Source organism: Staurois parvus, unplaced genomic scaffold (assembly GCF_062004578.1).
Source record: "Staurois parvus isolate SC_StPar_1 unplaced genomic scaffold, SC_StPar_1.0 ptg000205l, whole genome shotgun sequence".
Lineage (NCBI taxonomy): Eukaryota > Metazoa > Chordata > Amphibia > Anura > Ranidae > Staurois > Staurois parvus.
In genome coordinates this window covers 8,596,544-8,740,722 of record NW_028318001.1, presented here as the reverse complement: position 1 = coordinate 8,740,722, position 144,179 = coordinate 8,596,544, and the positions used below count along the sequence as shown (strand labels likewise).

Sequence of the window (144,179 nt, the reverse complement as noted above, 5' to 3'; positions counted from 1 at the left end):
ACGCTGCACACCCCTAACCAGGAACAGGCTGGATGACGTATGAGTATGTAATCCAGCCTGCTCGTTCCACCCGTCAGCCCACAATGCATTTACTGAGGTAAAAACTAGAAAGTAGTTAATTTAAAGTGGTTGTATACCTCAGTCATGAAATGTAAACAAAGCACATCCCTCTATAGTGTGTACTTGTCTCTATTAGGAGCACTAGGTGTCATGTCTGTCTGCTGCTTTATTCCTCTGCTATCAGCATGAATAAGTTCTGATACATTTTCTTGACACCAAAAGAAAAATGGTGACAGGGTAGGGATTTCCAGCAGATTGACAGCCTCAGCTCTGTTCCTGTGAGTTGTGTGGAGGGAGGGGGGTGTTTCTTCCATCCAATCAGCTCTCAGAGCTCTTGTCACTGAGCTCTGCAGTGTGTATTTTCAGCTCTTCACACCCTGCTTTCTGAACTCTCAGACAAGCTGTAGAAATTCTTCACTTTGGATGGATGTAAAGGAGAGAAGAATGCAGATAGACAGGTACAACATACGAAGGATGATTTGTTTCATCTCTGTGTATCACCTGAGGCCAGTCACTGCTCTGGGTATATGTAAGGGTTTACAACCACTTTACGCATGTACACTGTGTTTCAAATTATTATGCAAATTATATTTTTCCCCATTTACCTAAATAATTGATGCAAATAACAGTCAGTATAATTTTCATATAAATATAATGTGAAAATGATATAAGTATAATGTGAAACCAAAAACACCCTTGCACCTCCCCCAATTCCAAATTGGAAAAAACTTTCAACCCCCTGAAAGCTTAAACTCAAATCAATAAATCCAAACAGGAATCTACCCTCTTTCAATAAATCAACTATTGATGTAACAACAAAAATATTTCCCATATACTTTCTACAAAATCATAAATCCAGTGTCTCTGTGATTTAAATCCGATAATATAAAGTCCAGTGTCTCAATAAAGAAAAAATATAAAATTAAAAAATAAAAATAAAATTAAAAAAATATATGAAAAAGTATATTTCTTGCAGTGTTGATTGTTGTGAAGAACCTCAAAGAAAAAGAAACTCACAATAGTGCATTACCATAATGTCACAAAAAAAAAATAAAAAATAAAAAAAAAAAAAAAAAATTTATGAATATATATATATATATGTATATATATAAAACACATGCACACACAAATGTGTATCAAACAATTGTGCAACCTTTAAGTGAAAAATTATATATTTAACACTTGTGAGAACCTTCCAAAAGGGAAAGGTAATAAGACACTTGTGCTCATAAATAATAAAATCATGAAGTGATCTACTTAGTGAGATTCCTCCCCACACGTGACACTTCTAGTGAGTAAGGCCAATATACCCTTACCAACAGTAGATGAAACTCACGCCTTTTATATATATATGTAACTGGAAATCCTCCAAAGAAGCTTTATCCTCCTCTCCTCCTCCGCTTCCTGTTAGGATGATCTTACTATGCCTTCCACATACATAGGTTTATAAAATATGACGTACCTCCATGTATGTTTCAAGTTTTAATGAATCCTTAAATTCAGATAGATCCAACCTCCGCCATCTGACTGTAAACACTGGAACTGCGCTGGTGTGTGTGTGTAGGAGAGACTCTGCTGACACCACTGCCCATGGACCCCAGACAAGGCAGTTAGCCTCCCCAAGGACCAGCAGTTTTTTTTTGTGACATTATGGTAATGCACTATTGTGAGTTTCTTTTTCTTTGAGGTTCTTCACAACAATCAACACTGCAAGAAATATACTTTTTCATATATTTTTTTAATTTTATTTTTATTTTTTAATTTTATATTTTTTCTTTATTGAGACACTGGACTTTATATTATCGGATTTAAATCACAGAGACACTGGATTTATGATTTTGTAGAAAGTATATGGGAAATATTTTTGTTGTTACATCAATAGTTGATTTATTGAAAGAGGGTAGATTCCTGTTTGGATTTATTGATTTGAGTATAATTTTCATGTTATCAACTATTAAGAGTACAATTCAAATTTTATTGAGCAAACCTCCTAATGATAACAGTATTTTGTTTAAACATAAAACACTTACAATGCACGGTTCCAAATTATTACGCACAGTAAGTTTCAAAACATTTTATAGGTTGTAAAGAACTGAAAATTGTCATTTGTTGTGTTTGCAGCGTATTTACTGAAATCAAAAGCTATTTCAATCAAACTTTTAACAACATTTTAACTTTTTAAACATTTTAACAGGTCACGTTACATTGTAACATACGACCCCTTATTTGAAAGCAGCTTCACAAGTCTTGCATCCATTGAACTTGTGAGTTTTTGTACAGTTTTTGCTTGAATTTGTTTGCAAGATGTCAGAATAGCCTCCCAGAACTGCTGTTTGGATGTAAACTGCCTACCACCCTCATAGATCTTTTGCTTGAGGATGCTCCAAAGATTCTCAATAGGATTGAGGTCAGGGGAGGATGGAGGCCACACCATGACTTTCTCTCCTTTTATCCCCATAACAGCCATTGATGCAGAGGTATTCTTTGCAGCATGAGATGGTGCATTGTCATGCATGAAGATGATTTTATTACAGAAACCATAGTTCTTCCTTCTGTACCAGGGAAGAAAGTGGTCAGTCATAAACTCCACATACTTTGCAGAGGTCATCTTTACACCTGCGGGGCCCCTAAAGGGGCCGACCAGCTCTGTTCCTATGATTCCAGCCAAAAACATGACTCCACCACCACCTTGCTGACATCGCAGCCTTGTTGGAACAGGGTGGCCGTCCACCAACCATCCACTACTCTATCCATCTGGACCATCCAAGGTTGCACGGCACTCATCAGTGAACAGGACTGTTTGAAAATTAGTCTTCATGTATTTTTCTGCCCAATGCAGCCGTTTCTGCTTGTGAGCATTGGTTAGTGGTGGCCAAATAGAAGGTTTATGCACAGTTGCAAGACTCTGGAGGACTCTACACCTTGATGTCCGTGGGACTCCAGAGGCACCAGCAGCTTCAAATATCTGTTTGCTGCTATGTAATGGTATTTTAGCAGCTGCTCTCTTGATCTGATGCATGGATCTGGCAGAAATCTTCCCCAATGTGCCTTTATCTGCATGAACCTGTCTGTGCTCTGAATCAGCCACAAATCTCTTAATAGTGCGATGATCACGCTTAAGTTTTCGTGAAATATCTAATGTTTTCATACCTCGTCCAAGGCATTGAACTATTTCACTCTTTTCGGCAGCAGAGAGATCCTTTTTCCTTGGTGAGATTGCTTTCAGTGATCAAAAGAGCCCTGACGCACAATGCCATCTATGAGTTACACTGAAAAACAAAATATTTAATCTTTGTGACACTTAAATAGAATTTGCATAATAATTTGGAACAAATCCTTAATCACTTACAGTGTGCTTTTATGTGTCTTCCAAAGCCATTCACTTCCTCTCTCTCCTGTTGGGAAATGCTTACAGCGGATGTCACAGAAAGGTCACATAGCCAATCTTCTTGCATCCACAAAACAGCCTAAAACAATTAATTTTCAAATATGGATAGTCAGTTTTACCATTTAGTACGTGGTCATATTTAATATATGTGATTTCTATTACCATTGGCCACTTGTGTTTCAGAACCTGCTGCCTGTCTGCTGCAAGGGTAGGGCCGATGGGATGATGGTCCCAAATAACTTGCTGAGCACCAAGTCTTGGAAACATGAGAGGCCTACCCCGGGGTGGGTTCTTCTGGACTACTCTAGGCACCTGAGACAGGATCACTCTACTTCACACATGAGGTACCTTGGTGCCGTTTTCAGCAATGCCCTGTGAAAAGGCTGAGCTTGCCAGCAGGGAATACTTGACCTTAAAGCAGGCTTCTGACTTTAGAGATAACCAATACACCGTGTACACTTGCACAACATCTGCTCTTCAGTTACTCTTGGGTCCCCGTGTAAATGTACATCTTCTCATTGTAGCCTGCAATTTGGCGGGCCGTGCAGAACACTGACCGCAGTCACCTGTCCAGCTTTTCCCACTACTGGTCTTGGTAGCAGCGTAGAACTCAGCCGTGCACATACCGCATGCTCCAATGTGCACTTGACTTTAACTCTTGAACTTCCATACCTCTGTACAGGATGGGGACCTCTGCAATGCAGTTCCGTTCTGGTTGCTATGGGAGACGGAATGCGGCGTAGGGAGTGTCAACAAGACCTTGCGGCAAGAGGCAATTCCGCCTATGACAGGTACACTTTTATGACAGGCTGCTTGCTGGCTGTACCTTCGTTGCATGTGGCAACCATGTGTATAACTTGCACCAGAATGACTCTTACCATACTGACTCTTCATACTCCATGTGCTAGTGACCCAAGCTGTAGACAACATGCAAAGTTGTGCCGGTTACTTGCTTTACAATCCTTTGAGTAACTTCAGACCAAGCAAAAGGCAAAGCTTCAATGTTTTACTGGATAAAGTGTAGACAGTACAAAGTGCACATTCTTTCACTAAGTCCCTAATCCCCTTCTAGCTATGTGCTGTTCCGACATACCTTCAAAGGTGGAGTCCATGTAATTATAGAGTCCATCAGAGGCATTCCCCAGCAGCTGGTGTCTTCAGGGTGATCCCCAAGTTCTGATGAGTTTATATCCAAGTAGTAGAGAGCAACATTCTCCCAGGTGCGGCTCTCTGGTTCTCTCCCTGACGGGGTTCTTTCTTATGGGTTCTGGGCTCTTAGCTCTCCTTGAGGAATCTGGAAAAAGGCAAGACACAGACCCTAAACTTGGCCCACTGCCCCCTTTTATATCTACAGGTGCATTGGGTTGAACAAAAAGATCCCACCAAAAGCCAAAGAACTGGGAAAGGCATTAACCCCTAACACTCCTGTCCGAGGCAGCACCTAGCTAATTTCAACTTGCTTACATGTCGATCAACTTGGAGAAGCTGGGGAATTACTTACATTTCAGACTTCTGAGCTGCATGTGTGTGTGAGAGTGAGTATGTACGCGTAGAGCATCAGTATGCTCCAGCGGATCCAAGATGGCAGAGGATCTGCCCTAACAATGGAAACCAAGAGTGATATTTTCAGACTATTAACCACTTTCCATCCAGCTATTCACAACAGCTTTGTACCATGTAACATTTTGAAAAAAAGTGTTTTTCTTATAAAAGTTTGCAAATAAATAATCTTTCTTCATAAATCTGGGCCAAAATGTATTCTGCTTTTTAGTAAAAAAAAATAACCCAAATTAGTTTATAACCAAAAATTATAATTTTTCAAAATAGTTTTTTACATTTTAATTTTATTTTTTTATATTATTATTATTATTATTTTTTACATACTGTCGCCCTAGCAGTACAGTGTCACTATAGTGACACTGTAATACTTGGGGGTGATGAAGATTTTTTTTTTTTTACCCATAAAGGCTGTAAAAGCAATCATTTCTCCTTCTCTCTGGCTGCATTCTTGCAGCCAATGAGAAATACTGTGAGAGCTGTGATTGGTCACAGCTTGTCACATGGTACAAGGCTGTTGTGAATAGCCTTGTACCATGTGACCTCTGTGATCATTCACAGATTTCACACGTAGTAAGCAAGGATGTCAGAAGTGACATCTTGCTTACTACTATTCATGTGATCACTGATTAGCCCGTACAGCGATTGGTGCCGCGCGCTCCCAGGGAGAGTGCACAGGCTAAAATGGCGGGCGTCGTTTATGAACGGCAACCCGCACCTGCACTGCTCCCATCCAGCCGTTTATATACATGGGCCGGCCGGGAAGTGGCTAAACAACAAAAGCAAACATTTATTATATTGCAATTTACCAATTCTTAGATGTGATCAATGCATTAGTTTTCTTTTTAGGCTTTCTTTCCTTTATTTTCACCTGACGATCCTGCCAGTAAGTCTGTTGTTTTACAAAAGAACAGGCTGTCCTGCAAATGTAGCAGTTTTGAGATTTGAAACAAACCATTTACCACTGACAGGGGTGCTTACAATGATCAGCATTTATTTATTCATGCAAAAGCTTTATCCCAAAAGAAGAAGAATATTACTTCAACTGCTTGTGTAACTGCAATGTGAGCTGAATGTTGGCTTCAATTTGTTAGCGTATCTAAATCTGCTTATACAGCTAACATTCCCCTCACCCAAGACTGACAATGCTGCTGTCCCCTGTGCTCATTTATTCAGTGTGGGGGCACGCTAAGGCTGCATTCATACTTTAATGTTGCAAAACTGAATGTTTTTCATGTGTTTTTCCACGTGATTTTGCGTGTTTTTATACAGAGTTTTTTGGGCGTTTTTAAGCTTTGGTGGGTTTTTTTATTAGCCAATAGAGAAAACTATCATCTGTTGCATCATTTGTTGCTAGGTTTTTCAGCTTTTTTATTTTTCCATAAGCTTGTATTTCTTTTGTAATTATTAATAATATTTTTTTTTTGTCAGGGTAAGGGTTAGAGTTAAAGCTAGATTCGGTTTATGATTAGGAGTTGGGGTTGGGGTTAGGTTTAGTGGTTAGATATTGGGGTTAGGGTTTGGGTTAAGGGTTAATATTTTATTTTAATCCTAAATAAAAATGTATGCGCTAATAACAAACTTATACAAAGGTGTATATCATCATCCAAAAAACATTAGTGTTTTATATAAATAATTAGTGTCCAAACATAAATTAGTGTCCAAAAAATATATATATATCTTCAGTGACTTGAATCAATTGTGAAAAATCCACCACCAAAGGAGATTAAATGAACTCACCAGAGCTAATGGCTGGTCAGATTATAAACCAGCAACAGCGCTTTTGCTCTGGGAGCAATGAACCCGATGTCCAAATAGATATGGTGATGTTTCAGATACTTCCAGATAATAATAATCACAGACAAACAACTTTGCAGCCCAAGCTCTTATGATGAACTTCTCCACTCTTTCTCATACCTCCATGAGAGCATGCAGTACACTCAGGGACAAAAAAGAGAACATAATGGTGCAAAACGTTTTTTTCATTTATCTCTTTAATAAAAAAGGTATAAGGAAACTCACAAACAAGGTGTCCAACAGACACCAGCTTCAATCGCAAAAAAGGGTTGAGATACAGTTAACGCTCACCGCGGATCTCTCCCATACAGCACAGAATAGCAAGGCTCTCTAACGTCCACATCGAGTAGGCTACGCCCAACCGGTTTCGTCACACCGACGTCATCAAGGGGCGGTACCATATATATTATATATTTAATATTTTATTTATTATATTGTTATTAGTTATTATTTTATTGTTAGGGTGTTAATATAAATAAATGTAAAATAAATACACAAATAAATAAAAAAATAATCATAATTAATAGATAAAATAAATTAATACTATGTAATAAAAAATACATAATAATTTACCTCTAGCCTTAACTCCCCAATCCCTAAAATGTTTTTTAATAAATAAAAAATTATTATTAATAATATATATATATATATTTTTTTTTTATTATTATTATTATTATTTTTTTAGGCGTTAATACTTGTGATTATTTTTATTTATTTGTCTATTTATTTTACATTTATTTATCCATATATTACTTTTTTTTTTTTTCATTTGAGCACAAAAATGCTCCATAAAGTGCAGCAAAACATTTAAAAACATGCATTCCCATTAATTTCTATGGATTTAAATATGCTCAAAAACTCACAAATCTGCCCAATTTGAGCAACAAAAAGCTCCAGAACTTATTTGAGCTTCAGGCATTTGGCTTCAGGTCACTTGGAGTGGCCTATGTGAACCATCTCCATTAAGAATAATTGAATTTTTTTCTCCTCAAGCGTTTTGGAGCTTTGAGCTACAAATTGCTCAGGTGTAAATGGGACCTAAGGCCCCACTGAATATATAAATGTAAAATAAATAAAATAAATACACAAGAAAATAAAAATCAACATAAACAATAAATACATAATGAAATAAAATGAATAATATGTAACAATAAATAAAGGTTAACCCCTTAACCCTTAAAAAATATAATTAATTATTATTATTAGTATTACTAATAATATATATATATCTTAATTATTATTTATATATTTATCAATACATATTATTAATGTATTAATCTATTAATTGTTTAGGATTATTTTTATTTATTTATTAATGTATTAATATTAGTTTTTTATTATTATTATTATTATTATTATTATTATTCTAACCCTAACAAAAAAATAAATCACTAGAGGAATCACTAGATAAATCCTGGCTTGCTATTAGGTAAGAGGAAATACTAACTACATGGGGATTTTTCTTATTGGTTTTATTAAGTAAAGATAATAAAAAATGTACTAATGCTAGTAGCATAAGGCTTAACTATAGTTAATGTCAATTGAGAAAGTTTAGTTCCGCTTTATCATTAAACATTTCGAGTTTGAGCATATGAGTCCTTGCAGACAAAGAAAACCCCAGTTGAGATTCATTGAATGCTTATCAATTTATTAGGATAATGTAGTAAACCTGTCCAGTGGCGTCCCGAAGCAGGTGCGGGCCGCACTGGGTGACACCTACCGCATCGGGTAACACCGGACCTGCTCCACGAAAAGGTACATTGTAAAGCAAGCTGACGATCGTCAGCTTTCTTTACCACTTACCTTTTCATGGAGCGGGTCCGGTGTTACCCCATATAGGTTGCATGCCGATGATCCCTGCAGAATGGATCGGATCTGTGGATTGGGGAGCATAATGGATCGGACTCTGATCCATTATGCTCAATGCGCAGATCCGATCCATTCTGTGGGGATCATCGGAGGGGGTGTCACCAAGTGTTATCGCACCAAGTGACACCAACCCTAGGGACGCCCCTGAACCTGTCATAAAACAAAATACATTTGTTGCTATTGCTGACCTCTCGAAAATGTTAGTTGAATGGCTTTCTTGCTGCTCCTCTGGCTTTAATATGATCTGATTCATTCTGAGACCAGGAACAAATATGCAGCAAGTAGCCAAAGTACAATCAGCACTCCCTGCTTGATCTAGGCCAGTAACTCAGAAAAAAAAGCTGAAACCAACTTTTTTTGGAGTTGGTGAGCAATGGCATACTACATACTTCTTCTGTGATACATTTCCTTTAAGAGACCTAAGTCAAATAGTGATTCTCCATCCCTTTTCATTTCTAATAGATAAACTCCTATTTAAAGGACAAGAATTAGTTCTTGGAGTTGTGGTTGGAAAGTACACTGTTCAAAAAAAAGGAACACTTTGAAAACACATCAGATCTCAATGGGGAAAAATCTCATGCTGGATATCTATACTGCTATGGACTGGGTAATGTGTTAAGCAGGCCATACATGGGTTGAATTTCGAATGATTTTTCAATCGAAAACGTTGTTTGTTCTGTAATCCAATGGTGCCACCAATGATTTCAAAAATCGGTAGTTTTTCACGAATCTTCCAACATGCCCTATAAAGAAAATGGGGAGGAACCCCAAAAATCGGCCAGTGCCATTGCCCCATTAACAGAGCGAAAATCAGTCGTTTATTCTTAGGTCTGATTTTCAAACTAAATATCGTTCGGAAATCGACCCATGTATAGCCGGCCTTAGGAACGTAAGGATGCCCCATCGTTTGATGGAAATGAAAATTATCACCCAACAGAGGACTGAATTCAAAGATACCCTGAAAATCAAAGTGAAAAAATAAAGCAGCAGGCTAGTCCATTTCACTGAAATTTCATTGCAGCAACTCAGAATGGTGTCCAGTAGTTTGTATAGCCCCCACATGCTTGTATGCATGCCTGACAATGTCGGGGCATGCTCCTAATGAGACGACGGATGATGTCCTGGGGTATTTCCTCCCAGAAATGGACCAGGGCATCACTGAGCTCCTGGACAGTCTGAGGTGCAACCTGGCGGCGTCGGATAGACCAAAACATGATATCCCAGAGGTGTTCTATTGGATTTACGTCAGGCGAGCGTGCAGGCCATTCATTGGTATCAATTCCTTCATCTTCCAGGAACTGCCTGCATACTCTCGCCACATGAGGCTGGGTATTGTTGTGCACCAGGAGGAACCCAGGACCCACTGCAGCAGCGTAGGGTCTGACAATGGGCCCAAAGATTTCATCCAGATACCTAATGGCAGTCAGGGTGTCATTGCCTAGCCTGTAGAGGTCTGTGCATCCCTCCATGGATATGCCTCCCCAGACTATCACTGATCCACCACCAAAACGGTCATTCTGAATGATGTTACAGGCAGCATAATGTCCTCCATGGCTTCTCCAGACCCTTTTACATCTGTCACATGTGCTCAGGGTGAATCCGCTCTCATCTGTGAAAAGCACAGGGCGCCAATTCTGGTGTTCAATGGCAAATGCCAATTGAGCTCTATGGTGCTGGGCAGTGAGCACAGGGCCACTAGAGGATGTCAGGCCCTCAGGCCACCCTCATGAAGTCTGTCTCTGATTGTTTGGTCAGAGACATTCACAGCAGTGGCCTGCTGGAGGTCATTTTGTAGGGCTCTGGCAGTGCTCATCCAGTCCCTCCTTGCACAAAGGAGCAGATACTGATCCTGATGATGGGTTAAGGACCTTGTACAGCCCTGTCCAGCTCTCCTAGAGTAACTGCCTGTCTCCTGGAATCTCCTCCATGCTCTTGAGATGGTGCTGGGAGACACAGCAAACCTTCTGGCAATAACACGTATTGATGTGCCATCCTGGAGGAGTTGGACTGCCTGTGCAACCTCTGTAGGGTCCAGGTATCAACTCATGCTACCATTAGTGAAACTAACCCTAGCAAAAAGTAAAACTAGTGAAAAACAGTCAGACAAGATGAGTAGGGAAAAAATGTCAGAGGCCTCCACCTGTAAAACCATTCCTGTTTTGGGGTCATCTCATTGTTGCATCTCATTGGTCCATCTAGTGCACCTGTTGTTTTTCATTAACACCAAAACAGCTGAAACTGATTAACAACCCCCTCTGCTACTTAACTGACTAGATCAATATCCCAGGAGTTTAACTGATCTGATGCTATTGTAGCCCTGTTTTGGGGGGAGGGTTATGTGAAATGGCCCACACCAAACAAGCTATGGCACTAACCTGTAGTCCCTATCCCTAAACTGGGCTGTCACTGCAACCGGGCCTCTATCTGTCTAAGTGGCCGTCGGATGCCTAACCTACCTCTAGCCTAATCTTATCCAACACTCCCTATGCTAATCATAGCTAAAGAGAGATCCAGACCAATAAGGCTCTTTAAGCAAAGAGGCTGCAAAGATACACTGCAATTAACAGAAAGTTCACCTGACAGTCTTATGCAGGTGAAAACACTGATCTATATATATATATATAGACAACTATAAGGATTCTGCAGTGTGTAAATAGAATAATGATAATGAACCACAAATCTCTCTCTTACAGAGATATTAGGGTTCCTATACAGAAGTTGAAATATAACAGAGGCAGACCTAATCTGCTTCAGTAACAACTACATATATAACAGCCTTGTTAATCTGGATCATTACTCACAGAATTACCACACAGTTCTCCCCAGATACATAGCACATGGCAGGCTGGAACCCTCTGCCTGATACTTCCTGCAAAACAACTATATAACATCCTGGGGTTTCCTGACCTCCTTGTAGGGGCAGGAAGCACACCCAGGGACTTGTCTGTAATGGGACCTCTATGGTTGTGGCTGTATATGGATGTAAACAAACCACAACTAGTGTATAAAATAACAGTTCCCTACACTCTCCCCCTGGTGAAACCTTTACGTCCCATCAAAGGAAGCTCACATTATATACAATAATGAAATTCAATTTCAAATACACAACGTTGTCCTCTCTCCATTACAATGGTTTGCTAAAGAAAACAACAGATTAGTATAAATACATGCCAGGTGATGCAAATACAGGTAGCATATTGACCAGATTAGATACTGCCCCTACCCAGGCATGGTATAGATGGGGCTGAGGAATGATGCTGGGATCTCCCAAAGTATAATAAGTCAAAACAGGTGGTGGATGTCTAACCCTTCCTCCTCTACGCACTTCCCTATGAGGTAATCCCTGATTTTCAGGTACTGAATGAGGGCTTTGTGTCATGGGAAGAGATGGCACTGATTGTGGAGTAGAACTAGATCCTTGGTTAGGCGTACTCACTGACTCAGGCACAAACTCTGGAGATCTAGGGTTCAGTGACTCTCTTGGAAGAGGAGAAGCTGTTGGGCTCTGAATCTCAGGAACTACAGTCCAGTCACTCTCATTAGAGTCAGGAGGGTCAGTTGTAATGTTAGCCTGAGGTTGTGGGGAGTCCCTTCCCACAGTATCTTCTGAGTCATCATCATCAGTGACTTGAGGAATAGGGAGCAAATGGTTTCGATGCCAAGCTTTTACTCTACCTTCTGGTCCCTTTATTTTGTACACAGGAATTCCAGGTAATTTGCTCACCACTGTAAAAATCTCATTCCTCCATCGGTCAGCTAATTTATGCTTCCCAGAAGGGCCCAAGTTTCTAAGCAATACCTGGTCACCAGGTTTCAATTCTCTGTATCTCACACGACGATCAAACCTCCTTTTGTTCCCTTCATTTATCTTGGCAGCATTTTCTTCAGCCAAACGATAAGCTGACTTAAGGGTATCTTTCAGACGAGCTACATACTGATAGTGACTTTGATGATCGACACCATCAGTTGAGACCCCTAACAAGAGGTCTATTGGCAGTCTAGGCTCCCTTCCAAACATTAAGAAATAAGGGGAGAATCCAGTAGTCTCATGTCTTGTGCTATTGTAAGCATGAACCATGGCTTCAACTTTACGACTCCAAGTGCGTTTATCATCAACCTGTAGAGTACCTAACATATCAAGCAAAGTTCTGTTAAATCTCTCAGGGAGAGCATCACCTTCAGGGTGATAAGGGGTAGTCCGGCTTTTATAGATGTTGAGCAGTTGAAGTAATTCCTGAACTAGTCTGCTCTCAAAGTCTCTTCCCTGATCCGAATGCAATCTGTGGGGTAAGCCATAGTGGATGAAATACTTCTCCCAAAGCACTCTGGCGACTGTCACTGCCTTTTGATCCTTGGTAGGAAAAGCTTGTGCATACCGGGTGTAGTGATCAGTCACTACCAACACGTTCCCAATTCCTCTTGAATCATTGTCAATGCATAGAAAATCGATACAGACCAAATCCATGGGGCCTGAACTCTGTAAATGTCCCATTGGGGCAGCTCGAACTGGGAGGGTTTTTCGTCTCAGACAACGGAGGCACCTTCTACAAAGGCTAGTCACAGTTTCTCTCATTCTGAGCCAATAAAAGCGGTCCTGAATCAAGCCATAGGTCTTCTCAGGCCCCAAATGACCATGATGATCATGTAGACTTCTGAAAACCATCTTTCGAAAACAATAAGGGAGAACCAGTTGACGTCTCCCTGGGTGGTCATGATACAGAGTCACACGGTAGAGTAGGCCCTTTTCAATCCTGAATTTATCCCAGTCTCTCAGAAATGAGCTACATTCAGCAGGCAAGGTTTTCTTCAATATCTCTGGATCATTAATACTAACTGCTCTATATAAAGGTCCAATCAAAGGGTCAGCCTTTTGACTCTTAATCATCCACTGAGGAGATATAGAACAGTTCTCAAATGAGCCTAGGGCTGCTGGGTAAGCAAACATGTCTGGTACAGCATCAGGTCCACTTCCTATGGAGTCTATGAGCCGCATCTCTGAGAAAGCCACGTTATCGTCCACTACTGCAGCCATAGAACATAGTGCTCCAACACCAGGACCAGGGACTTCCTCCCTTTCATTGTCTTCAGAGACGGGCGGTAACCCAGGGCGTCTGGATAACGCATCTGCACCAATGTTCTTTGGACCAGGTTTGTATTTCAAGGTGAATTGATAATTTGATAGAGCAGTCAACCAGCGATGTCCAGTGGCATCTAGTTTTGCTGTGGTTAAGACATATGTCAAAGGATTGTTATCCGTTCTTACTTCGAAAGCTGCTCCTTAAAGATAATCATGCAACTTATCGACAATAGCCCATTTGAGAGCTAAGAATTCCAACTTGTGAACTGGGTAATTGCGCTCGCTAACTGTGAGGCTTCGGCTGATGAAGGCGACGGGTCGCAACCCAGCTGGATACTCCTGGTGTAACACTCCACCCAGTCCTTCAAAGCTAGCATCTACATGGAGAACATAGGGCTTTCGAGCATTAGCATAGGCCAGAACGGGTGCCTCTGTTAACTTCTTCTTTACTGAATGAAGGCATCCTCACAGGCTGAAGTCCACTTATCGCCAAAAGGATTTTTGGTGGATTTCTTCTGTTTTTCTTGACCGCTCGACTCAGTCTTTAACAAGTCATGTAGGGACTTGGCCACTTTCGAATATCCTTCTACAAATCTGCGGTAATAACCACAGAATCCAAGGAATGAACGTAACTCTGTGATATTCTGAGGTCGTGGCCAATTCACAACTGCTTCAACTTTGGCAGGATCTGTGGCCACTCCTTCAGCAGAAACAATGTGGCCTACATAGGTAACAGATGAACGTCAGAACTTACACTTGTCTGAAGACAACTTCAGCCCTTCCTCCTTTAGACGATGCAACACTCGCATGAGACGTTCTTCATATTCCTCCAATGAAGCTCCAAATACAATAATGTCATCGAGGTACACAAGACACTCTCGTGGCACTAAATCACCCAAAACGCGTTCCATTAATCTTTGAAATGTTGCTGGTGCACCCCTTATGCCTTGTGGCATGCGGGTAAACTGATAGAAGCCCAAAGGACATATGAAGGCTGTTTTCTCTTGGTCTTCAGGAGCCATTGGAACCTGATAGTACCCTGACCGCAAATCAAGAACTGTGAACCACTGATTTCCATTCAGAGCTTTCAAAGCCTCTTCTATCCTGGGTAGTGTATACTGATCAGGTATTGTCCTTCGATTCAGGGTTCGATAGTCCACACATAGGCGAATAGATCCACACTTCTTTCTTACCACAACAATAGGTGAAGCATAGGGACTTTTACTATCCGCAATGATCCCCTGATCTTTCATCTGACGTAAGGTCTGTCTGAGCTCATCAACATCCTTTGGAGCTATCCTTCTGGGCCTTTCCCGGAAGGGAGTGGCATCTGTTAGCCTGAAAGTGTGTTGAGCACTTTTGGCACAGCGTACATCCATTTCATCCATAGAAAATACTTCTGGTAATCCTAATAACTGCTGTGTCAATCTGTGAACCCAAAGCTCTGATAAGTTTGGATCAGTCAGATCAAATTCAACAGTAGGAGCGGTACCTTCAACTTGCACTTTGCACACTTCAGCATAGGGGTTAACACCAAACACAGGATAGCAATGGGCTACCTTTTGGTAAGGATCAATTACAATGGGGTAAGGGGAACAGTTTCTCACAGTCACAACCGTAGATAGGTCCACTCTGGCCCTCCAGTCTTTCCTTTCAGGAATCACCTGCCACCCCTCTTTGTTGATCATCTCTTCAGGTGTTTCCATAAGGACGTAACTGCCATCTCCAAGTAGCTCAGGAGCAATGCTGGAAGCAACCCTTAGTATTCTCTCTCCCCCTGGAGGAATTTCCACTGCATGCCTACCGATGTGATACACCACTCCGTGTTGATAGCCAACAGAGAGGACATTACAAAGCTCTTTAAGATCAGCAGACAGTTCAGTTTGATCAAAAGAAGCAGTTCGACCTCCTTCAAGAAACTTCTGAAAAGCACAGTGTACTGCTTTACAATTAGTACCTAATATCACAGGAGCGGCATTGGAGTCCCCAGTGTCAGGACACACAAGTGCAGTGATCTCCATGGGAGGAACACCTTTGTCCTCTAAACCAGGTACAGTAACAATTATGCGCAGGCTTCCATCAACAGGGTATGACTTAGAGTTCAACCCCCCACAACTTCATCTGTCCAGTAGATTGAAGTGGTGTGTTGCTCAAATGCTTCTGATAGAAGGAACGATAGATAAGGGTAACTTGAGACCCAGTGTCAAACAAAGCTGAAGTTTTAAGTCCGTTGACAGTAACGTTAACAATGGACTTGGAGCCTATGATAGGCTGTTTTGATCCCGACTTTGAATATTTCAGTCGTCCTTTGTGCTTTTGTACAGGGAATGACACACTTTGCACCATTCCCTCATAATCGTCATTACATTGTCTAGCTGAATGGCCCATCTGACCACACCTGAAGCACTTTCTAGAGTCTCTCCCTCTGTGTAATGCAACGGGCTTGTTAATGGAAGACTTGGACCAAGTGAATTCAGGTTGATCAGTTTGAACAGGACGAGAAGGGAGGTCCTCTTTAAAAGGTTGTTTCACTTTCTTAGGGGTGCTAAACTGAATGTCAGCTTCCAATTTCTTCACTAACTTCATTAGTCCATGAAGAGGAAGATCATCATCAGATAACTTCACTTTGAGGAGCTGTGCGAGAGGATGATGAAGTAACAACCCCCGTACTAATTGACTAGTTCTCATTGAATTCACTGCATCAGGATGTATAGCAGTGTGATACACCAGACGTGACAACAGTAACTGCAATCGATTAATAAAAGTGGAAACACTCTCTCCTTTCTGACGGGTCATACGATAGTCAGCAACCATCTGTTCAAAGTCATAGTATGGTTCAAAATGGTCAGACAGTACTTGTATATAGTCTGTTGCACTTACCCCCTCATGGGTATCTCCATACAAGCGGATTAGTTCTGCTGCTGGAGATCGCAGACTTTCCATAACACGCTGATGCTTGCCTTCCTCTGAGCAGGACCATTCTTTCAAGCATTGAAGGGTGTGCTCTTTCCAAACTTCGAAAGCTTCTTCTCCTTGTGGTACAGGAACATTACCAGAGAACACTTTTAGCTTTCTATAATGTGCCGCCTGTAACCCTTGTGCTAGCATCTCAGTCAGTTGATTTAAAGTGCCAACAGCATTCTCACTAGATTGTGGAATATGGACATCTTCCTGATAAGAATAGTTAACTGGCATTTGTTCTTCTTTTACACTGACGTTTTGTGGGACAGAGGGAAGGTACCTCCTTCTAGGAGTAGGTTGAGGGCGCCACTTTTCTTCGTGTTGCTCCTCCATGACTGACTATTAAACCCACTTCGATCTCAGCAGTGCCTCCAAATGTAGCCCTGTTTTGGGGGGGGGGTATGTGAAATGGCCCACACCAAACAAGCTATGGCGCTAACCAGTATATGAGTAGGCAATCCTGAGCCTTCGCTATATGGAAGAGGGGGTTGTGATAATACAAATGGCAGTGCCTCCACCTAGAATAGGGATCCTGCAATTGAGGAGACTCACCCCTTTCTAGGAATGTAACAGGTAGACAACTTAAAGTAACTATACATAGCAGTATTAATGCACCCAGCTTATATTTCTAACATGGAAACATGTCACCACACCTGTATGAGATTAATGCAAAGTTTATATAAAGCAGCCACATAAAACAGGATGCATAAGAATAACATTCAGGAATTACAATTTAGCATAAATTGGGAGGTTGCAATTATACCCGGGTATATGTGCATGTAGTAAACAGAATACCTCCAACCATGGGTTATAGCGCTGTCCGGTTGCAGGGGCCCCTGGAGAGGTGAGAGTCAATAAGATGCACGCTTCCACTTTAGATGCTGTGATGGCGTCCAAGTAACATGCGGATGATTGCACGGCTTGTCTGAAGATCAGCGATGCATCACCTAAAAGGATAAAATGCTCTATCTATCCTCACTCTTAGTCCCTATCCCTAAACTGGGCTGTCACTGCAACCGGGCCTCTATCTGTCTAAGTGGCCGTCGGATGCCTAAACTACCTCTAGCCTAATCTTATCCAACACTCCCTATGCTAATCCTAGCTAAAAGGAGATCCAGACCAATAAGGCTCTTCAAGCAAAGAGGCTGCAAAGATACACTGCAATTAACAGAAAGTTCACCTGACAGTCTTATGCAGGTGAAAACACTGATCTATATATATATATATAGACAACTATAAGGATTCTGCAGTGTGTAAATAGAATAATGATAATGAACCACAACTCTCTCTCTTACAGAGATATTAGGGTTCCTATACAGAAGTTGAAACATAACAGAGGCAGACCTAATCTGCTTCAGTAACAACTACATAGATAACAGCCTTGTTAATCTGGATCATTACTCACAGAATCCCCATGCAGTTCTCCCCAGATACACAGCACATGGCAGGCTGGAACCCTCTGCCTGATACTTCCTGGAAAACAACTATATAACATCCTGGGGTTTCCTGACCTCCTTGTAGGGGCAGGAAGCACACCCAGGGACTTGTCTGTAATGGGACCTCTATGGTTGTGGCTGTATATGGATGTAAACAAACCACAACTAGTGTATAAAATAACAGTTCCCTACACTATACTATGATTAAAATGTGTTCCTCTAATTTTTTTGAGCAGTGTATAATTTTTAATTATCATGTTGTTACAAATCCGGTGCATATTTGTTTGCTCTTTTATGTCCCTCCATTAATAATCTCATCAAATGACAACAGAAATGAAGGTGCAATAAATTTCTCTAAGTATTTTAAAGAGCTCAATTGTTAGAGAATGACAGTGCATTACACATTATACTCATCTAGAAACAAGATATATGTTAAAAGTACCTTTTTTTGCTACATTGATTATGCAAGATAAAATAAATTTGAATATTGCATCCTTTCCTCTTTTCCCATAACTTATTAATGGGTTATGTATTTGTTGTCTGAGAAGTTTAAACTGCAAAAGTATTTTGCAAGTCTAGTGTTTACCACAGCCAAGAAAGGAAATGACACAGATATAGAGAAATAATTTCTGTAAGGGACTAAAAATAACTTGCCACGGTCTATGACAGTGGTGGTCAACTTTCGTGATAATAGGGGTCTCAAATGCGGCCCACAATGTCACCAAAGGGCCACATATAAAATTTAGTATCAGAGACAGCAGATACACAACATGCTATAGTCAAAGAATGTGTGCAGGATAGAGATGGTCAGAGACTGTGGACATAATACAGGAGATGGCCAGAGACTGCAGACAGGAAAAAAAGAGATGGTCAGAGACTGCAGACATGGTACAGAAAATCGTCAGAAACTGTGGACATAATACAAGAGATGGTCAAACAATGCAGACAGGATACAAGAGATGGTCAGAGAATGTGGACAGGATACAAGAGATGGTCAATGACTGCAGACATGGTGCAGGAGATGGTCAGAAACTATGGACATAATACAAGAGATGGCGAGAGACTGTAGATACAATACAAGAGATGGTCAGAGAATGCGGACAGGGTACAAGAGATGGTCAAAGACTGCAGACATGAAAAAAGAGATGATCAGAGCCTGCCAACATGGTAAAGGAGATGGTCAAAGACTGCAAACACGATACAAGAGATGGTCAGAGGCTGCAGACACAATAAAAGAGATGGTCAGAGAATGCAAACATACAGGAGATGGTCAGGGACTGCAGACATGTTGTATGACAACATGTGTTATCTCTGAGTTATTCTAGTCCCAATGTGACTCCAAGCACCACATATATTAGAGAAAGGGGATAAAATCAAATGTTTCTCTGTACCTGGAAGTACCAGGCATTTTCTTTGCTTGCAATAGGAGACTGAAGAAAAGGTAAGTATGTGCCACTTAGAAAGGGAAGAAGGGAGGAGGAATTATAACAATATTTTCCCATGTAATTAAAAAACCCCTATTGCATTGCTTAGTATACATAATTACAATAGCTATTAACTTATTACAGAAAAGTGACATTTGAATTAAAAACTCAACTGTAAAAGATTACTTAAGGTTGACTGTACCAGTCTGTGCACAGGCTCCCCCAAAGTATGGAGTCTAAGCATCAACTGGTGTTCATCAGAGCTGCTGGTGGTGAAGAAGTGCCGAGAGCCCTAGATGTCCCAGAACTACTTTGTTGCAAGCTGACAAGAAATTGCAGCCCTCGGATTCACCCTACTAGGGGGACGGGGGGAGCAAGGTGGCCACAATGTTGAAACAAAATACCAGAGTGTTGTCAGGATTAAGCAAAGGGGCTTAGCAGGTGGCGAGAAGAAAGTAAGCAGACAGTTCAGTCGGCAATGACTGGGCAGTAAACTAAATCTGGAGACAAGTTCAGGCTAGAGTCTTGGCAGGCACTGAACAGAGTTCAGTATTATTCTTTCTGACAGGTACTTGGTTTGAACACACAGCACCAGCTACTTCAAAAGCTGGAAATTCAATAACCTTTTGGTCAGAAAGCATGATCAGTGTCATTTCAGGAAACTCTGGAAGTTATCCTGCAAGTAGCACTGGAAATCCTAGAAGGGATTCTGCAAATACTATTGGAAGTACTGGCAGGGACTTCTGGAAGTCCTGTAACGATATGCACGTCTTAAAAGAGATGTGTCTAGCAGAATTTGACAAAATGAGGCAACAATGAGAGTTCAAAAATGTATATATATTTGGTGCCAAAACTGCAAGTGACCTGGAGGAAAAAATATAAATTGCATCGATGAAAGTCTTAAAAATATTGTTATTCTCCAAATGCACTCCTGTTGCGATGACAGCTTCCCAGATGGATGCTTAATGTCAGCAAACTAGTTGAGTATGATGGGTGTTTTCACTGACAATAATATAGTCATGACCATATTCCATCAATGGGGTCATCCTGGATCTCGCAAGCACTTTGTCTACAAACAGAAGCTGGCCAGGGAGCTGTCATTCATGATGGAAGAAATTTTAAGGCACCCCTCCCCCCCCCAAGCATACTAGTTAGACCAATTGTTTATTTTAATGTTACCCTATAAGCCATATTAATGACCAGCTCCTAGCTAAACAGTTTTTTTTTTTAATTTTTGCATGTCCCCAGTGGTAATACCAACCTATCCAGGGGTGGACTGACCATTTGGAAACTCGGACACTGCCCGAGGGCCCAGGGTCAGTAGGGGGCCCCATGAGATGCCCCTGGTACCTTTTTCATAGGCTTTTTTGAGTTTGGGCAAGGACACAGGGGCCCCATGATCCCCTATTGCCAGGGGGCCCCATGAGTTGTCAGTCCACCCCTCAACCTATCTATACCCTTGTAACGGAACTGGACTCAGACCGCACTTGGGTATTTTCCGTTATACTGCAGATTCCCTGTCCGAACACAAATCCCCGGACACCACCCGCTGATCATGCAGGAAATAAGACAGCACCAGACTCTTCTTAAGACAGGAAGTCAACTCCTTTATTTTTACACAAACACAAGATATATACACAGGGTGGGGAAACACAACCAGGAACAGGAAACACATCATCAGCCCACCCCATCAGTGGGAAGGGCTACAGGAAACACCCCCCACCCAACCAAGACACAGAACAATGGGATGCTGCACATTGCAGAGAACAATGGACAACCACTTGGCACTGAACAATGGGAAATCCCCACACCAATACACAATACTATGACATTCACATTCACACCCTGTACCCCTTAACAGGCACAGGGTGGGTTAAACATAATGCAGGGAACATGAGCTGACACAGTGGTCCCCCCACCCCCAAAAGTTACTCCCGTCACAACCCTTTTTACCAGATTCATGCAATTTGGTCTTGAAAAAATAAGAGTCTGCTCCTATAAACTTCAATGGGGCTTAGATATTGTGTTCAGGGTTTGCAGATTCCAGGCTATGTTCACAGGTCATCCTAACCCAGATCAATTCAGTATCTAATAGTGATGGAAAAACATCTATTTTTTTAAGTCTCATGCCAGAATACCACTCCAATACTTTTTCCAGCTCTTCTAAAGTAAAGGGAAAATTTAAGAAATCTAAATCTCTAAACTTGTAATGTTAGCAGTTCTAAAAAAAAATAACTAGTTGTTCATCTGAATATTCCCTTTTGAAAGCCTGTATATTACAGTAAAACTGGAAGAATGTATCTATTATATCAGAGATAAAACAAACTACTGTACCGATTTCATTTTCTTTTGCCGTTATGTATACATATGGCTGCTGAGGTGTTGAGCCTTTGTAAAAGTTGCTAAAAAATGCCCTCCTAAAAATAATGCTGCCAAAAAAAAAATCACAAGAAAAAAGAAAAGAAACACAACGCCTCTAATAGTACCTGTGTAATCACATTAAATTCCAGGTAATTTCCAGTGTACGCTCATCTTCTTTTGTGGCTATAATCACACTAGAAACGTATTATGGTATTCAAGCTGTTTGCAAAACAGTAATCCCTGGATTCAGTCCTACAGAAGATCTATTCTTTCGAAGCTATACTAAAAAAAAAGATTAAAAAAAGTGTACAAAGCTGAGAAGCTCTTGAACCTCCTAATAGAGAGTTTAAAAAATAAGGTGTAAAAAATAAACAAATTCATACATTCATAAAGTGCTAAAACTCCATGCCTTCCTTATCAATCATTAAGTGCAATTATCAAGTGCAATCTCATAAAGTGCAATAAAGTCCAAATGACATGTGCAAACTACAAAAAAACTATGTTTCATACAGTGCTAAATAGTTCATCCAACTGCAAAGTGCTCTGTGCGTCTCTGTGGAAATGGTCACCCTATGCACCTCGACTCTCCCCCCCACCAAGGTTCTCACTCACCCACCACTTATAACAAGTAGATCACAAGCACAATATTTTTCTTTTTCCTCTCAATCTTGATCACTGAACATCCTGGGACTCATAGGGTTAAAGTGCTCAATTTCCATATGTTATAAAAAAGCAGACCAGGGAATTATAGCGTGATATGTTTATTGATATTGTTCCCTGAAAACAATAAAATATAGTACACTCATGTAACAAGGTGCCTCCTCTGGCACACAGAATGTCCTGCCGATACTCTGCTTCATACCAATCCGGAGACAGCGTGTTTTCTAAATGGCGGAAGTGAGGTTGCCACTGGAAGTCCCATCTCTACGTGTTACGTCACATCCAGGACATCATTAGGAAGCTAGAAAAATGTATCTAAGCATAGTCACTTATCAAATACAGCATGGAGCTGACAGGGAAAGGCTCCCCTCAGAGTATGGCCAGGTTATGCATCCACGACAATTAGTGCTTGAAAACACAAAGGAAATAAATTGTTTGTAAAAGGGTACAATGATCTAATATTTCAAATAATCATCTTTAACAACTCAACGCCACAAACAAAACACGCCACTCCTCCTCCTGCCAACACTATTTAAAACAAATCAGTAAAAATGTATACATTTGCATATGCCATTCTGTCTGATTTCCCCCTGCTCCCCACTTCTGTAATGCTATTTAAAAAACATCACTGACAGCTGGCTTTTTTCCACGTTCCCATTCCCAGCCCACAGATGACACATGCAGAAAATCTTGGATATGTGCAGTAATCAGTTTTGTGAGTATTGTTCCTCTGTGATCTACAAGAGATTTACCAAGATTTTGCACATGCATCATTGATGGCCAGCAACGGGAACCTGGAAAATGAAGACGACCGGTGATGACATAGTTGCAAAATCTCAAAAATGCACAGTTATACAGAAGTCATTAAATGTGCAGTATAGCTTTATCAGCTGTATGCCAGATCTCTCACTCGCCACTGGTATCCGAACATCTCAATGGGATAGAACTTCACAAATGGCCACCAGTACGGTTGCACTGTTATCGATAGGTATCGGTAGGGCTTTTTTTCTTCAGAGAATAGATGCAGGAACTCTCCTATATGAGTCACCCCTTATCACTTCCCCCTACCCACCTCGGAGCACCGTCCCTTGGTTCTACTCCCTGCCCATCTCCCAGTAAGGCCTCTTTTAAAGATTACAGAACCAAGTATCATTTTTTGGTGCGAAAGAATTTGCAAGGAAAAATTGATTCCCTGCAGCCAGCAACAATACACACCACTTTCAACAAAAGATCCCCCCAGCATCAATAAACCCAATTCACCAATAGACTCTCTGCAAAAAAATACCCCCACTAGAAACAACAGATCCACTACCTCATCAATAGACCCTCCCAGCAACAATAGATCTCCCAGCTGCCAGCATCAATGGACCCTCCAGCAGCCAGCAACAATAGACCTCTCCCTTAACAGTAGATCCCTCCCAGTACTGATTGACCTCCCAGCAACAATAGATCCTACAGCAGCCAGTATCAATAGTCAATAGACCCTCAAGCACACCTCAGCACCCCTTGCCATTATATACATTTAGTGCTGGATGTGTCGGAATGGCATTCTCCTGCGTTCCTGCTGAAAAAAAAGCCCTGGGTATTGGTAATCAGTAACGGTGAGTACAGATAAAAAAATGGTATCTGTGCAACCCTAGCCACCAGTCCTCGCTCAATGTGTGCAGGTATATCAAGATAAAAGGGAAGCAAGTGCTCCAGATAGTGTAAAATCCCAAATAATATTTATTTTAAGAAAGTGAATATACTCATCAATAGTTAAAACTGAACAGCGCAGCCACACTGCTGGGGATGACTCTGGTGCATGATGACGTCACGGCGTGTAGCTCCTCCCAACACAAGTGAGCACACCCCTCTCATTTTTGTGAATATTTTATTATATCTTTTCATGTGACAACACTGAAGAAATGACACTTTGCTACAATGTAAAGTAGTAGTGTACAGCTTGTATAACAGTGTAGATTTGTTGTAACCTCAAAATAACCCAACACACAGCCATTAATTTCTAAACCACTGGCAACAAAAGTGAGTACACCCCTAAGTGAAAATGTCCAAATTGGGCCCAATTAGCCATTTTCCCTCCCCAGTGTCATGTGACTCATTAGTGTTCCAAGGTCTCAGGTGTGAATGGGGAGCAGGTGTGTTAAATTTGGTGTTATCGCTTTCACTCTCTCATACTGGTCACTGGAAGTTCAACATGGCACCTCCTGGCAAAGAACTCTCTGAGGATCTGAAAAAAAGAATTGTTGCTCTACATAAAGATGGCTTAGGCTATAAGAAGATTGCCAAGACCCTGAAACTGAGCTGCAGTACGGTGGCCAAGACCATATAGCAGTTTAACAAGTTCCACTCAGAACAGGCCTCGCCATGGTCGACCAAAGAAGTTGAGTGCACATGCTCAGCGTCATAGCCAGAGGTTGTCTTTGGGAAATAGACATATGAGTCCTGGGATATAGGTAAAGCGAGCGCTCAAAAATCAGCTGCTGAAACACTCCAAGGAATCACTAGACCTCATAACATGAATAATGAATAATAATATAGTGCAGCGCTGTATTGCTAATAGGGATATAAGTAAAAAATAAGTAAAATAAATGAAATAAAAATTAAAAGTTCATAGAGTCCTTTATACAGTAAGAGGTGATTGCAAACGAAAGTTTTGTGAAGACCTCCTCAGACTTTCCCTGCAGGAAGGGCCTCATACAAGGGTTCCAGATTTACAGCAGCCAATTCCTAGGGTACCTTGCAACCAGGAGAGGGAGCTTAACCTACCTTAACACTTTGGGCAAGAAGGCTCTCTGGACCTAGAGACATATTACTGCACCCAAGGCTGATGTTTTTACCTGAGAGGGATGACCTATACGTTTGGCTGATCCACATGCCTGGCCGATTACCTGGATAAAATTGCATACATGCGCATTTTAAATGCGCGGTCGGTGAGTGCGCATTTTATCTATTTGGTTCCAGTCATGTATCTAATGCTGAGGAGGTCTTCACAAAACTTTTGTTTGCAATCACCTTTTACTGTATAAAGGACTCTATGAACTTTTAATTTTTATTTAATTTATTTTACTTATATCCCTATTAGCAATACAGCGCTGCACTATATTATTATTCATTAGACATATGAGTCCTGCCAGCATTGCTGCAGAGGTTGAAGGGGTGGGGGGTCAGCCTGTCAGTGCTCAGACCATACGCCGCACACTGCAACAAATTGCATCATACACACACATACATAATTACCAAATTTAAACTTAAAGTGACCGTAAACTTTTTTTTAAATTAAAATCAAAAAACATGTTATACTTAACTGCTCCATGCAATGTTTTTACACAGAGCAGCCCTGATCCTTCTCTTCTGAGGTCCCCTGCTGGCGCTCTTGGCCCCTCCTCTTCGGTGAGTGGCCCCATGGAAAGCTGCTTTCAATGGGGGCACCCGTGCGGGCTTGCTCCTGGGCCGCCCTGTCTGCGTCTATTGATACAGACTGGGCAGCTCGGCCCTGTCCCCTGACTCCTCGTCACAACATTTGTTGACAGCAGCGGGAGTCAATGAGGAGTGAGACAGCGCTGAGAGCCGCTGCTCTCATGCACATCGCTGGACTGCATCGGGCCCAGGTAAGAAAAGGGGGGGGCTGGGGGGATCCTGCAGAACAGAAGGGTTTTTACCTTAAAGCGATAGTAAAGTCCACTTTTCAAGTTTTACTTACATTTAAGCTTATAATAAAGCTTACCTGTAGGTAAAATGAATATCTCCTAAATGTGCACTGTTCAGAAGATATTCCAGCGAGCAACAGCTGATGATGTCACTGGCGCATGCCAATGGGTATGCTGTTCCTTCAGAGCTCTGTGTCGTGCCAGGGGCTCCTGTGTGTATGCGCAGGAGTGACATCATTGCAGTTTGGTCAATCAAATAGCCTGTGCCTGGAAGAAAACAAGAATAAGACAGGGCACCGCTGGAGGGATCTGTTCTAAACGTAAGTCTGACATAATGTGCTAGTTATGCAGTGCATACTAGTACATTAAGGCCTAAACCTGCAGGGGGGACCCTTTTTATTTTTTTAAATTAACTTTACTACCACTTTAATGCATAGAATGTATTAAGGTAAACAACCTTAAGGCATTAAAATAAATTTAATGCAACACAATAAACCACATATAAATACGTACATATCTACCTTTATGATCCACTTCTTTTTTAATACAAGCAAACTATACCAGCCTATGCATTAGTATACTAACACTACATTACTAAGAACAATAACAAGAATGTATACCTTGTTTGTAATTAGACCTTTAGAAATACTTCACTGTATCTGGCATAACATGTGTCCCTTGGAAACAAAAAATTGCAGGCTGGGATTTTTTCAAGTGAAAAATTGAATTCAGCTTAGTGGCATCCCCGCATCCTTCATACATTCCAACAAACCACATACATCAACCTATTCATATTCTACACAACCATTCTAAAACAAAATAAAATTGATTATAGTTTAATAACATATCTTCCATGCTTCCAAAAGTCAAAATATATCAAATAGATGCTCATATAAATGGACTAGAAGCTGAGAAAAGGAATCCATCAACACTCTATCCTTCTACCAGCAACCTTAGTTCCCCTAGGAGACAATCTGGGGTTTATTTACTAAAGCTGGAGAGTCCAAAATCAGACTCCCTTCTGCATAGAAACCAATCAGCTTCCAGGTTTCATTGCCAAAGCTTCATTGAACAAGCTGAGGTTAGAAGCTGATTGGTTTCTATGCAGAAGGGAGTCTGATTTTGGACTCTCCAGCTTTAGTAAATAAACCCCTCTGTCTCTATTAAACCCCTCTGTCTCTAAATTAAGTCTGAGGTTGTGAGCGTATAGTGGGCACATGATTGTAGAATCATTAGCTGTATGATGTGAACTAATAGTCACGGGGTCCATGGTTCCAAAAATCTATGTACCAACACATTTCTTGTGTAATTTTTCATGAGGATTAGTGTGTTATCAGATCTTGCAACTTTCTTATGCTAATTCAGAAGCAGCATGCTATGAAGAGCCCCAGTGCTTGTGGGTTTTCTTTCATTGTATTGTATTAGAGCATTTCATTGGGGTCTGAAATCAACTGGGGGTTAATCAGCAATGACTTAAAATGCCTGGCCTTCTTAATTATACGTTGTATTTACTAATAAACAGAATTAGAAATATCAGTGGTAGTCCTTAAGAAGAGTCATGGTATATACAAGAGTTAGCACCCACACTTGAGTGTGTAAAATCTAACCACTTATCCATTACTGACATAAGACCTTCAGTAAAACAGTAAGGCCCCTTTCACACAAGGCAGATTCCATTCCGATCAGCAGGAAATATGTGAACTGATCCCGGAGCAGAGCGAGCAGATGACATGTCCGTGTCTGTTCAGGTTTTGCAGAAGGGACATGAGCAAAGCCCTCTCTGCTCTATACTCTACTGTCCATTTACACCTAGCTACCTCTGATCAGACCCAGAGGTAAGTAGGTGTAAACAAACACTAGTCCGTTTACACCTGCCTATCGATAGGAATGAATGGACCTTCTGATCAAGTCTACCTGAAAAACTGGTTGTAAGGCTCGTGTGAAAAGGGCCTAAACTTGGTTCACATATCTGAAGTATACAGGTTCCCCTTTTCATCACTGTACTGTAGGGGACAAAGAAATATGAAAACAGCTACATACTAAAAATTGATAAAGCCAGTTTAGAATATTTCCAATGATATATACAAGAGTCTGTGGCCACATATGAATATCAAAATCATCTAACCATTTAACCATTACTGACATAAGACATTCAACATAACAGGGAACCTGACCTAAATACTAATATTTCAGAAAATATTTCACATATCTGAAGTGTACAGATTCCTCCTTTGATCAGTGTACTGTAGGAGACAGAAGAAAATTGTAATGATCATTAGCAAATACATGACAGATACAAAACAAACCCAAGGAATGTACACGCAGGTTTTACACGTGTGCAGGATCATACACAGATACTTGAATCCACGATATATGCAGTGGGGAAAATAATTATTTGATCCCCTGCAGATTTTGTAAGTTTGCCCACTTACAAAGAAGTGAAGGGTCTATCAATTTTATCATAGGTGTATTTTAAATGATAGAGTCAGAATATCAACCAAAAATTCAGAAAAACACGATACAAATATTATAAATTGAGTTGCAATTCAGTTACTGAGGCTTGGTTCACATATGTGCTGGTGGTGCCGTTGTGGATCCGCACAAAAATCCGTGCAGCCATGTCACGGTCGCCCGATCGCCACCACCAACATGCGACAATCACACGACCACAACCAACAATAATACATCACGCCCGCGGCGTCAGACCCCAGACCTTCTCACCAAACTCATGACCAAAGGACCGGCCGATCTAAAACCGTGATGTGACGTGCGTAACAATGCCACACTCAGCTGCGCCCTGCACAATGATTGTCCAGCTAATGGAACGCAATTGACGCACCGGCAGCCTGAATGCGCTTGTTACTGGGTCGGGTTAATTACGCAACTAACCCTTCACTGCCACCACCCCTTTTTGTACAGAGAAAGGGGAAACTCTCTTTATCAAATATACACTGTAATGGTTGAAAAGTCGCCTGTCCAATATGGTCACTGCAGGCCGATTGGGCAGAGGATTAAACAAACACAGTAGCGTCTCTTCAAAAGGCAGGAATTCGTGAATTGCAAGTAAGCGCTTAGAAACAGTTTAACACTTTCAGAAAGAAAGATTTATTACTAAAAGAGTCAAACAGGTGCAATAAAATATTTACAAAGAAAATGTAACTAGATATATATATTTATAAATAAAAAATAGGAAACAGCCAAGCACAGCAAAGCAAAGAGATAACAGGAAGAAGTTAAAAGGTTAAGTTACTTGCCATGTTCAGCCTTAAGGTAAGCAGATCCAAGTTGCAGAGCGGAAAGGGTCTTTGATCTCCTGCTGTTACGATGTTAAAATTAGGAGATCTCTTTAGATAACTTTTAGGCTTGCCAGCCTGTCTTTTAAAGTCCCCCTGTGGGGGGGGGGGGGGGGCTCTGAATACTGGCCAATACGCTGTTTTGGGAGGGGTCAGTCGGGCGAACTCTGAATTAGAACCAACATCTGTCATAATCCATGACATGAAACATAGGGGAAAAACCTGACTTGAGGAATGTTCATTTCATTCTGTCACCTTTAACTGTTAGGTTTTATGAGGTTACAATCTCTTTCAATTCCTGGGAGAAGCTGCCTTATCTGTTTAATGATGTGTGAGCCTACACAGGTTCTTGGGTCAGTGCTTCCCAATTCCCTGAGGAACACTGGCCTTATCATGACTTAGATGAGGAATGCTACACTTTCGCAGACTGCTCGGCACCGAACTAAGGATGCCTTAACCTGCTGTTGACCCATAACCAGCCCACCATCTGTCACTGTGCCTCTCAGGAAGGGAGGGGGAAGGAGAATAAAGGATTGAGGCATAATCCTAATAAAAAAGGGGAACTCTGTGTCCAACTCTGATGAGCAAGTTTGCTACAAGCCACACCACCTGCACAGAGGAATGCGGACCCGTAGGCGGGTGCCATTAATTCCAATGGCACACCGCCCGCATTGGAAAATGCAACCATACTGGGAATCGAAGTTCCCATTTGGGCTGCATTTTCAGAAGTGCAGGGACTTCTTCCTTGCATGTCACGGAGCACGGGAGTCCATTCCAATGAATGTGCTCTCGTGCCCGCGCAAACCGTGGCTCGCACGGCCGAATATATGTGAACCAAGGGTAAAATAAGTATTTGATCCCCTACCAACCAACAATAATTCTGGCTCCCATTGACTGGCTATATGATCATGTGGATTAGTCTTATTAATTTATGAAGGTGCACCTAATGACAACTCGTTATGTGTATAAAAGACACCTGTTGACAGAATCTCTTTCTTGGGCATCACCATGGGCAAGACCAAAGAGCTGTCAAAGGACATCAGGGACAAGATTGTAGACCTGCACAAGGCTGGAATGGGCTACAAGTCCATCAGCAAGAAGCTTGGTGAGAAGGAGACAACTGTTGGAGTGATTATTCGCAAATGAAAGAAATTCAAAATAACCATCAATCGCTCTAGCGCCATGTAAGATTTTGCCTCATGGGGTAAGGATGATTATGAGAAAAATGAGGGATCAGCCAAGAACTACATGGGAGGAGCTTGTGAATGATCTCAAGGTAGTTGGGACCACAGTCATCAAACAAACCATTAGTAACACAATGCACTGCCATGGACTGAAATTCTGCAGTGCCTGCAAGGTCCCCCTCCTCAAGAAGGCACATATACAGGCCCGTCTGCAGTTTGCCAATGAACATCTAAATGATTCAGAGAAAGATTTGGAGAAATTGCTGTGGTAAAATGAGACCAAAATTGAGCTCTTTGGCATTAACTCGACTAGCCGTGTTTGGAGGAAAACAAATGCTGACTATGACCATTAAGAACACCATCCCTACAGCCAAGCACGGAGGTGGAAACATTATGCTTTGGGTCTGTTTCTCTACTAAAGGTACAGGCCGATTTTGCAGCATTGAGGGGCCAATGCATGGGGCCATGTATTGTAAAATCTTGGATGAGAACCTTTTTCCCTCAGCCAAAAGACTGAAGATGGGTTGTGGATGGATCTTCCAGCATGACAATGACCTAAAACAACAGGCCAAGGCAACAAAGGAGTGGCTCAAGAAAAAGCACATTAAGGTCATGGAGTGGCCTAGCCAGTCTACAGACCTTGATCCTATAGGAAATTTATGGAGGGAGCTAAAACTTCGACTTGCCAAGCAACAGCCAAAAAATCTTAAGAATTTAGAGATCTTTAAAGAAGAGTGGACCAAAATCCTTCCTGAGATGTGTGCAAACCTGGTAACCAACTGCAAGAAACATCTTACTTCTGTGCTTGCCAACAAGGGTTTATCCACCAAGTACTAAGTCATGTTTTGATCGAATACTTATTTTACTCACTGAACTGCAACTCAGTTTATAACATATGTATCGTGTTTTTTCTAGATTTTTGGTTGATATCCTGTCTCTATCATTTAAAATACACCTATAATAAAATTTTTGTCCCTTTATTTCTTTGTAAGTGGGCAAACTTACAAAATCTGTAGGGGATCAAATCATTATTTTCCTCACTGTATGTATCCAGGTTGCTCTGTATTTAGAAAAAAACATGCTCATAAAAAAAAAAACAGCCCTTGATCTATTCTTCTATACCTGTATATTCCTATACAAAACTGTTTATTGATATGCCATGCAGCGACTGTGGCAAATTCCTCAATATTAAAGCTGTGTACTGTAAACAATTGCTTTACAGAACTGCATTTTTATCCATGCTGCATAATGGGTTTCCACATAAGTAGGCTGTAAAACGTGTAAGCAGTAACCCAATGTTCTGCTATTCTGTCCTGTCACAAAGACTCATCATGCTTAAAGAATGAAACCGCAGGGATAATTTAGTAATCAATGGAGTTTTATTCATTCCAAGCACCCTATTATGTGCAAAGAAATTTTCTTTTAATTTGCACGATTGAGCATTTTTGTGTAAAACGTAGGTTTACTTGACTAACTGAAAATTGTTTTCCTTTAGTATGTCATCCCTAGTGAATTGTAACTTTTTACCAAAACTGCTAGTGTTTGAAAGATTTAACTCAATGGACATCTGTTGGTTAAATATCTATAGCTTTACCTTTGAGAGCCAGCTAAAGGCACAGGGAATATTATATTGAATGGACAACATGTTACAAATTGATAAAGCCAGTTTAGAATATTTCATACATACAAAAATATTTCATAAATAAAGTGTCAACCGAGGTGCACAGAACTGCAGGCATTTAAGGATGCCCCAACTTTGCTAATACCCCTAATAGCCTTCCAGGTTTGGAAATAAAATGCTTTGCAGCTTTAGGGATTTGTCTATGTATGTATAATGCAAAGCATGTATGCTTATCTTTCAATCTAAACTCAGCGGCTGGTTTAAATAGCGAGCACTGCTTGATTCTTATAAGAGTAAGAAATGTATTTCTGTAGCCATAAGTTTTATTTTTTGGACCTAACCTCTGTGTTTTTTTTTTTGCTAGAGTGGGAAAGAGATAACATTTGTGCCAGGGTTCTGTTTGTAATCATTTTTGGTCCACAAGAAATAAAAGAAATGGAGAGAATAGGAAAGTTCAGTAAGCAATGCAATCCCTGTGAATTTCTAATCTTTTCCCAGGCTCCTCATTGGAGAGATTTCCTATCCCTTCCTGTCCCCACTATGTTCAAAGCAAAATAAATCATTTGGCTGAATTTGGGCTTTAACTTCTTGCCTATGTAGCGCATTTATATGGTGGCAAAGAGGAAGAGCTGCTTTAACCACCTCAATACCAGACACTTTCACGCCCTACTACCAGGCCAATTTTCAGCTTTCAGCGCTGTCACATTTTAAATGACAATTACTCAGTCAAGCTACACTGTACCCAAATTACATAAATAAATAGTGTAGCGCTCATAATAAATACTAAAAAATATTTGACCAATTCATATGACACAACCCTAAAACAATCAAAATTCATACAATAAAACTCTTCATAGCAATAGTGTAAAAATATATAAATAGTGCCAAACTTATAATAAATATCTGTGCTCCATAATGGACACACGTGTTCACACTCTAAAAAAATATAACAAGTGTCTAAAAATTAAATACCGTGCTCACATACCTACTGCATAAAATAATGCCTGGGTATTTATAAAACCTTTATAGAGCAAAAAGCTAAAGATAAAGTGCTATAGTGCCAAAACAGTGCAAAAAAGTGTCCCAAGGAAGTCACGAGCAGACGGTGACGTAACGCGTAGGTTCGCGAGTCCGCAGTTTCCGGTGTGGTAACGCACTTCCGGCGTGCGACGCCATCTTGCTACACCTAGGAAGTCGCACACACATGCAGTGTACCCACACATCAGTGAGGAGGGAGGACTGCTAGGAATGTGAGTGTTATTCCTCAATCTTTTAATAAAGGAGTCGTTTTTGAAGTACTACACTTAGAGGGTCTTTTTTTCTTGGCTCACTGGATTGGTGAGCCATGGTCCTTCAGAGATACCTTGGCTGATCAGTGGAAATAGGAGCCCCATAAGATCTACTGAAGGAAGGAAGCTGCTGGCCCATATGAGTTAAGGATCCAGGGTGATCCTGAAAGCCTGTTGGCCCCTAGGGGTCACTGGGAGGAGGTGAGGAGGCAATCTAGCCGCCAATAGGAGAAGATTTTGGCACAATCACGAATCTGTCAATTACCACTACACATTGCATGATTATATCTATCACCAAAAGGACATTGTTGTGATTAATTTTTTGAAAGAGTGGACACTTTTTTGCACTGTTTTGGCACTATAGCACTTTATCTTTAGCTTTTTGCTCTATAAAGGTTTTATAAATACCCAGGCATTATTTTATGCAGTAGGTGTGTGAGCACGGTATTTAATTTTTAGACACTTGTTATATTTTTTTAGAGTGTGAACACGTGTGTCCATTATGGAGCACAGATATTTATTATAAGTTTGGCACTATTTATATATTTTTACACTATTGCTATGAAGAGTTTTATTGTATGAATTTTGATTGTTTTAGGGTTGTATCATATGAATTGGTCACATATTTTTTAGTATTTATTATGAGCGCTACACTATTTATGTAATTTACACTGTTTTAGGTATCGGTTGGTGAGTGTTGGCAGCCTAAGGCTAGGTTTACTTCCGTTTATAGCGCAGGAGGACCTTTGATTATTTATTACTGTACCCAAATTACATTTTTATAATTTTTTTTCACACAAATAGTGTTTTCTTTTGGTGGTATTTAATCACCACTGGGTTTTTTATTTTTTGCTAAATGTTAAAGTCATCTTATTATGTCCTTTTCCATCTGTATAAAGTTCCATTACCTTGTTACGCAGAACTTTTGAGAGTTAATTTCTGATCCCCATGGCTCAGTATCTAGCCTAGTCAGTGCTTCCATGTAAGAGCTAACAAACTCATTGACTATTTATACACTGACACTAGATGCAATTTAAAAAGCCACAGATGTGGGACATTAACCTCTAATTGGCATTTTAACTCGTGTTTGTCACCTTGTGTGTCTGTGCCAAGTCCAAACATTCCAGGGTATGTAAACTTTTGATCAGGACCATTTGGGTGATTCTGTTATCATTATGATTTAAAAAGGAGCCAAACAACTATTTGATAATAAATGGCTTCATGTGATCATTATCCTTAAATAAAAGAGCATTTTTTGGCATGATCAGTCATATTTTCAATATCAATGCCAAAATGTCACAATTTCTGCCAGGGTATGCAAACTTTTGAGCACAACTGTAACAGTGTGGTGGTGATCAGGAACACTGACTGATGATGGTATGTAAAAAAAATAATTTTAATATTTTTTAAACTTTTTTTTTTACATACTGTGACCAGAGCTGTACAGTGCTACCATACGGACACTGTACTACTCTAAAAAATATGAGCAGGGTTTTTTTTTTTTACACATTGTGATTCCTTATAACAGTGATAATCACTGTTATAAGCAACCATTTTTTTTACTAATGGCATCCACTCATCCAGTGTGTACTATTGTGAATAGTGATGGGCCAAGCATCCCCTTTGCAGTCAAACATTCAAACCTAACAAAAGATCCATCGCAAACTTCGAACAGGGGGGACATTTCACTAACTGGTATCTTGCCTCATCTACGTAAGTATGCCACTGCTCTGTCCATTCACATACAAAGCTTTGGCTTGGCCAAACCCCCTCTCTCTCCTCATTGCCTTACTGGCTGTGATTGACAGCAGTGGGAACCATTGAAGCTTGCCTGAAAGATTTACAATTGTTTTTCAAGAGCTGTCTGTATACAGTGTTACTATATAAGCTGAATGCTGTGTGCACAGATTGGCAAAGCCCCCCACTGACATGAGAAGCATGCCTTGTTCTCTATTGTTCCTTCTGCACTTGCACTGCTTTTATCAGTCTTACTTACCTCTCTTCAGTGATTAAAACAAGCATTTGGCCAGGCCATGTTAATGGACCCTTCCGTGGATCTGAGGTCCTGAAGCAGTTGGTCATGCCTACATGTCTGACCACACTCGTTCCATCGGCACCTTAATGACTAGAGTGCATGGTCATGTCTGAAATGTTTAATTTGACTTGCTTGGAGAGATAAAAGCAAAAATATCTCAACACCTGTGAAAGATGGCGTAATACCCACACCTATTTCAGTCATCCCCAGTACTGAACCTATTAAAGGTTTTTTTTTTAAATTTAGAATACTCTTTGGAATGGAACTGTAGCAAATGGAAAATTGGAGTAATTCATTTTGTGGGTTTAATTTACAAAATTTCAACACATCAACTTACTAGAACTGTTACGCAGTCTTTTAATGTTACATATGTACCTCCCGGGTGGTGTCACTAGTTCTTAGGAAATGCAGTGTGTCTGCTGGTTCCTTTATAAAAAGAAAAAAGGAAATAACCCCTATGCACTATGAAAGTTGTTTTTAATATAATTTTTTATTACATCTCTGGTCATGTAAAAGCTGAAAAAATATTAATATAGGACTCTTGTAAGATGGAACATGTAACTGAGAACACAATGACCATTCTATTTTAACATACAATGTAGTGGTACAGGATATTGCAAAACACTTCAGCTACTGAAAGGGAACTTGCTTTATTTAAAAAAAGACTAATCCGTGGAACATTTCAAAATAGAGCCTTTCACAGCAGAACAATACATCAGTACAAAATGTTAAAGATTTTTATCATTTACATCAGCTCATGAACTTAGTAATCAATGACGGAATCCAGAAATTCTATAATGTACTATTCCACATTGACAACCATCCTGACAGTTGTACAGCTTTGCAATTAGTTCCAAATGAATTTACTTTATTTCTAAGGCCGTGTACTGTGCTGGGTGTTGATTTACTTATTTTTCCATTAAAAGACTTCATCTGAAAGAAACAAAATGTTGTCTTCTCCACTCTACATACTGTGTTGTGCATTATATAGTCCACATTATATACTTCATGCTTTTCCACTCCATACACTTTGGTGTATGTTATACAGTGAACTCTGCTCTATACGTGCTGTACATAATATACTTTTCCACTTTATACACTGTGGTGTATGGTACAATGTGTCCAGGGAACACTGCTTCATGCTATACACTGTGCTGTACATTATTTAGTCCACATTATCCAATTCATACTTTTCCACTCTATACACTGTATGGTATGCAGTGAACATTGCTCCGCTCTATACGTGCTGTATATTATATACTTTATCACACTATATACTGTGGTCTATGGTACAAAGTATAGAGAGAACACTGCTCCGCTCTCTACACTATGCTGTACATTATATACTTCTTACTTTTCCACTCTATATAATGTGGTTTATGGTATGTAGCGAACATTGCTCCAGTCTATGCACGGTGATGTACACTATATACTCCACATTATATACTTCATACTTTTCCACTCTGTACACTGTGATGTAAGGTATATATTTAACATTGCTCCACTCTATGTACTGTGCTGTACACAATATACTCCACGTTATATACTTCATACTTTTCCTCTCTATACACTGTGATGTAAGGTATATATTAAACATTGCTCAACTCTATGCACTGTGCTGTACACTATATACTCCACATTACTGTATATACTTTTTCACTCTATACACTGTGGTGTAAGGTACTGTATATAGTGAACTGTGCTGAATATTATGTACTCCACAGTGCTTCGATTGTGTTGTATCTTATCATCTTCATACTGCTTCAATACACTGTATATTAGATACAGTTTCACTGTACAGAGGTGTCTATTACAAAATCCAAAATGACCCACTGTACTCCTTCTGCCATTCATGTACCCCTCACTGTCTTGTGTGCCACTCTGAGCTGTCAAACACAAGACTACATTCATGATCACAATCCTTCTTCTGTGCACTTCTAAGAATTATCAGAACTTTCTCTGAGTTATATGTTTAGTTTTATAGCTTATTAGGAGTTCAAGGTCAAACTATATGTTTATCAGGGTAAAATAATTATCTTTATTGTAGTTGCGGCGTGTCCTTTATGTTTTGTAATAGTATTTCCAATAGAAAGCGCGCCTTAAAAAAAGCAGAATAGGAAAATCAATAAGTTAACCAATAAATGCCTATCTAAGGAAGTCCATTTAAAAAGTAAACCAACATAAAGTGTTAAAGTGGACTTGGCAGACTATTATCAGTTTACAGTGACCTGATATCACAGCTCGAGGCGAGTCTCCCTACCCTTTGCACCTGTTGTAGGTAGCTTTACCTCTGCAGCTAAAAGATAGACCTTTTGTGAGTGAACATACCAGCTCATGCTTAAGGTATTCAGTATGTCACTTGAGAATTTAATAATGATGCAGAGATTCAATACTGAACACTGATCCCTGCCAACTCAAGTCCTTTGACTATATTTTCATCATAGATTGGGATTTCCTAAAAATTCCAAGCCAAATAACTAGCGTTCTGACCCTACCTTGCAGATTTGAACATGGAACTGTAGGTCAGCTCATCAATACATTTAAGGATGCTAACCTTTGTGGCCATATATTTTTTTTATCAGGAAAAAAAGTTGATTAAACTTATTGAAAAGGTTCCAGAGTAGACAATTAGCCATGGACAGTCATATATACCATGACATATAACATCCCAAAAATGATCATAAACAGAAATAAGTTCAATTTCAGAGTGCGAATACAGATATTGGAGTTTGTGCTACAGCAATGCAGTCGCTAATGTTGACTTATAGTACATTACTGTGATTAAAGAAATAGTGACAGAAGAAGTTAGCCTATATTGCCTATAACAGCCTATGGAAAGTCAGGTCTATGGGAGCAAGACCAGAGGTGTTCAACCAACCACCCCACACTTTCTCAAAGTTGTATGGACATCCATGATGTTGATAGATAGGGAAGGGTAGTCCCCACATGTCTAACCTAATCCTGAAAAGTTAGAGTTGTTTTGGATTTCCAGCTCAGAAAGATTACCTTATGAGCCTGGAACAGCACTCTAGATATCACTTCTCTAGTATGGCTTTTCATCTCAGTATCATTGATTATATACCTAATAAGACATTGTTTTGGGTCCATTTCAACTGCAGTCTGAAAAACTCAGTTAATGGTATCTAGAACCATGATCCAGACATGGTCCAAGTAGCCATAACCGTGTCACAGTCAACTCCCCACACTAAAGATTCTAGCGCCAGGAACCCAAAGACTGTCAAAGAACCGGTTCAGGTAAGAACATTGCTGGATTGTTGGACAGGTAGGTGTCCTTTCATTAAAAGTCAGCAGATTCAGAACCTCCTTTTCTGGGGTCCCCCACTGATGCTCTTAGCTCCTCTTCACTTCCGAGTGCCTCCATAGCAAGTCAAACACAGCCTAGATCGTTTGGTTTGGTCTCTGCCTCCACCCCCAGCTACATACAGGCAGCCTATGGAGGTGGATTTGGACACAGCTACATGTCAAGATTTGACAGCCACGCAGGAACCCAGAACGCAAAGGGGGTTATTTACTAAACTGAAGGGTGCAAAATCTGGTGAGCCTCTGCAAAGAAACCAATCAGCTTCCAGGTTTTATTGTCAAAACTTAATTGAATAAGCTAAAGTTATAAACTGATTGGTTACTCAGCAGAACTGCACCAGATTTTGCACTCTCAAGTTTTAGTAAATCTACTCCATACTGTCTGCACATGGGCCTGCTCAAATACACCCACACAACTGTCAAACTGGCACAAGCGACCGTGTCCATGCACGTGTGGCATCCCCATGGGCTTGAATAGGTTGTCTGCACGCAGCACCTGGAGGCTCAAGCCACATAAAAACATGGCCCATTCACAGGCTATTCATCTCAGTGCCCCTGTGAATGAGGCCTAAAAGGGTATACTTCAGAAAAAATCATGACCATTTGCCATTTGCGAAGACTTGAAACACAGCCTACATCCTAAATGGTTTTTAGTGTATATTCTCCCTGAAAATCTTTTTAAACCTGCTTTATACACAGTGCAAGGTGCTGTCTGATTTGCTAGAAATCAAAAGCATTGTTTAGGAAGACCTTCCAGTTATAGGTTTGTTAAATCTGAAGGAGATTGTAGAGTCAGATTGTGACACACATGTGCAGCTGTAAAATACACAGCTGAATGAAGGACAGCTTTCTGTTTATGTTATGAGGCTTGTGCATCACATAACTGGATGTCTCCTTTACTCCCCACTGAAGCTAATGGAGTGCAGATTGTGCTCCATCAGCTTCTTCCTCTGCCACAGCAATCTGAGAAAGTGAAAGCAGAATCTGGAAGTGATATAATACAAGCCACTTTTGTATTCATTCTCTGGAGGGGAGATCAGCGAATGATTATCAACTGGTCTCTCTCCGTTCTACCTGCCAGCACCTGCCATGTCTGTCCTGGGTCCACTGGTGGGACAGTGGAATATGGACTACATGGCAGGGGTGAAAGTGCTGGTACCTTTGGTGGGCTGAAGAAGGGATCAGGCAGCTGTAAAATAAATCACTTCCACATTAAAGCCCATTGCCTATTCTATAATTGTAAATACACCAGACAAGTGCTTAATATTTGCATGCACACATTCAGGCACACTTACAGTATATCTAGCAAATTATTTCACTTCTATCTTCATAAGCACTGGATAGCAGATTCAAACTCTAAACTGACTTCTGTCTGTGCTGCTTTTTTTCTGCAGTAACAGAAATCTCTGAATAAGGAAGTATTTCATCTGGGAAATTCCAGTAAAGGTAATCAGGTGACTGTTCTCAGATGTTCAGTCTTATGCATTCTTGGAATGCTTTTTGATCTCTGACCTTTAATGTTTTCTTTTACATATCACATTTTTAGTGACCATTTAAAGGAGATATAAACCTAATCAATAAAATCTCGTATAACCTTTAAGCTGTACGCTCATGGGCATAATAAAATAATCTCAGTGTTAAAGACTTAATAGCCCCTTGAAGAGGACTAGACTCCAAAGTGAATTATGGAAAATGAAAACACATTGTTTTCCTTCAGGAGACACACTTTAAAAAGAATAAAAGACTGCCGTTGGTTGACTATAGATTCCATACAGTGTATCATAGTACATCTAACAATTCTAAATAAAGAGGGGTCTCACGAGTTATCACGGATGAAGAGGGACGACGTCTTCTTATAGTTTGAGGGTTCCTTTATGAGCGAAGAGGTACTTTGGCTGGTCTGTATCTGCCAAATGAGGAACAAGTTACTAGTCTACAACTGTTATTATCTATAGTTGATCAACACAGGGAGGGCCTCCTCTTTGTGGGAGAAGACTGTAACTTAACTTTGGACCCCCTGCTAGACTCTTCAAGGGGAGTTTCTCGTGTCAATAGCTGAAAATTCATAAATTTCAATTGCTCGTTTATTCTCAACAGCTGGTAGACAGTTGGGGAACTCCATACATATGAAAGAGACTACATTTTCTCCTATAATCACCATAAAACATATACAAGAATAGATTACATTTTTATATCGCAGAGTGCTCTTTCTTATCTCTCCTCTGCTGCTATCAGATCATTTACTTTATTGGATCATAACCCAATATCTTGCGCACTTCAATTAGATGAAAATCCACAATGGGACTGGTACTGGAGACTGAACGAGACTCTTTTGCAAGACCCAATGTATAAAAATCAAATAGCACAAGAAATTGATCTGCTCTTTGCAAATAAAGGTACAATTGATGTTAGCCCTACTTGTTTATGGGAGGCACATAAATGTGTCATTCGGGGCACTTTCATCAAGTTAGGATCCCATTGTAAGAAATTATTAAACTCTCAAATAGACTCCTTACTGACATAAATTAGAAGACTGGAAAAGACTCACAAGAAATCTTAGGAACAAAAGATAGGGGATCGAGTATTACAATTAAGAGATAAATTAAACTCTCTCCTTAATGATAAAGCCAAAGCGAAACTTACTTGCTGTCGAAGAGCATTTCATGAATTTGGGAATTATTCTAGTAAATTGTTAGCTAACGCTAAGAGCAGATAGGGAGAGAAATTACATTCCGCATATTAAAACAACTGGTGACACCTTGGTGAAATCGGCAAAGGAAATAACATATGCTTTTAAGGAATATTATCTATTTTATCTATTATTAACTCTTTATAATCTTGAAGCGCAGAATTCCTCTCCCACACAGGAAGATAAATATTCAGAAGGGTGGCAATATATCCGGGACTTGGGAATACCAACATTATCTAAATCAGTCATTGAGGATTTAAATGCTCCAATTTCTGTGGAAGAATTTAGAAGAGCATTGGCCTAGATGAAGACAGGCCCTAGGTGCAGATGGTTACACCTTGCTCTATTATAAGATATTTGCAGATAAATCGGTCCCTTGGTATGTGCAAGCCTTTAATACTCTTAAGAGATTGCCAAGCACCATTAAGGGACATTCTTCAGGCCTACAGTTGCAAGAAAAAGTATGTGAACCCCTTGGGATTACGTGGAGTTTTGCATGAATTGGGCATAAAATGTGCTCTGAACGTCCTCTAAGTCACAACAATAGAAGAACACAGTTTGCTGAACATAATACTACACAAACATTAGATGTTGCCATCTTTTAATTGCACATAACATGTAAACATTCACAGTGCAAGGAGGAAAAAGTATGTGAACCTTTGGACTTAATAACTGGTTGACCCTCCTTTGGCAGCAATAACCTCAACCAAACGTTTCCTGTAGTTGCAGATCAGACCCGCACAACGATCTGAAGTAATTTTGGACCACTCCTCCTCACAAAACTGTTTCAGTGTAGCAATATTCTTGGGATGTCTGGTGTGAATCGCTCTCTTAAGGTCATGCCACAGCATTTCAATCGGGTTGAGGTCAGGACTCTGACTGGGCCACTCCAGAAGGCGTATTCTGTGCTGTTGCAGCCATTGTTTTGTTGAATTACTTGTATGCTTTGGGTCATTGTCCTGTTGCATCACCCATCCTCTGCGAAGCTTCAGTTGGCGGACAGATGGTCGTACTTTTTCCTGCAAAATATCTTGATAAACTCTGGAATTCATTTTCCCATCAATGACAACAATCCGTCCAGGCCCTGAGGCAGCAAAGCAGCCCCAAACCATGATGCTCCCTCCGCCATGTTTTACAGTGGGGATGAGGTTTTGATGTTGGTGTGCTGTGCCTTTTTTTCTCCACACATAGTGTTGTGTGTTCTTCCCAAACAACTCAATCTTGGTTTCATCTGTCCACAGTATATTTTGCCAGTAGTGCTGTGGAACATCCAGGTGCTCTTTTTCAAACTTCAAACGTGCTGCAATATTCTTTTTGGACAGCAATGGCTTCCTCCTTGGTGTCCTCCCATGTACTCCATTCTTGTTTAATGTTTTCCTTATTGTAGATGTGTCAACAAAAATGTTAGCATGTGCCAGAGATTTCTGTAGGTCTTTAGCTGACACTCTAGGATTCTTCTTTACCTCATGCAGCATTCTGCACTGTGCTCTTACAGTCATTTTTACAGGACGACCATGCCTAGGGAGAGTAGCAACAGTGCTAAACTTTCTCCATTTGTAGACAGTCTGTCTTACCGTGGACACATGAACATCAAGGCTTTTGGAGATACTTTTGTAACCCTTTCCAGCTTCATGCAAGTCAACAATTCTTGATCATAGGTCTTCTGAGACCTCTTTTCTGCGAGGCATGGTTCACATCAGACAGTGCTTCTTGAAACCAGTAAACCCAAAACAGGTGTGTGTTTTTTAAGGGCAGGACAGCTGTCAGCAACACATCCAATATCATCACACTGATTGGAGTCAAGGTTGGCTCACTCCTGGCTCCAATTAGCTCTGGGAGAAGTCATTAAGCTAGGGCCTCACATACTTTTTCCTCCCTGCACTGTGAATGTTTACATGTTATGTGCAATTAAACCATGGCAACATCTAATGTTTGTGTAGTATTATGTTTAATAAAAGGTATAACAATTCTTTGTTGAAACATCTAACGGCTGCAAAAGTATGTATATCAGCACTTTTCAAGAGTCCAGTCTCTCCTACTAAATCTCATTGGCTGGCTAGAATTTCAGAAATTCAGGAAATGGAGGATCTAATTATGGCAATGAAGGACCAGAGTTAGATATATTGGAAGACATGGACCCCTTATCTTCATTATAAAGATCAATCTCCTGTGGTTCAATAGGGTTAATTTTTCAGGGATTCATGTTTTTTTTTTTTTTGTGGAGATCATAGGTACAGTTGTGTTTAAAATAATAGCAGTCAGACATCACTAACCTGATCAATCAGTCTTTGGTAGAAATAATATTTCTACATGGCAAATAATTTACTAGCAGGTGTAGTAGAGTAATAGAACTCCAACAGACCCAACAGTCATGACATGCATGCTGCTGATTCTGTGTAATTGAATCACTAATTGAAAGGGGCATGTTCAAAATAATAGCAGTGTGGAGTTCTATTAGTGAGGTCATTCATTCTTTGAAAAACAGGTGGCAATTATTGCCCTTATTTAAGGAAGGAAGGCAGCAAATGTTGTACGTGATGGTTACAGTGCATTTCTCTCTGAAATTCTGAGGAAAATGGGTCATCCAGACATTGTTCAGAAGAACAGCGTACCTTTATTGAAAAGTTGATTGGAGAGGGGAAAACATATAAAGAAGTGCAGAAAATGATAGGCTACTCAGCTAAAATGATCGCAAATGCTTTAAAATGGCAACCAAAACCTGAAAGACATGGAAGAAAGCGAAAAACTATTATTCTAATGGATAGAAGAAAAGCCAAAATGGCAAGGACTCAGCCAACAATCAGCTCCAGGAAGATCAAAGAAGGTCTAAAGTTACCTGTGAGTACTGTTACAATGAGAAGACGCCTATGTGAAGCCAAGCTATCTGCAAGAAGCCCCCGCAAAGTCCCACTGTTGAAAAAAAGACATGCTGAAGAGGTTACAATTTGCCAAAGAGCACATTGACTGGCCTAAAGAGAAATGGCGCAACATTTTGTGGACTGACGAAAGTAAGATTGTTCTTTTTGGGTCTAGTGGCCGGAGACAGTTTGTCAGACGACCCCCAAACACTGAATTCAAGCCACAGTACACTGTGAAGACAATGAAGCATGGATGCGCAAGCATCATGATATGGGGATGTTTCTCATACTACGGTGTTGGGCCTATTTATCGCATACCAGGGATTATGGATCAGTTTGAATACATCAGAATACTTGAAGAGGTCATGCTGCCTTATGCTGAAGAGGAAATGCCCCTGAAATGGGTGTTCCAACAAGACAACAACCCCAAACACACCAGTAAACGTGCAACATCTTGGTTCCAGACCAACAAGATTGACGTTATGGAGTGGCCAGCCCAATCCCCGGATCTTAATCCAATAGAAAACTTGTGGGGTGACATCAAAAATGCAGTTTCTGAGGCAAAACCAAGAAATAGAGAAGAACTGTGGAATGTAGTCCAATCATCCTGGGCTGGAATACCTGTTCACAGGTGCCAGAAGTTGGTTGACTCCATGCAACACAGATGTACAGCAGTTCTCAGAAACAGTGCTTATACAACTAAATATTAATTAAGTGATTCAAAGGAAAGCAAAATCTTCAAACATTTTTCAGTTTATATAGTGAATGTTTGAGTTTGTAAAGAAGAATACAAACACTGCTATTTTTTTGAACAGTCTAATATTCACTCTTCTTCAATTTTTTAGAGGAACAACACAAATTTGATATATCTTTCTTCATGTTTTGATTTGGAATAGAATGTGCAGTGTTCCCAATGCATTTGTGTGTATGGAAATAAAAGCTATTAGAAGGATTTTGAGCTTTATTCACTTTTTTCAACACATTGCTATTATTTTGAACACAACTGTAGGTGCCGAGCTTGCATGGTAAAGGCAGAGATACTTTTTTTTTTTTTTTTGCTTTTTTTTACATTTTATTTTGTTAAGTATTTCAAAACTTGAGGATACAACAGTTTTGCTGAGATTAGGATGTAGATTGGATGCTGAATAGAAGAGTGACATATGTCTTAAATCCTAATATTTATCTACATATGTAATATGTTTAGACACTCTTTTGTGCTTTGGATTACTATGTTATGTAATGTAGTTTAGATATACTCCTGGTTCTGTATTCTTGGGAGATATGCAAGGATGTATTTGTGTCTTTTTTGCTTAAAAAGTGATTGTAAACCGTCACCTTGTAAAACAACCCATTCTGATTAAAACAGAAATAGAATGCAGGAATTTCACACAAGGGAAGCAATACAGAGAACAGGATGCTTTTTCATACAGATACCTGGTACGATAGTCACATGTCAGAAATGTTAGGTTTACATATTCTTTCATTATAACGGTATGCTGCTCTCTGAACACAGGTTTGGGGCCTTTTTTATACCCTAAATGCTGCCCTAAAATACAAATCTAAATGCAACAATGTACACATTGGCTAATATAGCTGTGTTCAAAGGCATAAAATGAAAAAAAAAAGAAAGTTGTACCTAAAAGTGGCATTTATAATGCTTTATAATGGTAATTTCATTTTAGAAGTTGTTTTCAATTTATTTTTAAACTGCAGTGTTTATTAAAATAATTCCCGAGGATCCTGTGATGGTTTTTGTTTGGGCCTTTCCTGTAATGGGGTGACAACTGTCTTCCAGATCTGTTCCTGTGTAGTCACTCTGTCAAATGCATCTTTGGTGCAGAATACAAGTGGCTATTACTGACCCACATAGTGCATCGTGCATATTATTTATTTAGGTTTTAAAATGTTATTAATTTAATGAAATACTAAATGTACAAGGCAGTGAATATGTAAATCAAGCCTTGAGAGGCAAATTATTTTCCTGACAAAGAAGTATGGTACAGCCCCAGGGGGAGGTCAATGACAACTTGTGCTAAGAGAAAGTGGCTTGAATGATGCTAGCCCCCATTCAAGCAGAAGACTGGTGACATCTAGTGGTGCAGAGGAAGTACTGAGGAGGGCAACTACAAATTGAAGATATGTTATTTTTTTTAATTTTGAGCAAATTGTATTTTGTAGCTGCAGTTTTGCTTTAAATTTCTTCCAAAACATGAGTTACTTTGGACACACATAACCCCCACCCAACTTCCAATAAAAAAAAGTGTTTTTTTTTGCTATAGCTAATTTTTTTTATTTGTAAGCTTTTTATGAACATTACAGGCTGCTTCTCCTTACCAGCTAAAGCAAAGGTAAAACACTATTACCAGCTAATCCAGCCTGGCTCATTTCCCTGTGTGAAGCAAGACTAATGTAAACACTCTGGGAATTTCTTAGGTCAAAGTCCTTTAGTTATTCATCAGCTTGTTTATCTTTGCACTCCTCATTTGCCTTCTATCACGATTTTCCGGACATTAGCCGTTGATGAAATAACCGTCAGGATCCAAAATATATTCACCTGTTGTGTACACATTTATTTCACCAGAGTGTAAAGTACTGGTAGGGAGACTATCTACGGTATGCTCACTGGGAAAAGTATAGGAACAACCTGCTATAAAAGGACCTGAAAGGAAGCATGCAAATTGTCATTGTTGACCTGAAAATGCTAGTTGACTCAATACTTCACCAACCTGGTGCATTCTTTGCAAATAAAATAAAAAGGCAGAATAGTGCCCATGTGATAATGGTCACAAGAAAGTCTAAACTCATGGTCAAAGTCCAGAAGAGATGCAGGAAAGGGTTTCTGAGAAAAACCTGATCAGAATCTGAAAATGCTTTTGCTGGTTACATTTTGTGTGAATACCCTGGATGTATACAAGTACTGTCAAAACGCCTGAGCAGCATACTTGTTCCTTGTAAATGTATCAAAATACTGAAGCCGGGGAACCATCAACTATTTTAGAATATAGGGTCAGCAATGTCAGCCCACATATTTCACCCTGGGCTTTCTTTGAAGCACCTCTTCAATGGTCTCTGCCTCCTAACTCACATCTGTTCTAGTGCTGCAGCCTCTAGGAGAATCTTCTTTTAGATGCCTTTGTCAACCATCTCGCAGAATCTTATAGCTATGTAGGGACCAGAGTCATCTGACACTTGTTCAATGGTGAGGATTCAGCAGTGCTGGAATGGGAAACGCAGGCCCCCGGATGGTGGGTATACAGCTACCTCAACTACTACAACTATCTTAACTGACTATAAGGTTGTTTTAAAGTTGAACACAAAAAAAAACTAATTTAAATATATTTCTTAATAGCCATGATGAATACAAATCCACTGTCTGAAACAAATGACTTTGCAAACCCAGATGAAGGGGCATATTCAAGACCAGTCACCCTGCACAAGCAGAGAGAGCAGCAGTGAATGGTCTTATTGACAGGGAGCTCCACCACAAAGAAAACATTTCATGCTTGATAACTGCACAGATCTTGATAAAAAAGCACACCAAGATTCATGAATATACATGCTTTTTATATGAAGACAATATGTCCTCATCCTGGAGTTCAGCTTTTCTCTCTGGCATCTGCCAAACACTGAGTGGCCCTCCAACCAAATATAAAAAATAGACTGCTGTCTTTATTCTCTTGGGGAGGAGTAAGTATGCAGAAACTGAGGACACAATCTGGGTCACAAACTGAAACAAACCATTGACTATGGCCCTAACCCTTCCCTGCTTTATTAAAAAGAAAAAATCTGACAGACACAAAAGGGTCACCAGTGGCGCTCAAGCCGATGAAAAACTCTTTTTGTTCCTTTTCCCCCTCACCTCCTGTAAGGGACCACCAGGCGGTACCACTAGCACTCCACTGGCCAGGCGTCCCCAGCACACGGTATCTAAGCCCCAGGGTACGTGTTCACCAGAGCCCCTGATGGTGGGGATGGACTTGAAGTACCCCGAGACCAGGTCGTGGCTACTGAGCACGCCTGTCAGTGGTAGCGGTATTCGCCAGGGGCTCCCGCAGGGAAGAGCCTGATGTGAGGAGGTCGGGTGATCCCGTCGGGATGGATGGATGGATGGCTGAGCAAGTGCGGGGTCAAACGGGCCGGGTCGGTAACAGTGGGGACGGAGCAGTACAAGGCAGAGAGTAGTCGGGTCACACGCCAGGTCAGCAACGGAAGGTCAGATCCAAACGGGGGCATTCAGGAGAGAGGTCAGGCAAAGCAAGGGTCTGGGCAGGAGAAGGCAACAAGGTCAGGTACAATCCGGGTCAATAACTTACTTAGAACAGGTTCGCAGATACAGGATACAAGGAAAGACTAGAAGGTACTGAATGACAGCTCAGGGCCGTTTAAATATCCCGCCCTGCGCTGCCATTGGTGCCACGCGCGCGCCCGCGGTCCCTACTGCGCATGCGTGAACTCCCTCACCGCGGACGGCCAGGTCTCAGTGCCCGCATTCTGACACGGGGCAGTGCAGCGGGGATTCCTGACATTGCCCCCCCCCTACGGGCAACCTCCGGGTGCCCACCCGATCTCTCCACCACGGGTGATCACGAAGGAACCTCCGGACAAGTCGGGGTGCATGGACATTATGGGCTGGTTCCCATGAATTATCCTCAGGGCCATAGCCCTTCCATTTAATAAAAAATTGGGTCTGACCCCCCCTCCTTCGGCACTTCAGGATTGTTTCCACCTCAAATTCTTCTTCTCCTTCGACTGTTATGGCCTCCGGAGGTCGAGATTCTCATTCTGGGAAGGCATCGGGGATTACTGGTTTCAGCAAGGACACATGGAAGACCGGGTGTATCTTGAGTGTGTCGGGGAGGACAAGTTCGTATGCCACCTCATTGACCGCCCGCTTTATGCAAAAGGGGCCTATGAACTTTGGTCCTAATTTTTTTGATGGACATAGCATTTTCAAGTTCGTTGTTGCCAACCACACTTTATCCCCGGGCTGCAGCACCAGGTCCCCTCTTCGTCTTTTGTTAAACGCCTTCTTGTAGTCCTCCTGGGCCCGAGCAATAGCCTCCTGTAGTATCTTATTGTTGGAGGAGAAGAAAGCTAGCGTGTCCTGTGTCGCCGGAACTGGGCATTCAGGGACCAAGTCAGGGAGAAAGACAGGGTGAAATCCGTAGTTTGAAAAAAACGGTGATTGCCCTGTTGCGGAATGGTTGGCGTTGTTGTACGCGAACTCCGCCAGGGGTAGGAGTGGTAGCCAATTATCCTGTAGGAAGGATGTGTAGCAACGCAGGTACTGTTCTAGGGTCTGGTTGGTCCTCTCGGTCTGTCCCTTGGTCTGGGGGTGGAACGCAGAGGAGAGGGATAATTTGATATCCAAGGCCTTACACAGTGCCCTCCAAAATTTAGACGTGAATTGGACACCTCGATCCGAGACGATGTCCTCTGGGATTCCATGTAGTCTTACAACTTCCTGGATAAAAATTCGCGCAGTCTCGGCTGCTGACGGAGTCTTCTTTAACGGTAAAAAGTGAGCCATTTTCGATAACCGATCAATGACTACGAGGATCGCGGTGTGGTCTTGAGACGGGGGGAGCTCGACTATAAAGTCCATTGCGATCCTTTGCCAAGGTCGCTCGGGGATCGGCAAGGGCCGCAGCAGCCCCCAGGCCTTGTTCCTCGATGGCTTGTTCTTCTGACAGATGGTGCAAGATTTTACGTAGAGCCTGCAATCCTTGGCCATGTTTGGTCACCAAAAGGAACGTTGGAGAAGTTCCAGGGTCTTCGCTGGGCCAAAGTGTCCCGCCATTGGATGGTCATGACACTGCCCCAAGACAAGGGTTCGGACCTCTTCGGGTACCATGATCAATCCTTCCTTCCAGAGGAGTCCCCCCTTGTTTTGGAGGGGTACCCCAGCTGGGGTCACTGTGGTCGTGGATGCATCCGTTAGTTTGGACCGAAGGTCAGTTTGGAGAGCCAAGAAATTCCCTGAGGACAGAATAGTATCAGGTACCGGTTCTTCTTTGGAGTCTTCGAACATGCGTGATAGCGCATCGGGTTTTGTATTTTTGGACCCAGGCCTGTAAGTGATATGGAATATGAATCTGGAGAAAAACAGTGCCCATCTTGCCTGCCGCGGACGTAACCGTTTGGCAGTCCTCAGGTACTCGAGATTTTTATGATCAGTGAAGATCAAGATGGGGTGTGAGGCCCCTTCCAGCAAGTACCTCCATTCTTCCAGTGCAGTTTTGATGGCTAACAACTCCCGATCACCAATATCGTAGTTCTTCTCGGCTGGGGTGAGCTTCCTTGAGAAAAACGCTATGGGGTGGAGTAATTCTTTGGTGCCTTTTCTCTGGGACAGGATGGAACCCACCGCATTCTCAGATGCGTCTACCTCCAGTATGTAGGGCAGGGAAGCGTCTGGATGGCCCAAAATGGGTGCCGTGGTAAATAGTTTTTTCAAGGCCTCAAAGGCTTCCTGAGCCTCCGGCGTCCATCTGAAGCGGGTTCCAAGTTTGGTTAGCTGAGTTATGGGGGAGACCAGACCCGAGAAGTTCCTAATGAATTTCCGATAGAAATTCGCAAAGCCTATAAAGCGCTGGATGCCCTTTTTGTCTGTGGGCACAGGCCAATCCAAAATTTCAGAGACCTTCTGAGGGTCCATTGCGATTCCCGTGGTGGAGATAATCAACCCCAGAAACGCAATGCTGGACTGCTCGAAACTGCACTTATCTGCTTTGGCGTATAACCCATGCTGGCGCAATCGACCCAATACCTTTGTCACGTGTATTCTGTGATCCTCCAGAGAGGATGAGAAGATCAGTATATCGTCTAGGTAAACTATTACAAAAACGTCAAGGTAATCCCGGAAAATGTAGTTTACAAAATGTTGGAATGTGGCTAGGGCATTGCACAGTCCAAATGGCATTACCAGATATTCGAAATGCCCAAACCGGGTACGAAATGCTGTCTTCCACTCATCCCCTTCCCTTATGCGAACCAAGTTGTAGGCCCCCCTGAGATCTAGTTTAGTAAATATTGCCGCAGCCTTCAGGCTCTGAAATAATTCGGGTACCAATGGCAGTGGGTAACGATTTTTAATCGTGACTCTGTTCAGTTCACGATAGTCAATGCAGGGTCGCAGAGATTTGTCTTTTTCTCTACAAAGAAGATCCCCGCTCCGGCTGGTGAAGTAGAGGCACGGATGAACCCCTTCTGGAGACTGTCCTCTATGTATTCCTTCAGGGCCCCCAATTCTAGCTCAGACAGGGGAAAAATCCATCCAAAAGGGATCTCGGAGCCGGGCAACAGATCAATTGGACAGTCATACGGGCGGTGGGGGGGCAAGGTGTCTGCCCCCCGCTTACTGAATACATCTAAGAATTCGTGGTATGCTGCGGGAATAACCTGTTTCAGGTCGGAGTCTCCCTCGGAGCACAGGAGGACCTGGGGGGCTGCAGAGCCCGCAGTGTGACAGTGTTCCTGACAATACGGGGACGGAAACAAGATAGACCCGGTTTCCCAGTCAATTTGGGGGTTATGGGCCCGCAACCAAGGGAGTCCCAAAATGACTGGAAAAAGAGGTGACGCAATGGCATCTAGGCGGAGGAATTCCTGATGCTGGTTAGCAATGGTAGTGGCGATAGGGGGAGTTTCCTGGTTAACTACTCCTGACTTTATCTGGGAGCCATCTGCCAGAAATATGTTAAAGCCCCGTTTTCTGGGCTGGAGGGGAATCCCCTGCTGATGAGCAAAATCTAAATCCAGGAAACAACTGCATGCCCCTGAATCAACTATGGCCGTCACCTCCACGGTCCTTTCTGGAAGCTGAAAGGAGAGGGGCACCACTAAGTATTGGGACGGACTGACCTTGCCAATAGCCAGAGAAGAAAAAGAGGTGCACTTACTCATTTTCTGAGGGCAGGATCGTACCATATGATCGGCTTCACCGCAGTAGAAGCAGAGGTTCAGAGAGCGTCTCCGCTGGCGTTCTTCTGGCGATAATTTAGGCCGAGCCAGGCCTAGTTGCAATGGTTCCTGCGCATCTCCTGGAAGTGGGTTCTGGATCTTTGTTCTGGTTTGTTGGCTGGGGCCTGGAATTGGACCCCATGCATTTCCGTGACCCTGACTGGACCTCTCCAACCTGCGTTCCCGCAGTCTACGGTCTATTTGAATCGTCAGGGCTATTAGGTCTTCTAGTGACTCGGGAACCCCCACTCGGGCCAGCTCATCCTTCAAGGGCTCTGACAGACCCATACGGAACTGGTGTCGCAACGCGAACTCGTTCCAGCGTGTGTCCCCCATCCAACACCTAAATTCAGAGGCGTATTCTTCTGCCGCCCGGCGGCCCTGTCGAAGCTTGGATAACGTTGCTTCAGCAGAGGCTGCCCGCTGTGGATCATCATAAAGGATGGCCATAGCTTCAAAAAAAACCGCTGACCGTTCCCAGGTGAGGGTCATGGTTTGCCCTTAACCGATGGGCCCAATCTTGGGGTTCACCCTGCAATAGTGAAATTAAAAATCCCACTTTCACTGATTCCGTTAGGAAGGTGCGGGGTTGCAATTCAAAAAACAGGAGGCAGGAATCCCGAAAAGACCTGAAGCGTGTTCGGTCCCCGTGAAAACGCTCAGGTAGTGGTACTCGGGGTTCAACCCTCGGTAGAGGAGCAGAGGCCCCTGAAGCTGGCCCCAGAGCTTCTTCTACCGGGGGAGCGGAAACAGGGGCCTGTGGAGCAGGGCCAGATGCAGAGCGGGTCTGGAAACAGTTTTCCAGGTGCGTGCATTTGTCCTGCAAGGTTGCCACAGCCTGTGTCAGGGCTGATAGGTGCCTGCAAATATCTCCCAGCGGGGCTGACCCTCCTCCAGGCTCAGTCATGGCCTTCTGGTACTGTAAGGGACCACCAGGCGGTACCACTAGCACTCCACTGGCCAGGCGTCCCCAGCGCACGGTATCTAAGCCCCAGGGTATGTGCTCACCAGAGCCCCTGATGGTGGGGATGGACTTGAAGTACCCCGAGACCAGGTCGTGGCTACTGAGCACGCCTGTCAGTGGTAGCGGTATTCGCCAGGGGCTCCCCCGCAGGGAAGAGCCTGATGTGAGGAGGTCGGGTGATCCCGTCGGGATGGATGGATGGCTGAGCAAGTGCGGGGTCAAACGGGCCGGGTCGGTAACAGTGGGGACGGAGCAGTACAAGGCAGCGGGCAGAGAGTAGTCGGGTCACACGCCAGGTCAGATCCAAACGGGGGCATTCAGGAGAGAGGTCAGGCAAAGCAAGGGTCTGGGCAGGAGAAGGCAACAAGGTCAGGTACAATCCGGGTCAATAACTTACTTAGAACAGGTTCGCAGATACAGGATACAAGGAAAGACCAGAAGGCACTGAATGACAGCTCAGGGCCGCTTAAATATCCCGCCCTGCGCTGCCATTGGTGCCACGCGCGCGCCCGCGGTCCCTACTGCGCATGCGCGAACTCCCTCGCCGCGGACGGCCAGGTCTCAGTGCCCGCATTCTGACACGGGGCAGTGCACTGCGCCTGCGCCGAGCCCGTCGCAGCGGGGATTCCTGACACCTCCCTTCCTAATATTCAGATGTTGAGAGAATTCGGCACAGTTTCTGGACTCAACAGTAAAACGAGAAAAATATCAATGGCCCTTAATGTAAATATCCATGATTACCTGTTTGAGTATCTATGAGACTACTTTCCATGGTAAGATAGAGCTGTACCGTATTTAGGCGTTTGCTTTTCCGCGTCATATTCGACGTTATACACAAGTAATTACCCTGCATGTTTTTGACGGTTGAAAGACCTCCTATCCCGTTGGGCCCTGTATCATCTCTCATGGGTCGGTAAAACACACGTGGTTAAAATGACTTTACTGCCTAAGCTTCTTAATGTTTTTTTTGTATTATATCGGTTCTGCTTCGTAGGACAGATTTCTCACACTTTTAATCTAAGGTTCTTAAATTAATTTGGGGCCCAAAAGGCTATAGGCTAGCGAGGGGTAATCTGTTAACGCCCCAGATCTGGGGCAGGCTTGGGGCCCTGGATTTGTAGACCCACTATAGGGCATCACAATTGATGGAGCGATCCGTAGTATATTCGAGGAGGGAAAAAATGGACTGGGTTTACACTGCTTGCACAAATATTAGGCAAGTTGTATTTTTGAGGACAACTACAGTGCTCTCGGTAAATCCAAAATTTTAAAGAACTTCAAATCTGAATATTTAAGAAAGTAAAACGTGAGATGTTGGCTTTCTTAGAAGAATATCTATATGTGCACAATTATTGGGCAACTATTAGTGTGTAGAATTATTATGCAACTAAATGAAAAAAAAATAAAAATTTTCCCATCTCACTTGTTTATTTTCATCTGTTAACCACTTGCCCTACCCATGCCGCCATTCCCGGTCGCGGCGGTCAATCACCGGGTCCCTGCCGACGATTACACAGCACAACCATGCAAAGCAGTGTGCCTACAATGAAGGACACAGACACAAGTAAAACAGCACACAGTTAACCCTTTGATCGCCCCTCATGTTAACCCCTTCCTGCCCAGTTCCATTAGTAGTGTGTCAGTACTTTTTTTTTTTTTTTAGCACCGATCAATGTATTGGTGTCACTGGGGATGTCAGTGACACCAAGTCAGTTCCCCCCAGTGTCAGAATGCACGCTGCAGTCCTGCTATAAGTCGCTGATCGCCTCCATTACTAGTAAAAACATTTTTTTAAATCCCAGTATATATATGCCATTTGTAAATGCTATAACTTTCACAGAAACCAATTAATTTACACGTATTGGGATTTTTTTTTTTAGCAAACACATGTAGCAGAATACATTTTGGCCTAAATGTATGACGAAATTTGATTTTTTACATTTGTTTTTACTGGACGTTTTTTGTCAAAATTGGTCATTTTTTTTTTATAGTGCAAAAAATAAAAAATACACAGGCAATCAAATGCCACCGAAAGAAAGCTCAATTGTGGGGAAAAAAAAGGACATACATTTCATTTGGGTGCAGCGTTGCATGACCGCACAACTGTCAGTTAAAGTAATGCAGCACCATAATGCAAAAAATGGCCTGGTCAGGAAGGGGGGTAAATACTCTGGAGGGCAAGTGGTTAAAGATTTCCAATAAAAATTTTTTAAAAATCTTTGCTAAAAAAAATTCCCAATACGTGTAAATTAAATTGGTTTACGTGAAACTTATAGCATCTAAAAATGGCGGCGTATATATACTAGAATTTTAATTTTTATTATACTAGTAATGACGGCAATCAGCGACTTATAGCGGGACAGCGGTGGGCATTCTGACACTGGGTGGGAACTGACTGCCACTGACATCCCAATGACACCAATACAGTGATCAGTGCTAAGAAAACGCACTGACGCTGTACTAATAACACTGGGCAGGAAGGGGTTAACATCTGGGGCGATCAAAGGATTAACTGTGTGCTGTTTTACATAATACGCTGTGTGTGTTTTACTAGGGAAACATGCTGCTGTGTATTTATCTGCTGTGCAGAGAAATACACAGCAGCATGTTCTTGCTGGCAAGAGAGAGACCTGTGTTGTTTACACACAGGTTTCTCCCCAGTCAGTGTTACTCGGCAATCGCCGGGTGCTGGCAGGGAATCTCCGGTCGGGACCCAGTGATTAACCTCCGTATTTGCCAATAGCAGCACGAGTAGGGCGGCACGCACGTCCTACCCGGAAATGCAAATCATATATATATATATAAACGATGTTGCGCAGCCCTGCTACCCTGTAGCAGTATTTCTGATATAAGGCGGCGGGCAACTGGTTAAAACGAGAATAAAACAACTCATAATTTACAAATGTTTCTGACATTTAAAAAGAAAATTATTGCTCAAAATAGCCACCCTTCTTTTCACTAACAGTCATAAGCCTTCCATTCATTGAGTTTGTCATTTCCTTGATCTGTTGACTATCAACGTTTTGTGCAGCAGCAACCACAGCCTCCCAGACACTGTTCAGAGAGGTGTAGTGTTTTCCTTCACTGTAAATCTCCCATTTAATAAGGGCCCACTTCTTAAATGGGAGACATTTAAGAAGTTCTCAATAGGGTTTAGGTCAGGTCAGGAAGGGGGTCATGTCATTATTCTTTCATATTTAAGGCCTTTACTGGCTAGCCACACAGTGGAGTACTTCAATGCATGCGATGGAGCATTGTCCTGCATAAATATCATGGTTTCCTTGAAAAATGCAGACTTTTTCCTGTACCAAGTGTCTTCTAAAAACTGGCAGTAGGTTTGGGAGTTCATTTTGAGTCCATCTTCAACCCGAAAAAGGTCCAACTAGCTCATCTCTAATACCAGTCCATACCAGTACCCCACCTCCACCTTGCTGATGTCTGAGTTGAAGTGGAGCTCTGTGCCAGTTACTTATCCAGCCATGGGCCCACCCATCTGGTTCATCAAGAGCCACTCATCTCATTAGTCCATAAAACCTTTGAAAAATCTGTATTCAGATATTTCTTGGCCCAGTCTTGACGTTTCAACCTATGTGTCTTGTTCAGTGGTGGTCGGGTTTCAGCCTTGCTTACCTTGGCTCTGAGCACTGAACAGCTTGTACTTCTGGGCACTCCAGGTAGGCTGGAATTTGACAGCAGTGGAGGATAATGGGGTTCCCGGTAGCTTCACGTTTGATTCTTCTCAAATCTTTGGCAGTCAATTTGCGTCTTTCTTTCTCAACATGTTTCTTGTGACCCCGTTGACCATTTACAACAAAATGTTTGATGGTTCTGTGATCACACCCCAATATCTTAGCAATTTCAAGAGTGTTGCATCCCTCTGAAAGACTTTTTACAATTTTTGACTTTTTAGAGTCAGTTAAATCTTAGGCCACACCCTCTATCTTTACACAAATACACAACACCTGATATGCTTAAAACCAATAATCATTCATTCAACAAATGATTTGGTCAATATACTAGAAAATTAAATTTTTTATAAAATAAAATAAAAACACACAAAGTGTGTATACAACCCTTTACCACTGACTACCTACTCTGGCATTCGTCTAAGGATATGTTTATATTTGTCAATTATGGCACCAACGCTATCCCATTCTTTTGCGCTATGGGATTGTTTGAAAACAAATGCTTCGTTGGTGTCTGATTTCACTTCTCTAGTTAATTTGTTTCATAACCCTTATTCCCCTCCAGGTATGGATATTCAAGCATTTAAATGGGTGACTGACAAAGGCCTTGACAGTATCAGGCATTTTTTCACCCATTGAGCCCTTTTCACTCTCTCCCATTGTGTATCTAATCTGGAGATGCCCGTCCCGATAGTTCTGTTTTCATGAAATAACTCATTTTTTGTGCACTTTTAGGTCCCACTCAGTTGAACCCCCCTCCTTAATGGCTTGGTGCACTAATGATCAGGGTTCGAGAGGTGGTATCTTAGGATATATGCATCGTTGCTTGCCCCCCCGTAATCGAGAGGTACCTTGATTATGTTATATACCCGGCTTATTTGTATTCCCAACTTCAGGTCCTAAATGTGTCTCTGATGGAAGTCAGTTTTAAGGTTTGGACTACATGGTAATTAGTCCCACTCTTGCCTTGACAGGATGTATCTAAATGTTTTGGTTCATAAAAAAGTCTCTAGCCTTATTAATGATAAGCAAAGCCAGTTTGAACAACCATGGGAACCATAAGCAGCCTATGTGAATGTGCCTCTTGCTTCATCTCAGATGACTGTTGAGGCAACTTTTTTTTCTCTTCTTGCGAATCCTAGTTTTCTTCTTTTTACACCTCCTTCTTTCTTTCCCTTTGGTTCCTACCCTTACACCTGGCCAAGTTTGTTTGTACCTTTAACAAAGAATGTCAGCAGCCTTCTGAGCTGGTCTTTTTTGTTTCCAAGTGCAACTGTTTAGTTTTGCACTCTTTATGGCAGGGGTGTCTAACTGGCAGCCCTCCAGCTGTTGTGAAACTACAAGTCCCATCATGCCTCTGCCTTTGGGAGCCATGCTTGTAACTGTCAATCTTGCAATGGCTCATGGTTCTTGTAGTTTGGCAACAGCTGGAGGGCTGCCAGTTTGACACCCATGCTTTATGGCATGTAGAGATTTGTCTTAAGGTGACTTTGTGATGTCCTATATCGAATTTTTCTCATCTCTTGTACTTTATACTATGTCTGGCACTGGATTTTGTAAGGAAGACTTTCAGGTCTCACTTCACGCCTATGCTCAGCCTGTTTGTTGGAATACTAGGTTTGTTTTATATTTAGGCTGCTTGTATGCAATATCTTCTTAAAACTATAAATTAAGTTTGGGTGCACCAATCATTAAAAAACAAAACAAAACACATTTCTGATTACCAGCAATCAATGCAAATTTTTTTTTATTCTCAAATATAACATTTTCACTTATTAACAAAGAGTTTTAAATATAAAATTTTTACATTACAATCAAGATTAGCTTAAATAAGGGACCCATTTATAAAAAGCTAACCTTGGTCTTACCACTGCTTTTCTAATACAACCTCCTGCAGAACATTTATAAAGCATTATTGTGTGCCTCATAAATGTCATTTTTTGCATCAGGATTGTGAAGCAAATGATGCCCTAGTCATTCCAACGAATGGGAAAAACAAGTGTGCCAGAAACAGGATGACACCCGTCACATGACCTTGAAGCAGAACTATGCAATGTTTCTTCCTCAGAGTTGGGACCTATGGATATTTCTCTGTACAATATATACCTACTCTACCTCCTTTAAGCAACATACTGAACAATATTTCTGCCTATTGTGATATTTGGATTATATATGAATAAGAGATTTGTAGCAGAGAATAGAGCACAAAATTGACTAACTTTTTATCATAAACAAAAGTTGTGTGTCCATTCCTTTAGGTAATTTGGTTTATTTGGCACTTTGAAAGTCCCTTCCTTTTTGCTCAATTTTGTTGCGTATCAGGTCATGTGACCGTGCGCTACTATTTGTAGGTATTCTCTGCATACATGAATTTTGAACATTATGAATGGCCACCTTCGCACCTTTTCCGTTACACTGCAGGTGCTGACAGCCAGAGTCAGCTATCCATCAGGTAGCAGGCTGGACCCCGACTACATTGTTGGGATCCTTTCAGAGCCTGGAACGGTTCACCATGTCAGCTGACACTGGCAACAGCCTATTATAAGCGGATTCTGGGTCACAGGAGAGCAAAAGTAAATTCACTGCTGTGATCCACAAGAGAAGTATGGCCAAAAAAACCTTTGGCCATGCTTTACTTTTTAAAGAATCTCATTCACTTTGAATGGGCTGTCAATAGACCACAACACAGAAAAAGCTAGAACTGAGTAAATATTTAATGCAACACATTGCAGCAAAGGACCTCCAGCATTCTATTTCTTGTAAAACGACAGAAAACTTCCCTTCTCAACTTACCAACCAAACTGTCCTGTCTAACAGTTCACGTTAAAAATGGCTATGAAGAGAACACTTATAAGTAGGCCCTTGCTATACTTCCAAGTTAAGTTCACTTATACTACCCACTCTTGGCATAGGTATTCGTACTAAATACCATAGAAAATAGACATACCCTGCAGTTATCGTTCACAGAGGTAAACGTTGTATTGGGTAGGTAGACTGCAGATAACAGCTCGAGGTGAGTCTGCACCTTCAGTGAGCAGTAGGTACTATGATGGTGCTTAAGAGAGAGAGCACGGGTAATAGAATGGACTGTACCTGAAAGTGCCCTATCATACCTGTCTGTGCAAAATGCATATTCACCATCATCATAAATATGGTAAACGCCTTTACAAGCAAGATAGCAAGGCAATACCAGTCTTCTTAGTAGCAAGAAGGGTATTGTTTACTGCACAAAATATGAATCTCAATATTAGAACCAAATAAGCCAGTGACCTTTGTAATGGCTAACATGCCTTGTTTTACTAAATTTATCACTGTGTTGTCTTTCTCAGGATGGTGGTACTGGCTTAAAGCGATACTAAAAGGTTCTTATTTTTTTCTTGTAAAATAACAAACATGTCTATACTTACCTACTGTGCGCAGTGGTTTTGCACAGAGCAGTCTAGATCCTCCTCTTCTTGAGTCTCCCGCTGGCTCCTCCTTTCTGTCAAGTGCCCCCATAGCAAGCAGCTTACTATGGGAGCACCTGCTGCTCCGTGTGTCCATTCACACATGGAGCCACGGCTGGGCCCTGCCCTCTCTCTCTTCTCTTTGGCTGACTGGCTGTGATTGACCAATGGCTCTCACTTTCTGTCTCAGCCAATGAGGAGGCAGAGACCCCAGACTGCCAAGGCTGTCATGCACATCGCTGGATCGTGATGGAGCTAGGGGACACTGCTGCACACAGAAGATTTTTGGCCTTTACAACTATTTTAAACTAGAGACATCGCAGACCTTCAAAATGATGTATAGCAGACATACCAGCAGTAATATTTGCTCCTAAAGCTGCATGGCTGACCCACATAAAATGTTACAGACTAAGGGCATTAACATTGGTTTTCCCTCAGCAATCAACATTTTCCACAAGTAACTGCACTTGTTAGGATAATCTGCTCTAGATAGCACAGTTTCATTAACTTTTGCATATAGGTGAAACAAAAAGGACATTGATGTTTGAAGTACAACATCAACGGCTATGAATTTCATTTTCAAAAAGGATTGTTCAAAAAATCCTAACTTTTTCTTAACCAGTAGTACATAATACAAGACTGTCAATTTTAATACAGAACAATTAAAAATAGCAAGAATACAGAATTCCCTTTTTGCTGATACTGACAACACCTTCACAAATCCTTAAAAAATGCATCTATGGTTTCCGAATTAGATCTCCAAAATAAACAGTCAATGTCTTCAATTTTTTGTTGAGAAAATTCTGTTCTATTTCAACTTGTCCACCAGGGCCAGCCAGAGATGCCACCTAGAACAAATGTATAAAAAAAAATAAGAAAAACAAGTATATACAAAGAAAAAGATCCATAAATGGAATTATTTTAAAATATTCAATATTAACAAAGCTGCATTAAACCCCAAACAAAATGATGCTGCAGTTTTCGAATTCTTGAATGTGGTGATTGAATTTTATTTTTTTTTTTTTATTAGGTTTACCGATTTTCACCTGGTGACCTGACCAGTAACACACTTCCTGTCTTTGGGTGTCTCCACTCTAGAGGAGCAACAGAGAAACCTGCAGTCTAAAAGCTGCTGCATGGATTCCCCATCTTTTTTCTGACTAAAACAAGACCACACTATGTTTTTTTTCCTTCCACTATGGGTAAGAGATTGTAAGGAAGGTACTTTTTCCTCCTATGTAACAGTCAGATTACAAGTGACCTCTGAAACTCTCAGTACTAATGAATGGCCACCTTTGGGCCCCCTTCACACCTTTTCTGTTACACTGCAGGTATGTCAACATACTCTATGTTAAAGGAGAAGTATGAGTATATATATAAAAAAAAAAAAAAAACAAAAACACCCATACTCACTTTACAGCTTCAGCATCAGTGTGATAATGCAGTTGTCCCATATCAGTTCTAAGACCAAGAACTGTCAATCACATGACTTCTGATCGCATAGTTCTTGGTCTATTTGGTGCAAAGTGCAGTAACTAGGCTAGAGAAAGGGTGGGCAGAGCTGTCTTTGAGTCTAAGCCGAGTGCTGACAGCCAGAGCCAGCTATCCATCAGCTAACAGGGTGGACCCCAACAACATTGTTGGGATCCTTTCAGAGCGTGGAACGGTTCTGTCATGTCAGCTGACAGCGGGCAACAGCCCTTTATAAACTGACTCTAGGTCACAGGAGAGCAAAAATAAATGCAATCATATGATCCTCAAGACAAGTAGGGCCAAAAGACCACAACACAAAAAAACAGGACGGAGTAAACTTTTAACGGAACACACTGCAGCAAAGGTCCTCTAGCAAAACAACAGAGAAAAATTCCAAGCTCAACTTACCAACCAGCCTGCAACCAACCGAATTGTCTCCTAACAGTTCATATTAAAACAGGGGTTTAGTTTGCACACACTTGCAAATGCATGCATAAGCTGCAGAGCCTCTTCGTGGCTGGGCTGCCCCCCCCCCCCCCCCCGGTATTCTGCAGTTCCTAACTCTATAAATTTTGAGAGCCTCCACAGTAGAAGTGCATGTATAATAACAGATAGACTGAGGGCAGAAAAGACTGGAGGAAGCCCACCCCTCCTTAACCATTTAAAGACGGCCCCATAGCTGATGTACTTCTACAAGGTGGTCAAGTTGTGCAAAATCATACACACACACACACACACATATATACACACATGGCTCCGCATTTCTGGTTAGGGTACGTGCACATTGTCCTACCCGCACAGTCATTTTCTCCCGAAGATGTCAATCATAGGGTCCCGGCCAGCGATTCATGGCCAGGACTTGGATATTAGCGGACAAGCTGACAGGGGAGAGATCTGTGTGTAAACAACACAGATCTGTTTCCTGTCAACGGGGATGTGCTGCTTTCTATAGAAAGTAGCACATCCCCTAGTAAGACACAACACCCTTTGATCGCTCCAGATGTTAAGCCCTTTCTGTCCAGTGTCATTAGTACAGTGTCAGTGCTTTTTATTAGCACTGCTCACTGTATTAGTGTCACTGGAGAGGTCAGTGGAAGTTAGTTCCCACCCAGCGTCAGTGTCAGAATGTCCATCGCAGTCCCACTAAAAAGTCGCTCATTGCCATTACTAGTAAAAAAAAAATTTAAATAAAAAAAAAAAAAAATTTTTATGGGTATGTTATATAGTAAAAAATATTGTTTCTTTTTCAAAATGTTGTTTATTAGCGCAAAACATGAAAAATGCAGAGGTGATCAAATACCAACAAAAGAAATTTCTATTTGCGGGAAAAAATTATATAAATGTAATTTATGTACAGCGATGCATGACTGTTGTCAGTTAAAGTAACGCAGTTCCATATCGCAAAAAATAGCCTGGTCATGAAGAGGGGTAAATCTTCCAGGGAAAAAGTGGTTCAAGGTACAGGGGCGCATTGGACACCCAGCATATACCACAATGGCAGCCAAGGTGTCCAATGTGTCCCCTCACCAGTATATCTACAGTACAAAGAGGCAAATGTGCCAATCTGGAATTGGTCTTTACAGCAAGGAGCACATGGAAGGGTGACGCTGTATCTTGTACTTGTGCCTTGGGATGCCATTCGGATTGAAGAGCAGTTTTATCACGCACCAGTCAGTGTGAATCCATGTAAAAAAAGGCCATCTTTCAGATCAATTTCATACTGTAGAAATTGAGAAATTAAATTAACTTTTAAATGAATTTTCCCCAATTTGTTTGCCATATAAAGGCAGGCCCTAGAGGTATTGATAGTGTCCTTGGAGAAAATGTCATTGCATTTACAGTCTATAGCATCTGCTATGTCTATATGAACATTCCCTTGTCAGCTGTAGATAAAACATATGGCTAATGTACTGTAGGTAATATTTACAAGCTAGGTGGCAATATTTCTAACTAATCAGCATATGAAGCCTGAAAGGATGTATTAGAAATGCAGAGTTGTGCTTTAAAGATGAACTCCAGGATCAGTAAAATATTGCTTACATACAAGAGGCAAGTATAGTCTTACTTGGTGTGTTCCTTCCAGATCTGTGCAGTGTGAAACTTTGCCTCTGTACAGAAGCTTCTTGTAATAAAGACTGGACACCGCTGATTGTTCTCCTTGTGCTGGGTGACTGGTTTTACATCTGCCCCCTGCTGTAGATTTCTGTAGGCAGCACATAAAGTGAGGAGCTGCTGGACCCATCCCACATCTCTTCTTTTTGCACAGGCTATGTACAGCACAGTGAAGTTGCTGCTACTTTTACAAGGTAATACCTGGGTTTGCGTAGGTATTTTGGCACACAAACTTGTGGATTTTTAGGTTTCCCGACTATTGAGCAATATATTTGAAAAAGCTTATAAGCCTGGACTTCAGCTTTATGTGTGAACGCATGCAGTACTTACAGGTGCATAATTTTTTTTCCCCAAGCAAGGCAATAAGATGGCTTAGGCACTCATTGCAAGGCTGTCTTTCTTCCCTTTAATAACAATGAATCTCAGTCCTAGTATTGACAAAGCAATCTACCACTAGACACAAGCAGGGCAATATTTTCTCCCACAGAAAGGCAGGTATAGTAAATTCCCTATGTTGTATAACTTGGCAAGATTGAGAAGGGCTACATGAACAGTCCGTTAATTTATACCTCCATACTGCAGCCTGCTGCAGGAAAAAAAAACAAAGCACCAAATGTCTGCTGGTGGGAATCTTTGTAATGTACAGATCTATTTAAAAATACACCAAAAAGTTCCTCTTTTTATTTCGTATAGGGCGGAAATAACAGATAACTGCAATTTTAAGTGGAACAGCTGATAAAAGTGTCCAAAACTACACAAGCATCTCAAGCAAACTACATAAACATTTATATACAGTACATCTGAAGTACACGTATTTAACTTTTTTTGTGCCAAAGGATTTATACTTTAATTTATTATGGGCACTTATATTGAACCATCAATTTACGCAGCTTGTATTCAGTCTTATCTTGTTAGGGCCCCTGTTGTCAGGTTTCTGCATGCGGCAGAATGGTTTTGCAATCCCAAAGTGTAGGGCATGCAAAATCCGCTTGAAGCAGGTGAAATACATGTCAGATCAACTGCAGGTCAAATGCACCAGTCAATGAATTCTGAATGATCCCAGAAGGCTCTCATACGGATGTTATTGATACATGCTGTTCATCACATGATGATGCCCTAAGGACTGCACTATCTCCTGCTTCAGTTTTCAAGCTTCCTGCATTATCTATGTGTTCATTGGAAATATTAGCATTGCTAGATTCATTGTCCAGTGAGCAGTCAGGGGACACAGGAATCATAAAATGGTGAAATAGCAAACCCTCCCAGTTATGTATTGTGGTAGGGATGTGTAAAATCATGAGACTGGCTGCACTCAAACATCAGTCCATGAGCATGAAAGGAAAATCAGGTAAACAAAAATACAAAAGAAATTGTGTGGGCAGAACAAACATATTTGACGATAAAGGCTGTCTGTTTACTAGACATTTTAATTACCACTTGGAATGAACAATGTATGGATAACAAGTTTCAAGAGGATGGTTACTCAGAATCTGCAATAACAGAATCAAGAAACATTCCAGGCTGAAGACTAAACTGTACTTACACGTATCTGCAAATACGTCACACCATCATAAACATAATATAAAGATCTCAGTGCCAACTCATTTTAAACTGAACCTCATACTGGGTTGAGAGGTAAGCATCACTTGTTAAAACACAGCGGTAAATAATGCATGCGTGTTTGCATTAGAATAACTTGTGCTGTTTTTAATGCAGGAATGTGCAATTCACCAAAAAAAAAAAAAAAACACATTAAATACCGCCTGAGTTAAACTTAGTTATTTTGAGGTATTTAACATGTGTTTTTGCACCTTATTTTAAAACGCAGAATGGACCTCCAACTGCATCGCGTAAAGAAACATTTAGCAGTGGTATTCCTCCCACTGCTAATTGTAACAGTTCAGCTCAGGGAACTGCTGGTTGTTGTTGTGGAGTCAGCACCTGTTGGAGTCCTAGCAACCATGACTTACCTCGGCTGTCAGTGGGGATTCCCTGTTGACAGCAGAATATAAACAAACGAGTCAACAGTAAAAAAAAAACCCAAAACAAACAAAAACAAGCATGTTGTTCTCCCCTCCTCAGTCCATACAGTCCCTTAGGATCTGGTATGCAGCCTGATAGGCCAGGAAAGGGGGGAAGAGATGGAACAATCATGTGCCCTCCCTCTTCCCCCAAACATACCATGCCACCTAGTGCTAGGTGTAGCCACTGGTCCTGTTTATAGGTCTATCATGGCAGATTGCCAGCAGACTCAGGTATTCATAGCCCTTGCTCATATTACTTATCATGCCCTGTTCCACAGAAAGGAGCACCAGGCCAAAAACAGATGAAAGAGGAGAGCAGCAAGTGCAGACACTATAAGCCTAACAAGAGCAAATGTTTCATAGCCAAAGCTGCAGATATGAATTAAGCTACATATGCAGCTGCAGGTAACCACCAATCTAGGAGTTCAACTCCTAAGGTCCATTCTTGCTGTTTTTTTTTTTATTGATTTTTGCAAAGGTTTTAGAAAACAGCGCCTGAAAGACTTGTACACCCTTAGATGCGGGCCATCCAGGTCCATGTATCATACTTACAATTTCCCCAGAACCATGAGGGGAAAAAAAAAAAAAAAAAAAAGAGCATACACCAAAATAAAAATAATAAAAAACAACATACACAGATATGTGTATAAGTGTGTTGACTTGTGTTGAAGCATGGAAATTGTAATTCAAAAATCCAACATCAAGCCCCCCCACAAGGAACAGGATACCAACATGAAATGAATAAGTAACCATTTCCCCATCACCTGGACCAGTCCTAGAAAGTTGTGTAGGTTAAGCCGTTGTAGCATCCTCTAGCCACCAAGTCCAAATCTTGTCAAACTTCCGGAGGCAACCCCCGTTTGCATAAGTGGTCTTGTATAGTGGTAGTTGGGTGTTCACTAGTTTCCAAAACCCAATTGTGGGAGCCAAGGGTTTTTTTCCAGTGAAGCGTGTCTTCCTGGCATAAAAGAGTAGCAATCCAACCAGTGTCTTATCAACATTAGTGTTCAAAAAGTCTTCAATAAGGCCCAACAGACAAATTCGTGGGGATGGGGAGAAGGGGATTTGTGCAATTTTCCTAATGAAGCCTACTATGGATTCCCAATATACTTGAATGACTGGGCATGTCCAGAAAATGTGGGAGAAGTCGCTTTCGACCCCACCACAGGGACAGCATGTTGGAGGAATAGAGGGATTAAGTAGGTGCACCTTGTGGGGTGTAAAGTAGGCACCATGAAGGATCTTAAACTGTATAAGCCGATTCCTGAGCAAAATCAGCTGTTTAAAAAGGAAAATTCCACATGTATGTCAAGTTATCATCCATGACTGGAATATCCAGAAGGCACTTTTGTCTAAGAGTAGTCAAATCCGGAAGCGCTGCCATAACAAGGTGAGAATAAAGCATTGAATTTGATTTGGCAAGAGAATCAGGAGTGGAGTACAGCCTCCAAATCGGAACACTTTAGTTGTACTAGAGAAGGAGAGAATTGGCTGTCGAAGGCGTGAGCCAGCTGCATATGTCTAAATAAGTAGGATGATGGAATATTATACATGGATCGTAATGACACCAGAAAAATGAAAAATCTGCGCTCAAAGGACCAGATATGGCATGTGGAAAAATCTTCAGAGACCTTCGCATTCTAACCAATACAGCAATACTGTGCAGCCCCTGGGGCTGGGGTAGCCTAATATGACACTAGAAAAGAAGATAAGAAAAGGGCGCACAAGAACTGAGCATTACGTCAATAAAAACTTTAATCATAAAAAATAGTAGATGTATACAGACAAACGACAAATGTAAATGTCCATCTACATTTGTCGTTTGTGAGTAAATATCTACTATTTTTTATGATTAAAACGTTTTTTATTAAGGTAATGCGCAAGGCTTGTGCACCCTTTTCTTATTTTCCAATGGATCATAATAAAAAAAAAAAAAAAAAGAAGGATATTATCTCCCCATTGTCCATAATATGGATGACAGACCTGATATTATATTTGGTCCAAATCTGTGTGTCTGGAATAACCTATACCTGCATAATTTTTATGGTTTGCCAAAGAGGTGTATGGGGGGACAGTCCTAGGGTATCCTGGGGTTCTACTTAAAGCCCCTAGTTCCAGGCCTTAACTGTTATCATGGAAGGGGTAAGGAGGTGCAGGCCTTAAGGCCACAAAAAATTAAAAATTGTAAGGCCTCTAGAGAACCCAGAATGGTCACCTCCAGCATCATGCCATAATTGTTTACCTCTGGCTGAAGCCACCAATGAGCGGTCACTAACTGCAGTGCTAGAAAGTATTTATGGCAGTACAGCAGAGCCAGCCCCCCATGGAGAAAAGGCTGCATTAAAGTAACTAATTTGTAACATGGAGTCTGGGTGCCCCAAAGAAAAGAAGAAAACAATCTATTTAAAAATGGATGAAAAAAGATTTAGGGATCCAGTGCGGGGAGTGCAGAAAGAGGTATGTAAATTTAGGGAGTAGTTTCATTTTAATTAAATTGATGGGCCCTAAGAGAGACAATGGCAGTTTGTTCAATGCCTTCAGCCTTGCCCTAGCCTCATGCATAACAGGTGATAAATTTAGAGACATATAATCGGAGGCTTTTACGAGGAACAATCATCTCAAGATACCAAAATTTATCAACCCACTGTAGTGGTAGATCTCTAGGGGCATGTACCAAGGAGCCATCATCAGTAGGAAACAGTACTGATTTATGCCAGTTGACCCGAAGGCCAGTGACAGTTGAGTAGGTATACCATTCTTGTTAAGCTTATGTCTGCAGCTGCTGTTCTCCTCTAGATGTTAATTTAAACGGAGCTGCCAATTAGACTTATTTCATCAGATTGGTGTCCTAATGTTTTTTAGCACTTTAGCACAAGAGTAGCTAATTTGTCTTAGATCAGTAACTTAATTTCTTAGTGTTTTTTTTATATGCATGTCAGTAGCTAACTCGTTTTATTCAAACATTTGGTTTCTTAGTGCTTTGCAATAACTTATTTTAGTAGGCAATTGCTCTAATTTCAGCAATTTTGCTTCTAAGTGTTCTTTAACATTTTTTCAGTAGTCAGTCTTCTTTCAGCAGTTTGGCTCTTAATGGTTTTTTTCATTTATTTCAGTAGCCATTTAGTTATATTTCAACAGTTTGGTCTCTTGGTCTGTGCTTTATGTGATTTTCTAGGATTTGTGGTATATATGCATATCCTTTTTTTACGTTATTAATCTATTTATGTTTATCCCTATAGTCCTGATGAAGGGGGAAAGGTGTTGCCCCTGAAATGTGTTGGCTGTTGTTATATGATTTTTGACCAACATTTAAACTCATCTTGGACTCTCATCTGGTTTTGGTCTAGGGCCCCTTTCTGTTTTTCAATGCTTTGAGCTACTGCTGGGTGCTTATCAAGGGAAGTCTTACTGCATGAGCACCTTGGTGGAACTATTGAGCTTGTTCAAAGTTGCATCAATGTGAATGGGGGCTTGAGGTGGATTTTTTTTTTTTTGGATTAAAAAAAAAAAAAGTTTTTGAACTTGCACTCAAATATTGATATAAACATTGTTGACAGTTCTTCTGGGATGATAAATAGAGATGAGAGAGGAAAATAAAGGCTGATATACTGTATGTGCCATTCCTGTAGAAAATACTGCTCCAGACTCCCTCCATTACTGACCACATGCACAAAAGCCTAGGCACATGGTCCCATTATTTCTCTTAAAACAACAAAGATTTGAGAGTGCAAAACACCTTTAAGTAGGTATTAGTGTAGTTAGATTCACTCTATCGTTTGTTTGACTTACCTTGTAATGATATTCCCACAAGCTGCAGTGGCAGCTTTGAGTACAATGGCTGATTGGCCATGCATTAATCCACCTAGCTTGTCCCTGTTTACTAAATGGACAAGCAATTTTTTTCCTGGGTCACAATCTATTCTTTACCATTTCCTCTATGCTAATATACAAACGTGGGAGTGCGAATGTGAAGAAATACTGCATAGTGACCCTGTTAATTGCTCTGCTTGCTTGTTTTTGGGTGGGATCTAAGTAATTAGTGCTCACCTTAAAAGTACTAGGCGGAGAAACCCAGGGATTAGATGTGGCGTTTCTTCACAGGAAATGTCAGTTCTTATACTACAGACAGAAGTCATGCATTAAAGGATAATTTCACTTTTGTAACATGTAGAAATAAGAAGAGATAGCCCAACCACTGCACACCTTGCCTGGTCCAAGTAGTTAGCAGGTAAAAGCAGCCTCAGCTCGATTCATCTAAGACATGCCCCCAACATGTCCTCCATGGTTAAGCCCTAGGGCAGGGCAAAACATGGCTTGGATAAATTGAGCTGAAGCTGCTTTTACCTGCTAACCACTTGGGCCAGGCGAGGTGTGTGGCAGTCGGGCTCTCTCTTCTACTATTTCTACGGCGTGCTTTGAGTCTGGACAAACACTTCCCCAGCCTGCACCCTCGCTATTCTTCAGACCTTGTTCGCCTAAGGAGGGGGCCACTAAACATTTAACGTGGGTCACTTTTGGAACATGTTACACCTGTATTTAGGGTGGAACATAAAACATGTTCTAGCTCCTGCAGCCTCTCCTCCTAATGCCGCTCACATTGTGACAGCGGGTAAAGAATCAAAAACAGTGGGCAGAGGATTCAAAAAGAGCACGGACATGCGAGGCTCTGCCCAAACGGCCGCATCATTCATTCACAGAATTCTGTGAATGAACATGCTACAACTGCTGTCAGCCTTTGCAGCTGACGGCTTGAAGTACTGAATGGACCGTGAGGGTGCTGGTGAGCACTCTCGTAGTTCATTCACAAGCCCTGCAGCTTGGAAACAGTTAGCTTATATGAAAGCATGGGCTGAAAGCGGCAGGGGTTATCTGCAAAAGCCTGAGATTGCACCCCTGATCACCAATGCAATGCTTTCCAGGCTCTTGTGGGAGCAAATAAATGCACTTTTTTCCCTTCAAAAATATGTGCATTTATTATTTTTCTTAAAAGGTGAACTTATCCATTAACCCCTTCACGCCTAAAAGTAAAACAAATCTTAATGCCTATGCACAATTTTGCAACGTTGAGGTATTAGTAAAACCGTACATATCATCACAACTACTTTGTACATCCAGGTGAATTATTTATTATATAAATTGGGCTTTCATTTGGTGGTAAATGGTAATGTATATCTCCTGATTTTTTTTTTTATTATCGAAGGAAAACTGGCTCAAAATAGTAAAAATCAAAATATATATTTTTTATTTAGCGGTAGGTTTGTTACTACCATAACCTACTACCAAAGAACAACCCAAAATAAATTTTACTGCTCTTGACGATCGTAGCACTACCATATATGTGTATGTTAATTGTGGTTTGTACCCGTAGTACAACCCAGAAACAATAGTGCACATTTTGTTTTTTTACCTAAAACACACTAACACCGATATCAATTTTAGAAAAAAAAAAAATCCTGACCTTTGACGCTGACCCAAACATTTACCCTGGCACTGAAGTAGATCAAACCTTGATATTGATATTTTATTCATTTTTTAATATTTATTTTTTTAACAAAAACTTTTTTTTTTCCCTCTATGCCAGGAGTTAGAGATACAATGTATCTCTCTCCTCCATTCATAGAGAAAAAAAAAAAAAAACAAGGGGGGCGGGCTAAACAGTCACTGATCACTGTGATAGCCAATCAGTGGCTATCACAGCAATCATGTGACCGTAAATCAGGAGTCCCGAGTCCCCATCGTTAGAATGGGACCCGGGGCTCTCAGCGACACCCCAGTCTTTGTGCTGGGAATGCGCTGTGCAAATTATGCAAATATGTGGCCCCACGGAAAAAAGCCCAGTTCTGTGAGGCTGCATATTTGTGTGATGTCAGCGTCAAGGGGTTAAACCGTGCAGTACCACGTCTCATGTTTGAACATAAACTTTTGGCACCGGAATGTGAACATTTGCTTTATTATGGGATATGCATACAGGGCAACAAATGACACCATTAAACTACATGATATAGGCACATCTTATGCAGGTGAAAAACACAAGGTGCAGCTAGGAAGGTTTATAATGGCATTAAAAAGTGAGGATAAAAATTTAGATTGACTGACCCTTTCTTACAGCAGAATCATTTGAGCAGCACTGGAGGGAGAATAAAGCAGCATTTTTCCAGGAATGTACATATTTCAGAACTTCTTACTCTTCATTTAACCTCAAATACTACAGTGCTCAAAAAAATTAAAGGAGCACTTTTTAAGCAGAGTATAGCATCAAGTTAATTAAACTCCTGGGATATTGATCTAAGTAGCAGAGGGGGTTGTTAATCAGTTTCAGCTGCTTTGCTGTTAATGAAATTAACAACAGGTGCACTAGATGGGCAACAATAAGACAACCCCCAAAACAGCAATGGCTTTACAGGCCACTGACATTTTTTTCCCTACTCATCTTTTCTGACCGTTTTTCACTAGTTTAGCATTTGGCTAGGGTCAGTGTCACTACTGGTAGCATGAGGCAATACCTGGACCCTACAGAGATTGCACAGGCAGTACAACTTCTCCTGGATGGCACATCAATACGTGCCATTGCCAGAAGGTTTGCAGTCTCTCCCAGCACAGTTAAGAGCATGGAGGAGATTCCAGGAGACAGGCGGTTACTCTAGAAGAGCTGGACAGGGACATAGAAGGTCCTTAAACCATCAGCAGGACCGATATCCTGTTCCTCCTTGCTCAAAGGAGCAGATGAGCATTGCCAGAGCCCTACACAATGACCTCCAGTCAGCCACTGGTGTGAATGTCTGACCAAACAATCAGAAACAGACTTCATGAGGCTGGCCTGAGGGCTCGACATCCTCTAGTGGGCCCTGTGCTCACTGCCCGGCACCATAGAGCTTAATTGGCATTTGCCATTGAACACCAGAATTGGCAGGTCCACCACTGACGCCCCGTACTTTTCACAGATGAGAGCAGGTTCACCCTGAGCACATGTGACAGACGTAACAGGTCTGGAGAAGTCGTGGAGAACATTATGCTTCCTGCAACATCATTCAGCATGACCGTGTTGGTGGTGGGTCAGGGATGGTCTGGGGAGACATATCCATGGAGAGACACACAGACCTCTACAGGCTAGACAATGGCACCCTGACTGCCATTCGGTATCTAGATGAAATCCTTAGACCCATTGTCAGACCCTACCCTGGTGCAATGGGTCCTGGGTGCCTCCTGGTGTAGAGTGCCTCATGTGGCGAGAGTATGCAGGCAGTTCCTGGAGGATGAAAGAATTGATACCACTGAATGGCCCCCATGCTTGCCTGACCTAACTGCAATAGAACACCTCTGGGATATCATGTTTCCATCCAACACCACAAGGTTGCACTTAAGACTGTCCAGGAGCTCAGTGATGCCCTGGTCCAGATCTGTGAGGAAATACCACAGGACACCATCCGTCGTCTCATTAGGAGCATGCACCAGATGTCGTCAGGCATGCATACAAGCACATGGGGGCCATACAAACTAAAGTACCATTTTGAGTTGCTGCAATGAAATTTCAGCAAAATGGACTAGCCTGCTGCATCATTTTTCACTTCGATTTTCAGGGGGGGGGGGTCTTTGAATTCAGTCCTTTGATTGAAATGAAAATTGACCTACAAACGATGGGGCATCCTTACATTCCAAACACATTACTCAGTCCATATCAGTATAGATATCCAGCATATTTTTCCCCATTCAGAGCTGATGTGTTTTCAAAGTGTTCCTTTACTTTTTTCTGAGCAGTGTATATAGTTCTGTAACAAGGGGATTTTTTGGTGCATAACAAGCGAAACCACCAGCAATATGCATGTACTCCTCTGTGCGCCATGACCTCTTATCAGGTCTGGAGCACAGCAGGCTGCACATGCTCAGTGACAGACTCTGGAAAGCTTTCATGCTGGTACCACCAGTCCAGACCTAAGGCTAGTAAATGAACTGATCAGCTCCTACCTCTGCTACCAAGAATGCCACTGGATTACAGGTAGAACAGCGTGGAACACTGGTTTTAGAATGTGTTTACATTTAAAGTGAAATTTCTTCTCAGCACTTACGATTAGATTGAAGGATTGGGCAGAGCTAAAGCAGCTCTGTCCAGCCTTTCTCTGCAGCAGTAGATCAATGTTCTAGTGATCTAAAGCTGATTGATTGCAGCCAGCAGTAGATCACTTTCAGAAGTGATCTGTTGCTGCAGAGTTGCAATGACCAGATCTAGCACCTCCATGAAGGGGAAAAGTACTAATAGATTCAATAAATAATGGAAAAAAACAACTCTCCACATTTATCCTAGATTCACACTGAATACATCAGCTGTTCTAGGTGACATGTGTTTAATGCAAAGTTTTCAGGAAGCCATGTACAGCACCCTGTTGGCCCCTCCCACTAGACATAATCTGCCTGCATTGCACAGAGACCCAGTGATGATGTTGCAGTGTCTAAAATAAGGCATAATTAAAAATAGACAGGTTTCAATCAATTTTTAATTAAAATGTTGATGGGGGAAGGTAGAACCAGGGAAAATAAAATATAAGCTGGATAAACATCAGCTTCAATACTATATTCAATGATTCCCAACATTTTATGTAAGCATATTAAGTAGTGTAAAAAAGCATTAAATAGCTGTGATAAGAGGAAACTTCAGTTTTACATATTACAGACCACATTGTGAACTTTTTTTCCACGTACCTCAGCTTTCACAATACAAGTCACTGACGACATGTTCTGTCAGCTTTACAGGTCACCAGAAAACAGGAAATACAAAACTGGGACAACCCTTTACTCTTTGACCTTCTGCATTTTGATTATGAAAAAGTGTACATAATGCCTCTACAAAGTAACTGCACAGCCTAGTATGTACAGTGAATACAAAATGAGATATCAAAGCTACTGAACTATATATTTTGTAGATTTAGATTTCTTGTCACTCTCGGTTCTCGCTGAAACAACCATTAAACAGTGAGAAAATCTCCCCAACAGGAACACAGCATTAAAACCCTGGAGACATTATAAATCCTTCTTTAGTGGATCCAAAACTAGGAAATCATTTAGCGGAGTTCTATTTAAAAAAAAAAGCATACTTGCAAGCACACGATTGTTAGTACAATTACCTGACAGGTTCACATTAACACCATATACAGTACATTGCAAAGTGGTTGTCTTGCATTTTGTTTTGTCTGAAAACATATAAAAAGGTGGAATCTCATACTTGATGAGGAAAAAAAAACCAAGTAAGACTCCAGTCAAAACATTTTTTTGTTTTGTTTTGTTTTGGACAGAGAACAGAAGAGCCAGAATTGGCTGTTCGTATCATTTTTGGAGGACCTAGTATCACTCTTTTGTGGGGGGCCACAGAGGAAATCCAAAATATTATGGGAACATTTGTTTCTACAACCTCTGTCTGAGGTGGAATTTTCAGGTACTTCCTTATTTAGGAAGAGCAAAGAAATCTCCCTAATGGGGACAGCAAGCAAAACCTGACAGAAGCAATAACCTTTCCTAAGCAAACAATTTTTTTCACAGTTATCAATTATTGATAGAAGTACTTTCTACCAATAGGAACTCAACAACAATATAATACATTCTATTAAAGTGATTGTAAAGGATTTTTTTTTTTTTTTAAATAAACAGGTCTTTTCAATTCAAGGGCCTTTTGAAGGGACAAATATCTGTGATATACAGTGGGGAAATATATATATATTTTTTTAACTTTATTAAATTTTTCCAGTACAAGAATATAACAACCCAAAATAGATCGCATTCACAGGTTCATAAAATCTTTTACAATATCTTATCCCCCACCCTCCTTTCCTCCCACTGTCCCCCTTACCAAAATTCCCTTGTTAACTCAATTCTTATGCCTTATAGACTTGTCCATCGATTTCTATATCTCCTTCCCTCTAACGCTTTCAAGCTCTCCATCAGGCTCTCTTTGGACTCTTCCCCCCTGAGCTCTATACCAATTCTAAGAATATTTTAGAGGTTTTAAAATCTAACCAACTACTCCACATTTTCCTGAATTCTTCCATTTTATCCTCCTCCATATGACACAGTTGCTCCATCCTAAAAATATTTTCCACTCTACTTAACCAATCATTTATTCTTGGTGGCTCCAAAGCTTGCCAAAACTTGGGGATCAAGCCCTTTGCCGCACTGATTAAATGATATACCGTAATACTCTGTTTTTATACTGTTTGCCAATGACATATCCATGGGTCCATTTGTATAGTGATCCCGCTGATTTTCTGGATACAGTTAATTATTTCCTTCCAAATAATCCTGTATTTTTGGGCAATCCCACCACGTGCGCCACTGTACCCTTTTTCCCACAACCTCTCCAACATAAAGATGAAACATCAACTTGCTGTTTATGTGCCACACTCAGTGTAATATACCATCTCGTCAAGCATTTGTAATTCATTTCTACTGTGCATGAGCCACCCCATGTGTTAATTTAAATATTTTATTCCTTTGTTGTTCATTCAGTTCTATTCCAAGCTCCTTTTCCCATTTCTCTAAGAACCCAGGGGGATCAGCTCCCTCCAGATCAATCAAGATCTTATATATCCTGGAGGTTGCTTGTTTTGGAGCTGTATTAACATTCAACAGTTTTTCAAATGGGTACATATCTTCCGAGGTCCTCCGTGGTTGAAGGAGTGATGAAACAAAATATCCTAATTGTCCATACCACCACTCATCTAATGTGAAAAATAAAACAGGAAAATTTTTTGATCTCCTGTAGATTTTGCAAGTTTGCACACTTACAAAGAAATAAAGAGTCTACAATTTTTATCATAGGTGTATTGTAAATGATAAAGACAGAATATCAACCAAAAATCCAGAAAAACACGATACGTTATAAATTGGGTTGCAGTTCAGTGAGAAAAATAAGTATTTGATCCCCTACCAACCAACAATAATTCTGGCCCCACAGACTGGCTCATGCGGTACAGAGATTAGTCTTATCAATTAAATAAGGTGCTCCTAACAACAACTCATTGTGTGTATAAAAGACACCTGTCCACATAATCTCCTTCTCCCATTCAAACCACACCATCATTCTGGGCAAGACCAAAGAGCTGTCAAAGGACGCAAGGAACAAGATTGTAAACCTGCACAAGGCTGGAATGGGCTACAAGACCATCAGCAAGAAGCTTGGTTAGAAAGAAACAACTGTTGGAGCGATTATTTGCAAATGGAAATACAAAATAACCAATCACCCTCGGTCTGGAGCTCCATGCAAGACTTTGCCTCATGGGGTAAGGATAATCATGGAAAAAGTGAGGGATCAGCCTGGGACTACATGGGAGGAGCTTGTGAACGATCACAAGGTAGTTGGGACCACAGTCACCAAACAAACCATTAGTAACACAATACGCTGCCATGGATTGAAATCCTGCAGCGCCCGCAATGTCCCCCTCCTCAAGAAGGCACATATACAGGCCCATCTGAAGTTTGCCAATGAACATCTAAAATGGTTCACAGAAAGATTGAGAGAAAGTGCTGTGGTCAGATGAGACCAAAATTGAGCTCTTTAGCATTTACTCAACTCTCCGTGTTTGGAGGAAGAAAAATGCTGACTATGACCCTAAGAACACCATCCCTACAATCAAGCACGGAGGTGGGGCCCTTTCTCTGCTAAGGTAAATGCCGACTTGGCCCCGTCCATTGGCTCCTTAATGCGGCAATGTCAAATCTTGGATGAGAACCTTCTTCCCTCAGCCAAAACACTGAAGATGGGTCGTAGATGGGTCTTCCAGCATGACAATGACCCAAAACATACCGCCAAGGCAAGAAAGGATTTGCTCAAGAAAAAGCACATTAAAAAGGTCATGGAGTGGCCTTGCCAGTTTTTAGACCTTAATCCTATAGGAAATTTATGGAGGGAGCTGAAACTTTGTGTTGCCAAGCGACAGCCAAGAAACCTTAGGGATTTAGATCTATAAAGAAGAGTGGACCAAAATCCCTCCTGAGATGTGTGCAAACCTGGTAACCAACTATAAGAAATGTCTTACCTCTGTGCTTGCCAACAAAGATTTCTCCACAAAGTACTAAGTCATGTTTTGCTTGGGGATCAAATACTTATTTTACTCACTGAACTGCAACTCAATTTATAACATTTGTACCATGTGTATTTTCTGGATTTTTGGTTGATATTCTGTCTCTATCATTTAAAATACACCTATGATAAAAAATTATTGACCCTTCATTTCTTTGTAAGTGGGCAAACTTACAAAATCTGCAGGGGATCAAATACTTACTTTCCCCACTGTATGCTTCCCTCAGTGATCCGACCTCCAATCTTCCCTATATGACTCAATAGAACAAGACCTGAAACTTACTTTTGACTTTTCTGAGTGGAAAGATATAGCTTTTGCTTTATCCAAACTATTAATATAACCCTAATAGAAGCAAATTCTAAAACTCTATTACGATGGTACTTAATCCCTACATGGGTTGCAGGAATGCACCGGTTGGTATCGCCTACCATTATGGCCAGGTGGGAACCACGTGCAATATCTGGTGGCAATGACTTGTAGCGACCAGGTTTTGGATTCGGATGTTTAATCTGATCTACTCAGTGACGGGAGTGAATATCTGCAGATCCCCTGAAACCACCCTTTTCCAAAAATTCCCTGTTGTAGTTCCCAAGAGGTCAACAAAATTAATCACATATATGTTTTTGGCGACAAGAATTACTATTGCCAAGTATGGGAAGCAGTCAATGGTCCCACTTGACTATGTCAAGAGTAAACTTAACTGGATTGTGGTCAATTACAGACTCACCTGTATCCTTAACACTACCCAAACATTTGATAAAACATAGGATCCACGGATCCGATACATATCAGTCCCTTAATGACCCTCTTTTTGTCTTTCTTCTCTTTCCCTTCTTCTGCTGGATATTGACTGTTTTAGAATGACTTTAGGGCTCTTGTGGCTCTGACCCTGATCATATTCTCAGGCACAAGAAAAATGTTTGTTTTTTTTTTTTTATTTGCGCTCTCACACCTCCAACCCATCACCCTTTCCTATCCTCCCTTCCTCCATACGCCCCCATTGTGTCATTGATACTACAAGTTTATTGTGCTATTCATGTTATTTCTACCGATTGGGTTTGTGCTATTTCTGGTCCTTTGTGGACTGGGTTCATGTAATCTGTTTCTAACAAGGACTGCCCTCTTTGATTTGTATACACCCATCTGTCTGGGAATATTCCTATGTTCTGCTTGGTTCATCAGGCAATGGTTTACATTGTCTTTGTCACTCTTCTAATAATATCATGTTTTTTCTTGATAACAACTACTTGTAATATGACCTATGTTCAAATGTTCTACTAGTTACCTTATGCCTTTTAATAAACATATTGTAATATAAACAAAACATGTCATACTTACCTGCTCTGTGCAATAGAATTTCACAGAGCAGCCCCAATCCACCTCTTCTAGGGTCCCCCAACAGCGATCCCGGCTCCTCCTCTCTTGTTGCTGCCCCAATAGGAAGCCAATTCCAATGGAGGCACTCGTGTAGGCTCGCGCTCCCGAGTACCACTGCTGCATCCATTGACACAGACAATGGGACTCAGCCCTGCCCCCAGCTCCCTCATCAATGGAGTTGACTGACAGGAGCGAGAGCTAAGAGCCCCACTGCTATCGATCTGCCAAGTGAGGAGGGACAAAGCCATAATTATTATCCGTTTGTCCAAAGAAATGAACTGCTGTTTTGACAGACAGAATGCCCGTGTGAAAGGGGCCCTATGGTTGTGCACTAGTGGATTGAAATTGTATATCACTCAGCTTCTTGTATCTCTTAAAGTTTCTATTTAAGACAATTTCTCAGCAAAAGCAGCTTCTCCTCATATCAAGAAGGTAACAAAAAGGTGTCCCTATACTGTAGATGGAGTATCCAAAATGTTTTCTATATTTGTAACACTATAAAGAATCCATGAGCTAACAGACATGCTAATAGAAGATAAAATGTGATTAAGCAAGCGCAAACAAATAGGAAATACTGGTTATGGTTAGAGCTGTGCTTTAGAGTAGTAACACTTTAGCAGTGTACGAATTGATGGCCTCTGCCTTGCAATTAGCAAATTTCACTGTGCGGATGTCTTAACCATTCACACTGGCACTATGAATGTTTGCCTTATTTTTTATAGTATAATTATCTCATATAATCTTCAACTCCAACTACTGGCCATAATGTGGTGTTTTTTTGATTGAGGTATTTCAGGAAAGTACTGAATTATGGCCAGTAGATGGCACCGACTATGATAGCCAATATTTACCATACAAACATTCACAGTTCCTGTGCAAACAGTTAAAATAAGTTTACCTTTTTAAAAAAAATAATAAATGCACATATTTTTTTCAGGAAAAATTTTTTTTTTTTCTCAGGAGCCTGGAGAGCAGTGGCAGAGGATGCCGAACTACTGCCAATTACAAAATGATTGGACACTGACAAACAAAAGAACTGCAGGTCAGCCCAAGATAAAAAAAATCCTTCTACTACCAGCATACCTCTGTTTTGCAGCAAATCAGTTCAGAGAGAATGATCAAACACAGAGGGATGAAACCAATGTCCCTCCATGAACCCCAAGAAAAGGATTCTACAGAGCACAAATAACATTGTTTCTGATCCACTGAGGGACACAGTCTTAAACCTTCAAACATCCCAAAACAGTCCAACTGAGGGGCTGACATTGCTAACAGGTCCAACAGCAACTGGGAACTGCCTGCAGCTCAAAGAGCCACCTGAAGGAACTTGCGTGCAAAGATGGAAGAAAACCTCTTCTACGTCCTCACCACAAAAATCATCGTTTGAACTTTGCAAATGAACATATAGACAAGCCTGATGCATTTTGGAAACAAGTTCTGTGGACCGATGAGGTTAAAATGGAACTTTTTGGCCGGAATGAGCAAAGGTACGTTTGGAGAAGAAGGGGCACAGAATTTAATGAAAAGAACCTCTGTCCAACTGTTAAGCATGGGGTTGGATCAATCATGCTTTGGGGTTGTGTTGCAGCCAGTGGCACAGGGAACATCTCACGAGTAGAAGGAAAAATGGATTCAATAAAATTTCAGCAAATTTTGGATGGTAACTTGATGCCATCTGTGAAAAAGCTGAAGTTAAAGAGAGGATGGCTTCTACAAATAGATAATGATCCTAAACACACCTCAAAATCCACGGGGGATTACATCAAGAGGCGTAAACTGAAGGTTTTGCCATGGCCTTCACAATCTCCTGACCTCAACATAATTGAAAATCTATGGATAGACCTTAAAAGAGCAGTGCATGACAGACAGCCCAGAAATCTCAAAGAACTGGAAGACCTTTGTAAGGAAGAATGGGCAAAGATACCTCAAACAAGAATTGAAAGACTCTTGGCTGGCTACAAAAAGCATTTACAAGCTGTGATACTTGCCAAAGGGGGCAGTACAAGATATTAACTCTGCAGGGTGCCCAAACTTTTGCAGACGCCATTTTTTTGTTTTCTGTTATTTTGAAAGTGTAAATGATGGAAATAAAATCTAACTTTTGTTGACATATTATAAGAATGTCTAATCTGTAATTTGATGCCTTTTGGAGATTTTTCCATCTTTCCTTGGCTTCCTTATGCACATTAATACAAATTTTTAGCTGGGGTGCCCAAACTTTCGATCCCCACTGTATATACACTGCTCAAAAAAATTAAAGAAACTTTTAAATCAGAGTATAGCATCAAGTCAATTAAACTCCTGGGATATTGATCTGATCAGTTAAGTAGCAGAGGGGGTTGTTAAACAGTTTCAGCTGCTTTGGTGTTAATGAAATTAACAGGTACACTAGATGGGCAACAATGAGACGATCCCCAAAACAGGAATGGTTTTACAGGTGGAGGCCACTGACATTTTTTTCCCTACTCATCTTTTCTGCCTGTTTTACACTAGTTTTGCATTTGGCTAGGGTTAGTGTCACTACTGGTAGCATGAGGCGATACCCGAACCCTATAGAAGTTGCACAGGCAGTCCAACTCCTCCAGTATGGCACATCAATACGTGCCATTGCCAGAAGGTTTGCTGTGTCTCCCAGCACAGTCCCAAGAGCATGGAGGAGATTCCAGGAGACAGGCAGTTACTCTAGGAGAGCAAGACAGGGCTGTAGAAGGTCCTTAACCCATCAGCAAGACCGGTATCTTCTCCTTTGTGCAAGGAGGAACAGGATGAGCACTGCCAGAGCCCTACGAAATTACCTCCACTGGTGCGAATGTCTCTGACCAAACAATCAGAAACAGAATTCATGAGGCTGGCCTGAGTGTCTGACGTCCTTTAGTGGGCCCTGTGCTCAATGATCAGCACCAAAGCTCCAATGGCATTTGCCACTGAACACCAGAATTGGCAGGTCTGCCACTGGCGCCCTTGTGCTTTTCACAGATGAGAGCAGGTTCACCCTGTGAAAGACATGAAAGGGTCTAGAGAAGCTGTGGAGAACATTGTGCTGCCTGTAACGTCATTCAGCATGACCGTTTTGGTAGTGGGTCAGTGATGGCCTGGGGAGGCATATCCATGGAGGGACGCACAGACCTCTACAGGTTAGACAATGGCACCCTGATTGCCATATGGTATCGGAATGAAATCCTTGGACCCATTGTCAGACCCTACGCTGGTGCAGTGGGTCCTCCTGGTGCACGACAATGCCTGGCCTCATGGGGCAGTTCCTGGAGGATGAAGGCATTGATACTATTGAATGGCCCCCCATGCTCGCCTGACCTAAATACAAAAGAAAACCTCTTGGATATCATGTTTCGGTCTGACACTCCCAGGTTGCATCTCGGACTGTCCAGGAGCTCAGTGATGCCCTGTTCCAGATTTGGAAGGAAATACTCCAGGACACCATCCGTCGTCTCATTAGGAGCATGCTCTGACATTGTTAGGCATGCATACAAGCACGTGGGGGCCATACAAATTACTTCGTACCATTCTGAGTTGCTGCAATGAAATTTCAGCAAAATGGACTACCCTGCTGCATCATTTTCACTTTGATTTTTGGGGTGTCTTTGAATTCAGTCCTCTGTAGGTTGATAATTTTAATTTCCACCAAACAATGGGTATTCTTACGTTCCTAACACATTACCCAGTCCATATCAGTAAAGATGTCCAGCATATTTTTTCCCATTGAGATCTGATGCGTTTTCAAAGTATTCCTTTAATTCTTTTGAGCAGTGTATAAATGCATAAAATGTTTATTTCATTAGTTACATAAAAAAGTTAAACATCAATACACATGAATAATCTTTCCTGAATGTTTTAAACATCCTATGATGTAGGTCAACGCCTTTCGCAGATACCCCTGCTTCTTCAGGACCCAAAGATCCCTAATCGGGATTAGGAGTGTGGCTACAGTGTGCGGGCAGCCATCGGAGCTTTACATACTCAAGTCCCAAGTTCTTTATACTTTTTTTCCCCATTTGTGCTGTGCATGTGGTCAGGAGGAGATGTTTTTATGTTGACTTAAGGTGAGGCGAGATAACCCCTCATGTATATACTTTTGAATTTTGGCAGGCTTGCTTATGTATATTGGTGGGGATAGTAACTTGTATTCTACCATCAATTTATAGTTTTCACTCTTGAGTTTTCCTAGATATTTCTGTGTGGAATTTATACATGCTGGTTGGAAATCATTTTCCATAGCAGATGTCTCAGCCAACACTACTCTATTATAAGCACTGATACACTTACTGGCGCATGATTGTCATTTCTCTTTTTGCTTGACTTTCCTCACAACATTATATATGGTTGTAACTCACTGTGATCACCAGTTGGTATCATTAACTGTGTGCCCATATTTTAAAGGGTTTTCCTACTGTGTTGACAGCTTATATGCATTATATCATAATTATTTTATTGACTTATATTTATGGGTTATATTTTAGGAGGTTTCTTTTTTCTGGGATTTATGTATACTTGGAGTGATCGCCCTTGGGCCAGCAAGCACAAGGAGTTAATGTAATTTGTGTTTGGGACACTGTCTGCTTGATAGGGGTAAGAGAATTTTTTAGAATTCATTTTTCCTTGATTAAATTAAAATTATAAAAAAATTTTCTTTTCTTCTCTGACTGTTTTTTCTTATATTATACATATTAGGTACTTGTGCATATATTTGTATTTGATATGTTTCATTTATAGTTCTTTTTGTCTTACAAAATATTGTTTTATATAATATGTACAACTGTGTGTCCTCTTTGGGTCCTGAAGAAGCAGGAGTACCCATGAAAGGCTTATACCTACATCATAGGACGCATAACACATTCAGGAAAGATTATTCATGTGTATTGAATTATAACCTTTGTATGTATAATGAAATAACATTTTGTAATTTTATACATATATATAGGTGCTACATATCTATTTGTGAACCCCAGAGGTATTTTTAAAGTCCCTTTATTATATACCCAAACATTTTTAACTAATGCAATAGTTTGGCAGCAAAAGGTTTAAAAGTAGATGTATCCTGCAAAACATGGCTGGATCCACACAAAAACAGACAGACAAAACCACTAGGCACTTAAGGGAAGGAAAAAACTTATTGGGGTGCTTCCAATCTCCAGAGTTGGAAAAGCAGGTTGCATAGCGATAGTCTTTCTGCCTTTAGGAGTCTTACACAGCCCAAGACTTGAAACAGCACTGGTAAAAGCAACAGGTTAATCTTCTAGTTTCAGAGGTGTGCACTACATTAGGGAGAAATAGCAGTAGACTTTGACGTCTCAAAGGAAAGCTCATCAGTCAAGGATCTCAGCAGCTCAGAATCAGTCTATATAGATCAAAAGCTGCTAAAGTCTACATGTACATCAGACACAGCATCTGCTGGAGGGGTCGCGGGACACATCTGTAGCCTCTTATCACAGTCAGCAAAAAAAAAAAAAAAAAGGTAATTTGTGTCAAAGTTTTGCAGGATGAACCTCAGCCAAAAAGGCAAAGGACTTAGCCAAATCCAACAAAGCCAAAAGAGGTAAGAGTCTAAAGTAGTAGAGAACAACATGACTCTGGGCTTAACATATGCACAACACATCAGTAGGCATACTGTAAGCAGCCCCCAACCCATTAGTAGTAAGTGAGCTGTGGGAAATTAGAACAGCTGGACAGTCCCCTTCACATCTAGAATCAGACACGTTGTGGCCACAGTGCGTTCAGACTGTACTCACAAAACCCAAACAGCTGGTAGCAGATGAGAGTTGGTGGCTGGAGGGTTGGATAGCCAAGAGGTGATCAAAGTCACTGTAGGCAGGCATTAGGAACAGATTGAAGATATAAGTTCTAGTTCTCTCTCTCTGCAAGCATGAAGATGCTTCCTTGGCACTATACAGTCATGGTCAAAAATACTGGCACCTCTGCATTCTTGTCAGATAAAGCACCACTTTGCCCAGAAAATTGTTGCAATTACAAATGTTTAGGCATTCGTATGTTTAATTTATTTTGTTTGTATTGATATGACACTTGGTATCTTCTCAAAATAGTAAGAAATAATTGCATTCCAACTGTAAGATGTTCCTTTAATTTGTAATTAAACTCACCTGTATCAATTAACAAATGACACAGACAACCAGTTAAAATGGTGAAAAATTGACTCAACATTTCTGTCTTGTCAAGATGTTTACAGCCCAAGAACCTCAATCAACTTCCAAATTCAAGCTGACCTTCAGGCACAGGGTACAACTGTCAGCTCGCACTATACGTTGCCATCTGAATGAAAAGGGCCACTATAGCAAGAGACCCTGGGAGGACCCCACTTCTGGCACAGAAACATAAAAAAGCCAGACTGGAGTTTGCCTAAATGAAGAAGCCAAAATCCTTTTGGGAGAATGTGCTGTGAGCAGACAAAACTAAAAATTACAGCTTTTTGGTAAAGCCCATTTTTTCTACTGTTTTCAGAAAAAGAAATGAGGCCTTTAAAAGAAAAGAATACAGTTCCCACAGTCAAACATGGTGGAGTTTCACTGATGTTTTGTGGTTGCTTTGCTGCTTTAGGCACTGGATGTCTTGACCATGTGCATGGCATTATGAAATCTGAAGACTACCAAAGAATTCTGGGGTGGAATGTAGGGCCCAGTGTCAGAATGTTGGGTCTCCGTCAGAGGTCAGCCTTATAGCAGGTCCTTACAGCAGGCCAATGACCCAAAGCACATGTCAAAAAGCACCCAGAAATGGTTTTAGCCAAAGTGCTGGAGAGTGCTGAACTGGCCAGCAATGAGTCCAGATCTCAATCCCATACAGCACCTGTGGAGAGATCTCAAAACAGCAGTTGGGAAAAGGAACCTTTCCAATCTGAGAGACCTGGAGCAGTTGGCGAAAGAAGAGAGGTTCAAATTCCAGTAGAGAGGTGTACTAAACTCATTGATGGTTACAGGAAGCAATTCATTTCAGTTATTTTTTCCAAGGGGTGTGCTACCAAATATTAATTGTGGGTGCCAATAATTTTGTCCAGTCCATTTTTGGGAGTTTGCATGAAATGTGTCAGATTTGGCTTTTTGTTTCTCCTTTTTTTTGTGTCATACCAATAGAAACAAAAGAAATGAACATGACCATGCCTGAACATTTGTAATTGCAACAATTTTCGGGGCGAAGTGGTGCATTATCTGACAGGGGTGCCAATATTTTTGGCCATGACTGTATGAATACTAGCAAAAAAGAACAAAACAGGGTGCACTATCCTCGTGCATTACTGTGATAATATGAAAATGTATTAGAAAAATACAAATGCATACTCACAAGCCAAAAGTCATAAAAACAGAGACAAGGAGTCAAAGGATGCCAGTCGTGGACAACATAGGTCCTCGGGTAAAGTGCTAACGCGTTTTGGGAGTCGAACTCCCTTCCTCAGAACAATAGATGAAAACACAATGCATAAGAAAGATTCATATAAATAAAAGACAAAATGGCAGTGAGTCCCCAGTCACTCCCCCTCTGTGCAAAAAAAGGGGGGTGGGATCCTGCAAGTAACTCCCAAAAAGGGGGAGAGATTCCCAAAACATTTAGTAACTAGCTTCTCCAAGTGAGAGACTTTGACTATAGTGTGGCAATCAATAAGCATGAAAATAGCAATAGCAATGAAAATGGCAACAAATGGCAATTATCAGATGGACGGATCTAAAAACGCATGAGAAATGTATTATGAATGAGCAAAAATGTGACCAAGTCTGTGCATATAAATTGCACAAAGAACGATCTGCTCCTTTAAATGGCAACTACTGTATGCACAATGTACAATGACTATGTATGATCGTGTACAATATTTCACCCAGCAGACAACTCTAGGACCCTCTGTCCCACAGCATTAACTCCTTCTGCAGCGAAGTCAGTGGTAAACAGGGAATGAAGACACCCAGAGACCCGGTGCTTGTTTCGACCAGTTTATTTCCTAGGTATGTCTTTAGAGACAAGACAAGCACATCTGCAATGTTGATGGCTCAGGACCTCAAAAATGCTCTACAATTACTTAAACCATAATGCAGTCTGGATAGCATCTTACATAGAACGCTGTGTGGAAAAGTAACTTCCAGTTTCACCCTGCAACATCCAATCCAGGAGTGTCTGGATGCCGGACAGTCCAAAAGTTAGGTGGATTACTGAAAATCAGAGGGGAAACCTACAGAAGTGTAGTCTTGATTGAAGAAACAAATGCTAGTAAAAGACAGGTTAGTCTTGCCAGTAGTAAGAGGATATATACCTTGATTTGACCTACAGTTTTTTGCCAGTGTCCAATGCACCTATACTGTAGGTGTAAGTATAACCCAAAGGTGTAAGACTTACTGTGTCCTTCAAAGAAGTAGAATGAAAAACAATTTGTTTATGAAAAAACTGTATACAGTTGATAATGTCAAATGTAATGAAAAAAAAAATTTGGGGTTTACATACACTTTAAACTTCTCATTTGTTAGGTGGCTTAGCAACATTTTAGAATACTTCTGTGTACACTTTTTTGTTTTTCATCTTTTTAAGTAAAGCGTGGGAGACCTTAGGAATGACAGTATAAAACTATAGCTTCACCATTATCACACAGCTGTATTCTATGGTGCCAAATAAACCTCATTCTTCATGGAGAATGCTTGCACATAGCCAAATATACTGTACATTCGTACAAAAACAAAACAAATATATACATGCAATAAACATACAATACCCCCAGTTGTATTCTGAGGAGGCATTAATGGATACACAATTTTTTGTGAGATATTTCAGAATTGTAAACAGAGCTTACCTGCTCAACATCAGTGTTACGTGGCACAAAATAGATAATGTTTTTTGTTATCTGCTGGGAAAGCTGGAAGACTTCAAAGGTAGCAGAGTGTTAAGGAACGTAAGAACAGTTTACAGGGTCTAAAATACAAGTTCTTGCTAGTCTATCATATGGAATTGCAAAAACACATTACAGCGGGCACAAATAATAAGCACCAAAAATTGTTACTGGATTGTACTGTAGTGAAGATGAAACTATCACATGTAAAACAAGCTCATAAAGCTGAAGTTCAGACTAAGGCTACGTTCACACTAGCGTTGTGTGCAGGAGGCAGAGAGGCGTTTGGGAAGCGTTTTTACCTCTGACAATTCTGCACATTGCAGCACATGGTGCTGTTCTAAGGGGGGATGTTAGCGTCGCGTCAAAACGGATGCCTCTGGTCGAGTCAAAACGGATGCCTCTGGTCGAGTCAGGAGGCGTTGAAGCCTCCAATTCTAGTCTATGGTGCCACTTCGCAAACGCCCGGCCGGCATTTGTGGCGCGGTTGCAGGGTGTTTGCGGAGCGGTAACACCAATTAAAATTGGCTATAGGGGCGTTTGGCAAGCGTTGGTAAAAACAGTCAAGTGTGAACTTAAATGTTGCTGGAGAGAAGTTTGGCAGTTGTACTGAATAATCTGCTACAACTATAAAATTCATCTTACTTCAAAAATAATCCATATATCCAAATTTTATATGTCTTCCAGTATTTTTTTTTAGGTTTGTACATTTTTAAATTTTTATATTTTTGTCTTTACAATGCGGCCTTGGACAGAGCGACCTAATGTATGTGTTTTGTAGCACCCCAAAATTTTAACTACCTTGCTGAATCCATGGAGAGAAAAACACTGGTTGCTCTGAAAGAAAAAAAAAAAAAAAAGGAGGCCTTATCTAGGTACTAGATAGAGGTATCTAATATAGTGGTCATGGAGTACGAAAGTATATGTATTTATATATAGAATACACCAGAGATATTTTACATTACATAAAGACATTCTGTAAAGGATATCCATCAAGATTCATCATGGTCTTGATGTCAAAAATATCAGCGCTGACATAGTCAGGACCTCCCCATGGTGGGCTGAGGAAAACAGCATCTGCCTTCAAGTCAGGAGCAACACACATGTAATCTGCACGGATGAACTCTATCTGATTTTCCACTCCATACACCTTGGCGTTGTTGTAAGCTAGATCCAATTTTACAGGGTCAATATCTATAGCAATGACTAGAAAAAAAAAGCAAAAGAATGTTATAGTGATAATATAAACAGCATGATAACTGCACATGCACCTGTTAGTATTACAGAAGATGTTTAGAAGTGCAATGTGCCATTTACAGGCACAGGCTGAAATAGTATGGAGGTTTGAAAATAATCGTGCATTTGTGCTACCAGTGTTATAATCTGGCTATTCTTAACAATCTCTATAAAAAGCCTCCTATGCACACAGGTGCTGCATGATGTAAAATTTGAGTGCATTTGCCACAGGCCATACGTGCAGCCTACCATAGAAACCAATTTCTGTATGTGAGTATATGCTGAATTTTATGTCATATGGCCCAGACACTCATGTGCAGGAGGCTGTCATACCACTGAAAGAACAGAAAGATACCCATTGATCTGGCCAGATATCCAATGTCCTAACTTCCTGTACACTCTGCTTGTGCAGCACTTAAATACCAACCACTGTAATTGGTTCTGCTTAGTTCACTTCTGTGGGCTACAGTACACTTCATATTAGGATGAGAAGAGGGGGGAGGTGTTATCTAGTCCTAACACACTTCCTGTCCTAGGGAGACAATACTGTAATTGGCTCTCCTCAGTTCACTTCTGTGGACTACAGTACACTTCCTATAATGATGGGAAGGGGGGGGGGGTTTATCTAGTCCTAACACACTTCCTGTTCTATGGAGACAATACTTCTCCATATATACAGTGCAAAGAGTGAGGGTGGTTATTGTAGGGCAGGAAGTGTGTTAGAACTAGACAACATCTTCCCCACGTCTTATTTTCATAACATGGGATTGGGAAAGTGTCTTATTTGCAGGATCAAAGAAAACATACCCAAAACATAGGACTGGAAAGCTACAATGTATTACTTTTTATTTAGATACACTGTAATTTTTTCAAGACTTACACGCAGAACCACAAGTGGGTTGAGTTGTAAAATGTCTGTTTTAATTAATTTTTATTAGACATTTGCATAGCAACAGGGTGCATATAAGTGCATAGTAAAATGTCCAGAAGCAGCTAACCAATTGCTTTACTATTGATGGTGAAGACATAAAACACGTCACACTACTGCTGGTAACATCATTGTGTCCAATCTCCTAAACCACTTCTTCCCATTATCCATTTTGACCTTGACAGGGAACTTCTTCCCTTTTTCGGCAGACCTCGATAAACACCAGGTCCAGCTCTGAGTCGAACAGAAGAAAAAAAAAAAAAAAAAAAAAAAAAAAAAAAAAAAAAGGGCAAAAATCGCAGAGACAAGCTATTGATGTCTGATCACCCTCCTAGGTTTTAACCCACATTTGAGTTGAGAAGTGCAGCAGTCTTAGCCGATGTTCTGACCATCTCCATTGCAGCATCCGCTAGGTAGGCTACTGCCTTACCAACTACCTCCAGGGAATCCACCACCTTCTCACTGGACTTCCCCTTTTTTCTCTTGGTATGCTGTGAGACATGGTCAAATACTCTATGCATCCAAGCATTAGTATTCCTAGCGATGAAGGCGGATGCTAGGGCCATAGTAGAGGCATTGGCATCCCAGGCTCTGCGCAACAGCGTCTCGGACCTACGGTTCATTTGATCTCTGAGGTTACCTGAATCCTTAAAAGGACAGGTCAGACTTTTTACATACCAAGTCTAGCTTGGGAGTTTTGAGGAATTTCTCTTCCTCTTCTTCCCCCAAATGAGTATCGCCTCTTCCAGGTTTTCAATTTTAAGACCTCTCTCTCGGGATCCTTCTACTCTCTTAAGACAATATCTTTGAGAGTTTGGTGCATGGGCCTGCAGTCTCATCAACCCCCTATACATCTTGTCCTGGGCGGAGACCTGCGTTGGTGGTTCTGGGATGTCCTCAGGCATAAATAGTCCTTCGGAGCCCTTCCATATCTTCCACGGCAAAAAGGTGTCTGCCAGGCCTAGATTCCTTGCTAGTCTGACTAGCACCTTCCAAATCTTACCCCGTTCTAAGGAACACCTGGTCCAAAAAAATAACTAAAGAGGGGTTCAGATATTGACAGTGCCTGGATCTCACTTATCCTTAGGGCTGAAGTGATTGCAACCAAGAAAATGGGTGGACATAAGCTTGCCTGACAGCTCCTTTCTTCTTAGATCTTCTTGAAGAACCATGCTGTTAATTTGAACCACTCCACCTCCGGGTGCAATACCGGTCCCCTGAACTAGCAAATCCTTCCTGTCCAGCAGTCTCCAGGGGGGTCTAGAGGATAGATTCCATAGCGTCGAGAACTACAACCGTTTTTGGCTAGTATGGCGTGATTAGGATTAGATTTGTCGCTTCTTGCTTGAACTTTCGAAGCACCAGAGGAATGAGCTGAAAAGGGAGGGAACGCGTAGGAAAAGAGGTAATTCCATGGATGAGCCAACACGTCCAAGCCCACCGCCTGATCTTCCCTGTGCAGGGAAAAGAACACTGGTGACTTTGCAATTAGGTGACTTGCAAACAGGTCAACCTGAGGAACTCCCCAAGTTTCCGTGAGTAAATAACGTCCTGATTCAGGCGCTACTCGGACTCCGTTACCTTTCTCCTGCTTGGAAAGTCCGCCAGCTGATTCTGCGAGTCCTTTAAGTGAACGACCGAGAGGGAGGCCAAATTCTGTTCCGCCCAAGACAGGATCTCTAGTGCCAACTCCAGCAGCCCCCTGCTCTCTGTGCCCCCCCCATCTTGAAATATAAGTCACCGCTGTTCTGTTGTCTGAGAGGACCTTTATGTGCTGCACCCTTAATGACTGCTGATAAAAAAGAAGATACCCAGTTAAGATGGCCTTTAACTCCATACAGTTTGAGAACTTTCTGGCCTCTGCTTTGGAATAAGAACCCTGTGTCATCTGACCTTTGATGTGGGCTCCCCACCCCCACGCACATGCATCCGTCGTCAAGTGTTTGGACAGGGGAAAGGACCATGGCAGACCCCTCAACAGGTTGGTCGGATCCCGCCATCACCAAAGTGCTCTTTTCACATTTGAAGCAATCTTTATAGGTCTGTCCAAAGGATCCTGGTATGCGCAATTTTTGAAGAATGTCCCATTGGACAAGACGGGAATGAAACCTGGCTCACTGGACTGCCGGAATGGAGGCGGTAAGCAGCCCCAGAGCTGACATAGCCACCCAGACTGACAGGGTCAGATTGGACTGAATCAGACTCAGAGCTGACTGAATTCTCTCTTTCCTCCAGGAGAAAGATCATCTGTTGAACAGAGTCTATTGTAAATCCCACAAATCTTATGCTCTGGGTTGGGATAAAGTTGGATTTCTCCAGGTTCAAAAGCCATCCCACATTTTTCAGAGGAGTCTGAGTTACCGGACGATTTGACAGCACCTGAGCTCATGTTTCTGCGAACGGGAGCAGGTGGTCTAAACATGGCACAACCAAAATCCCCCTTAGCCTCAGCAGCTCTAGAGATTCTGCCATCACCTTGCTGAACAACCCTGGGGAAGATGACAGGCCAAATGGTAGTGCCTTGAATTGTAGGTGCCAGATGGACATTTGTAGATTGACAGCCAGGCGGAGGAATTTTTCAGAAGATTGAGAATCAGAATGTGTAGATAAGCATCTCAAAGACTGATGTTCGCCAAGAAGCACCCCGGGGAGATAGATATAGATATATAAAGTTGTGTTCAAAATAATAGCAGTGTGTTGAAAAAAGCTCAAAATCCTTCTAATAGCTTTTATTTCCATACACACAAATGCATTGGGAACACTATATATTCTATTCCAAATCAAAACATGAAGAAAAATATATCAAATTTGTGTTGTTCCTCTAAAGAAATTGAAGAAAAGTGAATATTAGACTGTAAAGAAGAATACAAAACACTGCTATATTTTTTAACAAACTCAAACATTCACTATATAAACTGAAAAATGTTTGAAGATTTTGCTTTCCTTTGAATCACTTAATATTTAATTGTATAACCACAGTTTCTGAGAACTGCTCTACATCTGCGGTGCATGGAGTCAACCAACTTCTGGTATTCCAGCCCAGGAAGATTGGACTACATTCTACAGTTCTTCTCTATTTCTTGGTTTTGCCTCAGAAACTGCATTTTTGATGTCACCCCACAAGTTTTCTATTGGATTAAGATCCGGGGATTGGGCTGGCCACTCCATAACGTCAATCTTGTTGGTCTGGTACCAAGATGTTGCACGTTTACTGGTGTGTTTGGGGTCGTTGTCTTGTTGGAACACCCATTTCAAGGGCATTTTCTCTTCAGCATAAGGCAGCATGACCTCTTCAAGTATTCTGATGTATTCAAACTGATCCATGATCCCTGGTATGCGATAAATAGGCCCAACACCGTAGTATGAGAAACATCCCCATATCAGGATGATTGCGCAACCATGCTTCACTGTCTTCACAGTGTACTGTGGCTTGAATTCAGTGTTTGGGGGTCGTCTGACAAACTGTCTCCGGCCACTAGACCCAAAAAACACAATCTTACTTTCATCAGTCCACAAAATGTTGTGCCATTTCTCTTTAGGCCAGTCAATGTGCTCTTTGGCAAATTGTAACCTCTTCAGCACATCTTTTTTTCAACAGTGGGACTTTGCGGGGGCTTCTTGCAGATAGCTTGGTTTCACATAGGCGTCTTCTAATTGTAACAGTACTCACAGGTAACTTTAGACTTTCTTTGATCTTCCTGGAGCTGATTGTTGGCTGAGTCCTTGCCATTTTGGCTATTCTTCTATCCATTTGAATGGTAGTTTTTCGCTTTCTTCCACATCTTTCAAGTTTTGGTTGCCATTTTAAAGCATTTGCGATCATTTTAGCTGAGCAGCCTATCATTTTCTGCACTTCTTTATATGTTTTCCCCTCTACAATCAACTTTTTAATCAAGGTACGCTGTTCTTCTGAACAATGTCTGGAACGACCCATTTTCCTCAGAATTTCAGAGAGAAATGCACTGTAACCAGCACGTACAACATTTGCTCCTTCCTTAAATAAAGGCAATAATTGCTACCTGTGTTTCAAAGAATGACTGACCTCACTAATAGAACTCCACACTGCTATTACTTTGAACATACCCATTTCAATTAGTGATTCAATTACACAGAATCAGCAGCATGCACATTTATTTATATTTTTATATATATATTTATATTACACATACATACATACATATACACGCACACACACACACACACACACACACACACACACACACTTGAAAATCAATCAATCCTGATGTACGGACAGCCTCATTTCTTGCCAGGACAGTACAATTACCACTACAATGGTAGACAGTCTGAGGTATTTAGTAAAAGATGTGGCGAGTTTTGTCACAATTTTTTTAGAAACTGAAGAAATAAATTTTTTTTTTTTTTCCCTACAATTTTACACATACTGTCACCAAAGCAGTACAGTGTCATCATATGGTTTGGCAGTGATAAACTATACTAAGTGATGACAGCATGTTAATTGGCATGTGATTGGCCCCAAATTTATTCTGCAGAAGGACAACTATCCCAAACATACAGCCAATATCATTATGAACCAAGTTTGTCTGGAATTACATAGAGAGACAAAAAGGATTTGAGGCAGCCTAAGGCCTGTTGCAGACAGGAGTAAAAAAAAATGACGAGTACTGATCTGAAATAAGATGTATGATTGTCAATGGGTCATTGCACACAGCTGAGTAAAGATCAGCAATACAGCGTTGAGCACAGAGCAGTAAAACAAAAATAGAACATTTTTCATTTGAGTGCAGTAATTTACTCACATTTACTAGTTTTGACCCCGTGCACACGGGTGTTGTAAGTACGAGTGAGAATAATACAGTACTGGCAATAAAGAAGAATTTTACTCATCTATACACTTACACACCTTTACGCGCATATACTCATTCAGTTTTTGGCCCCTTGCACACGGGTGCCACAAGCTCCTGAGCAAACATCAATAATTACGATACCCATGTACAAGGGGCCTATATCTACAGACGATCTGTGGTTCATTCTCCAAAATGTTTGGAACAACCTACCTAATGAGTTCCTTCAAAAACTGTGTGCAAGTGTACCTAGAATTGATGCTGTTTTGAAGGCAAAGTGTGGTCACACCAAGCACAGATTGGATTTTCATTTCTTTTCATTTACTTTCCATTTTGTTAATTTGTTAAAAATAAACTAAGACTTCTATTTCCAAAGGAATCTTCATTTACAGCATAATTTCACACCTGCATAAGACTTTTGCACAGTACTGTGTTTCGTGTATCATCCTGGTCCTGTCATTTCTCTGTATTTTCACATTGGCCAACAAAAACTAAAATTATCATGACAGCAAGGGATATTTATAGGGACCGATGAAGCTATTTTTGCGTGCCTCCTTACACACAAATGTCATTTTGTCGCCCTATGCTTGAACTAGGGCCTTTCGTACCTGTATGTTATATAAACCGTTTTCATCTGTTGTTTATAGGGCAGCTTTGGCTAGATTTTGTAATGTTTAGCATTTAATTTCAGTTTTCAAGGTCAGCGGCAGCTAGAGATAGGAGTACTGCTATATTCTCCTGGGTTCCAACAGACCTGACAACAAGAACCAAGGGAGAATGACAGCAGGAATCTGATGACTATGCTAAATGGAATGACTAAAATTAGCTTCAATTCTAAAAAATAAAATAGAACATTGTTGGTTGCTATAGTTGCCCAAAAAAAATTTCAGGAACCTGGTAATAAATGCATATAAAAAAAAAAAAAACCTTAATGTAATTGAGCCCTTTCAGCTGTTTTCATTGAAAACACATTCCCCTGATTTTTCATATTGGCTGCTGAACACACCTGAACTTGACTGGCTGGATCGTCCATTAGATTTTTTTTTATCTTAGGTTGAAGAACAGCATTAAAAGCACTGAACAATGTTAAAATAACATGTTTTAAGCTCTGATTAAGGATTACCTCTCATGCCGGCCAAAGCAAACTGGATGGCATTTCCACCAACACCACAGAACGCATCCACTACAAGAGCATTGTTAATGCACTGGCGAACCCGCTGTGCGATGTGCTCTGCAATCTTCTCTGGGGTCACAGAAAACCAGCCTTCTACAAAGCATACAACAGGAAAAATAATTGTATTATACTCAATGCCCTGTGGCTTAATAACTTACACAAAAAATATTTAGTGGATTACAGCTTTTAGGTTTTAGGGCCATTGCTGCTTTAAAATGAATTGGAAAATTAATAAGATATTTGTACTTGTCAGAAATTTTTTTTCTTGGTGTCCACTGGGTCACAGGAAGTCTTTAACCTTTGGGTTGTACTGCCTCCTACAGAAGGATTGGACACTATCAAGCAAAAAAAACACTGATGGCAGGTCCAGGATAACTCCTCTCACTACTAGCATGCCTCAGTTTTGTATAAAAAGCCGTACCGAGATCTTGATCGTAAACAGAAAGCAGTGGGCCCTGTTTCCTATAATTGACTCCTAGAAAAGGATTTTACTACGGGCACAGAAAATAGAATTTTTATACTTCCTGTTAAATCCTTTTCTTTGAGTCAAATGAAGGACACAGAAATTCAGATAGTGTTGAATACACTGTCAGCTACAGAAAGAATATTTGTCAAGAAATTGACAAACAGAAAAATTGTAAGCCAACACCTATACCTCCACCTGGTATACCTCATCGCCACCATAAGGAACAGAAATACAGAGGGGTGGGACCTGTGTCTCTCAATAGACTCCAAGAAAAGATTTTTAACCACCACCCACCATATAGTAATATGACGGACGCAAGGTGGTTCTCTCGTTCTGCACATGCGCGGCTCCCGGAGTGTGCAGCGTGGCGATCGGCGGTGCGCTGAGTCCCTCGGACACAGTGGATCACCAATCCACGGAAAGAGCCGAAGATGTCGGCTCGGTCATGTGATCAGCTGTGTCCAATCACAGCTGATCACATGTAAACAGGGAAATGCTGGTTAGCGGCATTTCTCTCCTCACGAGCGGTCACGCTGACAGCTCGTGAGGAGAGCCGGTAATCGGCATTCCTCGGAGGAGGGGACATGTACACAGATCAGAGCACTGATGATCAGTGTGTCCTGATGATCTATGTAGCCCCAGCAGCGCCACCTGTCAGTGTCCATCAGTGCCAGCTCTCAGTGCTCATCCATGCCACCAGCCAGTGCCCATCAGTGCCACATATCTGTGCCCATCTGAGCTGCCTTTCAGTGCCGCCAGTCAATGCCCATCAGTGCCTCCTCATCAGAGCCGCCTATCAGTGCCCATCAGGGCCGCCTCATTAGCGCACATCAGTGAAGGAGAAAAATCACTTTACAAAATTTTATAACAAAAACTGAAAAACATTTTTGTTTTTCAAAATTTTCAGTGGTTTTTGGTGCGTTTAAGACCCAGACGTGATTAAATACCACCAAAATAAAGCTGTCACAAAAAAATTATAAAAATTTCATATGGGTACAGTGTTGCATGACAGCGCAATTGTCAAAGTGCAACAGCGCTGAAAGCTGAAAATTGGCCTTGGCAGGAAGGGTGTATAAGTGCCCTGTAGGCTAGTGGTTAGTGGCTAGTGGTTAGACTACAAACATTTCATTTTCTTTCTTGTCCATTGAAGGACATATGAATTTAGATATAGATATACTTTAGTCGGAGTCTGGAAAGTCATTGCACTATTACTTCCTCTCCTTTATACTTCATCCAATCAGAGAATGCATTCACTGAAAAATACAAGACATTCTGTGAATGGCAGCAGTGCGATCAAGCAACCTCTCCTCATGGCCAGTGTGCAGCAGGGAATCCCCTCAGCATAGGATTGGTAAGCTTGCCGCTATTTCTGTAGTCACGCCAACCACTACAGTGATAGTCAGATACTCCAGCAGCCCCTCAAGTTTGAAATATGCATACTTACATTGGTCCAAGCTGCGCCTTTGTAAGTATGCAATAAAGATCGTACCGGAGTTAATTTTTATTAAACATAATGCTATCCATCATAAACTAATTCTATTTATGTTAATTATTTTAAATTGCACAGTAAGACTTTAACCACTTGCCTACTGGGCACTTTTACCCCCTTCGTACCCAGGCCAATTTTCAGCTTTCAGTGCTCTCGCACTTTGAAATGACAATTGCGAGGTCATACAACACTGTGCCCATATGAAATTTGCATAATTATTTTTTGCACAAATAGAGTTCTTTTGGTGGTATTTAATCACCACTGGACGTTTTATTTTTTGCACTATAAACCAAAAAAAAAAAAAAGCAAAAAGTTTGGAAAAAAAAAAGTTTTTCTTCTTTTCTATTATAAAATTTTGCAAACAGGCAATTTTTCTCCTTCACTGATGTGTGTTGATGGGGCTGCACTAATAGGCAGCACTGATAGGCAGCGCTGATGAGGCGGCACTGGTGGGCTTTGATGAGGCAGCACTGATAGACAGAAATAATGGGATCTAAACGGCACTGACTGGTGGCACTGATCATCAGTGCCCTGATGATCAGTGCGGATGTCCTCTGTGACACTTGCTGGTTATCAGCAGCATTTGGAAAGTGTATTTTCTCGGTGATCTGCAGTGTCATTGGACAGAGCTGATCACGTGGTAAAAGGCCACTGTGATTGGCCTTTTACCTCATGTGATCAGCTGTGTCTGTAGTACACAGCGATCATGGACAGTGCCAGGTGCGCACCGCTGGGGGCGCGCGGGAGGGCATGTTCTGGGAGGACATTATATGATGCCCTCCCAAAACTGGACAACCACGCTGTATCCGTCATTTGGCTATAGCGTGGTTGTGAAGCAGTTAATAAGTACCAAAACGGGGTTGCCCTGGATATACCACACGCCATACAGAAAAATTTGCTGTCATGATGATAATTTTTCCTGTCATTAGCAAATACAGTAATTAAGCACAGTGTTAAGACTATACAAACAAGTTTTTTATACTTTAACAAAGTGTATTCTTTAACTTGCTTAGGGGAAGTATTTGGCTTTGTTTGTGCATTCACCAGCTTACATTTGATTTGCTTGCCAATTCTATTGCAAATATTCCAAGTACTATAAATACAATAAATATTTACCCAGCATGGACAAGCTGCATATTCCTCCAAATTGAATTCTAAGTTACTGCTACCTATAGTTCTACTGAACAATCATGGAATATTCCCATCTTGTATGATTTTCTTAAGCCGTCGCTTCAAGTTCTTACAATATATGAGGATTTGGCTGAAATGTGGACTTGGTACATAAGTGATGCCACCTAACCTATTGCTTTGCCCACACAAAGAGGCAGAAGATGTGTTTATGTAGTGGTATTGCTGTTACACTTTACCTTCATCCAGTTGTATCCCTTCATCAAATCGAGAGAAGAGTCTGTAGCGCTGGGCCCAGTATTTGGCAAGGTGTGGATCACCAGCAATTTCTGGTGGCAGTAAAGACATTTTCTTTTTACTTTTTTTCTTTTTCTTTCTATTGCTTTTGTCTGTAGATGTCACCTGAAAGCCTATAAAATACAGGTGGTTATATGTGTTAGGCAGTTTACACATTTCAATATATATATATATATATATATATATATATATATATATATATATATATATATATATATATATATATATATATATATATATATCTATCGCTTTAAAAAAAAGACAAAAAAAAAAACAAATTCTAACTAATCTGACATAGAATGCATTTACACACAAGCTTATTTGAGTTCAATATGAATCTGTAGCTTTATTATGTATTCATGTATGGATCAGAGATTAGGATGTGTAATATTTAAAATATGTAATGAGTTTAGTTTGGCATTTTTTGTTTTTTATTTTTGGATCGTATTTGTTTTGTATTGAGATGTCTTTTTATGGTATACCTCAGGGGTGCTCAACCATTTGAACAGCAAGGGCCACTTAAGTGATTTACCCTAAGCCCTCTATAAGGCTGCTTTCACACCAATGTACTGTGGTTTACCTGCACCGCAGGTACAGCACAAAGCACCTCTGGGTAATCTGTGCTTTGCCACAGACTTCTTTTACATTTTGCAGATGTGGGTTACTTTCTGAAAGCGCACCAAACCCGCAGAATATAATAAACATCTATGGCTCAGAGCTGCTAACCTGCAGGAAAGCTGTAGATGCACTGTGCTGCACCAGTAAATTAGTGTGAAAGCACTGCACTCTGATGCCCTGGGATGGCAGAGTGCCTAGCCCATATTGGGATCAGTGGGTTGCCAATCACAGGCATGCGCTTCCCTGGTCTGAGGTCACAGGCCACATCTGAGGGCTCTGCAGGCTACAGGTTGAGCACCTCTGGTTTAGGGGTTTGATGATGAAACAAAAAAAAAAAAAAATCAATAAAAACAGATGAAAAATACAGCAAATCACATTTCACATTACTTTAGGGTGGTCATAAAATGGTGGACAAGTCACTTACAGACAGGAAAGAATGTGAGATTTCCCTGTACTTAATCACCTCACTGGAACAGGCTTTGACTTTATCCATAAATTTGCCAGTGAAAGCATTCAGCCAGCAGAAATTTTCCACCAATTTGATGAGTGTCTGTGTATGACAGGAAGCACTTACAAGGCTTAGAAACGTTGGCGTTTGATACGGTTGCTAGTGACATTTTCGATACAAGAAAACTGTTACAAGTGATGCGTGAATTGGTGGCCTTGTTTCCATTTAGAAGTGTACTGGAGTATGCCCACACCTACAAAGAGCTCTGAAACATTAGCTAGCTTGTTCCCAAATGATGCTTTTAACAAACTATCCACTTAATCCAGGGCTGGACCAATACCTTAAAAAATTACAACTTAGGCCTAACTATTTTACTTCTCAACAGAGGCAGATGAACCCCAACTAAAAATATAGCTACCTGTTTGCTACTAGATTGGACTGACCTTTGACTAAATTGTTCATTAAATCCCCCACCTATATTTTTCAACCCCAGAGAAAATGAGAGAACTCAGAATCTTGACATATCAGCGAAGATGTCCACAGAAACTCTGTTTTGATAGCTTGACCAGAATAAAGGTTAAGCCTACAAAGACAGCATTGCCAGGAGGTTCAATTACTAGCTCTTCAATACTGTTTAGAAATTAGCAGAAGGCCTAAGGTACCCAAATCAACCAAAAAACAGCTTTGGAAAAAGTACTAGTGATTTAATAAAAGTTAGAAGAAAAATTCACCAACCATTTCTCATCTCTGATTCAACCTGTAGATAGCTTGGAATTTCTAGCGAGATCAGCTGTCTTTTTGAGTCTGCACTATTCCTCGACTGTTGCTGAGCTGAATTTTCATTTTCTGAACACCAGATGGCATTATAAGGCAATTTACAATTTGTCTCTTTGCCTTCCTTGGTGTCTTCTAGTAAGTCAGACTGCATTTTAGCATCATGTAATTCAGAGGTGTCATTGATATCAGGATGGCTATGTTCCTCAGAAGCTTCTTGGAGGTAAAATTCCTTGTGTACATCAGCAGATGATTTGATATTTGAAGAGTCCAGTCCTTCAGAGTCAGAACTACTGAGAGAATCCTCCACCTCTGGCAAATCTTCATTTATTTCACCCTCAGCAGGTCCTTCCATCTTCCTCAGGAATGTCTGCACCTGACAAAAGAATAGCAGAGAGAAATAACTTAATTCAAATCAAAAAGGCACAAATGACCATGTACGAGGTGAACAGCAAGTTAGAACAAAGAAAACGTAAAATTCTGCGTGAACCTGGGCAAATTGCTGGATCTCCGCAATGTTGTCAAAACGGCGACCTTTGAGCTGGATCTTCATCTTCGGAAAGAGGGCATTTTAAGGGGCTGAGCTTGTTGAAGGTCTTCCTGATCCCTCATATGAAGCGCACGTGTCACTGAAACCCCTCAAACAACTCATTGCAGCAGTCAAACATCTCTGTGGTAGATTTGCGCAGTTTCACAGAGAATTTCACATATGCTCTGTGTTCTAGCTTGCTGTCCATGATAGAATAGCATCAGTTGCACAGCTCTCAAAGTACATAGGATGATGTATTTTGGCACACTGACTTATGAAGGTCGGTGCGCCCTGTGACTGTACGTGCAGACTTGTGCTGCCATCTGTTGGTGTGTTGTAAAACTAGTCTCAAAACTTTTTGATACTATCTCGTAGTATTTTCTTCAGATGTTATAAGACCGAAAGTGGAACTTTTCCTTTCCTTTTTCTTGGTCAGTTTTGTATGTTGCAAATATGCACAAGGCAAACTTCAGTGCAGAATCTTTCCTGCTTCTGTTCTCTAAACACCAAAACAGTCTATTCCACTAATTTAATCAAATCGAGGGAGGTGAGACAGTCAAGAAGGAGAGTGTACCTTCTAAAATCAATCCCAATAAGGGAGAATTTGAATAATTCCTGAGAAAAATCATATGAGCAGGAGATGAAATTTATGAGGGTGTACTGCAGTGTAGAGAATACTTGGAAAGCTCTGCTATGGTAGCAAGGAAGCAATATTGGTTGTAGACTATAATGGAAATTATTCCAACATTATTAAACGACAAAATGTCTTTTGTAGCAATCATTGAGAATTCTTTCCCACCATGTTTAAAACACTATTTAAGATCTACCATTTTAGTGATCATTTCTGTACATAAAATGAGTAATTTAATGTGGACAGCCGAACTGCTCCAATGATATGACAAAGAAAAGTCAGGCCATCATTTCTTGTATCTGAAAAGGCCATACCTTTTTTAACGTTTTACTTTGTGTGGATTTCATTTCCGATTCATCTGCAAAAAATATATGGCTGTTCTTAACATTCACACGTCTGTGCATATCCAGGAAATGAGAGCGGTGCCTGACTCCTTTATCCAGATAGCGCAGAGTCCGATGTCTGAAGTGTGGCATTCCTCCATATCTAGAACAGGTACACATGCAGCAAATAAATATGAATATATAAAAATACAAAGATGCATACCTATATATAAAATGAAGACCCAAAACAACCTATGAGTATCATCTTACTACAACACAATCATCAGCCCTTTTACAACCAGAGCCTTCAGAAATTTTTGCACACCCTCTGGTCAAGGCTAGAGTTTGTGTTACATCAATTAAAAAGCTTTAGGACCCTTTCACACTAATCCTTTTTTAATCAGTTTATCAATTTAAAAAGTAGAAGAAAATGCATGAAAAATACATCCATTTAAATCCTATGGAACTTTTCATACCAGTCGCATTTTTTTTTGTATAATCTTTTTATTGAAAATTTTCAAAGAAAGATAAAGTGATCTGATAACCTCAGTGTGCCATCGTAAAAGTTTCAAAGTATGACAAACACAATTCCAAAAGGCACCATTTCAGGGGTGCACTGAGCCATATATCGCAGTGGGGTCTCACTAGAATAACCAAGAGGCCCCCACAAAAGTACAATAGAATTGTAGGCCAACATTATGGCAATATGGTAGAGGCATACAGACCCAAATATAGAGAAAAAAAAAACAAAAACATACTAAAAGATCATAAAAGCAGACAAGAAGTGAACAACAAGCATTCACAGTAATGAGGTGGGCAAATGTGCATCAACCTAAACCTCAGTACCAAGCACATGAGAATCCTGATGGCATTACCTTATTTGTACGCTAAGTAGAATACAGTCCCCAAAGCTGCAGCAGGGCATATGCAAAATCAAAGGAACCCTACCTGTCCCAAAGATCATGGTAGTGCATGGGAATAATAAATCCACCCAACCCAAACATCATGAAACTTCTTCAGGGTATTATTTGCTGCATGGACCCAGCGTTCTGCCTCCATAATCTGATCCACCTCCCTCCTCCAGCCAGCAAGGGTCGGGCAGGTCACCTGTTTCAAAAGTGTGGGATCATACACTGCAACTTTGAGTAAACGCGGTGTCACACTGTGTTTATATGCTTTAAAGGAAGAGGGAGTATCATGGAAGAGACAATGGAAGGGCATAAGCCTAACTGGTCAGAGTGTGGTCTTCTGAATAAAAGGAAATAAAGACTCCCAAAACTTCAGAATCTTGGGGCATGACCATGTATGCAGAGAAGTACCCCTTTCATTGCAGCCCCGCCAACATCTCACATCTGTAACAGGATAAAATTGTGTAAGGCGTGCCGGAGTTTTATACCACCTAGACAAAAATGTATAACATGACGCCTGCACTCTAGATCATACAGAGGGGATATGAGTAAGTCTTATACTTTTTTGGAAGTTGGGGTGGGGGAAAAAACTCCACATTAAGTTCATGCTCCCATTCTTTAATAAAATATGGAGGGTGAGTGACCGAGGAACTTATGAGCAGTCTAAACATTTGGAACAAAAGATGACCCAACTCTGGGAGTAAGGAACAAAGGGATTCAAATGCAACAGGAGTAGAATGAGCTCTCAATTTAGAGAGTCTTGTCAAGAAAATCAGAGCTGTTGTTGCCTCCAATAGTCCAATGGGAACGAGCCATTGTTACTTCTTAGGACGTCCAGGGAAAGGAGAGACACAGTGGGGGCCAGCTTAGCACAAGTAATATCTCCGTCCGCCCCCCATGCATGTAACAGGTGCACATCTTTTCCTGGTGCAAACCAGTGAAAATGGTCAGTTGCGTTTTAGGCTGCTTTCACACTTCTCATTTGCAAAAAGGCAGCAAAAATGTATAACCTTCAATGAAGTTTTTATGGGTGTGTCCCTGAAGAGAAGTCTGATAGTTGCTTGCTGCACGACACTCCCATGTCTATTAAAAAAAATATATAAAATCTCATTGCTGAAACATCTACTCAAAAGGTGCTAAAGCATGTATTCCAGCACTGTCGAAGAGTACTAACTACCCCCCTCCCCCAACAGATCACACTGGCTAGCCGGGATTTGGGAAATTCAATTGATGGTAGAACTCACTTTGATGATGAAACAAGGAGAGAAATATTGGAAGATTTGGCTCCATATTTCCTTTATAAAGAACAGTCCCTTCTAGCCTCCCAGCTGCAAATGTCGCCATCCTGAATTAGTCTCTGAGATACTTGTTGATGGCCAGGCGGGGAGGGGGGGGTCTTGACACTCCCCTGTCCCCCCCCCCCCCCCTTTCTCTCTGCTCTTTGTTTCCCTCATTTTCTACTTCTGTATTCTCCTAGGTTGATTTTTTTTTTACTATGGTATGAAAATTATAATTTGGGAGTGGCAATTACTTTGAGTATAACATATCCTACATATTGTGTTGCGGTCTCTGGTAAGCTCAGATGGTCTCAATGCTAAGTTATAATTAAGTGGGGGGTGTGGACAAGCTGCTGATGTGAGAAGACGCTGAGCTCTTAGCTGCCGCCGAAAATCTGCTTGTTATCTGCAATACATTAAAAGGAAAGAGAGAGCGGCACCTTCTAAGTGCAGTATGAAAGGTATTTAATAAGCACAAATGGTAAAATTCACAATGTGGAAGTAATAAAATAGCCCATCAGTATAATACAAAATGTTTAATAAAAAATAAAGTAGGTGTTGTACTCACAAACGACAATATAATCAAGGCACATCATAAAAGAACAGCTGGGTCAACACCGCGCTGAGTAACAGTCCGCAATAGGGAGTCTAAACTCCCTATTGCGGACTGTTACTCAGCGCGGTGTTGACCCAGCTGTTCTTTTATGATGTGCCTTGACTATATTGTCGTTTGTGAGTACAACACCTACTTTATTTTTTATTAAACATTTTTTATGGTAATGCACTAGGCCTGTGCGCCCTCTCTTTGTTCTTTCCCCATTCAGTATATTTGAATTCCCCTGGTCCATTTGAGGGCAGCAAGGTGTGCATGTTCCAGGACATTCTTAATGTGGTTGTAGCCTGCATCGAGTCCATCCCCAAGCGCAGGAGCATTTGTGTTTGCTGGTTCTTAGCCCATCAGTATAGCCATGATCCTAGTCCTGCAGGAAACCGTCCAGTAGGGTGCTAACCACGGTTAGTCCCAGGCACTGTCGTCCAACTGGAGCTGGAAGTACCTGTAACCAGCGTGAACTGTAAGCTGGGAGGAAATTACATCACACAGGAAGAGTTCGGCTGACACAAGGCTACGCGCTCAGAGCTAACTGCACCTTCTACATGCCTATAGGCCTTCCTGTGTGACGTCACTTCCGCCCGGCTTGCGGTTCACACTGGTTACAGGTACTTGCGGTTTCGGTCAGAAGATGGCACCTGAGATTCCTGACCATCCAGAGCAGCTTGGGATCCCCTCCACCATCTACAGCAGTGAGCACCCAACCAAATGGATTCCAGCAGGACTAGGATCACGGCTATACTGATGGGCTATTTTATCACTTCCACATTGTGAGTTTTACCATTTGTGGCTTATTAAAAATACCTTTTATACTGCACTTAGAAGGCGCCTCTCTCGCTTTCCTTATTATGCAGAGTTGGCTCACTCTGGGAAGGCAGCCATCTAAAGCGGTTACCAGATACAAACTTGATTGGGACTTATGGACTGGTTACAATATACATTAGTGCGTTGATATTTCTTCTTTTTATCTGCTATACAAACTCCTCACAGCCACGTACAATGGTGCACTGGGTTCCTACTTGCCTTCTCCACCTCCCCATCCACCTTGCAGAGTCATCCCACGACCAGAGCCATGACCACACGAAATAGAGAAGAGGCCGGGGTCCCGGACTGGCCAAAATGGCACCGACATGCTCCCTTCTTAGCACCTCAGGGAGGAAATGGCCCTCATCCGCCATGATGTCCAGGAGGTGCGGGAACGCACCTCGGCACTGGAAGACAGAGTGAGTTCTCTAGAGGATGAGCTAGGCCCAGCTAAGAGGGACATTGCTTCTACTAATGTCACTGTTCAACGCCATGCAAACCATTTTGATGATATGGAGAACAACTTGCAAAGGAATAATATCTGGATCCTAGGTCTCCCTGAAAAAATTGAGGGCCGCAACCCCACTGCATATATTGATCAATGGTTATTGGACACCTTTGACAAGAAGAATTTTACGCCATTTTACAGTGGAGAGGGCGCATCGTATTCCAGCCCAACCCCTACCTCCAGGAAATCACCCTCAGCCTTTCATCTTGAAACTGCTTAATTTTAAAAGACTGGGACAACATCCTAGCTCTAGCCCACACCACAGGCTTTGTAGAGCTTATGGGCTCAAAAATTTCCTTTTTTGCGGACTTTTCTGTGAAAGTCCAGAAGCTGCGGGCCGAATATGTGAAACACAGGCTTCTGCCGCTTCAAGTCCCATATGCAATGCTATACCCCACTAAGGTTCGAGTGGTCGCGAATGGGGAAACCCCCTTTTTTGATATCCCCAAAACCACAGGTCACCAGCTGGATGGCAACGAGCAACATCCTTCCAGAGCATGCTCTCCATTGTGAACATATGCCATTGGACTAGCTGTAGTTTCCAACTGTTGCTAAAAGCAGCACCATTTACATAGATGGCACACAGACCTCACTATGTTGATAGTTTCTCAAGTGTTTAGCATCAGGACTGCTCACATGCGGCCTTGGAATCTTTGCTTCTCCCCCCCCCCCCCGGATGATCCTGCAGGATATGAAGTTTGTTATGGCCCTCTATTTTGGGCCTTCACTTTTTTAATTGTTGTATTTTTACCTCTAACCAGCAGCTCAGAAAATGTCTATACCACCCACACAACCCACTCATTCCAACCTCCTCGGTAGCTTATGCTAACCCTACAGATGATCTTATATACTTGCCTGCTGTCCCTCTTTACCACTGGTGTTTGTCCTTGGCTCTTAAACAGTGTGGAAGGGTGGGCAACCTCCCTTCTGGGTTTAATCTGCCTATATCTTTTGCCCACTTCCCCCCTCTATGGGCGCAGAAACTAGATTTACCTCCTGGAACATGAGGGGGCTGAAAGACTCTGTAAAATGCAGGACAATTATTGATTTACTTTATGGTTAAGATACTTCCATTGTTTGCCAACAGGAAAAGAATCTCTCTAAAGACTGTAACAAACTAGTAAACCCTCACATGTTTCCTATGCAAAACCACTCCATGTCTTGCTCCAACGCTGGAGGAGTCAGTATTCTAAGGTGCAGTTTTCCTGTCGACAATCAATAGACCCTAATGGGAAATATGTTTTCTTACTATGTTCTATTGACCATTTTACTTGTCTACTGTGCAGTATTTATGTGCCACCCCCATACAACAGTGAGGTACTCCGGGTGATAGCAACACTACAGGCTGATAACCCTGGGGTTCCCTTCCTGGTGAAGAGGGACTTTAATGCTGAATGATATCCTAGCAAGGATCATATCACCAGTTATCGGAACAGGGCATCGGGGATATTAGGAGACTGCATAATCCTACAACCCTTCAATATTTGTGCTGTTCCAGCACACAACAGTCTCTTTCCCAACTGGATTTGGCCTTAGGCTCTGATCTTACTATACACTATGTTGCTGATATTTCCTATTGGTCCAGGGGACTATTTGATAATTCTCCTCTAACTCTCAAACTACAAATTCCCCACTTGCTACTCGCAATTATTGAAGAGTCAGTCCCTGCTGATTACAGGTGCTCCCGCGGGGTGATGCTGTCCAGGGCTATCTCACTGAATTTTTCTGGTAAAACAAAGGTACTGCTTCCCCACTTAGTGTATGGGATGCCATGAAGGCCTACTTGAGAGGGATGCTGATTAAAGAAATTGCTTTGTTTAGGAAGTCTAGCTGGGACTAGGAGAGATTTTTTAGCAGATGAGGTGCATAGAACAGAGACAGCTTACTTATCCACTCCCCAAATCCTTTGCTCCTGGAAATATGCTTAACTGGTTTATAAAACAACTGTACGCTAAGGCAGAGAACAAGTAATTCTACACCAAATATCAATACTTTGCTGATGGGGAAAACACTGGCCGCCTGCTGGCAGTTATTGCTAGCTCTCAATCTCAGCCTAGTTATATCACCTCTATTACTACTGCCTCCGGGGCGCTTACACAAGACCCAAGAGAAATTATAGGAGCATTTCACTCTTTTTATAGATTTATACTGTAGTAAGGTACATTATGAACCACATGCTTGTCAGACTTCCTAGACACCTTTGGGGACATCTTATTACCGGAATTATTAGAGGAGCTTAATTCATAATTAAGTCCGAGTGTGACTGGTGTTGTTATTCCAAAACCTGCTAAAGATGGTCTATACCCTGAATCTTACCATTCTATTTCTTTACTTAAATCGGACATTAAGATTCTTGCGAAAGTGTTGGTTATGCAACGTTTAATTCATCCTGACCAATCAGGCTTTATACCCACCAGATCCACAGCCATTAATATCCGCAGGCTCTTCCAAATTCAACAGCTCCTCTCCAATAATATGGGTAACAGGACCATACTATAACTGGACGTGGTAAAGGCGTTCAATAGTGTTGAGTGGCCTGATCTGTGGGAGGTGTTGGGCGCTTTGGCTTGGGACACCGCTTTATTAGATGGTTACAATTACTGTATTCTGCCCTGCAAGCCACCATGCTGGTTAACGGATTCCTTTCACCCCTTCTATTTGCCCTGGCAAAAGAACCGCTGGAAGCTACTATACGGCAATCAAATACAATAGTCAGCTTTAGAAGAGGAACTATGGAAGACAAATTGGTTCTCTATACTGATGATGCCTTGCTCTTTCTAGGAGACACAGACGGGTCCCTTTCTTTCTTATGGCTACTATTTCCACCTTTGGCTCCTTTTCGGGATTTATAATCAATTGGGACAAGTCGGTACTTCTCCCCCTAGATGACCAACAGGTATCACTCCCTCCAGATGCCCATCAGATAAAAATCATATCGGCATTCAAGTACTTAGGAGTCTGGGTCCATCCCATGGTACAAGATTATCTATGCTACAACTTGCAACCACTATTGAAAAAATTCAAATCTAAGGTCAGGGCATAGTGTAAACTTCCACTATGTGTTGTGGGTCGCATGAACCTCATTAAAATGATTTGGGCTCCTCAGTTGCTGTATATTTTGCACAATTCCCCAATGTGGGCAACACAGAAATGGTTTAAACAAATTGATACACTTTATCCTAATTAGATATGGAAGGGGAAACAACCTCAAATCCACTTACCCATATTACAACTTCCTAAGGATGGTGGATGATTGTCCGTTCCATCTGCCAAAACGTATTTTTTAGCAGCACAATTGCAGCATCTCTCTGGGTTGGGCATTCATACTTTGAATGATCCCATTCAAAATATATTGAGCAGTCAAATGATAATGGGTCGATTTAAACATCAATTGAAAGCTGGGGGGGGTTTTGGAGCCGTCCACATTACCCCACACCAATACGCATGGCTAAGGTTTGGGATGAGGAGGCGGCATATCATGAGATATGATGGAATCTCAAGATATCACCACATCTGGGAGGGAGGAAGGCTGGATGAGTTGGGTAAATTACAGGGCTTTGAAGATTGGTCCTCTAGAAGTGTTCTTTATGTATACCAGCTATACAAGGATAATCAGCTAAAATCCTTTTTCGGATTTATGGGAGGAATGTAATATCCCTACTCGCTATTCAGGGCAGGTTGACAATTCTTTCGCTAATTCAAACCCCACTCATTGACTATCTAGCTTCTACTACTAATAAAAGGGGTTTTATTTCCTCATTATATCAATCTCTTTTGCATGGCCTCCAGGTCACCTTGCGGGTACCGGATAGACAAGGCTGGTCTTTAGATATTCAGATATATGTTAAACGGAAAGCACTGGAATTCAATTTTAGAACAGGTCCCCTTGGTATCTATTTCTCCTACACAGAGACTGTCACAATTTTTCCTTATACATAAAGCTTACAGAATTCCTCACAAGCTGTTTAAATGGCACCATAGAGAAACTCTGAACTGCCATCGTTGTGGGGAGGCTCCAGCAGACCATCTACATACGTTTTGGAAATGCCCCAAACTAGTACAATACTGGAAAATTATTCTTGATACCATTAACTGGGCCTTTCAAGTGATGTTACCAAACAACCAAAAATGACATGCATACTAGGGTTTCTGGATGAGGAATTATATACTCCTCAGGTCAGAACCACAATTACTATGCTTCTGTTCTTGGCACGTAAATACATTTTGTTGAAGTGGTTTGCATCTGCACCCCCTGCATTTGAAAAGTGGCGGACAAAATGTTAATTTTACCTTGTTGAAAGAGAAACAAAATTATGAGACAGAGAGGGACTACCTTTAAATTCAATAAGATTTGGGACCCTTGGCTTCAGACACCAGGTTTGCCCCCTTTAGCTCTTGTATTCATGTATATACTGCAATATTAGTTGCCCTGTGGTCTTGACCCTCCCTTGGAGATATATGGGTATCACAACACCAGAATTACATAACCCCACTAATGGTAGAGGGACCCGAAATGTTGCAGACACAATCCAGGCACCTTACCCAGGGGCAAGACATTATGTGGGTTACTACACTGTATTTCATTGGGCTTTGTCCACATTACTTGTACATTTTGCCTCACCATAAGAATTAGCAAATTAAGCTAGAAAGTTAATGTGATTGTAACACGTTTTATTGCTACATGATACCAGGGATGTAATAGAGTACTGTTTGGTGCCATTTCTAGCTCTGACCTTACTATATCTATGTGTAAATAAGGATATTAATGTCATATGTGAGCAAGGTATGGCCAGTGTGCAGGCTGTTTCAATTGGTTTGGTTTTGTGGTTTTTAAAATGTTGAAAACTTTAATAGAAAAAGTATTGGGGGGGGGGGGGGGGTGAAGGATATAAAGATGTGACAATTGCCTATTGATGTGGTCTTAAACTGTGCTATGTTATTTGTCACCATTTGTGATTTTAAGGCTAAACTTGTCATATGGTATTGCAGTTTCCTTTAAATAAAGTATTGGGGGGTGGGGAACAAAAAAAAAAAAAAAAAAAAAAAAAAAAAAAAGTATAATCTGATTTTTTACTGAAAAACTGATCAAAAACGTATCAGTGTGAAAAGGCCCTCACATGCACCAAACATACAGTAAACAGGACTTTTGAAAAAGCAACTGAAACACAATTGGCACAATTGATCAGAAGAATTCCATAGAAAGTAAAGGTATGAATTTTTAATGCATTTTTCTTACTTTTTTTTTTTTTTACTGAAAATCTGATCAAAAACTGATTAATGTGAAAAGGACCCCAAGGTAGTGAGTAAGCCAGGCAGCAAACATTTCAGTCATGGCTGCCCTCATAATTGTTATATCTATTGAGGGGTGCTCATTTACGTGTGTGAGTATTCTCCCTGTATTTCCAACAACACCTGCACAATCTCCTTACAATAAACCTGTGCCCAGACTCTGCGCACTTAAATATTTACATATTGTAAACGAGCAGTATATGCACACTAAATTGCTAAGTCCACCTTTTACCAAAACACACATTTATTTTCTTTGCAAAACAGCCTGCAATGCATTGCAACTATGATCAGTGGATCGTGGGTGGACGGTCAGACTCTATGTCTGTACTGAGGTTACTGAGCTGGAGAAGGGTCAATGGACGCCAAGTGTGGTGATAACTGCACTCGTGTTCCATTCAGAACTACAAGTTCTTCTGCTGCAATGGCAGACAGGCCTTGTTCATTCATTCACAGATCTCTGTAAATGAACGACATGCAGCGCGCACATTTAAGCCCCGCAAATTTCAAAAGTGAAACAGAAAAATGTATTCTCATTTTACAATAAGACTCATATAAAATGAAATGCAGAGTGACAGCATGTGTAGGGAAGAAGAGGCCATGCATACAGGGAAGGGCAGTTTAGGGGTGGGTGAGGGACCTGTTATACCTTAAATGTGGGTGCAATATGTAACATGGTGCAAAAAGTGGCGTTAGCCTTTAAAACAATAAAGACTGGTGTGTGTACTTGTGAGCTACTATGGTGTTTTGCCCAAATTCTTCCAATTTATAAGCAAAACAAAGCAAAAAAGTATAATCAACCTATGGTTCGCTGACACTCACACCTACTCAATAAATAGTGTTATGTGAAAAATAAAATATATGAAAAGTGCCGCGCTCCTGTGTGTTTACGATTACAATAAAAGAATTAATAATATAAATTAATAATAAAAAACAAGTACAGTGGATAAATTATAAAGAATATAAAAACTTATATGTGGTACTACCTATACCATCTTAAATAAATAACATATATTGTGCTAATATTAGTGAATATATAAAGTGATGTATAAACATATATGAACACGTGCTCATAAACAGTCCTCTTTTAGTATAAATTGCTTATAGTGCAATGCCGCTCCACCAATCCACGTGCAGTGTGATTTAATTATGCGCTTACCTCAGGTTTTGCCTTATAAATAAGGCAAAACTAGCTTTTTGTCCTTGTAGGACTACTGGGATGATCTTCCTGCATGGGATTTTCCAAATGGCAAAATAGGATGACTGTGCAGAGACCTCAGGTGGAGTGAGAGTCTATCATCAGTCTATATGTTTATACATCACTTTATATATTCACTAATATTATTAGCACAATACATGTTATTTATTTAAGATGGTATAGGTAGTACCACATATAAGTTTTTATATTATTTATAATTATTTATCCATTGTACTTGTTTTTATTATTAATTTATATTATTAATTATTTTATTGTAATAGTAAACACACAGGAGCGTGGCACTTTTCATATATTTTAATTTTTCACATAACACTATTTAGCCTTTAAAACAAGCCCTAACTCTCCTCTGTAGCAATAGGCATTATGGAAAAGTATATCTTCAAAGTTATCAATAGAAGCACTGAAATCTTAGGTTTATTCTATTACTATTGCAACAGAACCTTGTTAGCCTGCCAACTCTAATGTAAATGCAATAGGAGTATAATAATAGAAATAGAATGAAGCCAGATTTTAGAGTCTATTTTGTGATATTTGAGAATAAATTTCTTCAAATTACAAGCATCTAGGTTGAGGATTGCTCGTTTTAAAGAGCTTTTTTTTTTTTTTTTTTTTTTTTTTTATAAGAATATGTAAATAATGTTCATAGTTTAGGCACAGGTGCCCTTTGGGTTATCACTATTCAAAAGTATATTATATTTAGTGGATTAATAAGGATCTTTATTACCACTTATAGTAAATAAAAATATCAGGTATTACAACATTATTTCTTAAATGTGGTTATATCAAATTGCTTTATATCACCTTTTTCTTTGATTATCCGTGGCGATTTTAAGGCTGCTAAAGACTTCTGACTGGAAAACTAGTCAGGTTGTAAACAAAACAGCTTTCTTGATATGCTTACTCACTTCTGTCCTTTGCCATGCTTTAGCCCAAGGATAGTGGAAGATTCAGCAAGCACTTCCAATGGGTTCTCCTCAATGTCCAGTTCATGACTATAAAATAAATCAAACATTTATTCTACCTATTAATGCACAGAAAATGTAAACACAGACGGCACAAGAAAGGAAGCACATTACAAACCATATTTCTGGCCAGTCAAATTTTAAGCTCACCTCCTCTTGATTTTTGCTTGCTTGCACTCTGGAGGTTCATCTTCATCCTCCCCTTCATTCCTAATGCTTTTCACTTGTCCTTTCTGTACAGTATTCTCTGGACTCAGTTGTGACACTTATTTTAAGAAAAAACAAAATCAGAATAATCCAAACAGGTTTGAAGTACACAGCGAAGAATATATTTCAATCAACTGAGCTAACTAAAAAAAAAAAAAAGTTTTGTATATACAGAAAACTCAGTTTGTGTGCTAGATACACAATGCCATCATACAAACTGGATTATCATCATATGACCTGGACTCATTCTCTCGCTCTTGTCTTCTCACACGATACAAGGTTCCATGAGTGTCACAATAACACCACCCATGCATGCCTTCCAACTGGTCAACATTGGAGTATGCCAGAGCAAATGGAGGTTCCTATGTGCTACATCTCCCAAGGAAAAAAGGGAATCTTCAGACTAAAAAGTAAAGTATGGGCAAGCACATGTAGACCAGATAAAGATTTGTGGATTATAGATTGCTTTATCATGCAGTGTTATCTAAAAATAGTAGATAACATCAGTTGACAGGCTAAAATGATTACCGTATTTGCCGGCGTATAAGACGACTGGGCGTATAAGACGACCCCCCTACTTTTCCTGCTAAAATGTAGTGTTTGGGCTATACTCGCCGTATAAGACTACCCCTCTTCCAATGCACACCAGTGGGAGGAATAGTGCCCCATCATTGATGTCAGTGGGAGGAATAGTGCCCCATCATTGGTATCAGTGGGGGGAATAGGTGCCCCTTCATTGGTATCAGTGGCAGGAATGGTGCCCCATCATTGGCATCAGTGGGAGGAATAGTGCCCCATCATTGGTATCAGTGGGGGGAATAGTGCCCCATCATTGGTATCAGTGGGGGGAATAGGTGCCCCATCATTGGTATTAGTGGGAGGAATAGTGCCCCATCATTGGTATCAGTGGCAGGAATAGTGCCCCATCATTGGTGTCAGTGGGTGGAATAGTGCCCCATCATTGGTGTCAGTGGGGGGTGGAATAGTGCCCCATCATTGGTGTCAGTGGGGGGTGGAATAGTGCCCCATCATTGGTGTCAGTGGGGGGGGGGAATAGTGCCCCATCGTTGGTGTCAGTGGGAGGAATAGTGCCCCATCGTTGGTATCAGTGGGAGGAATAGTGCCCCATCATTGGTATCAGTGACACCAATGATGGGGCACTATTCCTCCCACTGACACTTGCTGACCCTGTTCTAGTACGGTGCTGCTGCAGCCAGCATATGTGGTTGCAGCAGCACCTCTACACAGAGCACTTACCTGCTGCTCCGGCACTCAATTTTCGCGGGGCCGCTCGGCTCCGCCCCCTCGCCGGTGATTGGCCGCCTGTGTGCCTTTCCCGAGCTACAGTTCTGGCGGCCAATCACCGGTGAGGAGGCGGAGCCGCGCAGCCGCACGAACATCCAGTGGCCGAACTGAAGGAGACGCCGCGCTTCCTGGACCGGATCGTCGTGGGACTGGATCCAGGTAAGAGACGTCAGCCCCTGCAAACCCCTGTACTTAATGCCGCAGCCCCCCTAACATGTGTACCGGCGTATAAGACGACCCCCGACTTTTGAGAAGATTTTCAAGGGTCAAAAAGTCGTCTTATACGCCGGCAAATACGGTAGTTCCACAACAATGAGAAGCTACAGAACTTAAAGTGGTTCTAAAGACAAGGTTTATGCCTTGAAATAACACACACACACACACACACACACACACACACACACACCTTTCCATGATCAGCTCCTCCCAGTCCCCCCCTTAAATACTTATCTGGCTCCTCTTACGATACAGCACTGTGTCCCTTTGAAGCAACGCTGGTCTTCACTGCCTCTCTCTCTCACAAGCACAGAAACAGTTGCGGAAGCATAATTCTGTGAGGGATTGGGGGAAGGGTATAGTCATGCTTTGTGTGTCTATGGATTCACACAGCCAGGCTTGGAAGTGCGCCTGCAAGCGTGCCCCAATGCAACTGGCTTCCTATGGGGGCACTTAGAAGAGGAGGAGTGGAGAACGCTGGTGGGGGACCCCAGAAAAGTACATACGGGACCGCTCTGTGCAATTCCAATTTGCCAGAACAGGCAAGTATAACGTTATAAAAAAAAAATTATATCTTTTATAACCGCTTTAAATCTTCCACTACTATCACCAAAGCTTACTGTATGAATAGATCACATACAGAAAATCTGTAATTTTTTTATCTGTACATCTCTGTATTACTCTGATTTTCAAATAATGGAGCTGTTAATATTTACAAAATACAATTCACCAAGGACTGCGCTTTTAAACAAATTGTCAGGCCTGCAGGTACACAGAAAACAGGAGCCAAGCAGTTAATCACCACAAGCTTTCTTTCCTATTTATAAATTGCTTTAATAAAAGAAGTGCTAAGGCCATCTCCTGTTATATATTGGCAATAAATTAGCCATTAGTACAATCAATAAGTGCTAATTTTACAGACCTGGCTGACTGGATGCAGAATGTCCAGATGGTGCATCTGTCTCCCCTGAACCACCACCTCTGCGATCACAATGATCAGGATCACAAGGACAATGCATTTCAAGGCTCCCTGTGTCCTGTGCCTGATCACTCTCATAAATAACACTTAAAGGTTCACAGTGTTGCTCAGTTTCCTTTATATTAAGATTTATATTCTCCAGTCCATTCACAACGTCATCACATAAACGATCAATGTCTTCTTTCAGACTTGGCAGCAACTGCAGAGAGCAGTTTGGGAGTGTTGCATCATCTATACCATGTTCAGCTGGGTTTTTTTCAGCAGAGTCTCGTGGTGAGTCAAAAGTCCATCCCTGCTGTGCCCAGTAGTGAAACTGCTCATAATAATGCCAGTAGGATTCATTATAATGTTTATTCCACTCTTCTGTGGTCTCAGGAGAATTCCAGGGTTCAGAGTTATTCTGGCTGATCTCTGGGTTCTTAACAACCCAATCTTGCCACAGCAGCCCTTGTCCATACTGGTTCCAATAATTTTCCCAACTCTCCTGTATGGTGGAATCTGAAGATTTGGGTTGCAGAGCATCTCCGCTCTCAGAGACCATTAGTGGGCTCTCTCTCATTTCACTCTGATCAGGATTTTTACTACCATCCTCTTCAACATCTCGTGTCAGCTCTACCACAGCTTCTGTACAGCTCTCATTTTTACATTTCTGGTGCTTGCTCCGGCTCTTCTTTCTATTTTTATGTTGTTTCTCAGAATGATCTGGTAACTGAAAATAGACAGCAATTATTATTCCTAGTTAGAGCTGTCTAAAACACCTAGATTATTCTCTAATGGTCCCCAGAACCCAACGGTCATCTACAACAAAACATACCTCCCCCTGTATCCTGCCAATATATACAGTAAAACAAAATCTGCAGTATAGCTGAAGGTAATGCAAATCAATACACAAATGTCCGTCACAAATATTTTAAGTGCATAGCTTTTAGCCCAAGTCTAATCGAGTTTTTTTTTTTTTTTCCAGAAAATTCAGCCCTTAACAGACAAACATTCTGATTCACTGTGTTCCAAACAATGCCCTAGCCACAACAAACAATGTCACTGTTATAGGAGAAATGATTTGCAAAGAGGTGTGCAGGTGATACTGTAACTTATAGTGAAGAAAGAAACAGCAAACACTGACAGAACACCTTGGTCTTGTGTCCCAGTGGCAAGGAAGCGGTTTTCTGACGGAATCACCCAGTTGGGGTGACCGGATTCCGACACAAACACTCCTATAAAGTATGCCAAAGCTGAGTGAAGTATACCTGACAAGTATTTAAAGTGTAGTATGCCATCATTTGGCAGTGCCAGTAGTACTTGCCTTGGGGGGTCTTCTGTACTGAAACATATGTAATTTAGAACACTTGGGTCCATCTCTCATGCACACCATTATCAAGTGGTCCTTTACTATGCCTAACAGCACAGATGTGGACATAGGCACACAAATTACACCTATGCATGATGTAATTAAAAAAAAAAAAGAGGTAAGGCTTCTGGGTGGATCACAACTATATGAGTGATGTCAGCCGACAGCTAACAAACGGGTCACAGGAGTGCAGAACGAACTGCACTCCTGTGACTTAACTAAATAAAATAGCTTTGGCTTTACTTCTCCTTTAAAGGTTCCATTCACATTTTTGCATGCATTAACGCATAAAAAAAAAAAAAAAAAAATTCAATGGGCTGGCAATGCACCATAACATCCAGAAAAATCAGATGTGTCACAAATTTTCCAACGCAATGCACTGCATGTGCATTGCCTTAGAACACTTGGATGCCAATAAAAATGAATGGCAAAAGTGTGCATGTAACATGCATTGCTATGCATTACCACAATACACAAGTCTACATGGGTCCTAAATCCCACTTACTGCATTTTTGACCCAGTTTCCAAGAAAAGAATCTTTGAAGGAGTGGATAGTACAGCATACAAAGCCCATCAAAATCAGTAAAAAAAAAAATAAATAAAAATAAAACCTGTGTGAATAGGCCCCAACGACTCACTTTATATATTTGCACATAAAAAGTTTGTTTTAACCCCTTGCCCTGATCTCCTGGAAACCAAAGGAAATGCTTGGTATTTTGGGGCACGTAGGAGCATGAGGCTCATTGCATGTAACGGCACTGGGTCAATTAGCGTCTAAACACTAAGAAATTTAGCACACTACCGACCCACAACTGCAACAGCTTTTTGCCAGTCCATGTCACCATTCAGCTTTAAAAATGTCTGCTTATTAACATGCACTGCATGTGCATGGTTACTAATAAGGTAGTAAATAAAGGAAAGCTAAAAATTGCAAAGTACAGTCGCCAGAAGCAACTTTATTTCCTTACGTTAATTTCCTTAAGTTAAATTACAAAACTACAGTTTCCCTTTACTGAATAAACCTGATTATTATTAGTTGTATGCATTTGACGGACCCTTAAGTCATTCCAGTACAATTTAGAATTCTTTTAGTACCATTAATAGGTTTTCTGTTTAACACACCTGAAAAGGTTCAGTATTCCATAACCATTTCTAAGTATGTGAAAGCAGTAGTTTTATCTCATTAAGTGCCCAAGCAGGTTAATCTATATCAGGCAAATGTCACAGATGACAACAGTGCGGTTTAATGAGCACAAAAATACTAGGAAGGCCTATAAGTCGCCTAATAATTATACATTATTACAAGGGGGTCTCCACAGAAACAAACTTCATAAGTTCCTGGTTGGAAAATATTTTAATGAATGTGGTCATAATGTTTGGGATCTAAGGTGGGTAAGTTCTTGAAGGGGTTAGATGTAAGTTATGGACCCTATCAATTTATAGCAGACAAAAAACTTAAACAGAATATTTCTGTAATTTTAAGAAATGAAATGAGAATTGTCTTCTACCTGGGGAAGACAGTTCCACAGATGGATTACTTAGCAGGACGAGCCAACTCTAAGAACAATATTCAGCCTCACTTACAAACCTGGCATGGAGTCAAGCCTTACACATACCTTATCGAAGAATAAAGCAACAGAGATGTCTCTAGACCTGCTGGCTACGTGATTAAATATTTATAATGCTGTTAATATCACAAAGAACTGACAGATTTTCTTTACATTGTTATATTGACTCTCTCAACACCAAAAAATTGGAAGTTGCAAGCTACATCTTACAAGCCCCCATCAGATAATATTGCCATTATTAGCTTTCTAACTATTCTGTCATACACACACAACACGGATAAAATAATGGTAAAACAAATGATATTTAAACACTTTGACAAGTGACAACAGACAACATAGAACTTTCCGGAAAATCTCTGGGAGGTGCAGAATATTTTACCAAAAAGTTTTTCTCATATGATGATCCGCCAAACTTTACTGGGAGGCCCATTTGTAACATCAGTTCAGTCTCAGAGTCCAGTTCTTCTTCCACAATGGGAGCTCTGGAAGTTTCAGACGCTACCAGTGAACCTGGAGAGTCTTCCCCTGCGTACTCTTCCTCATCTTCTCCATAATCTGCGGTTAGATCAATACATTACTGCAGTTTTAATTTTGCTGGATATGAGGCATTAATGGGTCTTAAAGAAAAAATTGATCAAGAACAGCTAATGACATGGCCACCTATTTTCTTGCTTAACCACTTTGCCTCTCACACTTGGTCACCGCCTATGGGCCAGAGCAATTTTTACAATTCTGCTATAGACCTGTTTATTCGGCAATAACTTTGTCATTACTTAAGATTACAAGGTAATACATATATTGCTTTATTAAGGAGCAGTGATTTTTGAGCAATGTTAGTTGAATGTAAATCGGGTTACTGTACATAAAATGTGCACTTTCTGTAATTTGTCTTGTTTAAAATTACATTAAAATAATGATTCTGGTACAAAGCATTGCAAAGATACTTAAAAATAAGATGAAGTGTTTTTTTCCCAATGTTGCACTTTAAAAATGGGAAATGTGTAAATATATATTTAACAAAAAAGTTTAAATATTAGTGAATACAACAAACAAAAAAATCTGCAAGAAAATAATAGTTGAAGAGAAGAGACTAGGGCGTTAATTAGGGCTGAATAGAGTAAACTAGGGGTTAAAACAGGGTAAAAGAGTAAAAATAAAGCTTTTCTTTTTTCACTTGTCAGGTTGCTTTAACTGACATAATTTGCAGATCTAAGTTCATCCATTTGATCTGCAAATGAATGAACAGAAAAAGACAACAGTGTTTATTAATTTATTACAGATACTAACATAGTGCCGTCAATTTACACAGCACTTCACAAATATATTGTACATTCACATCAGTCCCTGCCTTCAAGGAGCTTACAGTCTAAGGTCCCTGACGTTCATAAACTTGGGCCAATTCAGACAGGATCTAATTAACCTACCAGCATGTCTTTGGAGTGTGGGAAAACTGGAGAAGCCAGAGGAAACCCATGCAGGCACAGAGAGGACATGCAAACTCCAGGCAGGTAGTGTTGTGGTTGAAATTCAAACCGGTGACCCTAGTGCTGCCAGGTGGAAATGCTAACCACTTAACTTCTGTGATGTTTATAAACACTGATTCAGACTGCTTTTTTGACAGCTAGGGCTGCCGACGTCTTCTCTGAGTATACAGTAATGCGGCTTTGATTAAACACAGCCAACAACTACTGTACACTGGGAAAAATACTTTTTTGGGGTATGTGTAGCATTCCCAAAGTATGCAACTAGATAAAGAAAATCTGTACAAAAAAAAAAAAAATAAATAAAATAATGGGGGCTGATGAAGCTGCTTTCTTCTTCCAAAAAGACTAGCTGTCTGGATATCTCAATTGTCCAACTACTTCAAAACTATGAGTCACTGACGCAGAACCAGTGTGCGGATCAAGAACTTCACTTAATGCATGCTTAGTCAAGTCTGTTAAGTGAAGTATTGAGGTTAGAAACAGACAATTAGCATTTCCAGAAGAGGGTCGGCAGCCTATATAAGTACAGGAATCCTTTGAGCATGGTGGTATTGGTTTCAGCCAGTAATACGCTACCTGCATAGAATTTGTATGTCCCACCTGCCTGGAGATTTCTTTTTATTTGTCCTAGTGACAAGTGTCACTGGGATGGACAGTGATGGTAAATCCAAACTTTTGTGGTCATCTCCAACACAAATAGAAGAGAATTGGAAAGGTTTTCTTATCCTGCCATGTGTTCATGAGATGAGGTTAAGACATCTCCCCTATGTGATTTGGTGCTCTTTGGATATTGGTACAAATTTTAAAAATTACACATCTACAAAAAACAAAATATGTTCCCTACTTGAACCAAGCGAACACACACACACACACACACACACACACACACACACACACACACACACACACACACACACTTTGCCTATAAATACACAAAATCAAGCCCAAACTGCTCTATAAAGAATGACTATATCCTGTAATTAGGAATGCAGTGCACACAAAACATACAAAGTAAATCTTAAGATTTACTGCTCATGAATTTAAAATAGTAATTCCAAGATCCAGCAACATGTTATATTCAAGATACTAAAGCATTCTGTGCAAACAGCCTGCATAACAAAGAAGCAGTTGAATCCAAAACCAACAGACCTGCAGGCATTTCTGAATGTGCAAGTGACAGACTGAGAAGTTTAAATCATAGAGGGAACTCATTTAAATGGCAGTGGGACATTGGCTTCCATCACAATAACTGACACCTGGGTGTCTTATAGAGTTTGCAGTGGAAACTAGACAAAGAATTAAAGATTTTATTCTTCAAAGCAGGCTGCTGTTTGTCTTTATAAAGAAAAATGTTATATGAATTTAAAATGGTCTTATACCCCATAAAACATAAGGAGGATAGGCAGGACTACTCGTCTTTTTAGGGTTGAGAAGGTTGCTGTTTTTTGCTCTTTTCCCATGTTACTGAAAAACATTTTTACCAGTTAATACCATCAAAATAAAATTATATTATCCATTAATAGGAATCAGAGTAGCTATAACCAATCAAAAATGAAAATGTGACCAGGCAGGTACAGCCCTTTACTAATTAAATTCTACATAAGAGATAGCATAAAATTAGTTACATGGTAATAGCATACATGGGAGGCTCCACCAGACAGAAAACTCCCCAAATACTTTAGGGCCCATTTACCATAGTTGGCATGTGGTAGGAGGCAAGGATCTCTTTATACAGCCTCTCAAACGACTCAAAGTGATTATGAAGCCTTAGGGTTTTACCTTAAAGTGGAACTTAACCTCTGAGACTACTAAGCAATTTATTCACTCCCTGGTTATCTCTCACCTTGACTATTGTAACTCCCTCCTCATTGGCCTACCTCATCGCAGGCTATCCCCTCTTCAGTCTATCATGAATGCTGCTGCCAGACTCATCCACCTTACTAATCGTTCCATATCTGCCACCCCTCTCTGCCAATCCCTCCACTGGCTTCCCATTGCCCAGTGAATAAAATTCAAAGCATTAACAACATATAAAGCCATTTATAACTCTGCCCCCAATTACATCACCAATCTTTTCTCCAAATATCACCCAAACCGTCCTCTCCGCTCCTCGCACAACCTCCTGCTCTCTAGCTCCCTCGTCTCCTCCTCCCATGCTCGTCTCCAGGACTTCTCCAGAGCCTCCCCCATCTTCTGGAAATTTCTACCCCAATCTATCAGACTATCACCTACTCTGCTCACTTTTAGGCGGTCTCTGAAAACCTCTCTCTTCAGGGAAGCCTATCCTGCCATCAGCTAATAACGCAATCTTCTATTCCTCCTACCAGTCCATCCCCCACAGTTATTACCTTTTGTACCACCAGCCCCTCCCTTTTAGATTGTAAGCTCCAAGGAGCAGGACCTTCCTAACTCTCTTGTATAGAACTGTATTGTTCCCCTTTATATTGTAAAGTGCTGAGCAAACTGTTGGCGCTATATAAATCCTGAATAATAATAACTTTAGACAGAAAAAAAATAAAGGTGAATAGGCAGGAATTTTAATGCAGAAGAGACATGCTTTGTTTCTTCTGCATTAAAGTTACTTACCTGCCTCCCTGTCCCTGTACAGTGAGCCACATACACGCAGCTCATTGTACAAATTCGGCAATGCCGAATCTGACTGAGCTTCCGTGCATGCGCTGGAGTGTCATCATCCCCGCCCAGCCATCGACAACGGCAAGCGATCAAAACCCGGAAGCTGCCCGCCGAAAGAGGTCAGCAGCGGGACGCTGCATCACTGGAGCTAAGGTGAATATAGTTCCCGCTTTAATGCATCCTCTGCATTAAGATAAATAACCATGTGTGTTGCTTGTATCCCCCCAGAGCCCCACCTTATACTCACCCAAAACCGATCTTGATCCAGTGATGTGGGTGAAAGCAGAGTTTCTCCCAGCTCTACCTCTTCTCACTGGACAGATTGATAGCAGCGTGAGCCATTGGTTCCCGCTGCTGTCAAATTCAGTAACGAGATAGAGGAGGTCAACTGTTAGTGGTATTATAACAAAGTGGGTTTCCATGGCCGAGCAGCTGCATCAAAGCCGTACATCACCAAGCACAATGCAAAGCGTCAGATGCAGTGGTGTAAAAGGACGCTCTGCCACTGGACTCAAGGAGTGGCGATGCATTCTCTGGAGTGACCAATCACGCTTCTTTGTCTGGCAATCTGATGGACTTGTCTGGGTTTGATGGTTGCCAATAGAACAGGTACTTGCTTGACTGCATTGTGCCAAGTGTAAAGTTTGGTGAAGGTGGGATTATGGTGAGGGGTTGGGCTTGGCCCCTTAGTTCCAGTGAAGGGAACTCTTAAAGCGTCAGCATACTAAGACATTTTGGACAATTTCATACTCCCAACTTTGTGGGAACAGTTTGGGGATGGCCCCTCCTTGTTTCAATATAACTGCGCACCAGTGCACAAAGCAAGGTCCATAAAGACATGGATGATCGAGTTTGGGGTGGAGGAACTTGACTGGTCTGCACAGAGTCCTGACCACAACCAGATAGAACACCTTTGGGATGAATTAGAGCGGAGACTGCGAACCAGGCATTCCTTGATATCAGTGCCTGACCTCACAAATGCACTTCTGGAAGAATGGTCCAACATTCCAATAGACACACTCCTAAACCTTGTGGAACGCCTTCCCAGAAGAGTTGAAGCTGGTATAGCTGCAACGGGTGGGCTGACTCAATATTGAACCCTATGGACTAAGACTGGCATGCCATTAAAGTTAATGTACATGTAGAGGCAGGCGACCCAATACATTTGGAAATATAGCGTGTGTGTGTGTACCTGAGTGTGTATACTCAGGTATAATAAAATCATAGAAATCCAGATTATTCGTCCCACTGAGTATATGGAATACATGGAGTCTTATCAAGTGAAATAATAGTGGGAAAGTAAGACATTGAAACACAAATGAAAAATATAATAAACGCAGCCGACAGCACACTTTGACTCCTCACCGCCCGTTTCAACCCCTAAAAGCTCGCACCACCTTGCAACAATGTGGCATGGCCTATACAGGTGAAACTCAAAAAATTAGAATATCGTGCAAAAGTTCATTTATTTCAGTAATGCAACTTAAAAGGTGAAACTAATATATGAGATAGACTCATTACATGCAAACAAGATAGTTCAAGCCATGATTTGTCATAATTGTGATGATTATGGCTTACAGCTCATGAAAACCCTAAATCTACAATCTCAGAAAATTAGAATATTGTGAAAAGGTGCAATATTCTAGGCTCAAAGTGTCCCACTCTAATCAGCTAATTAAGCCATAACACCTGCAAAGGGTTCCTGAGCCTTTAAACGGTCTCTCAGTCTGGTTCAGTAGGAATCACAATCATGGGAAAGACTGCTGACCTGACAGTTGTGCAGAAAACCATCACTGACACCCTCCATAAGGAGGGAAAGCCTCAAAAAGGTAATTGCAAAAGAAGTTGGATGTTCTGAAAGTGCTGTATCAAAGCACATTAATAGAAAGTTATGTGGAAGGGAAAAGTGTGGAAGAAAAAAGGTGCACGAGCGGCAGGAATGACTGCAGCCTGGAGAGGATTGTCAGGAAAAGGCCATTCAAAAGTGTTGGGGACTTTCACAAGGAGTGGACTGAGGCTGGAGTCAGTGCATCAAGAGCCACCACACACAGACAGATCCTGGACATGGGCTTCAAATGTCATATTCCTCTTGTCAAGCCGCTCCTGAACAACAATGTCAGAAGCGACTTACCTGGGCTAAAATCCTCTTTTCTGATGAGAGCAAATTTTGCATCTCATTTGGAAACCAAGGACCCAGAGTATGGAGGAAGAATGGAGAGGCACACACTGCAAGATGCTTGAAGTCCAATGTGAAGTATCCACAGTCTGTGTTGATTTGGGGAGCCATGTCATCAGCTGGTGTTGGTCTACTGTGCTTCATTAAGTCCAGGGTCAACGCAGTCGTCTACCAGGGGATTTGGAGCACTTCATGCTTCCTTCCGCAGACGAGCTTTATGAGGATGCAGACTTCATTTTCCAGCAGGACTTGGCACCTGCCCACACTGGCAAAAGCACCAAAACCTGGTTCAATGACCGTGGGCTTAATGTGCTTGATTGGCCAGCAAACTTGCCTGACCTGAACCCCATAGAGAATCTAAGGGGCATTGCCAAGAGAAAGATGAGAGACATGAGACCGAACAATGCAGAAGAGCTGAAGGCCGCTATTGAAGCATCCTGGTCTTCCATAACACCTCAGCAGTGCCACAGGCCGATAGCTTCCATGCCACGCCGCATTGAGGCAGTAATTGCGGCAAAAGGGGCCCAAACCAAGTACTGAGTACATATGCATGATTATACTTTTCAGAGTTCAGATATAGTTCTATGTACAATCCTTGTTTTATTGATTGCATGTAATATTCAAATTTTCTGAGATTGTGGATTTGGGGTTTTCATGAGCTGTAAGCCATAATCATCACAATTTTAAATTGCATTACTGACAAATGAACTTTTGCACGATATTCTAATTTTTCGAGTTTCACCTGTACACTTGAAGGGGTCTAAAATAGGCAGGCAACAAACTGGGGCTTTAATTCCTTTCACAGCTGCAAAGCAACACATCCATGTCAAATGTACACCCCTGTCCACTGTCTTTGCAGTTTAAGGGGGAATGGTTGGTGGGCAGTAAAAATATGGTTTAGCTGCTGGTAGCCCGCTCACCCCCCCCTCACCCAGTCTCCTGTTACAGCAGACAGGGGATCCTCTCCTTGCACCCGCTGTCGCATTTAAAAATTACCGTGGCTGTGAGGGGCTCTGCCTGCACAGCTGTGTAATTCATTCACATGAATCTGTAAATGAATGAACTACATGTCCTGTCTTCCACCACAGCAGACAGCTTGTGGTTCTTAATGAACTGTGAGTACTGATGTGTACCTTTTTTAGTTCATTCGCAAGCCCTGAAGCATTCTAACAGAAAGCCTGTACTGAGGTATGGGCAGAAAGCTGTAGGACTTGTCTGCAGGATCCTGATATTGCACCTGTGATCCACTAATTGGGAGTGCAATGCTTTGCAGGCTCCTTGGGGAAAAAATATGTAGGTTTATTATTTCTCCCTGAAAGGTGAATATAGCCTTTAAGAAATCTAGGGATACATGGAAAAACGGTTGAAAATAAAAAGGACAGAAAAAAGCGTGGAAAAAAACAACCTATTTATTCCTTATATTTGTCCTAACACCCCTGTCTCAAAGTAGAATACAGTACATTAAGTTACAAAAACCTTATGCAGCTCTCCCCAGCCCCCCTCATATTTACCTGAGCCTCATCTCGATCCAGCGCTGTGCCCAAGAGCAGTGGCTCTCTGCTCACTCTCCTCACTGGACAGAGAGGCAGCAGTAGGCGCCATTGGTTCCGGCTGCTGTGACTCACAGCTGGTGAGCAGAGAGTGGGGGGCGGGGCTGGGCCACACTCTGTATGTCAATGGATACACAGAGCGTGGCTCAGGATCAAGTCCAAACGGTGACCACATATATACAGGTTGGATAGAATGGACCTTTGTATTTTTCTAACCTTATCTACTATGTAACTTTGGATTGGTCAAAGTTCTCCATATTGATTCCAATACAGGAGCAACCATCACTTCCATTTCATAGGAAGGTTGTCCCTGGCCACTGCTCAGTCCACATCTTTAAAGCACTTGGAAGCTCCCAGGTATGCAGAAAGCCTCAGTGGGGGGATGCACAGTTTCCTTTGGGTTCACAGCCTCAAACAATCAACAGAAGATGTCCCTCTGGGCTGCTCAGAACAAGTGTGAGCATTGCAAAACAGACCATTTCTGGTTGCTCCCAACTCCAGAATGTTGTATCCATGCAGTTTCAAGCTACCTTACCGGTGCTGAGAGTACATTGCTCTCAACGTTGAAGTGACATCAGACCTCATTACAACACCACCAACTCCTACACTTGTAAATAGTAAGCATGCAGTGAGAAGCAAAGACATGGAGTCCTCAAGAGTGTAAGCTACCAGGGAGTCACCTCACACCTCATGGGTGGGCAAGGTCCATCTTTCCACCTGTCCCAAGAAGGAATTCTATCAACAGTTATCCCCAATAAAAGCTACCCCTGGGGGGCACATTCCAGGATGTAGATATGGGAGAGATTTAACAAGGAATTCTCTCCCATTCCACATCTGCAGATCTAATCTAGCGACTACATGACTATCAGCAAGAATGGAGGGTCTTCACACACTGACTAATGACCCATAAGAAAAATAAGCAGGGGGAAGTGCCTACTGATGTGCAGGAAACACAAGACAGAGGCAGCAGGGAGGGGGAGTTTAAAGTGTTTTGGGGGTCACATTTTCAGTTTGGTGAATGAAACATCTGTCATGTATGCCATCCTGGGAGAGGACTTTAAAAAACTGAATCTGCAGTCTATTTCATTCTTACATGAGAGTTAAAGAAAAGCAGCGATATAAACATCCAGGCAACATGCAGGAATGCAGGGAAGAACGAGCAAAGAGATAATTTAACGCAACCCCTCTATACAACTACATTTCTTCCAATCAGTATTGGCACTGTGACAAATCTGACTAGCTTGTCAATCAGCTTTAGCAAATAATCATTGCTAGCAGGTTATTGACCTGTGGGTGACACTACTGAAAGTGAAAACACAAAAACGCAAAGTGTATCTGTAACAGTAAAGGAAAAAAAAAAAAAAGTGTAAAACATATCTAGCACAAAATTGACATCATACATTACCTTTCCATGTATTATTTGACTGCAAAATCCTCCCTATGCAAACAGTAACTTTGCATAAGCACATACTCCTACCCCTATTGTGCCGGTGTTCAGGCAAGATTCAGGCATTGTGGAATGCGGGTTGAGGTATGTGCCTAATTTTCACACTCTGAACATACAATTAAAAGCTCGCACTAACAGGTTAAGCTTTCAGTTTTGAACTATGCAGTAAATGGTAATATACATCTCTTATCTTTGCTATAGCAAACCCAAACTGACCTTAGTAAACTGGCCCTGAATGTAATACCCTGCGCAGTTTCATATTTTGCCAAGATCATCCTGACAGTCCCTAAAACCACAGTTTGGGAAGTGTACCAAATCACAACCTCCAAAAGGGAAGAAGTCCATTTCTGAAAAAAGGGCACTCTAGTTTTCACACTACTAAGGGTCCAGGACTAAGGCCCCTTTCACACTAATCGGATGCGTTATTCCTGCAGTGCATGTACCTGTTTTTGTGTAGGTTTGCTGCACTTTGCCATTCACTTCTATTATGTCCTGCAGTTTTGGTGAGCATTCAGAAAGCACACCAAAACTTCTGCATGCAGGACTATTAGTGCACTTTCAGAAAGCGCACCAAAACCATGGGTCATAATATACAGTATGTGTATGGCAAAGTGCAGCTAACCTAGACAAAAACTGTGGGTACGGTGCACTGTATCCGCACTGCAGGAGATGAGCACTGCATCAGTGTGAAAGTGCCCTTGGGTACAAGCACAGGAGAATACTACTAATGAAATCAGCAGTTTTCCAAAGTCAGCTACTAGAAGTACAGTTTACCACAATCAAGTCGTTTTCCTTTTTGGGCTCAAAAAGGTAAATAAAGAGGCGCACACGCACACACACACACACACACACACACACACACACACATTACCTCTTTCATTATTCCTTTTGTTTCTGTAAACTCCCCTTAAACCTAAATAGTACAAATGTCGATCACTACAAAGAAAAAGAGAAGAGACACTTGTTAGCAAAGATTATCATAAGCAATGCATAACACCATTACCGTAATTACAATAAAACCCACCACATGACACAGCAATGCTCTTCTGAACCTTCATCTTTCACTTCTAAAGTGTATGGGGTCTGCGAAACCAAGTTTAGCTGGCACAGAGTCCAATTTTTCACAGTCTCCATGTATAGGGTTCCCACAATATACAGGCTCTTCCTTGTTTGGCAGTCCCATGTCACATTTACAGTACTTCTGCCCCCCACCCCAAAGCGACAAGTACAGTACGTAAAACCCTGCTGTAAGTTGGCATGCAAGACCCTCCAGCAGTAATAAACTGAAGACAGACACCAAACCAGCACAAAAAACAAAACAAAAACTTTAAAATAGGTCCATGATGCTTGCTGCGAATCAAAGATTTATTTCCTAATGGAAAACACTAACAACACATCACAAGAAAGCCTTCAGGTGCCTTGCCTACTCAAAACTACAACATTTAAATAAAACACATCAATCCAAAACAAGTTAAGCCTTTTTTGCAATGTTGTGCTGCTAGTGTCTTCCATCTGACTAACAAATCTCTGATCAACAGCAAGCACTATGGACTTTATTTTCTGTACTTGAGGTGCAAGACCAGGCAAGTTAGGGAAACCATTGACTGCCTCTGCTATAGCAGATTAAAAGGCAGATCTCCCTGCTGGCAGCAAGTTTGAAATGAATCAGCCCAAAAGGCACTCATAGCCAATAAGTGGCTGTATTGAAACTCCAGATTACAGTCGTGTTTATAGGGTACCCACAGTGAAAACGCCACCCTTGGTAGAGCAATTCTAGGATAAGAGATCACCTGAAACTTTAGACTGAAGGTCTGCCCAATATCAGGATTATTAGAGAGGTAATGTGAATATATGCAACCATGCATTTTATGAAAGACATATTAATACACAAGAAAGGACAGCTTTTTAGCGGTTTCCCAAACTGAGCAAAAGTAAAGGACATCTGTTTCTAAGTGCAGCCTATGGCACCACAACCTCCACTGCCCTGTCTCTTATTCTAAGACCTCCCTCTACACAAACAAGGCCATTTTGCCACTGGGCTGCAGTTAGACAGGGGCATATGGCAAGCAGAGCAATGTTCCCCCTACAGAGCAACATATCTTTAGAATGTTTTTATTTTGTCTCCATATCATAAAGAGCCAAAAGCAAAAACACAGCAACCTTTTGTATTCTTTTACTACTAGCTTTTATTAAATAAACAGCATTTTATTTTTGGTGTACACTAAAATGAGTAGAATGAAAGAGTAATCTGTACATCAGGACTTACTTAACAAAAGCTCTGGAGCAAAGACACAATATTCTACTTTCCTTACTTAGATCGTCCGGGTAAAGGCACATCTCTGCCACTGGATTCCACTCTACACACAGCATAATCCTAGTAAATGAAAAATCAATCAACATAAAATACATATACACACACATACATACACATGCAGTTAGGTCCATATATATTTGGACACAGGAACAATTTTAGTTTTTTTCCAGGTATTTACCAGACATATTCAAGCTATAGTTATACAATTGATATGGGCTAAAAAGGGCACACTCAGGTTTAATTTCAGGGTATGTACATCTAAATTGGAGGAAGGTTTTAGAAATTACAGCTCTTAAGAGTAGCCATCCTGCCCTTTTTCAAGGGACCAAAAGTAACTGGACAATTGAATCAAAAGCTGTTTCATGGCCAGGTGTGGGCTTCTCCTTCGTTATTTCTTCATCAATTAAGCAGGTAAAAGTTCTGGAGTTGATTCTAAGTGTGGTATTTGCATTTGGAATCTATTGCTGTGAACCTACATCATGCATTCAAAGGAGCTGTCCATGCAAGTGAAACAGGCCATTGTAAGGTTTCAAAAAAACAAAACAAATCCATCAGAGATAGCAGGAACATTAGGAGTGGCCAAATCAACAGTTTGGTACATTCTGAGGAAAGAACGCACTGGTGAGCCCAGCAACATAAAAAGGAATGGACGTCCACGGAAGACAACAGACGTAGATGATCGCAGGATCGCATTCACAACATCCAGACAAGTTAAGGACACTCTCCAGGAGGTGGGTGTATCATTGTCAAAGTCTACAATAAAGAGAAGACTTCACGAGAGCAAATACAGGGGGTTCACTACAAAGTGCAAACCATTCATAAGCCTGAAGGGTAGAAGAGCCAGATAAGACTTTGACAAAAAAAATCTAAAAAAGGCAGACCAGTTCTGGAAAAGCATTCTTTGGACGGATGAAACTAAGATTAATCTGTACCAGAATTACAGGAAGAAAAAAGTGTGGAGAAGGCTTGGAACAGCTCGTGATCCAAAGCACACAACGTCATCTGCAAAACTTGGAGGAGGTAGTGCGATGGCATGAGCATGCATGGCTTCCAGTGGCACTGGGTCATTGGTGTTTATTGATGATGCAGTGTTTCCAATTGAGCATGCATTTCACTTGCTGAAGGTAAAACTAAAAGGCAGAAAGACCCACAAACAAAGAACAACTGAAGACAGCTGCAGTTAGAACCTGGCAAAGAATCAAAAAGGAGGGAACCCAGTCTTTGGTAATGCCCATGGGTTCCAGACAACAGGCAGTCATTGCCAGTAAAGGATTCTCAATAAAATATTAAAAATGAACATTTTGATTATATTCATTTGTCCAATTACATTTGAGCCCTTGAAAATGGAGGGACTGTGTATAAAAATGGTTGCAGTTCCTAAAATTTGTATTTGATATTTATGTTAACCCCTTGAATTAAAGCTGAAAGTCTGCACTTCAAATTCATTTGGATTGTTCTGTTTTAATTTATTCTGGTGGCATAGAGCCAAAAGAATGACAATTGTGCCTCTGTCCAAACACACACACACACACATATATATACACATACACACACAGATTATATATTTAAAACTTAAACTAGTCTTAAACTTTGAACATCAAAAATTGTATTTCTAGTTTTGGGTAGAGTGGGGAGGGATTAGAATCCCTTCTAGGTTTGTACTGCATTTCAGGCCTCAGCTAAAGAGATTGTTCCTCATTCACGGACAATGGTTTCACCAGATAACAAGTGCAACAGCAATACAAACAGCAATAAATAAGCGCCCAATGTTTAAAAGAATTTAAGCCTGGTGGTAGATTAAGAGGCATTTATTGAAACAAAAACAAGTACATCAAGCCAACACATTTCAGGAGAAAGGACTATCCATTCTTCAGGGCTGTAGCTGCACGCTATTAAAAGGGAAAGATACCTGCACTGGTTGTATATTTACCAGGTTTCAGAGGAAAAACTGATAGAGTGACGGATGTTGTTCCAGGGGCAGCAATGAGTCTCATTGAGATAAAAAAAAAAAAAAAAAGGCCCCCCCCACTTAATGAAGTTGATTACTGAAGCATTTCTGTGGGTGTGGTCATCTGCTTTGCTGTAAGAAACACTAGAGGTAAGTAATCAGATACTTCCAAAAGGCAGTGCAAGCAGCTTTTTGCCTAAATGCAAGAACAGCAAGAAACTCTACTGCATGCTGACAGACTGCAAACAAACACCCTGGGAAACATCTCTTACAAGTCTGAGTACCACTCTGTGTACCTTTTAATATGTCCCCTCTACTCCTTTTCATATTACTTTCCTGCGTTCCCAAAAATCGCACTTCTTTATCACTCTGCTCCACCCCAAAACTTGTACATCTCACCCTCACTGCTACCATCTCCCTACTACTGCTTTCATCACCTCCTGCTGATACTTTACTCTCCTGCTGACCCAAACACCAGGACTGGAAGGCATGTGCGCTCGTGTACATCCCCCACTCCCATCTTACTTTCCTCTTCTTCTCCTAACCTCTGGGGATATCTCCCCAAACCCTGTTCCTTCACCATTTCACCCCCACACCATGCATCCTCTTTCTTCCGGGAATAGCCGCAATCCCCTCAATTTAACATCAGTCCCCATGCTCCCAAAAACCACCCTCCCTTTTTCATGTGCGCTCTGGAATGCCCGCTCTGTCTGTAATAAGCTCACCTCTGTCCATGACCTTTTTGTCACCCGCTCCCTTAACCTACTAGCAATTACAGAAACCTGTCTTCAAGCAGCAGATTCTGCTTCCCCCGCAGCACTTTCCAATGGAGGCCTCATCTGGACCCAATCACCCAGACCCAGTGGTCGGAAAGGTGGTGGGGTTGGTTTGCTTCTATCCCCACTCAGCACGTTTCAAGTCCTCCCTAACCATCCCTCTTTATCCTTCTCTTCTTTCGAGATCACTGCATCCAGCTGTTTTCTCCCATTTCTCTGAGGATTGCAGTAATCTGTCAGCCTCCTGGACCCGTGTCCCGCTTTCTTGATGATTTCTCCACCTAGCTACCCTACTTTCTCTCCTCTAAACTACCCACTATCCTTCTTGGAGACTTTAACATCCCTATTAATAACAACCCGGCTACATCCCAACTCTTCAACTTAACCTCATCTTTTGCATTAGCACAATGTATACAGTCCTCCACTCACTCTGATGGGAATACATTAGACCTTGTTTTCTCCCATCTTTGCACTCCCTACAAACGCACAAACACCCCCTTTCCTCTCTCAGAAGACAAGGACACTGTGAAGGTAATGAGATTGTGATCAAACACCTATCCCTCCAAGCAGTAAACAATTACCTGCAGAAACCTTCACAACTTGAACCCTGCTCCTTTCCACTCTGCAACTGACCAACTCTATGACAGAATCTCTCCTCTGTCCTGCCCTGACCTGGCCACTGCTGTCTATAACAGTTCGCTTTCATCCGCATTAGACTCACTTGCGCCTCTAACAACACGAAGCATCAGGCCCCGACAGTGACAGACTGACGGCACCAGAAATCTTAAACCACATAGTCGTGCGCTGGAGCGATTGTGGCGTAAAACCAAATCCCACCAAGCATTCACCAGATATAAATCTGCTTTCATAACATACAAGTCCTCCCTTCATGCTGCCAAACAAGCCTACTTTGTCTCTCTTATTAATACCTCATCAGCTCTTCTCTACTTTTATCTCTCTACTTTCTCCACCTCCACCCAGTACCTCACTCACTGCTCACGAGATTGCAAATCATTTCAAAAACAAGATTGACGCAATTTGTAGGGGCACTGCCACTGCACAGACATCCACTTAGCATACCTTATACTAAACCTCCCTCAACACTTTCCTCTTTTGACCTTGCTACTACCAAAGAGGTCACTAAGGTTTTTTTCAGAAGCCTGCCCCCTGGATCCTGTCCCCTCACAACTACTACGGTCACCCTCTTCTTCCATCCTATGCTCCCTCACTCACATCTTCAATCTTTCCAGCTCTACCGGTGCCTTCCCCTCCAAAGCATTCACACATTACTCCCATACTTAAAAAGCCCTTCCCTGGACCCCACCAACCTGAACAACTTAAGACCCATCTTCATGCTGCCATTTACCTCTAAAATCCTAGAACTCTTAGTCTACAATTGCCTGATCTCCCACCTCACCGACAACAACCTTCTTGACCCTTTACAGTCTGGCTTTCGCTCACTACATTCCACAGAAATTGCCCTACTAACACTCACTAAATGATCTACTAACTGCTAAAACCAATGGCCACTACTCCGTACTCTTACTACTTGACGTCTCTGCGGCTTTTGATACGGTTGACCATCCCCTCCTCCTCAAAAAACTCCCCTCTCTTGGCCTCAGAGACTCTGCTCTCTCCTGGTTCTCCTCCTACCTATCGCAGGGCTCCTTCAGTGTTACCTATAATGCTGCCTCCTCCTCTTCATTCCCTCTTTCTGTAGGGGTCCCTCAAGGTTCTGTCCTTGGACCCCTACTCTTCTCCATCTACACCTCCTCCCTTGGTCACTTGATAAACTCCCATGGCTTTAACTACCATCTCTATGCTGATGACACAAATCTATCTTTCTACCCCTTGCCTCACCCCTTCAGTCGCCACTCGCATTACTAACATACTAAGTGACATATTGGCATGGATGTCACTCCACTTCCTCAAACTCAATCTTTCTAAAACTGAGCTCTTAGTATTCCCCCCAGCCAGTGCCCCCTCCCCTGACTTCTCCATCAAGATCAATAACACAATCATCAGTCCCTTCCCTCATGCCAAGGTACTAGGTGTAATCCTAGACTCCCATCTGTCCTTTCAGCCCCAAATCCAATTACTGTCCAAATCTTGTAGACTTCACCTCCGCAACATCTCCAAGATACGCCCGTTCCTAACCTCGGAAACCACTAAGCAACTTAATCACTACCTTGTTTTATCTCGCCTTGACTATTGTAACTCCCTCCTCATTGGCCTACCGAATCGCAGGCTATCCCCTCTTCAGTCTATCATGAATACTGCTGCCAGACTCATCCACCTTACTAACCGTTGTGTATCTGCCACCCCTCTCTGCCAATCCCTCCACTGGCTTCCCGTTGCTCAACGGATAAAATTCAAAACACTAACAATAACGTATAAAGCCATTTATAACTCTGCCCCAAATTACATCACTGATCTTGTTTCTAAATATCACCCAAACCGTACTCTCCGCTCCTCGCAAGACCTCCTACTCTCTAGCTCCCTTGTCTCCTCCTCCCATGCTCGTCTCCAGGACTTCTCCAGAGCTTCCCCATCCTCTGGAACTCTCTACCCCAATTTATCAGACTATTGCCTACTCTGCTCACTTTTAGGCGATCTCTGAAAACCTCTCTCTTCAGGGAAGCCTATCCTGCCCTCAGCTAATACTGGAATCTTCTACTCTTCCAACCAGTCCATCCCCCACAGTTACTACCTTTTGTACCACTAGCCCCTCCCTCCTAGATTGCAAGCTCCAAGGAGCAGGGCCCTCAAATCCCTCTTGTATTGAACTGTATTGTTGCTGTATTGTCTCCTGTTATATTGTAAAGTGCTGAGCAAACTGTTTGCGCTATATAAATCCTGTATAATAATAATAATAATAATGATAAATGTAATGCCTTGGGCTCAGCAGCTCTCCATAAAACAGGGGCCCCCTTGGGAGGAGGGGGGGGGGGGGGTGTCACCCAAATTGAGAAATCCATGTATAGGTCAGGTGAATAAGAGTGCCCTACAAAAGTATTGAGAATACAAAGTCTTTAACCTCTTGCCCGCCAGAGGATTTACCCCACCTTCCTGACTAGGCCATTTTTTGCGTTACATCGTTGCGTTACTTTAAATGACAATTGCGCCACACCCAGATGAAATTTACATCTTTTTTCCCCACGAATTGAGCTTTCTTTTGATGGTATTTGATCGCTTGTGCATTTTTTTTTGCACTCTAAGCAAAAATAGACCGACAATTTTGAGGAAAAACAATATTTTGGGCTCTTTGCTATTAAACTTGTCCAGTAAAAAAATTTTACTAAATCAAATTTCATCATAAATTTACGCCAAAATATATTCTGCTAAATGTCTTTGCTAAAAAAACAAACAAAAAACAATACGTGTAAATGAATTGATTTACATGAAAGTTATAGCGTTTACAAATGGCGGTATAGATACTGGGATTTTTTTTTCCCTACTAGTAATGGCGGTGATCAGCAACTTTTAGCGGGACTGCGGGAGGGAGCAAACTGACACTGGGGGGAACTAACTTGGTGTCACTGACATCCCCAGTGACACCATTACAGTAATCAGTGCTAAAAAAAACAGCACTGACACTGTACTAATGACACCGGGCAGGAAGGGGTTAATGTGAGGAGCGATCAAAAGGTTAACTGTGTGTAGGGAGTGTTTTCCTGGGGGGGCGTGCTTTACTGTACGCACACTGATCCGGATGGCTGTGCACATCAATGTGCCCGAGCTGACAGCTTTGTTTACAGTCTTCCTCCCCGTTGGCGATATATATATATATATATATATATATATATATATATATATACACACACACACACACACATACACACACACACACACACACGATTATGCGCACCCGTGCCGCTGTGTAACAGTAGATCTGCTATACGGCAGCGAGTAAGCAGTTAATCATTTATTTGACGAAAGCAAGAACAAAGAAAGGTTAGTGTGTTTCAAGGGGCATAATATCTCCTTTAATCTGGGTTTAGTGAAATAGTGGAGAATACAGATGTGGGAACTGTCAACTCATGAACAGATGCGCTTATCTGTTCAAGGGTTGACAGTTCCAACAGAGTCCACTGATTTCACTAAGCCCTGATGAAGGGAGGGATATTTTTGCTCCTGAAACACAGTGGCTGTTCTTTGTTTTTCTTGCTGTCATCATAAATGATTAAAAACATTGGACTCCCAAGACTTCAATAAATCTGACAATGCTTATATGTGTTTATATGTACTTGCTATACTCACAGTCCTTAAACTTTCAGTTATCTGTAGAATGACAGATTTCTTAGACACAAAAAGTCTTCTTGGCCATCGTGTTTTCAGAAGTCTGTGTTCTAAAAAATTAACAAAGCCAACATTAGTCCTGAAAGCACAGGTTCATTATTTTGCAGTTAGCTCAGAAAAGTCACTAATTTTACACATTTAAAGGTCTAAAATGGTTAACCAAGGTAGCTTGGCAAAGGCTCTTTCACACAGAGCCGCTCTTCTTGAGATACATGAGCAAAACCCCAACAGAACTGGACCAGTGTCAATTTGTTTTACATCAGTGTATGTTCAGTTTGCACCCTGTGGAGATGGACAGTCAAATGTAAATGGACTTGCGTCAAATTACTGCCATTCCTTTTCCATTTTTTTTTCTGGTCCTGGACAGACTTGGAGGAAAGCAGGTGTGAACTGGCACAAGTCTGTGTTTGCATCTACTTGTCCATAAAGCAGCCTAGAGCATCCATTCCAGTACGCCTGAAAAACTGACAAGCCGACCTGATCAGAAAGCCTGTGTGAAAAGGCCCTAATGTCAGCGTCTCAAAACATTTGTCTTGTTATATACACATATCTCGGAATTGCCCAGATCCAACTGCAGACAAGCGTAATTAGGAAGCCATAAATGTAGAATCCAACTCCCCCAACTGCTGGATGTATACCCGATATAAACACAGATGACTTTTTTCCAGCAATTTCAACATTTTATTGAAAAAAACACAAAACAAAAAGGAATGAAGGCAAACTACGTGCATTCTTGCCGTACAAATATTTTAACTGCCACTTCCAAACTTTTCTGCGACTGAAAGTGGTTGTGCTGCCCATAGTGGGGGACAACTGCCACTGCTGAGGCACCTCTTCACTTCAGGTGCCTTTTAATGGACCTCAGAGAAGCCCTGGACTACCTCCAGTTTGAGCAGTGGTGGCCATTCTGGAGAATACAGACTATTCGGAATGATGGGAGTGGTTTCTGTCAACAGAAATGTATACAGTTAGAGGGACAAAATCTCTTCTTTACAGTCAAAGAAGCTGCCATTTTGGCTTTGGTTTTGTCTGCAGTTGCCATGGTGCTGCATACGTGATCAGATATGATACCAGCCATTGGATTGCTTGATTGTTCAGTTGAAAGCACAAGCAACTGTAATCGTTTATCATTTAGGGTGTCCCCGAGTGTAACTGATTTGGAAAACAGTTACATTGATGGGTTTAGTTCTGCTTTAAGAGGAAAGCACGCTGTAGGACACTTCAAGAAACCTCACCGAGATCGACAATGAGCTGTGACATAGTAGACTGCTGGCAGAGTGGCTTAGCACACTTGCCTCAAAGCATTGTTGTCCTTGGTTCAAAGCTCGGCCGGGACACAATCGTTTGCATGTTCTCCTTGTGCTTGTGTGGTCTGTGCTTGTCCGTCTTCTTCTCTCACACCAAAGACATGCTAGAAGGTTAAAGCAGAACTGAAGGCATTTAATAAAATACTGCGAGGAAGCAGGCTAATATCGCATTAGGGAAATGCAATGTCTCTTCTGCAATAAAGTTCACCTACTTGCTTGCTCACTGCCTTCTGTGGGATGCCAACTGCATTCACAACTCACTTTACATTGCTGACATGGTCCCTGTGTGCCAGGATGACTGACTCCTGAGCATGTGTAGGAATTACATCATCCTGTGCTGGCCAATTGAGATGCCTGAAGGCTGACATCCAGGGAGACAATGCATGAGTGGGACCCGGACTGTTAAAGAGGAGGTAAGTTTACTGCCTGTAAGTGCCACTAGTATATGAATGCAGACTGGTGCCATCACATTCTACATGGCAGCCCCAAGCCTGGACACTGAGGGGGAGGAATGAGGAAAGATTCAGAGATCCACCCCATAACAAATGCCAATAGAATTATATGGGGAAGGCTCTCAAGGGTATCAGACAAGGTGCCCAGACAAGTGCAGACAGCCGGATATGACTGAGCGGATATCATACACAGGTAGGTGTCCAGAGATATGGAAAACTGCAACCTTGTAGAACACATAAGTCAAACAAGGCGAATGGACCAAATCCGGGCCCACCAGGCTTGTCATATGGCCATCCCACACAGTTTTACAGCCGGAATGTGGCAGAACCCTATTCTACCACCTCCGGCTCTCACCTCCTGCTGTCCCTTGTAAAGACAGATGCCTTCTGTGTTTAAAAGGCACAGCCTTGCTCAGTGGCTCCACTCCTGGATGTATCAGATACCCAGAATCTGAGAGTGAGAACAATCTTCCTGCAAGGTGAAGCACAGCCAACTACACAGGGTGGTACTACAGCTGGGCCAGGTAGTAGAGATGCAAGAAAGCTTTGGGGGGTGAACCTCTGAACCCTGCGCTCTGTACGTAGCACACTCCTGGACCCTACGCTCTGCAAGCGGAGCACCCCAAACCCTATGCTCTAAGTAATGCACCCCAGAACCCTACACTCTGCACATGATGCACCCCCGAACCCCATGAGCTGCACACAATGCACTCCTGAACGCTACATTCTTAGTAGACCACCCCCGAACCCCACGCTCTGCACGCAACGCGCCCCCAAACCCCACGCTCTGCACGCAACGCGCCCCCAAACCCCACGCTCTGCACGCAACGCGCCCCCAAACCCCACGTGCTGCACGCAACGCGCCCCTGAACCGCAGGCAATGCGACCCCGAATCCCACGCGCTGCACGCAACGCGCCCCCAAACCCCACGCGCTGCACGCAACACGCCCCCAAACCCCACGCGCTGCACGCAACACGCCCCCAAACCCCACGCGCTGCACGCAACGCGCCCCCAAACCCCACGCGCTGCACGCAACGCGCCCCCAAACCCCACGCGCTGCACGTAAAACGCACTCCTGAACCCTTTGGGTAAAATATGTAAATAGAGAAAGCAAGCGCTAAGTTTTAAAAGCAGCTATTGCACTGAGGTAAAAACCAAACTCCTTCAGATAAATATGTAAAAAAGTGCAGCGCTAAAACATATTAAAAAGACAGGAATGCAGCTAAGCAAATATACATGTACAGATCAAGAAATATTAACTCTTGAACTGATGTAAAAGTTAATAAAATCTTTAAAAGGGAAACGCACCGTAGTTATACCTGCGTTTATGTCATAAAATATTAAAAAGTATGCAAACACAGTTCATCAAATTGATCTCCTAATGACGCTGTTATTTCCAATAAGCTTGATATACTCAGATGATTGTGCAAGAAATGGATAAAGTGCGCACTCACCAGATGCGCTTAAAATTAGCGCGTTGTATCATATATAGGTGATCTACCAGGTGTCCCTTCTCAAGGTGGGTCTGAATACAGCCTGGAGTAGCGTTTAGTCTACGGCAAGATGGCACTTGTCAATTACAGCACGATTTTTGAAGCTATAAATAGCTGTATTATAACATCTGGCTGCACATGGAGCACACCCCTTTGGAAAACGAACTTTTGTTCAAAACGTATCAAGAAAGGAGCTCTGCACGCCCAGATGTTACACCGCCGGATCACAGAGGCCCGGCGGCCATCTGTTGGTAGCAGCTGGTCAGTGTTTTGTTGAGCAGTTTTACTGCATTGCTTATTTTATCTCGCACAAACCACAGTGTATGTTTTATCTTTGACCTTTACTACATACTACTATTAAAATATTCTTATTTTGAAATACTCCACTATGGGAATCCCCCTTATTTTGCTCTGCACCGAGCACTTTAATTTCCCAGCTATGCCCTGATGACCATCCCAATGCCTGGAAGAGGGTGACCCACGCATTCCCTAAAAAGGAACCCCGGCTGACTGTCTTTTCCTGTAACCAAAAGGAGAGCCGACTACCTCCAGGCTGTATTCAGACCCACCTTGAGAAGGGACACCTGGTAGATCACCTATATATGATACAACACACTCATTTTAAGCGCATCTGGTGAGTGCGCACTTTATCCATTTCTTGCACAATCATCTGAGTATATCAAGCTTATTGGGAATAACAGCGTCATCAGGAGATCAATTTGATGAACTGTGTTTGCATACTTTTTAATATTTTATGACATAAATACAGGTATAACTACGGTGCGTTTCCCTATAAAAATTTTATAAACTTTTACATCAGTTCAAGAGTTAATATTTCTTGATCCGTACATGTATATTTGCTTAGCTGCATTCCTGTCTTTTTAATATATCTTTTAGCGCTGCACTTTTTTACATATACTCCTGAACCCTACATTCTAAGTAAAGCCCCCCTGAACCCTACGCCCTGCACGCAAGGCACCCCTGAACCCTACCCTCTGCATGCAACGCACCCCTGAACCCTACGCTCTGCACACAACACACCCCTGAACCCTACGCTCTGCACGCAACGCACCCCTGAACACTACGCTCTGCACGCAACGCACCCCTGAACCCTATGCTCTGCACACAACACACCCCTGAACCCTACGCTCTGCACGCAACACACCCCTGAACCCTACGCTCTGCACGCAACACACCCCTGAACCCTACGCTCTGCACGCAACGCACCCCTGAAGCCTTCGCTCTGTACGCAACGCACCCCTGAACCCTACGCTCTGCACGCAACGCACCCCTGAAGCCTTCGCTCTGTACGCAACGCACCCTTGAACCCTTTGAGGGCAACCATACGACCTGCTATAAAATTGACCCCCCCTGTTGTAGAAGGTAAGTACCCCTCCTTCCCCCATGTCCTCTCCTGGTACTAAGAGGCTGAGCCCACACAGAATAGGGATATGGAGCCACCATTGTACACAGTGACAACTGAAGAGACACCACACAGCCCCCCTGTGCCCCTCACCTCCACAGCACCAGCAGGTTGTCCTCTCCTCTCAGGGCTCCATCAGGAAGACGTGCTCACACCTCTTCAACTCCTGGCATGCTCTGCGCTCCAGAGCCCCTGACCGTCTTCATGTGTAAACACTGGGGTCACGTGCCCAGTCAGTACAGCTCCTGGCTCACCACACCGTGCCGCTCTGTGCTACACACACTATCACGGAGCTCCCCGTGCCGAGCCCTAAACTACACTTCCCGCCATGCTTCGCTCTGA

The 144,179-nt window shown here is 41.5% G+C and overlaps 1 protein-coding gene across 1 annotated transcript; it reads right to left on the bottom strand.

Moving 5' to 3' along the window:
* Nucleotides 1-58,855: 58,855 nt before the first annotated feature.
* TGS1 (trimethylguanosine synthase 1) lies at nucleotides 58,856-140,421 on the bottom strand. The gene is made up of 15 exons (XM_089678485.1): nucleotides 140,397-140,421; nucleotides 139,123-139,211; nucleotides 132,137-132,198; nucleotides 130,696-130,760; nucleotides 120,913-121,088; nucleotides 117,561-118,326; nucleotides 115,061-115,175; nucleotides 114,854-114,940; nucleotides 103,328-103,499; nucleotides 101,815-102,229; nucleotides 99,956-100,126; nucleotides 96,583-96,726; nucleotides 89,462-89,678; nucleotides 88,437-88,515; nucleotides 58,856-61,436 (listed from the first exon to the last, which is right to left on the bottom strand). Exons 1-15 carry the CDS (start codon nucleotides 140,419-140,421, stop codon nucleotides 61,326-61,328), a joined length of 2,694 nt encoding a protein of 897 aa, XP_089534611.1. The 3' UTR covers nucleotides 58,856-61,325.
* Nucleotides 140,422-144,179: the final 3,758 nt, after the last annotated feature.

Excerpts from the sequence above, each read along its gene's own strand:
- TGS1 (XM_089678485.1), bottom strand. The coding sequence starts at position 140,421 with ATGTCACAGCTCATTGTCGATCTCG. Across the intron at positions 100,127-101,814 it reads TGAATCAGAGATGAGAAATG|GCTTTCAGGTGACATCTACA; the intron begins GTTGGTGAATTT and ends TGTATTTTATAG. Across the intron at positions 89,679-96,582 it reads TGCTTTGGCCGGCATGAGAG|TCATTGCTATAGATATTGAC; the intron begins GTAATCCTTAAT and ends TTTTTTTTCTAG.